Source organism: Cladophialophora psammophila (assembly GCF_000585535.1).
Source record: "Cladophialophora psammophila CBS 110553 chromosome Unknown aczJe-supercont1.44, whole genome shotgun sequence".
In the NCBI taxonomy this organism is placed as follows: domain Eukaryota; kingdom Fungi; phylum Ascomycota; class Eurotiomycetes; order Chaetothyriales; family Herpotrichiellaceae; genus Cladophialophora; species Cladophialophora psammophila.
Genome location: NW_006912965.1, coordinates 30,958 through 154,982, shown reverse-complemented (window position 1 = coordinate 154,982; position 124,025 = coordinate 30,958). Strand labels below are relative to the sequence as shown.

Sequence of the window (124,025 nt, the reverse complement as noted above, 5' to 3'; positions counted from 1 at the left end):
TACCTAGGGAGGGTAAAGGTCTTTATATAGACAATAAGTGTTCACAGTTAAGACCCTTAAAATATTGATTTCAAATCAACATTAGTAAGCACGACTAATCATTTAATAGAGTGCGGAATTAATATCGCACTAGTCACGTGATTTCATAGACCCTAGGTCTAAATACGAACTTAAACTTCGTATTTAATTACGTGACTAAAGGTTTAATATAAACCTTTAGAGGGCGATATTCCACAAATATATTTAAGATATATTATCGGTCGACGCCGAAGTCGATTAGAATACGGACTTTATACGGTATACTCCGCTCTATAACTATTCTCTATATTAAGTATATCGGTGTTTATTCGAAGCGTATTACATTAATAACGAATATAAGGTCGTATTGTCGTAATTCCTCGTATTCGTTTAGAAAGCTTAAAAGAGTTCGTTCTAAAATAGCTTCCGTTATTTCCGAACTACGTCTTTTTCTAAAAACGCGATCTTAGAGAGTTCACGGCTTCTAGAGTGAGATCGCGAAGAATCTCGATCGCGGTTTCTTACGGGGCTTCGGCTACTATTTCGTTCTCGAGTCGGCGTAAGCGTACGTCTACGCGGATATATAGTTCAACTAAACGAGCGATTCTTTTCGCTTCGTTGTGTGTGGTTACGTACTTAGTGCTTTACGGATTCGCACTCGAAGTAAGCATCGTTATCTTTGCACTATGCTCGTCATTCCTCGATATTTTTCATAGAACGAGTGCTTAAGAAGAATCCTTGCCGCGTGTCTCTACGAGGATTTCCGAATACGGTGTAAGCGTAGCGAGTAGGTTCGGATCTTACCGTATTACTACGTTTAATACGTTTCGCGACCTCGATTTAATAGTATCGATTAGCCTAGACTACGTATACTTCTAAGAACAGTGCGTCTGTTACGGATTCGGCTAAACATCGGAAGGACGGACGCCTGATACACCGGGGAATAATCAGGCCACCAGCTAAGAGATGCGGCTCAGGGAGCGCATCCTTATTACTAGCACACTCCCCGCATAGGAGGCGCATTCTCTCCTCCCTTACGCTTTGAGTCGTGTACAGTATCGACCATATACTATAGGGATGACTTACATATACGCTTATCGTTAGACTCTACCTACTTGCTAAGGAATCCCTAACAGCGTCGTATTATAAGTTCTCGATTATTTTTAGTCGTAATTCTACGTTAAGATCCGTGCGGAACTACTTCTTAATATTCTCGTTAGACTTAAACGAAATAATTCGTAAGCTAATATAAACGAGTTTAGTAACGTATTAGTAGACGTTTTAACTATTCTAGACTATTACGTTTTATTTATTTGTTAGGCGTAATTATTTATTAGCGTTCTTAAAGATTCGTCGAAGTTAATTATAATAGACGTTAAAGATAGTTAAGAAGTGCCGATAGATTTTAAAGAGGCGATGTATTTTTTCCGTAAGGTAAGAGAATAACTATACGATCTTTTCTCGTTCGTCGACTTATTATTCACGGACGTTATAAAAGTTAACCTAGTTTACGAGGTTATATAAGTAATCGTTAAGCTTACCGTTTAAGTGGTCTCCGTCGTACGATTTCGACTTCTTTAGTTTAGATTCGTCGCTACGATGTACGCGTTAACCGACGTTATTCTATATTATTACGAGGTTTTCTAGGGCTATAGCTAGATAATTTATTTACGATTAACTATTAATTTAAGTTTAAGCTAGAGTTTATAAGATAGTAGCTTAGTCGAATTAAGTAAATTAGATATTATCGCCTATAATTATGAGTAGTTATAACCGTTCGTAACTATTCGAAATATTTAGTGATAAGTAATTCTTTATATAAATATTTATTTCTTAATATTTTTCTTTTCTTACCTTAAACTTCGACCTTCGAACGCCGAGTATCGTAACGTTTCGTAGATTTTTATAAAAATTTTAGTTATCGTAACCATACGTAGTTATCTTATTCCCCGGTCTATAGCGTTATCGTTTCTAATTAGTCGGCGGTTCCTCAGGTGATTCGTAACTAGATTCGATAGATATAAGCTTTTTTCTTTTTAGTTAGTCTTCGTTTTAGTATACGATTTCTTAATAACTAAAGTTAATTTTCTAGCTTCCTTGTCATCACTAAGTAAGTTTTTCGTATACTTTTAATACGTTATGAGAGCTTACGAAGACGAAAGTTCTTCTCGAATTAATAGTAACCGTCGATAGTGACGTATTAAGAAGAAAAAAGAGATGGTTTCGGAGAACGACGATACTTCTATCTTCTCTTCGACTTAAGTCCTCGTACTGTAGAATTAGAGGTCGTAAGAGTTCGTAATCTCGACTTTTTAAAGTTATGGGACGAAGTGCTTCGCTTTTATAGAGTGTCGTTTAAAGGATTATAGATAGCGCAGTCTCGAGGCGATTATCTCGAGGCTTCGCCGTCGTTCCCTTAAGTCCGTAACTAGTTATAAGGTTACGTACTAATGGAATAGGCGTTGCTACTAACTGTGAAATGAAGTGTAAAAGTGTATTGGACTATTCTTAATCTATCTAGTCGGGGAGGCTGCTTTTATAGCTATAATTACTAGCGTCTTGGCGTATTTCACACATGGATAAACAGTTACCAGACAACTTACATCCCTCCCTCACTCCCTGACTCTTCGTTTCTACATCAAAATTTTCCGTGGCTCTGATTCAATGACAATGAACACGGCTATTTCGACTGCATGACACTTCAACCTCGAGGCCACAGCCTCTTTTTCTCTAGTTTAACATGTTTATAACGTATACGCATGTGGACCAACTGAAATCCCGCGCCAAAAAATGGCAGGTGAATTCCTACCAGAACCTCCGGCGCAAGGAACTCAAGGCATCCCTGCCAGCGACAGACAAGACTGCGCGATCCAAGAGGCCTAAAGTACTGGCCTGGAACCAAGTCCCAAGGGCATCTGCTAAGCTGCGCTGGGTTCAAAGTACGGGAGGAGCCACGCGAAACAGTTCAGACGACGCTGTCGAGGGCAATGCCGTTGTTGTAGCAGTCCCCGTTGAGCCTCCTGTACAAACAGCTCTGGAGAGTCTTCGTGGTGATCCTTTCAATTCATATCCCATGCAACCCTGCGGCCGAGTGCAGTGGACTGTCGACTACTGTCAGCTCCCCCGACTCTGTCTAACCCACCCAGTTCAGAGGGCATATGGGGAACAAAGAACTAACACTTCCTAGTCACTCAAATATACGCGCCGATGAACGCGGTAAACTATCGAGACAGTCAAGGGGGCAACTGGCTCTTGTCGTACCTCTTCCGGGTCGCCCTGCAGGCCGATCTGCTTTTTGAATCCACCGTCCTTTTCATCTGGAGTCAGCTACCGGCGAGTCGGCTGAGGTCTTCTCCGGAAGAGCACGAGAGAATCTTGATGAGTGTTAGAGGAAGCGTCATGCGCAAGCTCCATCACCGTCTCACTGTGCCGCAGCTATGTTCCGACGATGTGACCATCCATACCGTCTTAGCATTGATGGCAGGAGACGTAAGGTGTCACCTTGCCTACTCTGTTACTGCTAGAGGTTAACACAAGCGATTTACCAGTTTCACCGTGGACATGATGATCATGTCGAGCTACACCGAGAGGGATTGCGGCGCATGGTGGATCTCCGGGGCGGATTGTCAAACAGTGACCTTCAGCCTCAGACCAGATATTCTGTCACCGCGTGAGTCGCATTACCCCCTAATCAGCATCTCGAAATCCAGTCCGTTTTGACATCCTTTTACAGAACCGAGATGATGTGCGACTATGCCATCCGGAGGCGCCATCGCTCCCCCAAGACCAACATCACACCCGACAGCACGCTGACGTATCCCACTCATCCATTCCCCCCCGCCCTGTCGAAGCTCCTGTCACCTCTGCCCGAAGGCTTCAGCGACATGGCCCTGAAAACACTGCTGTCGAACCAAGTCATCCGCCTTCTTTACCGGATGACCAAGACGGTCGAGAAAGGCCCCGCAGAGTTCCCCGAGGACACGTCCATCGCGGTGGAGATGATGCGCTTGTCCATGGAGTCGAACGCCAGCAAACTCGAGAAGGCCATCGTGACGCTCAGTTTCGTGTTCGGGAGGTTCCTCCTGGACGTGGCTACCGCGAAAGACCACCGTGTCAACCACTCGACGCGCACATATCAGTCCATGCAGGAACAGCTGCACAGCCTCTGCCAATCGATATTCGGACATGTCGACAGGGCCGGCCCGGACTTTGTGGCTTGGGCGGTCTTCCTCCTCGCGTCTGCCAGGGCCGATTACGCCGTGCCAGCGTCCGTGCAAGACGAGATCCTCCGACAACTCCCTCTCACGATCCCTGCCGTGAGGCGGTTCGACACGTTTCTGGGCATGGTGAAGAAGTTTTTGTGGCACGAGAAGCTCGTGCCATGTCTGGAGGGGCTGTGGACAAGGATGATGGGCCTGGAAACTTTAAGTTGAGAAAAGCGGAAGTCGAAAAGACCATACAGTCTTGATCACCTTTCTTTTGTTTCTTTTTTTGGGGGGGGGGTTGGCCCTCGCCGCTCTTGCGGCTATGATCCCAGCTCTTCCCTCTCGGTAAGTTACCACCTTGCACTATACCGTGTATCTGAATCCCTTATTGTCCAGCTCCGTGACATCATGCATCCCTCGTTCGATGGCCTCCTTCTCCTCATCAAGATCCGCCACACCCGAAACGGCTGCCTCGCGGTCTCGCCTCTTGTTCTCTGCGAACATGTAGACGTACAAGACAATAATGGCCACCAGCTTGATCGTGTACCCGACGAGCATCTCCACGTAGGCGGAATGATATCGCGGCGCCTCGCTTGACTTGAATGTTTGCGGCCTGTCGTCTTCGTTTCAGTAGCCTGCTATGCGCAAGTTCGCTGTTGGACGTATGATAAAAAGGGGCGCGGATATTCGAACAAGTCCTCACCCAATTATGTTCCCCACGCAATACCCGGTGAAAAGGATCGCCGCTGTAAGTTGTTTTTTTAGTATACCCGGCAACATTGGAGCTGACCATCGTCAAGCTCATGCTGAAGCCCAGGCCTTGGAAAAAAAAACAACCATAACCCGACCAGCCGGCCCCATTTGTTGCTATCTGGCAGACCGACGAGCAGCCCAGATCCAACGATGCAGATCGTGTTTGCCACAATCATGGTGATGCATCGGAGATTCGGCCACCTGGAGCAGATGATGCCTCCACCAAGGAGGGCGACGAACTGGACGGCGCCGCCCGGGATCTGGAGATACTGCGACCCCAAAGTGTCGACATTGAACGATTGAATCACTAGCGACGTGAACTGGGTGATTGCTGAATTCGGAATTTGCGCACCCACGGCCATGATGAACAAGATCCAGGTCTTTGGATCTCTGAACGTCTGCCACATTTGGTAGGACTTGAAATGTCGATTTTTGATGCCCTGACGGTTGGCAGAGACGCGTTTGGCGGCAATCACTTTCTCAGCGTCGGTGAGGAATTTTGCCGTCGACGAGAGATCCGGGAGCATGACGAGGGCCAGAATACCCAGGGCGATGCTGACACTGCCGAATATAATGAAGACGTACATCCAGCGGGGGAGGCCGGTTGTGATATGGCCAACAGCATAGCCAATCAAGCTCGATTTGCTCTTAGTATCCCTGGATTTCAATGGGGTGAGCATAGAAAACTTACCCTCCAAACATCGTTGCGATGCCATTTGTGCAATAGTAGGCCTCCAGTCTCAGGGGCTGCTCCAGCGAGGTGTACCAGATGCTCATAATGAGAATAAAACCCGGGTTCACCACCGACTCAAACGAGCCTCGCAAAAAGCGATTGACGGCAATGCCAGCAAAGCTTGAACAAGCCGGGGTCGTGATCAGGATAATCCCCCATGCGATGGTAGTGGCTCCGATCACCTTTCCAACTCGCAGTCTTTGTAAGAAATAGCCGGCCGGATACTGCGCCCACAAATAACCTACATCGATGAGCAGGGAAAATTTCAGGATCCCAGGCCAGCACTTACCGAAATAGAAGATCGACCCTAACCAGGAGTAGTCTTGGCCGTGTAAGTTCGTGCCTTTCTGTAAACCGTACACACTGGCATAGTTGATGCCATTCTTGTCGAGATATTGCAGCAGGTATATGAGAAAGAGGATAGGCACAATTCGAATGTCAAGTTTGCGTAGCACTCTTTTGGATTCGGCCGGGTCGAGTTCTTGATCATCGCTCTGCTTGTATAGATGGTGGTCATCGTCTAGGTCCACAGAATTCGCAGGGGAACTCGCAATCGTAGCAGGACTAGTCTGGACAGCACTGATCTTGTCGGCTTCGTTTGAAGCTTCGTTGACAGCCATCTTGTCCCTCTGCTGGGGTCAAACAATGTGGTCCAACAAGTGCCATTGACGCTGAGATATAAGTCACTCCTGCGTTTCTTTGGATCTCTCCACGTGGAGCATCGTTCTAGAATGTTACTGCAACACTATCAGCCGTCATCACAAAACGCTCCACAAGCACCATCTCCCCGCCGCAATTCGGTCGTTGCCTTTGGACTCCTGGCGGCCATGATACCATATCGACATATGATCACGACATCGGCTAACGACCAATCAGGAAAGGGATCTCCCTGACAGGATGTATTTGAGCCAACAATTGCATCGACAGCAATCGCATGCATCTCGGTTGGAAGATACACCTGGCAGAGGGAAGAGTCGGTATGTGACCATGGAACCAGCTTTTTGTCGATATAGGAAGGTGAATTTAACTGAGACAAAATCCATCTCGGGGTCCCGGTCCCTAGTCGGCAAACAACCCGATGTCAGCAGTCTTTCAGAGATCCATCTGGCAGGCAAAATCGTGTGTAGGAATCAATCTATTGTATCTCTATCAGCATGTAGTTGTGCTGCGAAAGCAGGCACCCAAATATACGCCACGCAGAAACTCCATGCTCAATTGCGTGGTTTGGGGGGGATGATTAATTAGGCCATCCTGACAAGACTCGTTCGTTTTTCATGTTTTGGTGTGACTCTGCTCAATGCGAGTGGAGTTCCGCTGCCATCTCCATACACTCCACTCGCAAAGACCTTCATCGTCCCAGAGGTCAAGGTCAGCTTGCTCGCGACCTTCGTGGAGCGGTTCTAGACCTCCCTTTTCCAGAAGCCGCCACAACTCCCGAATTTGATCCAGGTAAGCCACACGCATAGGGTATGTCAAAATGACACGAGACGAGGGCCCCGGTGCAAGCCAGCGGAGTATGGCTTGAGAGAGCAGTTCAGGATGCTCCTCTGAGTATATCGTGTCTGCGGCGAGAATTACGCGGGATTTATCCTTATCCGCGTAGTACAATGTACCGTCTTGGAGGGCCAGAGTCTCTGGGTTACTCCAGTCCAGGGAGCCACATTCAACGAGGCCCTTCACTGTGGCCGCGTTGAGTTTGATATTACCAGCCAGTCCAGGCACAATTGATGGGAGGTCTGTGAGGACCACTGGTGATTTCCACAGAGCTGCTGCAGTCAGACCGACAAGACCAGTACCGGCACCGAGCTCCAGGACTGGTATAGGCGCAGGAGAGGAGAGATCGATGGATAGTTTATGGAGCAAGCTCGCGAGCATAAAGGACGATGCCCAGGTCTGCAGACTTAAGCCTTGTGCGCGCAAAGCTGGCTCTGCTATGTTGAGGCAAAGGCGAACACCCCTTCCGCAGGGGATAGAGAAATGTCGAAGCATCTGAATCTCAGTCGGTTTGGCTCAGCTGGACATTTGATCAGGACGATAGGCTATGTATATGTACATGTACAACACTTTTCGTTGGCAAGTTGGGAAATTCTTATCAAAAGATGATAGTGGTCGGAGTTTCTTCGGCACCCACGTGACTACTATACGGACGAGCAAATGGCCAAAATAGAAGCAGCAATTTGCTCAAAGGCACTCACCTTCATACTCTCTGCTCTCGACTCTGCTGCACAACAGCTCGCCACCATCGCTTGTCCTCCAATCCAAGAGTCGCGGTCATCATCATTGCTAATATAGCTCATAGTGACCTCGTTGCCCTAACATATGGTTAATATCGTCCAGTGTCTGATGATGGTGGCTCAACACCTTGATGGAATTCGTTCTGTGGCAGCTCCTCTCCAATGCTCCAGAAACGCGGACAAAAGAGACGCCACGTTGTGGAACCCAATCCGCATACCAGGCTCCATACGAATCAACCTCATGATTCTGTTTCTTAGTCGACATGCCTTTTGGGGTCAGCCCCTGTGCCGGAGCTTCTTCTCGGCTCCTTTGGGTTTACCTGTTCAGACCGGTTTGGTGTCAGGTCCGGTTGAATGCACAAGAAAGGCTAACGCAGATTTATAGTGGAACATCCGATAAGTCCAAGCTGACCTCGATTCTGCTAGGCCGTTGTTTCTCTCCTCAGACTTGAGGAAAATCATCGAAGCAAAGTAATTATATTTCGGGAAAAACAATTTAGATTCGTCACACCCGCGTTACGGAGTCATGGCTTCCTCCCTCTACTTCCACGTTGCCCATGGCGCCTGCTCGGACCAGGCAAATGCAAGATTTTGACGATAAGTCGCGCCGTTAGGCAGTTTGAGGCTCTGGAAGAGCTTGTCAGACTCGAGTCACCTGGGTCTAACCGCACTGATGTTTTCGTACCCTTGATATGACCGAAACGGTCACCTGTTGGTTGAAACCCGTTCTTTTCCGCTTACAAGATGCAGTTCTGACTCTGCGAAGGGTCATGGCATTATCGAGCCCTGGACTTTTGCTTGACGAGGAACTTAAAGCCTGCCCTCGAACCGTTCCCCTTTTCTAGAAAGACCTATCTATCCACTCGCAGAGCTTACTCCTCAAGATCTGATACCTTCTATAGCGGCGGTTCCAGATCAGGAGCTATCTATTGGTTATGTGCCTCGCTAAGGCGGATCTTGTGCCGGTAGGCGATTGGCGAATCACCTCAAGTCGGCTTACCACCATTACGGACTTCTTCGCTTGGGTATTGTGACCCCTGCCTCCGCCGGGACTGTGAAGAGATGTGAATGTCCTCCCTTTTCCGATTCTAAACCATGGAACGGCAACACACAGAGATCGACGTCATGACTGTCACTATCATGACTATCAATCACGGCAAGGGAGTCGCTCCCGAGTCGACCTTACTCCTCGCAAATGTACAAGGCTTCGCCCCAGATCCAGATCGCACTCTTTGAGCATTCCACGTTCTCGTCAAAACTATTCCATGTTGCTTGCTTTACGACCCCTCACTTTCGAACGACCACAAAGAGACCCAGTAACAGTAACCGTGCTATGGCCTCGAGGTTAGCCACTACCAAATTACGATGACCCCCCAAAGAGAGGGCCCGCCCGTCCTCTTCATTATCACTTGTGCAGCAACGACAACAGTGGTGATACTCAAACTTCTTTCCCTTTTTTTATATTTCGACATCGCCCAGCATAGATGATGCACTGCCTCTTGCGGCCTTTATACGTCTCACTCGCACACCTCATCCATTTTAATCCGCCAACGACTTCTAGATGTTGCCTATTGGACAGACCGTTGTGGAATACAAGGCTCTCACAACAACTGGGTGGAACATGCATCTTTGGAATGTCCTAATCATCGGCTGCAATACCTTCGGCTGTCTGCTTGGCTCATCGAGCTTTTCTTCTTGCTCATAAATGCTTGCATCAAGATCTCGATCGAGCTTCTCTACCACAAAATATCATCATGCAGCCACAGCATATGATTCATTCGACTCACCCGGACGACAATCACATTTACCGTCGCCCATACTGTTGCCCTAGTCTTGGAGCTGATTTCCATCTGTCGACCTCAAGTTCGTATTAACAGTCTTACAATCCTGAATTTATCGGTGAGTATATGTGCGGCAACGACATGTTGCCATCGTCTTTAGTGCTACAGCTTCTGTCTTCTCCGGCATCTACGCATCAGTTCTGCCAATGCAGTCGGTTCGGGGTCTTAATTTAACGAGTAACTAGAGGTTTGTCTTGTGTGCCCTGTATTCTGCAGGGCTGATGACGGTTGGGATTGAGATTACACGGATGATGTTCCTTTTCAAAATGACCACCAACTATCTGCTGGGCCAGATAGTCCTGACGTGACTTGGCACGGGTGGCCCATTTCTGTAAGTTGCAAAACTACATGAACTTTAATAAAATGCTAAACGCAGAGCAGGCTTTGACTGGCAGTTGATAGAAGAGGGCGTGAAACCAGTCTTAGAAGCCTGGTCTGATAGATAAACCTAGGCAGAACTCCCCAGAACTATTCAAATGGCGGATGCCATAAGAGAGTTCGAGAAGAATGCCATCATTGCGCCGATTGCTTCTGACATTTCCGGATCTCCTCAATCCTCTTCCCCCAATGCCGGGATACTCAAGGAATCCGCTAATCGGAAATTTGGGAATATACATCTGCTCAGATGGACATCCTCTTAAAGGGGTCATGGTTCAAAGCTTTTGATCTCCAACCCTTTCGGGATTTTCTTAGCGTTGTCTCTGTTCACCATGCGGAATACATGATACGTCAGAACCCAGTAAGTAAAGCTTTAAGCGACGCCGTTGTACACCATCAAGAGGTGCACCGAGGCTCGAAGGTCCTTACAGCTTTCTTGATGCTGAGCTCGCCGCCGATACAAGTGGAGAATGTGGTGGTTTCAACATTGAGGCGCGGAGAATTTCCTTGAGCAGACCTAGAATTCATTGCGTCGATATGGCTCCGGATAAAGAATGGATCCGATCACATCGAATCCTGAGATGCAAGAACTCGGCTCACCATTTCCATGCTAAGAACTAGTGATTGGATATTCAATTGGCTATCATCCAAGTACCAAGTTGCTTTCATACAAGTCTGAAGGCAAACTAGCTTGGATTCCGGGTCGCCTTCAAATTCAATATAGAATTAGAGAAAATGATCGCGCATTACATGCTAGAGAGAAGACAAGGATAGTCTCCATGGTCTCTGAATGAGTATCAAAAGACTTGCGTTGCTCAAGGTTGCTTTGTTGGTTTGAACACAATGATCGACCGGAGGTATTGCTTTGGAAAGTGTTGTGATCCGACGTAGATCTTTTTGCGCAATCCCTCAGCTTCAATCGAGTTCCCAAACTTCGTTTTCAATCCGGCAACAAGACTCTTTCGGTCCTGCCCAGGTCCAGAAGACGGACACGAATCCCATATTCCACGACATGGCGTCTACCGGCCGCGCCTCGAAATCAATAAGCAATGGACTCTCAGCTGTGAGAAGCCGATTTGTTTGTCGAACCTGCAAACATCAACTTTTGCAACGCGAAGCACAGCAGACTCGACAATCCTCAAGCCTGCCTTCAAGAGACCCCATTCGTCGCGCCACAAGCCTCATTAATGAACAGCGCCGCCACGTCTCCTTCAATTCTCTCCTCAGCCGCTCTCCGCCTTCCGAACAGCAGTCGCAGCTTGAAGAGGCCGAGGGCGCCGGGCCGGTCGAGGAGTATGTCGAAGCCACCACCTGGGATGGTCTGGAACATTTGGGCCATCAGGGACATTGGAGAGATCTTCCCGCTGATCCCAAGGACGACTATGAACCGTAAGTCTCCTTTGACCCCAACCGTATGTGCCAGCGATCTAAATCTGGAATTTTTGTAGCTGGCTCGACCCAACCACCGCAGCACCTCTCCAGCGCGACGAATTCCTTTCATTTCTCTACATTTCCATTGTCGAATGTCTCGCATACAGGCACCTTGGCAAGGATCCGACGATTCTTTTTGAGCAAGGTCCGCCCGACTTCCATGGTGATATGACTTCTCTGAAGATCAAGCTGTCGAGCTCTGGAACGGTGTCACATCTGGAGGATCCGTGTGGTGTCTTACAGAAAGCCCGCGAAGCGCCGCGGCCAGAGTCACAGAGACACGAAGAGATTGAACTTTCCATTCCCGAGGTCGAAGAACAGCTCGCTGATGCAAAATTTGACTTCAGCGATCCTCTCACATTTTCTGTACGTTCTGTTCTTGCGCACCCCTAACTGCCCCTTCACGGATTTCTCCTTATCCTCAAGTTGGGCTAATCTGACTCGTTCGGCAATAGATAGTCAAGCGCTTCTCCCAGCTCACCTCCCACCGGGTGCCCGACCCCCTCCTTAACACCGTCTTGCGCGGCAGCAAACCCCTAACCACCTTTGTCGATTTGCTCACTCAAACCGCAAAGCCCAAGCCCAAGAGATTCGCAGAACTGTTGCTTTCCAAGCAGAAAAAGGCACAAGACTTTGCAGCACGGGAGAAACTCTGCGCCGAGGCTGAGGGGACACCATTTTCAGATCAAGCAGGGGAAGCGATCTCTGGACAGTCAAAAATTCCAACCCAGAAAAAAGCGAAGAAGCAGAGGCAGAAATTCCAGCCCCTCGGCCCCAATGTGATGATTTTCCCTCGCCGTGAAACGCAGGTTGATCGCGAAATGGAGGGCGGCCGATGGAAGGTCATCAAGCGTGAGCTCGAGAATCGGGGTCTGCCGGTGTATCCGCTTCCGAAGCTGGTACCCGAGGGTGAAGAATGGAGGAAGGAAGCAACGTCAGAGGGAGTTGTGCAGAGGAACATGTGAATGCAAGCAAATACCCCATATTACCGCAACCACATCGGCTCAAAATATTCTCCCCAGTTGGGCTGAGCCTCCACCCATGAAGAAATCGTCTGGGGTGTGCAATGGCTGGGTTTGGACGGAGACCAGCAGCATACCGCGCCAAAGAACGTAGGAAAGCTATACAAGGGAAAAAGAGACTGTAACGTGGGACGAAATATATTCTCAAAAATGCTCGACCTGACAGCCTAGATTCGATGGAAACGTTCTGTGTGCTCGGTTTCAGCCACCAGTCTTTCGGATGTTTTGTGTATGCCAAACTTTTGTCAACTAATAGAGAATGAGCATGCTGAGTTATGGCCGTCGAAGTCATATATGTACAACACATGCTGCAGATTGTCGCTGGGCCCTGAATTCAAAATGGCACCTTTTCTCCCTCTAAAACGCGAAGAGAAAACCAGTATATGGAAGTGATGAAAGCGACGCGGAGGGGTGGAAAGGCAGAACCCGCTGTCCAAAAGGTGACTAGTGACAAGAGAAAGCAGTGGCTGTTTGATGTCGCTTGTCTCTTCCCTCTCGGCTCAGGTCTGGGAGAATTTAGAGTCGACAGGCTGAATGTTGGAGGAAATGCACAGAGGTGGCGAGGCGGGAGCTGGTATTGAGGATTGCAAAGTCGACCGGATCGAGGCACCGTGAGAGGCATCAACGGACCGTTCCTTGCCCTTGGCGCCACCTTCCTGCTTGACATGGTGTGCCAGGGGCGAGTGCTTACTCCCTGACGAAGAGGCCTGCCATGCCCATGCCAGTGCCAATGCACATACTCACGACACCGACCTGTCCCTCTTGCAATTGAGGCATCAGAGTCGCGAGCTGTCTTGTCCCAGTCATACCCAATGGGTGACCTAACGCAATCGCTCCACCTCTTGGGTTGACCACTTCCGTGTCCAACCCCAGCTTTCGAATGCAATAAAGAGCTTGACTTGCGAATGCTTCGTTGATCTCCCAGATGTTCACATCTTCTTTCTTCAAGCCAGTATAGTCGAGGAGTTTCGGAATGACCACAGCAGGACCGACACCCATCTCATCTGGCCTGCACCCTGCGACCTGGCTGCCTGCCCACTTTCCAATAATGGTTTTAGTTAGGCCGAGTTCATTGGCAGTTGACCGGCGCATCAGCAATGTCGCAGCAGCACCATCCGAAATCTGGCTGGAATTGCCCGCCGTCGAGAATCCGTCTTGTGAGAAAGCGGGTTTTAGTTTGGCCATCTTCTCGAGGCTAGCATCGTGTCTGATACCGTCATCTTTGTCGACCACGACTTCAGTGGGAGGTGCATCAGGGTGCTCCGGAGCGTATTGTCTGACCTTGACAGGGACGATTTCCGAGTCGAACAGACCAGTTTTCTGTGCCTTTGAAGCTCTGCGATGTGACTCGGCAGCAAAGGCATCCTGGTCTTGTCGATTCACACCGTACCTCTTTGCCACATTTTCGCTAGTGAGGCCCATAGGCATGATGCAGTCCCGTGCATTGTCAATGGGGCTATTCCTGACTTCGTCCCAGAGCATAGTGGGAATCGCCTTGCTCCCGTAATTCTTTGTCATACTCTCCATACCTGCGCCAATGCCCACATCAATCTGTCCCATAGCAATCATGTTCCCAATGCTCGTCACAGCGGCTAGGCCTGAACTGCAAGCTCGGTTTACCGTGTGCAAGGGCGTCCGCTCATGGAAACCAGCGTGTAACTGTGTCATGCGAGAGGCTTTCGATCCACCCAGTTCAGCAAGGACCACACCGACCGCAACGTCGTCGATTTTCGCCGGGTCAAGGTTCGGGTTCGCAGCGAGGGTAGCGCGTAGGACGTGGCAAAGAAGTTCATGGTCGTAGGTGTCTCTAAAGCCCCCTTTGACGGCCCGGGTGACTGGGGTACGTAGAGAGGAGAGGATGACAACGTCGCTGGGTTGTTTGGCGAGTATCTGCTTCAGACCTTGGGCGGCTGCCATGTTTGACGTATTATCCCGAAGGGAGTTTGCACCGGCGCGATTTCAGACAGCGTGTTCTAGATTGTCTATGTTTATAGGAAACTTCAAAAGCCAGACAACGTAGCAGTAATACTGGGGTAAAATATATGTAGGAATGTAATCGTGAGAAGATATGTTCGTCGGGTAAAGAATATCACTCAATTGAACAAGTCGCCATCGGAAGCGGGCAGGGGCCTCGGAAGCAACACTCGGCTCACAAACCCCACCTGGGGGTTGCGGCGGAGCATATAGGCTGCGGCGGCAGTACTCGGTATATGTGCGGCGGTAAAAGCATACTGGGTACATATTACAGCCTACGATGTTACACCCCCCGCTTCACCTTGATCAAGCAAGGGTTGAGGCCAAGGCCGTCAGATGGAGACAGATGCTTCTTATATGCCTCATTCTCTCATAGCAGATTTCGTGTGACTTCTCCCCAACGGCCCTGACAAAGTTGCTGCTTGCCGTTTCCTTTCTCTCTTATTCCTTCTCTCCCTCTCAAGTTCCTCCCATACTGGTTCCTGGTTTTGTTGGGTCCAACACAGACGTCTCATTTTGATTTTCTCACCTCACTTCACAGCCGACACCCTACTAAAGAATATAGGAACCAGGAAACGAGCTGGGGGCGATTTTACCATACCTGTTACCTCGAAAATTCCCCGTCTCGCAAATGATCCGGTATGCGATATTCTTGCGCTGTCTAATGAGGGCATACCAGTGGCCAGTAGACAGACTTCAGATCCACCGTCATCTCCTTTATCAGAGTTTCATCTGAAGATGAGGATCTGCTCCAGGGAAAAGGCCAAAGCACTATGACTCAAAGTCCCCGGCTCAGCGCAACAGGTGGGAAAGCTCTGCTCGCATACCTCAAAATGATTCTGCTAATCCCCGGGGAAACGATGCTTCCAGCGACATTGACGACTACCCAGCGATTCTAGCCAAATGCAGAGATACTGCTCAACCTGCAAAAAGCGATGGTGATGGTGCTGACGATGGCGAAGCTTTGAACGTTGAAAATCTCGACAGCAAAGCGGCTCAGTGTGACGAATTCTCCCACCTCCTATGGCTAGAGCCGATGGAAATAGTGGTGACCATAGGAGGCTCTCCTCCAGATAGGTGCAGAGACTGTGCCGGATTCTGCGGGGCAAAGTTGACCAGACGCAAGAAGATTCGTGGATCATTTTACACGCAGATGTCCAAGCCATTTGAGGAGCTGACATTGTTGGCGTTCGCTCTATTTGACCGATTTGGTATGCTGAGGCTGAAAGACAACCACAAGGACCATGCCACCCGAAAAGGCTTGTGTACGTGGGAAACCAGGCTCGGTTATGGTGACGTTCTGCTCATTCAAGATGTCATCGTCGAAAAGCCCTACCCACGACTAGGGCCGGGGAAGAAAATTATTAGAGGTCTGCTAGAGGTCACTTAGCCCAAGACCGAATATGGGGTTTTTGCTGTTATCCTCTGGCCCGAGTCCTCCAAGGATGGCCCTTTCGAAGATCTTTTCTCACATCTGTAGTGGGAGACACCGGAAATGTCCACAGACCAGGAGTCTTTGACCGTTGCGACTCCGTGGCAATTGCATGGGCCCGCTTAGTTGGCTCCAGACGAAGGCTTGGAACGATTTCGTTACAGCTGCACTTGCGCGAATCTTGGTCCACGGATGAACTGTGCGTTGCGTAGGAGGGCCCCGCCTTGAACATGACAGGCTTTCGGAAGAGTTGGAAGATTTGCCAGGCATTGACTGGGTCAATTCCAATGAGTTTGCACTCTTTCATCTTCCACCTTACTGTCTCAAATTTCTGGGTCGATACAAAGCAGCCCGGCGAGGTTGTGTCGGGCCTTACAATCACGTCACCAGGCGTCTCTATGCTCGTGTCCCGCCAGATGAAATTAATGAAGACTTTGAGTGTGAAGCTGATGGTGAGAAGCCACCTGCGTCAAAAAGTTCTTGACGTGCGGAGGCACTATAAAAGGAGTTAAGTATTAGTCTAGCCTCTGAGGAGATACTCCATGCTCACACGGAAAGAGCCGGACTAAAAAGTTACAATCACGTTTCGCCTTTTTCTTATGTTCTGCTGTCTTTTTGAGAGAATTCAAGGAAGAGCTCATTTTGGCGCAACAGTCGCAATCCCAAACGGCCTTCACAAAGTAGGGATGGCGTCCATTCCTCGTAATATTACCCCTCGCCTTGCTTTTCCCTTCTCGCGATATAAAGATCTTCGTAGCCTCGTCAGTGCGTGGTTTCTACTCTCCGCCATCTTGCATCTCCTCATCTTCATCTCCCTCGTCCTCCTCGTCCTCCTCGCCTTCCTTAACATCCACACTGAACGCCATGCTCTGATCGACACCGATGTACGAGTCGCACATGAGGAACAACGTCAAGTCCTTCTTGCCGGCGGTGGGGACGACATACTCCAACTTTGTTCCAAACTGTTTTTTTGCGATCGTCACGCGTTTGATGGCCAGTAAGGACCTTGTTTTCTCCTCGGCCACAACGAGCCACCAGTTTTCGAGCTTGCGGAGGGGATAGAAGGGGGCATGGACTGTGATATCAACCTCCTGTTCAGCACCGCCTTTGCCTTCGTCTTCTTCCTCTTCCTCTTCTTCCTCCACTTCCCTCGAAATGCGAATCGCTAGGTAGGCTGGGTGGCCCGCCGTGACATCCTCCTTATCCTCGACATCAAACTCGAGTTCGAGACTGGGATACTTGTTATTCGTGAAGTTCGCTGCCTCCACAAGTTGCCGATTGCTCAATCCCATCATCTGCACCAGCTTCGCCTGATTGGGATTCTCCGAAGGGTCCATTGCCGTCATGAAATCGTCGATGTCCTTTATCCCCTGCTTCGCGAGAATATCTACGATTTGAGAGTCGAAATGTGGGATCTGCAGCAACGGAGAATCACGGTCCCACATGGCCTGCACCACCATCTGTGACATTTCCATTGCATTCATGGCGTTCAGGTGGCCTTCCGAACTCAACACATCGACACAAGCAGAGAGCAGCGCGAGCGTTTTTGAAACTATGATTTCTTGATCTTTCGCAAGGTCGATGGGCAATTGCATTCTTGAAAAATGTGCTTGTAGTAACACCATGGCCTTGAAGTGGGGTGAATCGTATATCGGCTCAGACATTTTTACCGGCACGCGATCGTAGATGCGGCGGAGGATGTGATCTTCATGACGACGGAGTTGTATTGATTCAAACTCCGTGGCGGACGTGACAATTTCAAGGAGTCCTTTGAGTTTTGTGCGGGCTGTGAGGGAGAGGAGGAAGGTCTGCATCGTAATGAAGGAGATATTATAGTACGCTGCAATCATGGCCGGGTTGAGGGGAGAGACAGAATCATCTTCTTCGTCCAAGTCGATGATTTTGGCGTCAGAGAGTTCCTTCAGCGTGGTCTCAATGAGTTCCGAGAGGTGTGTGCTAAGGCCGTTATGGGATGTGTCGTTGAGTCCATAGTAGCTCGGGTTCGCCAGAAGGCGGCGGTAGAAGTATGTATATGTGGTCCAGTCGACTGCATCTTGTGTGGATGTGATTGTCTTGGTGCTGATCTCGGTAACAAATGCGTCATGAAGCCAGAGTTGTAGGTGGCTTTCAATGGGCAATGCCTCGTTGAGGAATTTCCTGTAGTATTCGCGCTTCACTGCGGAAACCATGAGCACGCCCTTTCCGATGTCATCTTCACCAGGCCGACACGCTCGACCAAACATTTGTAGAATCTCGCTGATCTGGTAATCGACGTAGCGGTGTTCGCGACCCACAAAGTACTGTGTGCCCATAATTATGACAAGGTGCGCTGTGAAGGGGACCTCCCAACAGACATCGCGTGAAGCAAGCATGAGTTGGATAGCACCAATCTTGAACAGATGGGAGACGATCCTCTTGTCGCTAGTCGATAGTGCCTCGTGATAGTAGCCAATGCCATGTGTAAGGGACTCCGCCAATGCTCGTTCGTTGATTCGCTCCAAGAATGGGGCAAGCTCATTTACGTCAGTGTGCAAGAATCTTTCATCATTATCATCCATTATGCACGCTGAAAGGATATCAAGAGCTGTAGCCCGAACCTGCTTCCTGCCTGGAACGAAGACGATCGCTGGCTTGTCTGGCGACAGCTGCACGATAGATTGGTATGCTGGACGGGCCATCGCCATCATCAAAGACGGAAAATGAGGGATGCTGAAAGACTGGATATGCAATTGCAATCCAACCGGTCTTGTCATAGGGCTGAAGTTATAAATTGTGTGTTTGTTGGCACCGAGCCATTCACCCACGTCTCGGGCATTAGAAAGCGGTACGCTCAACCCAACAATCCGCATGCTGTTTTCCAGTTGAATGTGGATGTATTGCATTCTGGAAACCACAACTTCATAGACAGCGCCGTTTTCGCCACCAATCATATGAAGCTCGTCGGCAATGAACAACTCGACATTCTGCACGTTCTTTCGGCGCTGCCACTGTCTCGAAAGCGCGTCCCATTGAGCGGGAGTTGCCAATACGAGGTCTGATCTGTCCAAGATTCGTAGATCAGCTGTGATTTCGCCAGTTAATGTTGAGATGACCTTTCCACCACCAACTCGGCTCAATCGATCGCTCCAGTCAGAGTAGCAGCCCTCGACCAATTCTTGGAAGGGAGCAACATAGACTGCTTTACCGGCGTCCGGGTTCTTCCAATGTCGAAGAAGAGCAAATTCCGCGCATACTGTCTTTCCGCTCCCCGTTGGTGCCCCTACGAAGACACTGTCATTGCTGTCGTAGAGAGACTTGAAAACTTGAGTCTGAATCTTGTTGAATGCGTCCCACTTGGGATAGAGGGCAACGTAATCTTTGATCTTTAACGCCTGGACGGGCACAGGTTGCAGGTCGAGAAGTGGAGTATGAGGAGGGAATCTTTCAGGGAGGATCAACTTCTGGAACGAAACCGGAACTCTGGTCTCAGAGTGCATCCATCGATCCGATATCAGCGAAATGAAATAGTTGGGTGGAATTGGCTCGCTGATGGGAACAGTGAAGTCAACCAAGTGTTCTGACATGTCGCCCTCTGCGTACTCTCGACGCAGGATGAATAGGTCATGGAACAAGATTTCCTCTCCATCACAATCTTCGACGATGATCCAGAATGACTCAGTGGTGCCGTGCAGCACTTCATCCCACACAAAGTTGGGGGTGATCGTTAATTCAACGCGAAGTAATGATCTGGTGATCGGCTGGACTTGCGCTTGGACCTCTAATCGTGGAAACTTGGAAACAAGGTCGCACACAACTCGTCCAGCTTTGGGAAGACCAAGCAGCTCCCCCATTCGAGGTGGATCAAGGTCAAAGTAGCTGGACCAGGGCACTTCCATTCGCTCAGCTTTCTGAATGTATTCTCTCGGACACATTGCAAACTGCCTCAATGGAGTCATTGTAGGCCACATTCTCTTTTCGGCCATTTTACAGAGGTCCAAGGCAGTCTTTGCCACCCCGGCCCAGCCCTTTTTCAAGCATATTTCGAACATCGCCCTGAGGATTCTTCCTGCGGATTGTGTGACATAAACAAGATCAGCCATCAAAGCCAGCCCCTCCAATTTTAGTCGAGAAATAAATGCTTGGAGAAGCACATTGATTTTGGCTTGGGGCTCATCCATGCCTTCCTTGACAGGAATCGGCACTCTGCCGAGTAACTTCGCCAACTCGAGCTTTTCGTCCTGTCGAACAGGAATGTACTTGAACTCATCGCTGAGAGCAAAGATTCGGAAGAGTTCAATTGTGCCGATCGACGGTTGGACGTGATGATTGTAGGTTAGCATCGAATTATGTGTTATGTAGTAATGTGAAGCAATACGGCCAAGATCTGTAGCTTGCAACTTTCCAGTCTTCCTCTCGTATTTGACAAGTCCGGCTTTTTCGAGAACGATAGCGGCGGAATGGACGAGATCAACTCGCTTCTGCTCCAACGCCTCATCATCGCTATAGTCTGCGCCCACGCTGTAGAGGCCTGGTGAGCGTATCATTCGAACGAATAGATAAGTGTAACCGAGCCACTCAACACCCTCATCGCGGGTGCGGACATTGCCGAGGACAATTTCTGCATTGAGGTTGTCGGCAAGTTTGCCCATCAACTGACTTTCAATAGGTAATTGCTGGTTCATCAACGAAAGGTAGTACTGAATCTCTGCTTGGGAAGTGATAATGATACCTTCACCATATGAGTCAAACTGTGGACGACCCGCTCGACCGAGCATCTGAAGCACATCTTGTGGACTCAATTCGACCCAGCTTCCTTTTTCGGGGGAATAAACCTGGGTACCTTTGATCACGACCGTATGAGCAGGCAAGTTGACACCCCAAGCAAGGGTCGCAGTGCAGACGAGGACTCTCAGATAGCCATCGGCAAATAGGTCTTGCACTGATGTCCGATCGGCAACGCCCATTCCGGCATGGTGAATTCCAAATCCATAAGGCAGCAAGTCTTTCAGGTTGGCGTCATTGACCGCATCAGCTTCTTCTTGCAGGACGGACCTGCTTGCCGCGTCAGTCCGCATAATTTGGCCAATCGTTTCTAGCTCAATGGCCTTGTCACGGATATATTTGGCAGTTTTGGCCGTTTCTTTTCGAGAATGGACAAATATCAACATTTGTTGCTGGTTTGTCCCTGCGTGCTCGATGGCTTTTGCATAGCAGATGTCGTTCATCGTCTTGAGCTGCTTGATTGCTTTCTTGTCGGTCACGCCAATGAATTCCTGCCGAAGAGGGCAGGGTCTAAAGGATCCATCGAAGTGGAATAGACCCTTCTCGGGGTCTACCCGCAGAAAAGTGGCCACGTCTCGGTAGTTGGGAAGGGTTGCACTCAAGCCTACAATCCGCACAGGCTCGCCAGTCTGTTCGATCTTTCGTATGGTCCTGCTGACAATACTTTCGATCACGGGTCCACGGTCGTCGTGCAGCAGATGGATTTCATCAATGACGATAAGTCGTACCAGTCTGGTGTAGCTTTGATCGGTTGCTTTTCGCGTTATGACGTCCCATTTTTCTGGAGTCGTTACAATGACCTGAGTGTCCGCAATCTGTTGCTTGGTGAGCTGACGATCTCCCGTGAGCTCGGAGACCCTGATCCCATATACTTCAAGTCGTTTGCCGAAATTGCCCACTTGTTCCTGCACTAAAGCCTTCAAAGGTGCAATGTAAATAATCTTGAAGTCGTCCAGCATGATTTCGCCAGTTTCTGGATTTCTATGTTTCCCGATTTCACGCAACATCGTAAGCATCGCGACATTTGTCTTGCCAGATCCGGTTGGAGCGCAAATAAGCATATTACCATCATCGTGGAAGGCAGAGGGGAAGCATTTCGACTGAATCCGGTTCAGCTCCTTCGCAGATCCAAAACCTTGCCTTGCCCAATCAGGAAGTTCAGTAGTGGGAATGTTCTTCTCACCAGGGTCTCGCTTGGGTTTGGGTGGCGGGACATGAATTTCCTCATAGCCCTTGAATGTTCGTTTCGTGGAGCCTTGCGGCAGAATAACCTTTGGATTGGTCATCAGATGATTTCCCTGTTCAAAGACAAGGTTCTCGAGGTTGATAACCCGCTGTGGCTGCAAGCCTCCAGAAAGAACACCGTCTTTTTTCTTTTCCTGATCTTCCTGTGCTTTGGGGATATCGATGTCCATCAGGTCCAGTTTCATCTTCTTAGCCGGTCGTGGCGTTTCCCCAGGCCGGCCCAACTTGCCAAGTAGTTCGTCAAGAATCGCCCGGTGGCCTGCCTCAACCATTCCACTCTCGACAAGATGTCGAGCGTCCTCGTCCTCTGCAGTTCTGCGCCACCTAGTCACCCAAACGATCTTGTCTCTGTTGGAGACCAGCTTCCCAACCATATCGGGATGTTCGTAGTCAAACAAATCCATCAGGTCATTTTCGATATCGCGAAGGGATATTTCTTCGCCTTGGAGAGACTTGCCGGAGAGGATTTGAAGTGCATCTTGGGTCTTTTGCTGCTGAATAACGGCATCAGAATATACGGAACCAATTTGCCGTTGGAGCCAATAAGCATCAATTTCGTCGATGGGAATAGAGTCGGAAACTTCTCGCTTTCTGCGACTCGATTCACCCAGACCGCTGTCTATGACCATCGGGGCGTCTTCGTCTTCATCTACGTCGACATCGGGAGCGGCTGCCCCACCAGCTGATGCAGACTCTTCAAGACCAGGCTGGTCCTGAATGTCCTCCTCTTCGTCAGTGTCCCCCTCATCCTCGTCTCGAACTTCGTATGTCCGCCTGATGCCATCTTCGTCTACATCTTCGTCTTCATCAAAGACCACTGCGACACCCTGGCGTTCATCGAGCTCGGCCTCATCTGCGCCCGCGCCGTCTGCCATGTTATCGTCCTCGTCTTGCGCATCATAATCTGTGATCTTTTTGCCCAGATTGATTAGTTCGTTGAACTGCTTGGGGGTCATTGTAATTCCCACGATCTCATCGATCTCTTTCTTTTTATCAAAGTCTTTCATGTTTTCATCTTTTAGATATTCGAGGATGGCATCGGCAGCGCTTCGAACGATTTCCTGTGAGACATCTCCAAGAGCGTTTGCGGTCACGGTGAGCAGCAGATCGTAAGTCGCCCGAGTGGCGGGAGTCCTAGGACGATACTTGAGTCCTTCTATCAGTGCATCGCCGGCGGAGAGGACGCCGGCACCTCTAGGTTGGGCAGGCTCACCCCTCTTTCGTTTCCTCTGTTCTCGTTCCAAGACATCTTCTCCCTCAAGTATGGAGCCTCTTTCGACACCTTGCAGGCCCGGCGCAATCTTTTTTTGCTTCGGCACTTGATCTCGAGCGACCCGCGACCCCATATCACGGATATTCAGTCTTCCAGCCAGAGACTCAGGGTCGCCGGTATTTTCGTCTGTACGGCGGGAAACGAATCGACGGTCCACCTGGAGAACCAGGTTCGACATCGCCGAGTATTTGTATTGCGACACATTGTTGGGGTCTGCCATTTTGACGGCAGGAGGATCACAACCTTATGGATCGATTGAGGGGTTGCGATGGATGCGAAGCAGGATCAGATGCTGGACAGGTATGAGGACGAATTCGTCCAAGGTTTTACTGGAGGAAAGTGAATATCTCGGTGGCCATGAGCAGAATCAAGCAGTTCTGCACTGTTCCACCGTCATTTAGAAAGCGCAGCCTGGCGGCAAATAGGTCTGGTGTATGATGGCGACTGTAACTCAAAAAAGTTTCCTTGCCTCTCGCCTGCTCTCCAATCTTGGCACGTCTCTCGGCAAACCTTCCATATTCCTTCCATCTCGAAAACAGCTCCGAAAGGCTACTTGTTACAACCCCTGAGGCTGGCTGAGCTAACTGTCCTCCCTATCAGTCGCTGAACACATTCCTCTCGCTTCTCTTGGGCGCAACAGACCGTCGCCACCAAGAATTTAGGCATCACCCAGGTCCGAACCGCTGGCCATGAATCCTATCTAGACCTTCCGGTCAATGTTCACAGGATCTCTTGCCGAGTTCAATATTTAGGTTTCTATGTCTACCGCTTTATTGTAGATGACTACTTCGAGGGCAATATATATCTCAAAAGGGCGTCAAGAGCGTCTCCACAACGTGTGAAGATCCAGATAGTCTCATTCACAGTTATTGATCTTGATCAGCCGTGTCACAAGTCGAATGGCGACGCGGTAATCTGGACGGATGGTGGGCAGCGAACGCTACCGGGAATATACCTATCCTGGCGAAGGGCGAACTTCGTGGTCGGCAAAAGCAGCGGTGCTACTGCATGAAGTCAGGGTCCTCGTGTGAGTATGCATTTCTTGCAGAGCAGGGTAGTCTGTCGTCGACAAGCTTTTCGGTGTTTGTGTCCACCCAAGAGCGCTTGCATGAATGTGAAAGACGGGTGGACATCGGGTAAGCTATATGAATTCTTTTCCAGTATTGCGTGCCTTGGGCAGCCTTGTTTCTTGAGAACAAGCTGATATGGTCAGGACAACGACACTGCCACCACGTATTGGCGCTATTGTCGGATTCGCTTTTGAAATTTAAGTTGAGGAAGCCAACATACGATGTTGATGGAGATGCAAGCTAAGGGAAGCTGTAGGAACCACCCGTTGCGCACGATATTGGGACTTACATTTGTTATAACCTCCCTTCAGCCCTTCCGGCGGCCTAAAATGCCTTTCATTCTCGTTTACATGTCCATCTTCCGCTATTCTACGGCCTGTTCGAACGTGGCGCCTATCGTTTGATCTCATCTGCATGTGCTTCAGATGACCAGGGCCGGAGCCAAAGTCGACTGAGCCTTGTTGACATTGTAGTTCCAGGTCAAAAATCAACCACCAGCTTTGGAGATTCCAGGCCACCCACAATACAGGTACTAGTTTCCATTAAGAAGACGAGGGGCGTCTCTCATTCGTGTCTTTTTTTTTTGGGAATGGCTTTGATATGTTAGTACATAGCTGTTTGCTTACGGCGCTCAACCGGCACTAGTCGGTGAGGCTGAATCGTCCCCCCGGAAATTCGTATCCATTTTGAACCATGTTCTGTTTCCAGGTATAACTCCAAGGACATGGCAGAAGATACGAGGTACATTGGCCACTATGTCTCGAGACATGTATATAGCTACCCAAAGATTTCAGCCGTGAATTGTTAACATTCAACACGGATGTGTACCCCGAACCTCCAGGTCAAGCATCGAGTGTGCCTCAAATTGGTGGATTATTTGTGCCCAGAACCTGCAACGGGACCTGGGCGGAATCCATCGCGATCACACCCACTTCTCTCGCCGTCATTTTCCTTTGACTCAGGGCATACACTCATGGACAGTCGTGAATGTATGACTAGGATGTCCAGAAATCCCAATTGCAGTGTCCAGCGGTGAGCTTTTGATGTGTATGTGTTGCAGGTTGTATTTATGAGATTGATAGACCAGCAGAGTGCTACGTGTCCTCGACTTGGTAAGGCCCTCAAGCCAAAAAGTGGTTTCACGGTTGGGCGCTGAAAACAAGAGCAAGAACGATTCCAATGAGGGCAACAGGGCAAACAGAGAGGACGAGGTAGCAAGGCTGGAAATCCTCGCCGCGTCGCCGCGTGTTGCTATGATTCACCCAGGAGAGCAGTGGGCAAATTCTACTGTGGATCATGTCTCGCAGCCGCGCGGATCATACCACCACGAATGCAAGCCTCCAATGTATACACTCTTACCTATACTCCGTATTTTTCAAGTGAAATGCGACACGCCGAAGAACATATGTGTGCCAGAGCCTTTTCCAGCCTACCTTCCTGATCGCCCTCCGGCCAACTCCCTGTACAAGAAGCGTGGTTATCTTCGACATTTTATTGTCGCCGTCCTTCGAATCGGTCTTACACACTCCCATCATCCTCCTGACTGAGGGACGGCTTACACCCATTTTGGCCCTCAACCGCCCACGATGGCGAACACAATCCTAGATATATTCTATTCTTTATCCAGCTGTATATGCTGTTTTCCGAGTACTCCGCAGTTAAAGATCAACAACAGAAGCTTCCGCATGCTTCGGCTGCTAGGCGAGGTAGGATTCCTCAAGAACGTGGACATACCAGACTCACACGGTCCTGACACCATCTTTTCTCTGAATAGGGCGGCTTCTCATATGTCTACCTCGTCCAAGACACCTCCGATTCCGCTCTCTATGCACTCAAGAAGATCCGCTGTCCCTTCGGCCAAGAATCGGTGTCCCAAGCCCTCAAGGAAGTCGAAGCGTATACTCTGTTCGCGCCGCACCCTAACATAATCCACGCTGTCGACCACGCCGTGCAAACAGATTCAACCACGAAAGTCTCTGGGATTGGGACAGATGCGGCGAACGGGGCTAGTAAAACCGTCTACATCCTCTTGCCTTATTACCGGAGGGGTAATCTGCAAGATATGATCAACGCGAACTTAGTAAACCACACCCGCTTCGGTGAGAGACGGCTCATGCAATTGATGCTCGGAGTCTGCAAAGCACTGAAAGCCATGCACCAATACCGCGTGCGGAATACGCCATCACGGTCCGCCGCACAATCTATGCGCGACGATGCCGCAAGTGAAGATGCCGACGCCGCAAAGCGGAAAGCTCGCGTTACCAAACGAACAACGACGGCGTCACAAGAAAACCAAGAAGATTTGGCGGAAGAGCAGGAAGAACCGCTCATGCCCTCCGATGAAGTCACCCGCGCGCAAGACGGCAAGAATCCCGGCGAAACGCGGGCCTATGCACACCGAGACATCAAACCTGGTAACATCATGATCGACGATGACGGCCGTACCCCGATCCTGATGGATCTAGGATCCCTTGCACCAAGTCCAACGCCTATAACGTCCCGCTCCCTCGCTATCGCCGTGCAAGACACGGCGGCCGAACACAGTACCATGCCTTACCGCGCCCCCGAGCTCTTCGACGTCAAAACCGGCTCCGTCATCGACACGAAAGTCGACATCTGGAGTCTCGGATGCACGATGTATGCTTGTCTCGTCGGGAAATCTCCTTTCGAAGCCAGAAGCGACGAGACTGGTGGTAGTCTCAGCATTTGCGTGTTGGGTGGAGACTGGAGATGGCCTGATGAGGGAAACATCTCAAAGGGCAAGAACAAAGTCGGATCAACGCCTTCGCGTTCAAATACAGCGCTGTCGCCGGACGGCGCCTCGGCGGCGAATGGAGACGCAAATAAATCCCCCAATGCGACCATGGGAGCTTCTGGTGGGAGAATATACCCGCACCCGGCCGCGAGGGAAGTCGTCAGGAGGTGTCTACAAGTTGAACCGGCGGAGCGGCCAGACGTGGACGAATTGATGACCTTGATTGATACATGTCTCAGCGAGTTGCCTGAAGATGATGAAACGGGAGGCTCGGAGGGCGATGGTGATTTGTGAGAAATTTGTTGATACTTGTTATTTAGTTCCTTTTCCACGCGTTCCCATGTGCTTGATTGATGCACATTACTTCTTTCACTTCTACATATTCAAAAGTTCTTACCCAGCCCTTGGAACTGAGCAATGTGTCTGTATATCGGTTGTCTGCTCTGTTTTGTCTGCGGGAGGAATGCGATATAACTGCGTTGTATCTTCTGGACTTCTGGCGTTCGGCCTTGACTGACGGTCGAGATATAGGGATTCCGGACCTTTCATGAGTCCTAGATATCTGAAGTCGTAACTAAATATATCAGCTTCAGCTTCAGCTTGTTAGGATGTTAGAGATCAAATGACCTTACATTCGGTACATACCTCGTGACCCGACCCGTCGAGACAGAAAGAACTAGTACTCGGTAACTTGTAGCGGAATTGCTCCTCTTTTGTATCATCGACATGAATTCGTTGTAATATATAGCATTTTCTTTTCGTGCCCTAGCTACATTGGTGGAACCTCTCAGCGCGCTGCCTTTCTTTCCTAGATAATCTGACTGAATACAAGAAGAATGAAGAAGTCAACGAGGCGAAGAGCCACGGCCGTGTTGCTGAGCGCCAATTCGTCTCCTCCCAAAGACCGTCGGGGACATGAAGCGTGAGAATGTGCGTGAAGATTCCATTTCGATCATTGCCGACCCAGCTCGCCCTGTCTCGTACGGATGTCGAGGACACCTCTAGGTCCTCCGCACACACTGAGGATTTCTCAGTATCTGACCCGCGAGGATGCATCGGGAGTGATGAAAGACAATCCCTACCAAACTCCCATGGACGCCTAAAAACATCGCAGATGACGCGTCAATGATCCCTCTCCCTCCTAGACCGTTGCATTACTTAGCCTCGTGTTCCTGTTTATTCGGTGGTCTTGACAACGTCTGCAGCCTCCGTAGCAGCCGCTGCTGATTTTGGTGCTTTCTCCATGGTTTCGGGCGCCGCCGCTTCAGGCTTCGCTGGCTCTTCCACCACAGCCTTTACAGGTTCAGCGTTCTCTTCAGGTTTCTCTGCCTCGGGCTCTGCCGTTGACTTCTCAGCGGCTTCAACACCCTCAGCAGCCTCGGTAGCCTCGACTGGCTTTTCAGGAGGAGCAGAAGCGTCTTCCTTCTTCTCTTCTTCAGGAGCTTCTTCGGACTTCTCATCATGAACTCCGTTTGTGGCAGTGTCTTTGTCACCAGCAGTGTCATCAGCCGGCTCCGCACCAAGAATCTTGTTCCACTGGCTCAAAAGCTCAACGGAGCGCTTTCGAAACTGAAATTCTTCGTCTCTGGGAATTGTGTTGAGCTTGATCAAGGCTTTCAAGACCTTGTTGATCTTGGTGGTTCGAATGATGCTGACTTCCAGATCCGCATAGCCTTCGAGCTTTTTAATGTATGTAGCCATCTGCGGCATCTCATCTTCTTGAGGAGCTTGATCTCTGGACAAGAACCCCTTTTGCAGCTTGTGGCGGAGAAAGAGGACTGGACTAGGTTAGCTGATATTGAAAGGTCCGAGGAGCTGAATACCCACCTTCTTTCTCACGAGACTTGCGTGCCTCGACTGGGTCAAGCGGCTTCTCTTCTGGCTCCTGCTCGACCGCGTCTACCATCTCCTCATCTTCCTGGGCGGCACGGGACTTTCTCTTCTCCGATCGGGCCTTAGTTGCCTTCTCCTTAGGCTTCTTCTCTTCAGTCTTGGGTGTCTTGTTGGTGGTCAATTTGATCTTGGTGGTCTTGGGTGTCTTTGCAGGCTACACGGAATTAGAAGCCACCACAGGGAATTTACAGGACTCCTGCTACTCACCTTCTGATCTTCATCTTCCTCTTCGTCGGCCTCCTTCTTACGCTTTTTGGAAGATTTCTTGGGCTCAACATCGGCTTCAGCCTCTTCCATCTCAACGTCCTCCGGTTCGGCTTTGGCTTCGCTCTTACGCTTCTTCTTCTCAGCTTTGGCAACCTTTTCAGCTTCTCGGGCCTCTTTCGCGTCGATCTCGGCTTGCAAAGCTGCTGCGTGTTCGTCAAGCATGTTCTTGAAGTATTGTAGGTCGTGGCCCTCAGCAGCGACTTTGTATGCGCCAAGAAGGGCTTTGCCTTTGCCCTTTTCTGGGACATCGTTACACTCTTCAGGTGTCAACGGAGTCAGGTCGGTGTTGTGAATCCACACGCTTTTGGCTGTCAGCTGAAAATGCGACGAACGAGCAGGTAGATGGGACTTACAATTCATTCGTGCCCAGGAACATGATAGGGAAGGTTCGTTCGTGCATTTTCTTACCGCCGTCTGCGTAAGCTTCGTTGTAGGTGCCATCGGCCTTTTTGGTGGTGACGGGCCTGTTGTTGATCATAATATCAGGAAGCATGTCTTCATCTGCGATGATTGATGGCCAGGGTGGATAGCCTTTGAGCCTGGCGAGATAGTAGTCGCCCGGTTCGGCATCGAGATGAGTGATTTTGGACATGGACTTCTTCTTGTTGAGCTTCTTGCCTTTGTTTTCAGGGACGGTCGACGACTTCCTTCTCGAAGAAGAGGACTTCTTTTCGGCAGAGGCTGCGCCGTTGATCTCCGGCTGAGCAGTCTCTGCCTCACCCGCGTCCTTCATCATCTCGGTGTCCTCAGCAGCCGGAGCCATGGGCTCAGATTCAGCCGCGGGTTCTTGGGGCTCTTGAGGCTCTTGAGGCTCTTTTGGAGGTTCTGATGCGGGCTCGACCGGGCCATTTGCGGTAACATTATCTATGAGTCAAGATTAGCATGTTTTCCAAACTATGAATGCATCAAGCGTACCTGTGCTTTGAGCTGGTTCAGTCTCAGCAGGTTGCTCAGCCGGAAGAGCCCCCGACATCTCCGCAACGGTCTCGGAGGCAGGCTCTGCTGATGACGGAGGAGCTCCGTCGGCAGGTTGTGGTACCTTGACAGGGACCTCTGTCACGGGAGCCGACTCCTCAGACGCCATGTTGGAACGAGGCGGGTGAAGGAGGAGGGTTGATGGAGAGATTGACGCGTTGGTGGCTCGCGCAGGAGAGAGAGTTGACGAGCCTGTGCGACAGAGATATCAGCAACGCAATACTTGGAAAGACGCTGGCCAGCGCGAGATCAGTTTGCCTCGTGGAATCAAAGGCCCAGCTCGGTGGTGCGCAGTTGGTGCGAGGGACGCGACAACAGAGGTAGCTCATGCAAAACCCGGATTGAACAAGACCGGCCACCCGGCAACAGCAAACAAGGGGGAGAACTACAGACCAAGCGACTCTGGATCGATTGCGGATTGATGATGATGACGATGATATCGATGCGACAAAGGGTGGGATGGTAGAATGCAAGTGGTCGCGATGGGATGGGAAGTGAAGACTGCGACTGCGACAATGATGGAGAGGGAATTGAAATGCCCCAAAGCAATGAAGAGAGAAAAGCCACTGCGACTGCCTGACAGCCAATCACCGCGCTGCTTGTCGCCAAGGCCCTTGGGGGGAAGCTGCCGCCAGCTGGGCTCGGTGCCCTTGCGAAAATGAACTCGGCCAGCAATCGCCAGTCTCTTTGCAGCGTCTTGCAGCGTCATTCAGTGTCCTTAGGCCGCCAGACAACCCACCCCATCTATCTTCTTCCTCTTTGCGCTCTCAAGACATAAAAAAAACGACACTCACCTGGATCCTTCGCCAGCAGGATCTGCTGTTGAAATTGCTGATATCGGGAGGTCAAGTTCCGATGGAATGAGGCGGAGAAAGAGACAGCACTGATTAGGACCACCTCCACAACGATGATTGATGTCAGAAGTACGAGGTACTCCGTACTTGGGCCAGCGCTGGTGTTGTCGTTGCCGCGACTTGAATCAAAACCAGAACCAGGAAATGGCGATCGGGTGCCCTGTTCGTCCACTTTGTCGAGGCAAAAGAAAAATGGCTGGGGCAAGCTGGGGGATAAAAGACCTGACCTGCGGGTGACTTGAGCCGAAGCTTGAGATCAGAGATCGATATCAGCCCAGCGCGAAAGGGGAAGGTATCCCTTGGTCACTCTCGCGGCCGCCCCTTGTTCACCCGGTCATTGTGTGCATGTATCTTGACTCCTGATTGACTCTTTCAGTTCCAGGAACGGTGATATTTCGTTCATTTGGGCAGCTTCCAGGGTTGAAGCACCGAGGACGAACTGCAATGTCGGTCAGAAACGCGGCGCCAGTGGCCGATGGCTGCTCCGGCGAGGCACGAAACCGATTGCAAAATGTACGGTGGAGCATGTGACTTGCTAGCTCGCTGCCCGAAACAGAACGCCAGGCTTGGCATGCTCAAAGACGTGTTTTTTTCGTCTCACCCCCTGTGAGTCAAGTGATCTCAAGAGTGAAGCACTAATGAGCGCCTGAAACACCATCATCTCTCTATCTTCCTTTTCCTTACAGATCCTGTTGTCCGTCCTGAAGTGAGCGTCACTCAACTCACGCCAGGATTCAGGAGTCGAACAAGCAGATGTGAGGTGCAATCGTTTTCTCAGGAACATCTAAATGCTCCCTACCGGTGAGTGACTGCCGCCAAATCCTCCAAAACATCCGTTGAGTTGGTGTGGTTCTTCCTGCCAAAGGGGCCAAGTTGAGCCTCGCTTTTGTGGCTCTCCCAAATGCTCTGGCCTTTGCGCGAGACAATCGCCCTTGAAATGGAACCAGACCGCCTTGTCTGTCCTGCAGACACGATATCTGCTCATATATATCGTTGCTGCTAGAACAAACCATCAGATCAGTCAATCTCTCCGAGCTCCAGTTCACCCTCAACGTCAGCTAGGACAATCATAGAGCATGAATTGACTTATCTAATAGACAACCTTGATTGTCTAGTGGTTCTCCATCCTTTGCTACACCAAGATCTCCACTAGTAGCTTCAACTGCTCCAGTTCCTGAACGTCGTTATTCAAACTCTACTATGCTTGTTACTCTTCCGCCGATTGAGCCAAAGGTTCTCCAGGAGCCGGTGTTAGTATCGCTCTCTAAAGTAGTATACCAAATATCGCGTGTACACACGGGACAAAAAAACAGGAACAGATAGTAGACTATCAGATATATTCTCTTGGAGCCGGGTTGGGATTCATTGTCCAAGCACGCAAATATAGTTATAGACTTTCATTAAACATTACCAAGGTATATACTCCGTATATCTCCTTCTTCCCTGGATTCTCGTGTCCTCTGATATCTAATTAGGAGACACACGTGGTACGTGTGTAGTCACGGTAGATACCGAGATGCCTCGACAATCAATATCTCCATCTCTATCTTCCGACATCAGATGAAGAAGGCCCCGTCGTAAACCCCTCCCCATTTCGCTCCGTGCCTGATCAATCCTCCCATCCATCCATCCATCCATCCATCCATCCATCCATCATCAAAGCGCTGCTTCAATCCTTCAAATATAGAATGCAGATCCAGAACCCAGAACCCAGACCAGTTGTTGCCCCTTCGTCCTCAGATCGTCCCATCGTTCCGCCCCTTGGTTGAACGAAAAGTATCTATAGGCATACCGATCCTACCCACTCCTCGTGTTTATCATTAATCTATACAGGTCCATAATCCGTATATCGTAGTCATGCAAGGCGAAAGCCAGCTCCATGACTAGTCATAAAAGCTCACTCCTCTCGGCGACTCGAGTGAGTGGGTTAATCAGTTGGTTGAGCTCCGTGTCCCTGAGTACAGCGCCATCCCGGCAGATTGGGTAGGCATCGTATTGTCTGGCGTCTCCAACAGCGCGGACCAGGCCTTTGGGTTTCCTCCAGGAGAGAAGTCCTTGGTGTCAATGTTCTGGCCGAATAATCCCCCAAGCCATCGTGCTGAAATGTTGGATGGAGTCCAGAGCAGGCTCGGTACGTCTCATATCACTTCGGTCAGTCAAGGCTGCTGCTGCATGTCTAGCCCATTTCGGGCGAAATGAACTCCGCATCAAGCGGCATTCACCACCACAGACGTCTTCTCCGGCTCCCAGCCCTCCTTCTCTTTGATCCCCAAACCCGGTGCTTTGGCTGCTCTCTCGGATTGCAGCGGCACCTGAACAGGCTTGTGAATCCTCAGGCACCAGAGGAACCAATCCTCAACCACAAGCAAATTCAAGAGTACGTCATTGAATTTCCAGCCCAGACAGCACACAATTGATCCTGCAACTGCGTCGAGGATGAAATGGTTCGCCGTCGCGACAATGGCAGTGAGAATGGCAAAAGGGTACAGGAAGCCGACCGCTAGGCAGAGCATGCGGCGCGTGCTGGGGAGCCGGATGTGAGGGGAGAGGTTAGGGTGCGAGTTGTTGAAGAAGGGAAGATGAACGACTTTCCAGGGTTGTGAATGCTGGGGAGCAAGCGGGATGGTCATTATGGTGACGCCAATCAGGAGAGAGTATCCAAAGTGCAGAGAGGGCATTGCCGCTATACGGGATTGATCTGTTAGTATCCATAGCTTTCGTCTGGCTGCTTTCGGCCATTGCGTTTCTGGATGATCCCGAGTGCAAAAAGGTGGAGCTTGACTCACCGTATTGATTGCAAAATCGATTCTGCGTCCACACCGAACTTGCGCCTTCTTTACCATGCACAGTATCAACAAATCCAAAGCTCTTGGCGACCTCGGCCTGAGCCCCATCGTACTCCGGGTCACTCAGCAATCGAGGCGGCATGCACGGCCAGAGCGTGAAAACGACGAACGCAAGTAGATTGCAGACCGCCATTGTTCGTCTGCGCGCCTCGTAGAGCCACGGTCCTGAAGATGATCCTGCTGGTCCGACGTCGCTCCCTTTTTCGCCTGACTGAACAGCTGCACGGCGTTGAATAAGCCGATTCCTCGTGATCGTATAGTAGTACAACCACACCAAGAAAGCGATAGTGCCTGGGATGTGAATAAAGCTGTACAGCCAGTTGATACCCATCATCAAGCTTGGGTAGGACACGAAGAACTTCTGGATGGGGAGTTCCCAGAAGATATGAAGTTGCTTTTCGAGTTCAATCAGTTGCAATGCATGTCGCCGCGCAACATGGACTGTGCCTTCGACCAACGTAACGGCAGTAAATGCGCGACCGAGCTGGTAGACCTATTTTCCGCGAATGTGTCAGAAGTGGAGTTACCACGATGGGAACCCGGCCTGCTCCTTGAGGGTTTTTTTTTTACTGACCCAATATATCAAAGCCCAATACCAGGCCTCCACCAAGAACGGGAATTTGTGCAATATTCTGCTCAGCAGTCTATGTCTGAATACTGCTGTATTTGGTGTCTGAATTACTCTTCGATATCCCAACACAGGTATCTTCAGCTCCCTCTCCCGCCACTTGTCCTCTTGACTTGGTAGCAAAGATGGGCTTAGAGATCTCTTGGATCGTGAGATATGGAGATTTTCAATGTCCACGTCGTCGTCGCAGTCGACAGAGCGGGCGAGGGGAAGGTCAGGAATATCGGTGTCATCTTCCTCGAACGAGAGGGAGAGAGGACTCCGCGACGAGGACAAGGAATCTGGCGCACGGTTGATCCAGGCTCCGCCAAAGAGGAGGACGATCACGGCCAGAGGTTCGAGGTATGCGCCTGCGCCCATTGCGAGGAGCTGTCTTTGTCCCTTTACTTGTTTCTGCCTTGGCCGTTCCTCTATTGCTGGATCTGTTCGATCCTAGTAACCGTGGAGTATTCAGTTTGATTTGCGTCTCGGGTCACAGAGCCGATCCAGAGGGAAAGGGTCAGTCAAGCTATGTGGGAAGAAAGCAGGAAGAATCTCACACCACCAGGAGTTAGGCGGCACAAAAGCAAATATGTATGGGCATGGGCCAGAAACAGGAACTGCGCGGACAGACCAGGTATTGGACTAGAGAACAAGGCAGCAGGAGATACATGCCAGCCACCGCCTTGCGCTCTAGAAAGGAAATAGCTCTCATTGCCCATCGCTATCGTATGAGTAAGGTAAGGCCCATTCCGGGTACTACCACTGAGGCTCTAGGGATCAGAGTTGCCCGCAGCCATTCAGTGAACAGTCATGTCGAAGAATAGTCGAGCTCACTGGTTGCCCGCCGGCGTATAGGGTCAGCAGATTCGGTTGCGGACCAGAGAAAAAGATAGGAACGAGCGAATGAACAGAAGACGGGATGCACCTAACGGCTGGTTGACGGTGGGGATGTGAAGGTCACGGCGACAAGGCTTGCCTGGATCAAGTAATCAGGCACGCATCCGAATTCCGGCAGCTCCACAAGTCCCAAGAGCAGGAGGCATTTATCGTGTGCCCAACGTGCAGTTGTGGACCGAGTAATGATTGTATTAGTTGAACGCACACATACGGTGCGGCGAACCGAACATCATGCGATTTCGGGCATTTGGGAATTTGTGCTATTGCCGCATCTTTCGCCCTTCTCTATCTACAAGTACTTGTATGCCATATTGGCCGTGGCACCCTTCAAAATTCTAACAATACTGCTCTCAACTTCTCTTCTTACAGTGCACACAAGTGTCATTCCTCGTAGGCAACTAGCAGTGTGCTCCCTGTTCGCTGGGATGTTATGCGCCCAGCCCGAGCGCCGTTGTGCAAAGCTAAAAGGCACGGAGCTTTCACAAACCTCGTCGCCTACATCCGGGCCTTCCGCTAGCGCAAAGTCATGGCTGTCTTCTGATCTTTGTTCTCTGATTGGCTGCTCCAGCGGAGCCTCGCCATCATCTCGGCGCGAGGTAAAGACCCGCAGCTGCGAGCTGGCTGAGAAGTGATATCGACTCTCTTGTCGTCGGCGAACCGAAGCACACTGTGCTCCATGTCTTGTTTTGCCGCGCTTGATGGAGGCCTTGCCAAATTGTCCAAGCTGTTGCTGACCGGTGCTGCTATTAACGAGCATGTGGACTGGGTGCCTCTCTGAGCCATCGGATCCGTCGTCCATCATCTAGTCAGCAAGGCGCATCTCTAACTCCGTCAGATTCTGATAACCGGAAATCTGGCGCTTTCGGCCGTGGTCGAAGTACCGAGTCTCCGGGGAAGATGAGGGGAGCTGCAATGCCGTAGTCTCTCGGGTCGCGAAGCCGAGCGAGTCTCGCCTTCCTGGAGGTTCCTGAAGGATGTCGCAAAGTTCGATGATTTGATGCCGTTCGATCATACGGCTAAGGCCCATGGATAGTGGTATCGCTTCATCTTCAACCAATCTTTCGCCCGACGTTGCCAACTCCTCTTCCTACAATGCTGACCAAGAGCTGCCCTGCTCCCTTCTTGCCTTCCGCATCTCTAAATCCCCATCCTGCCGAGCCAAAAGCATTGAGATCTCGTCCCAGTTGGATTGTATGTTCGTTGGCCAATACATCTCTCCCCAACTGAACTCGGCCGACATCCTCAGATCCCATGGTCATCAAAGTAACAACCGTCTCGAGAGCCTCTGGGCTCACACACCCGCCTCTCTCGATGCTCTCGAGGAGCTGGAATGCGCACATCTGCCCGATTTCCTCTGGTGGCTTGCCTCCCTCGGGCGGACACGCTGAATCTGCGGAGTACAGGCACCCCGCTGAAGTCTCCGCAACGAGTGACAGTCCAAAACCGAGTCCAATCTTCTTTTTTGCATGCGGATTGTCCTTGGTCGGTGCAAGTACCAGACTGGCACTGCTGACGTCCGAAAAGATGTAAATGTCCCCCGAGAACTTATTCAACACGCCTCTCGCTGCATCAATCATTCTTGCATTATTCTGTCCACTCACGCCGGTCGAATAAGCCACACCTCTGATCTTCTTCACCCTCCCCGGGTCCAGCATATGTAGAGTCTTGGGTAGCCGCACCTGGTGACCAAACACAAGCTGCACCTCTCCGGCACCGCCCAAGCCCCTAGGTCCAGGGTTCGACCTCTTTAAAATCCTCAATTCAATGTCCCTCTCGATCCCGAACTTTGCATAGAGGGGCAAAATTGCAGTTCTGACGGAATCCACACTCATATCGCCCCATGTTTCTGGGGTAGAACTCGTAATCACGCCCGGGCCAGTGAATAAGATATTGAATTTGGCCTTGCTGAACGGCGCCAGTAGGCACATCGGTATCAAGAAGTAGGCCAAGCCTCGTGTATTCGTGGCAGGGATCTCGTGTCTCAATACCCCCGAGACCCCGTCCGCTCCACTGCCCGGCGCTGAGCCCGTGATCAATCCCGGCTTATACAACAGCACGGTGCCTGTGTATGAAATTTCAATGTGGGAGCCGTTTGTGACCGCTTCGAGAAGTCTCAAGAAGGAGATCTCATGCGGCGCAAGGCCAGGGTTGGTAGGCGAATCGGGGCGGATCTGATCAATGCGTATGGGTCGACCGAGCAGCGTAGCCAGGATCAGACGGGAAGGGAGGGACTTGTGGGAGGAGAAGCGGAGGGGGGGTTGCGAGGTCGACATTTTTGTATGAAGAGGGAGAGTAGATCAGGGATCAGTTCATGTTCTGGGAATGCCACTGTTTGTGCCTACGCTTGAGAATAGACATTGCGCATCTGAAAAGTCGAACACGCTGAAGATGTTGCTTCGCTTCTCCGCGCACAAAATTTTACTCCGCATCGGAAGCAGTTGAAATTCACACGCCGCTTTTTGCCTCTGTGGCGGGCGATCTGGGTGATGCATCGACTGACTTGATGTTGATCACCTTGCACTTGTCGGTTTCCGCAGTTTGTATATCAGCGGACCGCCCCCTTGTGCTCTTTACATTTGTAAGTCAGGAACCTAGCCGCGCTCAATGAAGGCCTTCGGGAATCTGCGCAAATACATTTCAGTTAGCTATACACAAGTTGCACCCTTTACCAATGCTGCAAGATTGTGCAGACATCCATTCCCCTCCACACTGACACGAGTCCCCTCCAGAAGGCAATCCACCATGGCTGCCGCATTGAATCTGCCCAAATGGTATCAGGAATCTTCAGTCGCTCCCTATGTTGTACAAGCTTTTCCTAACTCTTTTCAAGGCTTAAAGACAATTCCCACCTGCTCAAGCCGCCCATCAACAACTACTGTGTCTATGCCCCATCGTCCTCTACCGGTGGCTTGACAGTCATGGTTGTGGGTGGCCCCAACGCTCGAACAGACTACCACGTCAACACCACGCCCGAGTTCTTCTACCAGCATAAAGGCTCCATGCTGCTGAAGACCATGGACACCTCCACCACGCCGCACACGCCGGTCGATATCCCCATCCACGAGAACTCAATGTTCCTGCTTCCCTCCAACACTCCCCATAACCCTGTCCGATTTGCGGACACCGTGGGCATTGTACTGGAACAGCCTCGGCCGGAGGACTCTGTTGATACGCTGAGGTGGTACTGCAAGAATTGCCATAACATCGTCCACGAGGCAAGCTTTCACCTCACAGACCTCGGCACGCAGATCAAGGAAGGTGTGTTGGCATTTGAAGACAATATGGACGCCCGGACATGTAAGAATTGTGGCACGGTCGCAACATCGAAACCAGCACCAGGTGAGATTCAACAACCTCCGAGATTCCCAGAGGAATGAGTGAACGCACATGGACGGTCACCTGATTGCAGCCATTAATGTCTTTTCCCTTTCTTCTGCTACATCTGCTGGAGGTTGTGCTTGTATGTTACTCTTCTCCGCCATAATCTCTCGGAGAACATTTTCTGCAACTTTGAGCGCTGCTGGAGGCAGTCCTGCCAATTTTGCAACCTTCAATGCGTGAGAGTGTCTGTTGATGCCCTTCTTCAACCGGTGCAGAAACACGAATGAGCCGCTTTCGTCCTCTACCACATCAGTGCAGTAACAGCCTAGTTTTGTCCAACTCCGCGTCATATCTGCCAGTGAATGGAAATGGGTCGCGAAGAGTGTCCGGCATTTGTTGACGTGATAAAGGTGATACAAGCTCGCATACCCAATGGCTGTGCCGTCTTCAGGAGTCGTGCCCCGCCCGACTTCGTCCATGATGACAAAAGACTTTCGAGTGGCATGCTTCAAAATGGCTGCGGTCTCCAGCATCTCCACCATGAAGGTAGACTGGTCTCGAAACAAGTCATCCGCGGCCCCGATCCGACTGAAAATCTGGTCCACAAGCCCAATCTCGGCGTGCGCGGCTGGTACGTAGGAGCCGGCCTGGGCAAGTATTGTAAGCAGGGCATTTTGCCGGAGAAATGTACTCTTGCCCCCCATGTTGGGCCCTGTCACCAGCCATATTCGCTCATTGTGGTCAAGGACGAGATTGTTGCTGACAAAAGATCTGCCTTGTGCTTCTAATCCTTCCTTGACCGTAGGATGCCGCCCCCCGATGATTTTATGTTCGGTACCGTTGTTGAGGATGGGTCGAACCCATGATTGCTCCGTAGCAAGGAGAGCAAAGGCGCTTGCGACATCTAGTTCGTCCATGACGGCCGCATTACGCCGCAATGTCACGAGGTTCTTGATGACATGCTCCCTCATGGTTGCGAAGATTCGTCTTTCTTCGTCTCGGATGTGTAGGACCGCTTGATCGATTCGACGGCCCAGCCGAGTCCAGTCACTCAGATAGAAGGAACGAGTGCTCTTTGAAGATGATACCATTTTGGCATGGAGTGATTCCAGTTTCTCTCGGTTGAAGCCTGTAGCGCTGCGGATATGGCAAATGTGGCCTAGGCCGGGTGTGGACTTGAGTATCAAAGTTGGCGCAGATAGTTCCTCTCGCAGTCTGTTCGCCAGGCTGACTTTCTCAGTCTGCAATGAATCCAGGTCTTCATGGAGCCGTAGTAGCGCCTCACTAGCATTGCGACGCATTATCCACAGTTCTTCTAATTCGATCTCGTCCTTCTTCTGGTCTTCCGACTTGCTCCGCGTCCTGACAGCTTTAGGCAACAACCCTAATTCGTCTGGAGCACTTTGCAATACGACATCATGTGCCATAGCTGCCACACTTGCCGCTTCATCGTCTTCAAGCCGATGCTTCTGCATGAGACCTTGCTCGTCAATGGCAGATGTAATCAGAGCTTGAAGCTCAGCTGGACCCTGTAGATCAAAACGTCGTAGAAGCTTTTGGAGGGGCTGTACCACATCTGTCTGATTAAATCCATGGGTCTCCGCAGTGTTGATGTCTTTGTCCAATGACTGGAGAAGATCATTCGTTGCGATAGTCTCTGCGATGGCGCTCGCTAGTGACAGCATGTCATCGGCGTCTCCTTTGTTCAGAGCAAATTTCTGAACGATACGTTGGACATCGAATGTTCGTCGAAGCCGGAAGATCAAAGACTCTGTGAATGCCTCGTGTTCAACGAATACTGACACCAACTCAAGTCGGTCATTGATTTCAGTCAGAGAGGCCGATGGTGACGTGAGACGGTCTCGGAGAAGACGAGCACCACTTTTGGTTGAGGTCCTCTTGACAGCATGAAACAAACTGCCCTTCCCAAGGCCGTCTCGTGCGGTTTCCAGAATCTCCAACCCTCTGAGACTGTTACGATCAATGCTCAGAGTAGACTGGAGTTCCCTTTGACGTGGCGGCTGCAGACGAAGTTGTAATCCCTGCAGCCGATGGCAGACATAGTCTAGAAGTCGATGACCAGCTAACTTTTCTGCTGTGTTGAAAATCTCGTCTGCATTTTCAGCCACAGGGGACTCGAGCATTTCGTTCCATTCTGCCATGGATACAAAATCACTCTCGGGCTCGTGCGATGTGAGAAGTCGATGATCATGACCGACAATTTTCTGCACCTCGTCGCGAATGTCTTCAGAAACTTTACAAGGCAGAATGATCTCCCGTGGGTCAATTCTAGTCAGCGCTGAAGAGAATGAGCTGCGCTCAGTGGTCTGCGTGCAGAAGTCGCCCGTAGATAGATCCAACCAAGCAAGGCCAATCTTTTGTTCGGGCTCGTGTTCTGAAGCTTCGTAGGTGCTGCCGCCGATGTGATCAATCGCGATAGGCTCTGGAGCAACAGAGAGGAGGAAGTTGAATTCGTATGGGTCGAGGAACTTCTCATCAATCAGTGTGCCTGGGGTAACTACTCTTGTCACACGACGGTCGTGTTTGAGACCACCTGATTTGACCTTGCCGGACACCTGGACCAAGAATTCTTCGCATATGGCAACATATTTGTTGAGATCTTGTACAAGCATTTTCAGGAATCTGTCCAACTGGAAAAAGGGAAACCCAGCCATCGCAACTGGACCAAGCTTGGTTTGCTTGTGACCGACTTTGAGACCGAGGAGAGGCCCATATTCGTCCGCCTGCTCGAAGTACAATTCGTAGAAATTGCCGACTCTTGTGAGCAGGACGCAATTATCAAATTTGGCCATGTTGGATTTCGCACCCTTGAGCACTGTCGGATACTGGGGCTCATCGTCGGCAGGCAGTTCGGGGAGAGGTTCAGCCTGGATCGTGCCTTGTTGTAGTTCTTTCACCTTCCTCCTCGACACCGATTTTGCTCCCCGGCACTGGCCTTCGGCAGGGACCCATTGTTTGGCTGTAGGCTTGATTGTCTCTCGATACCGAGCGTAGGGGACCAGGAGCGCCCGCGGGCGAACGATGCTTTCTAGCAGTCGGAGGTCTCGGCCATGGAGTGGTTTAATGAGTGGCCGCATTGAATCTATCTGGCGGAGGTGAAACGAATAGGTCAACGCGCTTGACGCGTAAATGCTGACACGGAATAGGCGCCGCTTTTAGGACTCCATAGAAGGATGGGGACGTGTGTCCTCCATAGTCTACGAGGTACTCCGTACCTATGTATTCGCAAAGGTAGTCCAGAAGGATGAATTCTGCTTGAATTGTTTGCCCTAAAACAAGAAGACAAGGGATAGTTCTCCTCTTCACGTTCCCTTTTCGCGAGGACAAACTGTGTACTCGGTATGGCACCCATATGGTTTTGGACAAAGAAGAGTATGAGCCAGGTTGACAATGGGTACCACGTAAATGCAAATATACCATGAAGATGGCAAGCACATTGTGCTACCTTGGGTTGAAACATACATCCATGTCCACGGTTTTTCACATTGGTGTCCCGATGCCATTTATCAGACAACAGAACAGCTTGCCTGGCACCAGCGACGTAGCCAATCGTCTTAATTCGTTTCCCTGCTTTGTGTAACAGTTTGTCCTGAACTGCTGTGAGCATTTCAATACGGTTTAGATGATCTTCCATCATTTCTTAGCCATGACCTCCTGTGCCAAGCCGCCGGGATATATCATGAGCATACACTTAGGCCGCCGTTCTAGAGAGGGTCTCCTGTTATCGACACATCTTGGAGTTCCTCATAGTAGAGGTATCTCATGATATCCAATCCAAGCAACTCTCCCTCATATTGCATCAGTGGTTGCTGTTCTTGCCATTCGAGTTCTCTCGCCCTGTGATAGAGGTCGGTGGTGTGACTGAGTATTTCATTCTCGAATTCTTCACTAAAATAGCCGGCAGGCCAATAGTCCCAATGTGTTCTGTATACGAGGATGGTCAAAGACCCAGGCTGGTCTGTTGTGTTATCGAACCAGTCGCAGATACCGCCCTCGACCCCAGGCATGGAGTAGTAGACAACTTCGATGTCTGGCTTCTGATGGCGGAATGCGTTCTGGATGGACATAAAAGCACTTGGGCGGCGCCGAAATTCAATGGCTCCAGCAGAGACAGTTTCAGGACTTGGAAATGCTGGCATTTGGGCTGGAAGAGTTTCCCATGCTAGCTCATCGACAGCATACTTTGACCAGGACGTTTGACCGGCGGACCATGTAGAAAAATACTCGGCCTTGTTTCCATAAAGTTCGTCCACAAAACCAGCTGGTGAAGGCGGGTAATGGAATGTCCTCTCAGGGTCATAGCACAAACTGACATTGAGTTGAGTAAGTCCTTGGAAAAGAGTCTTCGGGTCGAGGTCAAACAGAAACGTGGTGCCTTGTAAGCAAATCGAGAGTCCGGAAACGGGTAGTTGCTCTTGTTCGCATAGCCATAGTAGGAGGCATCTCGCATCAAGCGTGACATTGGTCAACACGAGCTTTTCCAGCTTTGGAAGCTGGACAAGGCCCAGATCCAACTTTGCATTTAGTGAATGCATCATGTTCAGTGTAAGACCAGGTGGTGGTATGTATGCTTCTTCCAATTGAGTCAGCGTGTAATGAACTCCTGACGATTTGCAGGGCTCATCCGAGGAATCGTCCTCATTTTGCTCCGAAGAGCTTTCATCTTCCGTTGTCTCGTATTTGCCTCGCATGGACCACGGGCCTGGGTCAGTGTAAATGGGCTCGAATGACAATTCCCGTAGCGCAGGGAACGAGGACATGCCTCCGAAAGTATCCTCAAGCATCCATGCCAGACGATCGCTCCTGACAGGTACCCAGGGTCCCTTACAATATTTTAGCCGGAATGCAATGTTCTCAATGGTCGAGTGGGAAACGCGATGGATGGTGAATCCGTGCACTGCAAATGAGCATCGCGGAACCTTGTTTCGTTCTTCTGTCATGCGAAGCCAATTCTCGTCCCAAAATTCAACAGACAGGCGCTTAATAGAGGCACAGCATTGGATCAGTTCAAATATTTCTAAGCCAGTTCGCAATATGTGACCATCTTCGTCGTTCATGTTGGAAGGACCCAGAGGCACGAATTCATCGTCAACATTCGACCATTTTGGCCGCAGTCCCCATGTGGCGTAACCTGGAAGATCCCATAGGAGTCTCTGGATCTTCTTTCTCATGCACGGATCAAGGCAGGTTGCCTCCAAATCATAGTCATCCGATATAATACATTCGTAGCAGTTGGGAAGGTTTCGAAGGGCGTTCGATATAGGTCCAATCGCTGAGGATCGAAGTAAGTCTCTCCTTTTTGAATACACCCTAGTGTATTCCCGATGAAGGGCGACAATCTCAGATTGACTCAATCCTTCGATAAGATGCCGATACCTGAGCCTCCAAACTGGGCCGTCGAGACACTCTTCAGATAATATCAGCGGGTTCCATACAATTCTTCTTACACAATGAGCATAAGTGGAGTTACAGAGGCTCTGCAATCCGGCCCAGGACTTCTCATAACTGTTCAGATATACCGTACTGAACAAGAAATCAACGCCTATAACAGCCCAGTCTCGACAAACTAGCCGCATTGTTTTTAGAGCCAAAGGACTCAGCGGTTCAAGAATACGGTGCCATATCTCGGCCGGCAAGGAGGGTGCTCGGGCTGGTTTCGTGATGCTCTTTGAATGGTCTGGAAGGCGGGGTGATTTCTCGGAGCCTGAGTTTGATTTTGGAAGAGCAGAAAATGTCAGAAGAGTCTGTCTGAATCTCTTGCGGTCCCTGTTGGGCACAGTTCCGAAAACGCTCGTCATCACTTCGTCAGACACAGGGTTATTTTTAAAGAGCGAAAAGGTTGGACTCGGTATGAGCGAAAATGGGAAGCGGCATCCTCGAAAACAAAGGGAATGATGTGGTAGCAGTGTTCCCTGGCGGCGCTTGCCAGCGGGGTGGTTTGTTTACAGCCCAACGTAGTGAGGCACGTTGAAGAGAATCTCCCGCTGAATTTGGTGGTTAGTGCCGCCGCTTTTGAAGGGCTTCTTCCCACGATGCCTAGATTGATTTACCTTCCTACTCGCCATACCCAGTATACAACGCAACTATCTAACCGTTACCGAGGACCAGAAACAGTCCCCTCTTAGAAGTAATGCGGGGTTCATCTAGCTCTTCGAAAACGAGGGGCGCCTTTGACGATACTAACCTAAATATAGCGCCTCGAGGACATAAAGGGACAGTCCCTCTACTAATAGGTAATAGATCCCTCTAGATTTCCTCACCTAGCGCCGAATCTTGACCTAGCCTTGGAACTTCCAAAGTAATAGCAAAGAGCCCTGATATCATAGCATAGAGCGTTTAAATCGCGGCACCCACTCGGCCAAGTCTAGCAGGCTTAGGTAAGCTATATCGTGTCAAAAATTTAAAAAAAGAGAAAGTGTGATGGTCACTACGAGGGTCGAACTCGCGACCTTGGCGTTTACCAGGTACATAGTGTGCACAAGCTGATATTAGCACCACCTATTGAACTGTTAATACCAATTTGAAAGTGGGACAAGTCTCAACTTACGCTCTAACCAACTGAGCTAAGCGACCTTTCTGATGAATTGTTGACAATTTGAAGAAGTTTCAAATATATCAGCAAAATATTTTTAGCCTCGGCTCAAATGCTATGACGTCGTGAAGTGCAAATCTACCGCACGGCTTTAATTGTGCAATGCGCCAAAACTCTTTGACAAGCTTTGGACAGTCTGCTAATCGAACGTTTCACTCACGCATCAAGAAGCCCAGGTGACTACGACGACGCAAACCCTGAATAAGTTGGTAACGCTTGCAACTGACGGAAGGTAAGATTGGTGTTGGTTCACTGAAATTAATTCATTTGCCGATTACAACCATCAAAATCGGCGGAACCAACTTCATTGCCGTCTGGTTTAGGACATGCGGCGGGTTTACGACTGGAGCGGGCCAGCCGATACATTGTGTCTGATATTGATACATCTGGGAAGCGCCCTTGGTATGAGGTGCAATGGCGCTTCCGAGTTGCTGCTTGTATTTGCTCTGCGCGAATGTCGCGGTGTTGTGGTTCCAGTCCAGACAGCCCACGGCCAAACCTTGCCAAACCGTCGAATTCTTCCCTTCATGGCCATCGCAGAGGATAATGCTGTGGCATTGCCATTGAGGGTGTCGTTCAGGGCAATACCGAGTTTCAACCATCTACCGGGCGAAAACGAGGTGCCGTACTTGTATGTCAAGTAGGAGTTACCTTGGACATTGAAACGGATATCTTCGCCGGTCACGTTGGGGAAGCACGTGCCTGCCGAAGAGGTGTCTGCTGTGAGAAGGCAGCCGGGCGCGGATATCGGTGTCTTGTCTCCCTTTGCAACGAGGTCATCGAATAACTGCGCCACATTTTGACCACAGAGCGCGCAGGTCTGCTTTTTGCTACACCAGTCGAAGAAGCGATCAAGGCTGTTCTCATATGTAGAAGATTCGGTCGTGTGAAGATACACCTCCGAAGGTGAATCACCCACATCACCATCCAGCACCATGGCCCGAATATTGTTGGGGTACAGCTCCGCATATTGCGCACCGATCTGAGTTCCATAAGATCCGCCGAGCCAGTTGAGCTTGCCATCGTTCAAAGCAGCGCGGATCGCTTCCATGTCCTTCGCAACGCTGGTTGTATCAACATGCTTGAACAAATCGCCGCTAAGGTCCAGACAACTCTGCCCAAAGGCTCTGTTGTGCTTAACCATCTCTTCGAACTCGGCCTCGTTCTGAGGAAACAATGATTTTTTTGGTTCCATAAGTCGGGGTCACACAAGATAGGTTTGCTGGTACCGACACCGCGAGGATCAGGACAGACGATGTCAAGGTGCTCCCTGATGGCCTTGCTGAATATGGGAATTCCCGCAGCCTCATATTCGCAGAACTCTGTCGCTATTCCACCCGGTCCGCCAGGATTGAAAATTAGACTGCCCACTCTGCTTGCGCTGCTTCCAGTGGCTTTGACCCTGCTGATGCCCAAGGTGATTTGTTTCCCCTGCGGCTGGGACCAATCAATGGGTACCTGAATCTGAGCACATTCCAGGTTTTGCAGGTTGTTCGTGGTGCAGTTGGCCCATGGAAGCTGGATGGAGGCGGTGCTAGCCGATGCTCTCTTAGTATAGCGAACAGAAGCTGCATTGCCGAGCATAGCGAGCAATGTAGTGAGAGCGAGTACCCGCATGCTTGAGGCAACGACAGTTGTGGGAGCTTATCTGAATAAACGAGAAATAAAGAAGCCAAACGACAAAGGACGATGAGAGAATTGGAGGAAAGGACGGTTGCGCTACTGGTATTAGGATAAGAGCTCTGCAACTTGGGTCTCTTGAGGTTGGACGGATCGAGCATAACAGCGCTCTTTAATATTCCTCTCTGGAAGCAAAGTATGATGAAGGCTTTCCGGGGCTATCTAGAGACTTCAGTGGGGTGGATCGACATCCAAAGCTGATGTTAAAAATCTCCCTTATGCAAGAGTGCTCCACGCGCAGCGCAGCTCAGCCAGCGGACAGACCGAAATTGCCTTATCCAGAACTTTGAGCGAGCGCCAGATCGCTGCAGCCTTCCCATACTTCGACCACCAGCTGTTCAATGCGACCTAGTGAGAGCCCAGATCTCTAGTCTACACGAGGCTGAGCCGCTAAGGGGCCCGAAAATGCTGAGCTCCACATCATTACCGCTTTTGGGAGAATATGCGATCACGGGCATGTTTGTCAAGTGTCGATCATCTTAGGGCTCCATGCGACGAACATCCAGCGGTGCTTGGAGCCCGCATATCCAGTGAGACTATCGATGCCATATTCTTAGGTGTTGACGCCTTCTAATTTTTTGGGAGAGCGGCAATTTCGTCAGCCGTTGAAACCGCGTGGCGTATACGGCCTGGAGGAGCAGCTACGCACAGGTGCGAATCCCTCAGGCTACGGCGTAGCGACACGGCCCCCGACGTATAGATGGGCTCCATCACAGCTGACTGCCTATGCGCCGTTTCAGAAAGATGTCTTCATGTTGTCGCATTCTTCCCCAAATAAACACCTAGCCAAGGTAACTCATATCAAACGCGTTTTCTCCCGCTGAGAGGCGATCTCCTTCCTTTTCCTTTTTCTTCATCACTAAAGTCACATCACTTCAGTCTCGGAATATCAGTAATTCGCTTACTCACGATCGAACCCTACAGCCAAACGCTCCATATCTCCCCCGTATCCCCTAAACTCCACCCTCAATTATAAAGGAAAAATGTGTTTCTTCCTCACTGCCCTCCTGTGCAACGCGCACAAATGTCACCAGCGACAAGACCAAAGCACGAAGCAACTGCCACATCCGGTCCCACTAGACAGCTCATCTATGGGCCAAGAGCCAATACAAATGCCGGTGTATCCTCTGGTGTATCCTCCACCCACAGAAAAACGCTGGAGTAGAGGAGGAACAAGATACAGGTGCGATTTAGAGGCGTGCGGGCCTAAAGAAGCGAAGCCCAAATTTCAAAATCCCGTTGCTATGACGGCGCCTATTGCTGGTGGGTAAGTTGTGATGCTCATGGATAAATGCGTGGGAAGCCTGAGGGGATGGGACTAACTCGGATCAGGGCTTGTTGATTTGCATGTTATGTCAGATTGGTAGACCTGTGCTCGACGACAAGACATGGACTATGATGCTGAAGTTCATACCGCGTCGACGAGAACAGAAACGGTGTCGATCGATGCAAGACCAGTCAATGAGTTGATGAGGCTTGTGAGCCCAGTGGGCCCAACAACAATCAAGGCTTGCTGGTGGCTCAGCCTCGGCTCAGCCTCGTCGTAGCCGAGCCGACCGAGCCTTCCATCACTGTTGACATAGAACTGGAAAGCCATCACTACTCCCATGGCAATGTCGTGAAGCCGCTCGATCATACCGACCCCGTGCACTTTAGTGACAGCCAGACCGAGTCGATGGCATTCTTCCAGCACATTTTTGGCAATTGTAATAGAGAATGACGGTCTCATAACTCTCGGACTCCCAAGCAGTCAAGAAACCGTGATCGGCCTCAATCGCGATCATACAGCTCTCTGTAAATTTAAATCTGTGGATGATGAAGAGTTTGATCAAGTCATCGGCAACCTCTCCAGGATGGCTCACGATGCTATGACCTCATCAGAGTACAACTCGGTATATGATGAGACAATCGAAAGGTTCCAACGACAGCGTGTTCACGTCCCAGGTGGGCTTCCTACCCTTGATATCGGTATAGCATGCTGACCAGTACTTCAGGGGTGGATCAAGTTTTGTCAGCAACTGAAGCTATTCAACTGGCGCAACGAATTTATCAATCGGTATCAGCAGACGATGGGTGTCTTGATGAGATTGACCGTGAGCTAGAAAGCATTCGCGGTGCAAACCTCGGAGTCGCTTTGGGAATCGTGGGTAATGTCTCCGCTATAGCCAGCGCATTACTAGTGGCGACTCCTCTTCTTGGTTTCGCAAGGCGGATCGTTGGTGGGATCCTTAGTTGGCTGCTCTCACTGCTCAAACCCTACCTTCAGGATGCGAGTGAAAACTCGCGCCAAAACCTCGAATGGAGCAAACTCTCCGTTGAAGTCCTTGCTGAGAGGCAGTCGACTGTGCTCCGCACTATTCAACACATTCGTCTCACTCGAGAGAATACTACGCATCATATGAGCGCAGAAATTAACGAGCAGATGTCGGAACTTGAAAAATTGCTGGCTGGCAGGGTCAGTTCCATAGGTGAAGAGCTACACAAGCGTGCAGCCCAAGCAGCTCACGCGAAAAGGCAGGCCATGGCCGCACGACATGCCCAAACTTTTGCAGAAGGCGCCAACACCTCATCCGGCTTAGAAAGTGATTTAAATGCGATGCTCACTGGACTGAGAGACGTTTTGATGCATCTTATCACTCTTTTAGTCGAGGGTACTATCTCTGCTTTCACCTGGTTATTGGAAAGGCTGAAAGAGGCCCTGGACTACATCATCGAAACCGTCAGTTGGGTATTCAGCTAGGGGGGAAGCAAAAGTTTTGACCGCGGCGTTAAATTCAGGTTCCAGAAGCTTTATGAACCTAGCACGGTTAATGGCTAGGTAGGATGAGCTCACAATAGATTAGCATATCAAGAAATGCTGTAAGACGATGTCATAGCATTTTGACGTCAACTATGGCGCTCGAGCTCATAGGGGAGCCCAGTACGTAAACACTATTCACCGCCATGGCTTGGATAGCTTGGTGTTCAACAACGCAATTCAATCAGACGGACAACTAAGAAAAGAATCACCAAATACGCCAATTGCGCGACATATACTCCTAGGCGTCCAGAGTGCTCGTTTGGTTAGGTACTCCAGACGAGGATATTGCAAAAGCCATTGATATCATCGGAAATCGTAACGAAAACGAGGAGCCCTATCAGAAACACGAAACAGGTCTCAAAAAGCTCTTCAGTAAACCTTGGTGGAGTCGTACGTGGGTAATGCAAGAAGAGCTCGCTGCGACAGCAGATCCCCTATGTATGTGTGGCCACATGTCGGTTTCCTAGAACCTTGTGGATGACGTGCTTTTAGGGATTTGCTTGACGGCGGGCTTTTGGACCGCTGAAGAGATGCAGAGGCAAGCTTGCTTGTCGCTTCTCCAACACGAAGACTACATGCCCCTCCGGGACGGCATAAATTTTGAAATTTTTGTTAGAGGTAATATGTAACCGTCGTGTCCGACCCAAGAGATTGTAATACTCCATTCTAACCCGTCAGTGACCAACTCGCACATCTTCCCTGAGCCGAGGGTGTGGAGCCTGATTTAACTCCTTTCGTCTGACTACCTAGGTATTAGTCCTTGACGACATTCCACGCTGGGCTCTCTTCCGTAGCCAAGGGATGGTATATAGATCCTTTGAGGCTCTGTTCGCCTGGTGACATGGTTGATCCAATGAATGATGTAGGTGAGTGAGACGATCTTTAAGAGCCTAGAGGTGACAATTGAACAACTAGGAATGAGAAACAATTGGGTCAGCTCTCACTCCGGCTCCATCGAATCGCACAACCAGCCTTATGTAGGTGGACCCAGCTCCCGGAATGAATATCTTAGTAGTTAAGTTGGCGGCGGTGGACTTGGGAAAGGATGAAGCTGAACGCCCTCAAAGATAGTGAACATGCAATTTTCTTGGATGTGGAAGGACCGGATCCTGGGGCGTGGACAGCACCACCGGCACGTCTTCTCGTTACTTGAGCCCCAAGTAGAAAAAATCATCCGTTGAGCTGTCCTTGTAGATTCCTCACTCGACATACCTCTCTACAAACTCCCCGCCCCAGCCTTTCAACTCAACCTTTAGGAGATCCCCTCTCACAACCTCCTCCCTCCTCTCACTCAACTCATCGACGTCCCAATTTCCCCACACAAATCTGCCTTTGAGAAAATTCGCCTCGGTCTCCGCTTTAGCGACGGCCCAAACGCACCAGGATGCAGGCAACCGTACATCATCCTTGGCCATGTCTCGCTGCCCCTTTCTGGCCATCGCAGTGGGGATCTCACCCGGCTGGAGGTTGAATACGATGAGACTATCGGGATTCTCGGCTTGGAGATAGCAGAAGATGTGGAGAGCCGCGAGTTTCGAAGTGGCATAGGCGGAGAACGTGGTTAACATCGAGGGAGGTAGGTGCGCGGCGCCCGTGGAGATATTGATGATGACGGGTTTGGAAACCGTGGGCTCGGACGGTCCGGTTGATTGACCTTGAGCCCGCGGACAGGTCTTCAAGAATGCATTGATAACGACGAGGGCACCTTTGACATTCGTCTCGAAGCATTGCCAATAATCATCGAGCTCCGATTCGGTAATGAGTGAGTGCCTATCCAGGTACCCTGCGTTGGAGACGAGAACATCGATTCTGCCTAATTTCTGAACAGTCTGCGAGAAGGCGTCGTCCATGGCCTTAGTCGAAGTAACATCAGCGCGAAAGATGAGACACTGGAAGTCCACGTTGTTTCGAGCCTTGGCTGCGCTCTCAATCTCTACCTTCGCACTGTCGAGCGTGGATCGGGTCCGGCCTGTTATGACGACTGCGCGTGCCTTGGCCTGTGCAAAAGCGATTGCTGTTGCTTTGCCAATTCCAGTCGCGCCGCCGGTGATGAAAACAATCTTTCCGTGGGCAGACAGAGAAGGCTCAAGAGGGTCAATCGTGGCGTAGGGCGAGTGATGCCATGTTTTGGTGAAGGAAGGAAACTTCGACATAATATATGAATGACACCAAACTCGAAAGATTTGGGATGCCTCTTTCTGAAACGCGTCAGGTCAAGTCGTGTCTTGTTAAGCAGGTGTACCGAAAGAACTGTCACGTTTCAAGCCCTTGGAACATGTTGTGAGACATGTACTTTGTTTTATACCCGAGCATGCGGATTACTGGAACAGCAGGAGTGTCGTCCAGTTTATGTCGTAAGCTAGAGACTTCCAAAAAGGCATGCGTTGTTGTATCAAATCCCGACGCACCTTGGCGGCATCGCAAGGGATTGAGGGCGCGAGAAACACTAACGACAAAAGCTCCCACGGTGATGCGGCCGAACCACGATGAGAGAGTAAGGTCCTGCACTCGCAGGCGAATCGTGATGTTGATTTCCGATTGGCACTGGGTTTGGACCGTTGCGCTGATATCTTTGGGGTAGGTCGACACTCGGACGTGAGCCAATAAGCCAACGAGAGGGGTAAGCCAGCCTTGAACGGCCGAATTCGGCCTCGTCTCCTGGAAGTGAAATGAATGATAGGCTATTTGTATCCTCTTGCTGTTGTTCGGCTGGCTGCAGGGGTTTGATTATCAAGACCTCGAGACATTCCCCACCAAGTGCATCAGTTGACAAGGGAGCACCTGTTGAATCTTGGAATACTAGTATTGATAGCATCAGCCAATATGTCGACTTCCCTGTGCTGAAAGTTGGCTATATTTGGCCAGAATGGCTGATCCAGTGTTTCTCCATACCAGGGGGTGTAGGGCAAGCGGCATATCAATATCCTTAGCCAAGACCATGAATGGAGTTGTACTATCTGTGTCGGGCATTTGCAGGAATCGAAAACCCCCGGGTCATGAAATCGCCGTCTCGCCTGGCTTTCTCGTCTGATTTCTTGGTGTACAACGAGCTGATGTTCTCGTTCTCACGCCGTCTTTTCTTCCTGGCTTCTTCCTCTTGCATGACTCGGGCAGTGAGGCTGGCGGTTGTGGCATTCCTCATGCCATTTGGCAAGTCTGTCGTGGGGCTTCCTGACTGGGCTCCTCCCGAGCGAGGCGGATTAGCTGGCATTGATCTCCCCTGTCCATCCGCCCCTGTTGCTTGCGTTTCCAAAGTATTCTGGCCTTGTGCCAACTTGCTGTCACCATTTGCCTTCCGCTTCTTGCTGCCGCCGGCTTTCTTCAAGGAATGTGAGAGTCCAAAAGACCTCAAGGTTTCTATCCGCTCCAATACGGACGTCTTGTCTTTCTCGGTACTAGGAAGAATTGGTATGACATCTCGTTCTTCGTACGGGGAGGCACACTGAACGCATTTCCCCTCGCTCTTCATCTCTTTGATGGCCTCTTGTGAGAAGGCATGGCCGCAGGGTACAAGGTAAACTGCCTTGACATTGGGACCCAGCTCCTTGGAAGTGATAGGGCAGATCCATCTGTCTGTCTTAGTCTTTTCATCATGTTCCGTTTCAAATTTCACTTCAACAACATCTTTCAGACTCGTAATGCGGCCTTGGATAAATTTCTCATACTCTTGCTTGTCCACCGAGCTGGCTTCGGCGGGCAGCAGAAACTGAATAATGGCATCCTTGTTGTAGAGGTCGCCTGCATAATCTGAGACGATAGGCTTGACGAGAGGTTTGTGAGAGACTGGACAGGTGGACCAACGATGGGCAAGGTGCTCTTTTTGCTTGTCTTTCAGTTCGGTTGCGGTTGGGTTTCGCGCGGCTTCCTTAACGAGCTCACGTCGCGTGGGGATACTGTCGACTGTTAGTTATATCAAAGTCTCAGGGAGGCAAAGACTCGACTTACCTTCCTCCGTCATTCCCCATGATGCTTGGATTAAATCTGTGTGAACAATCTGCGCGGTGAAATCGCGTTAAAAGGTGCAGAGATGGGCAGCCTTGTGCCTTCTCTGGCCTTCTGTGCTAAGTACTCAGTAGTGGGTGGCGACAATTTCTCCGCAGCCTAGTGGCCTCTGCCCCCTCACTCCAGGCTGGTGATTTATGGCTTGGGCTACTAGGCTCTTTGGGCTCTCCCCCCCGAGCTCGCTAGGTATGTGCCACCTACTCGGTACCCAGTACCTCGCCACCTACCCTCCAGCCACGGCCACGGCCACAACCACAACAGGCGGGTGCATGATTGCGAATTCGCTCGCTTTACCGAGTATAGCCTTTATGACATAGGCTCTGTCCAAGCTAGTAATATGCCTTGAGTCTCTCCCTCTTTCGTCCTTCACTTCAATGGGCGATTCAACCGCTTTCAGCTTAAAAATGAATGCACAACGGCAGCTACAAGCCGACCTGGCCATCACTCCCAAAACAGCCAGCCTCTTGATCCGTCTCGGCTACGCGTCCTACCGCGACCTTCGAAGTGTCTCACCCAATCATGTGGTTGCGCAACTCAAGGCATTCCCAGACATGACTTACTCGCAGGCAGAACAATACCGACGGGGTTTGAGAAGAATGGTTTGGCTTGCGACTCAGGATAACCCTCGGGAGCAAGCTAAGTTATATCCGAATTGGACTCAGAGCGCTCTCAAAAAGCGTGGTATGTGGAGGGACGACATCGATTTCGACGGGCTTAGCGGAGATGAAGTCAACCAACTCCATCGTGACGCGAATGGCTAAAGAGTTTTCATGGGGCTAGTGGTGAATCGTCCTCCCAGGAACAGGATAATGACGTGACAAGTCCCTGGCATTGTCCATTCTCTGATCGAAGGGCGACTATCTCTGTGCAAGCTCTGTGTTAACGGACTTTTGACCGACAACTGCCGAACTTATCAACCATGCGACAGAAGGTATAAAGAGCCTCGATGCTGCTCACTAGAACACATCTTGCCCAAACAATTCGGACACAACACATCTTACGATCCACAATTTTTAGAAAACATTATAGTCAACCGTCCAACAATATGAGGGTTTTATTGACAGGTGGATCCGGCTTTATCGCCGCCCACTGTGTTGATTACCTCCTTCAACACGGCCACTCGGTCGTCTTCACCGTGCGCTCCCCTGAAAAAGGTCAAAAAATCTTGAGCAATCACCCGAGTCAACCAAAGGATAAACTCAGCTACGTGATCGTTGAGGATATCGCCCAAGAAAACGCCTTCGACGAGGCCGTCAAGTCTGATCCGCCCTTCGAGGGCGTTTTGCACACCGCTTCCCCATTCCACTTCAACGTCACGGATCCCAAGAAAGATCTCTTGGATCCGGCCATCATTGGCACTATTGGAATTCTCAGGGCTATCAAAAAATATGCGCCCACCGTCAAGCGGGTGGTCATCACCAGTTCCTTTGCAGCGATCATCAACCCCAAATCGCACGAGAAAATCTACAGCGAGAAAAACTGGAACCCGGTCACCGAAGAAGAAGCCACGCAGGACCCCGCGACCACATATCGCGCGTCGAAGACGTTCGCTGAGCGAGCCGCGTGGAAGTTTGTCGAGAAAGAAAACCCAAACTTTGACATTGCTACTATCAATCCACCACTAGTCCTTGGTCCAGTCGTGCACTGCCTCAACTCTCTTGACACCATTAACACTTCAAATGAACGAATCAGAAACATGATCCAAGGTCGCACGAAGGATACTGGTCTCCCTCCAACAGGCGCCTTCATCTGGGTCGACGTTCGCGATGTCGCCCTTGCTCATGTCAAAGCTCTGGAAATCCCCGAGGCCGGTGGCAAACGGTTTTTCTGCACAGCAGGCCAGTATTCCAATGCCGACATCGCTCAGATTATCCAGAAGAACTTCCCAGACCTGGCCAGCAAGCTGCCGGATAAGCTTGAGAGTGATATGCCACAGGATATCTATGGGTATGATAACTCGAGATCGAAGGAAGTGTTGGGATTGAAGTACCGAAGTTTGGAGGAGAGTGTTGTCGATACTGTGAAATCACTGCTCGAAGTCGGTGCATAAATCTCCACCTTCAGCCGCTGATCCGAGCAAGAGAGACGCTTGATTTCTCGAAGGACGCATTTAGTAAGGAGCTGGTCATTTCAGACGATGGACGCTTGCGCAGGGAAGATCATGTTCTCTGCGTTCGTTGAGCAATTGCGACGGAACCGAAGAAGGGCACGCGCAAACTAACTAGACGGTGGTCAGCATGGAAAGTAGGGTTCAGGGGTTACGGGAAACAAGAAGGCCAATATAGTATAGAACTAGTATCCCGTCCACTAGAGAGAAGACAGATTGATTGTATTAGAAAGAACGTGCCTCCCCCGAACTGAACCGAGTTACTGATGACCCAGAGATCCAAGTATCATTCTATCCCGAAGTCCTCGAATCCGAATGCGCACCTTTTCTTGGCTTCTATGTTAGTTCCGTCGTAGATTGTGCCTGTGTATTGAAAGGCAGAGGAAAGATGGCTCCGCTTTCGTCCCCAAATCCATGAAGCCGCATAAACACCCGGCAGCCCATGTGTCTTTGTATTCTCCTAAGCTCCCGGGGCAGCACGAGGCTTGGCTTGATGTCGGTAGATGCAAGACGCAAGGGATCCTCCTCTACTTCATCTCTCACGAAGCCATACGGCTCGGCTGCGGCGAACCGTTGACGCTGTCGTCGTGAGGCCCCGTTTCCTTCTTGCTTCTCTCACTTTCCTCCAGGCCGCTGCGTCTCTCGTCCTTCTCCTCCTTCTCAATTCGCTTCTCGGCGTCGTTGTTCTTCTTCTCTTTCTTCGTTTCCACCTTTGTCTTCCCCAGTCCCAAACTCGTTACAAAGGCACCAACTCCACATCCCACCGCGAGGTAGAATGTCCTTGTAACCGCCTGGTTGTACGCTAGGAGCACACCAGTTCTTGTATCGGCGTTGTCCGGCCCGACTGAGAGCTTGGCTAGGTAATTCGTTGCACCGGTGTTAATGACATCTTGTGCATTTATATTGGGTGCATGAGTGCGTAGCGCTGGGCGAAGCAAGTTGAGAAAGGTGGTTTGGCTGAGGCTGATGAACAGGGCGGCGCCGAACGTCTGTGAGAATGCCACAGTGGCGGTTGCGATCGGGATCATGGCAGGTAAAACGATGGACTGAACCGCTTGGACCGGTTGTTGCATTGACAAGCCTCGTCCAACTCCGTTGAGGACCTGGTATCCAATGTATTTCCCCGCGTCAGCATCTGTAGTGAGTGTGCTGGCTAGCCCTGCTGAGATTGTAATAAAGATAGAACCCGTCGCTGAGAGTGGCATAAGATAGCCGAACCGAGATGTTAGTGCTCCAGCAAAGATCGCACTGAAGATTTGCAACCCGAATGTTGGGAGGATGTAGACTGCACTCATTGTTGGGCTGGCTGATTTGATCGCTTGGAACCAGAGCGGCAGGTAATAGACGTGTACCAATATGCCTCCGAACTGTAATGCAGCGTTGATCAAACTGCTGTAAATGACTCGCTTCCGTATTAGCGATATTGGAACATGGCAGAATCTCCCTGGCGATACTCCCAAATGATGAAGACTATGAATGTCCCTGAAGACCTGCATAAGAGTCCGATGATTGTGGCGGACGACCATGAGTACGTAGTTCCACCCCATTCCAAAGCGAGTAGAAGCATAATGCATGCTAGTGCGAAAAGGACAAATCCGGTGATGTCAAAGTCGTGAACCACATCCCACAATGCCCAGCTTGGCTTGCGAGCTTTGTATGCCGGAAAACGGATGAATGTCGTCGCAACTATGGCCACCGCGCCGATGGGAAGGTTGATCCAAAAACACCAACGCCATGAAGCATGTTCAGTTAAGGCACCGCCGACCAGCGGGCCTATGAGTTGTCCAGCACCGGCGAAGGAGATGAGGAGGCCCATCATGGTAGGTCGAACAGAAGGAGAAGCGGCAACGGCAAGTATAGTGAGGACCCCGTTCATAAGACCTGATGCGCCTATACCGGCGACTGCTCGCCCCACTACTAGCATAGTACTAGACGAGGCAACAGCACATATCAAGGAACCTAATTCGAAGACGGCGACAAAAACAAGGAAGGCGCCCTTGAGAGGGAAGTATGTAAACACTTTTCCGGTAAGAGGCTGTAACGATGCATTTGTGATCATGTATGCCGCGGGATACCAGCCAACTGCCAACATCTGTTAGTTCGCCTCGAAATTACCACACATTTGACAACAACTCTTGGAAAATGTTGTTACGTTTTCCAACGAAGGGGAACTTACTGTTTGCGATGGTATGGAAGTGATCTGTGATTTGGGGGATGGCAGTTGCAAGAATGGAGGCATCGACAGTGATGAGTAGGATGACGAGCAGAAGGGAGCCGCCCAGAAGTGTGAGAGCCCGTGGCCCCAAATATTGGTGTCCTTCGTCTCCTTTCGTGGAGGATGTCTGAAGCGCGTCTGCATTTTTGCGTGACCCAGTAAGTTGAGTGGAAACAGATCCCGGGACGGGGGGCGATTCATGGGTTGAGACGGCGGCTTGTTTCCTCATGTTGACCAATGCTGTTCTCTTTACGCCTGCCGGCTTCATCGAAAGTAGTGACGGCGGTAATGAAGGCGAAGGTCTGAAAAGTATTGCAACTCGATGTTTATATGGGCCGCATCCGTGTCCAAGGGTCGGGACTCAACGTCCTCCTTTACACTCCGTATCCCATCCCCACCCCGCTCAACAGATGGAAGATTGACTCTAACGCAGCCGGCCGGAGCTGGCCTCGAGGTGATGTTTGTATTCATAAAATTGCATATTGGCGTTCCAATCAGCCGTGAGGTCTGGCCAGATGCTGTCCTCGAAGCCCTCGAACAACTCCTCCATCGAGATGCCGTCCGGAAGCGCGCTAGTGTCAAGACCTGAAGTTGGGTGGTCGGCTTCTGCTTTAGCTTATTCGTGTACCATTTCTTGCAAAGGCGCATCTTCTCTGCGAATAGACTGAAGCGCACTGCGACTGCATGACTTGCCGCCAAATCTCCAGATGCAAGGCTCTGTTGCGATACCGTTTCCAGTTTCTGCACCATACGGTCTACAGTGGACGGAAAGTTCATTTTCGAACCCCTCATCGATCGCAAATCCCATCCATCAAGGACAAGGAACGACACCTTAGCTAGAACAATCAAGGCATGAACGACGTCAAGCCAGAACTAGAAAGTCAAGTTCGGCAAATACCGCCAAGGGATGGCGTCTAGGCTGTCAAATAATTCACTGATATGATTCAAACAAGAATGCAATGCTTCGGCTCGGTGATATGCTATGTCCGCCTGGACTGCGAATATGGTCTCGAAAAGGCAGATATAAGCGCTGTGAATCTGCATATCCAGGAGTTTGTTTCCGGCAAGGCTGGGAGGCAAGCTCCCTTGATATTGCCGGAGATCTTTTTCAAAACAATTCATGAAACTCCGTATAGGTAAAGTCGATGTTGTCATTAGGCCGAGAGAGGGAGAATATATCTCTATAACCCGATGCAGTCGGACCAACTGAACAGCATAGATATCGGAGGGGTACTCTGCTGCGTCGGTGAGAGCATTGCAACAGTCTTCCAAATGTTGCGTCCAGCGCATGGGATCTGATCTCCGAAGGCACGAAGATAACTGTCCCGCAAGGTTATAGACTCCAAGAAGGGCTCGTCGGTCGTCAGAGGTCTGGATGCCTTGGTTGACTAACCTGCCGTGAAACATCTGGGCCGCATCAACCACCATGCCGATTGGGGTCAGCACTGCGGGCTGGATAGGTCGATTCAGCCCTAGGTCAGTGACCATGGCAGTCACTAAATGGAAAAGATTCATCACCTGGGGGTTGTTGTGATTGTAGTACTGGTACCAGGTGCTGAACACCAATAGCCCTTGCAAAAGATCGATTGACTTATCTCCTTTCATCAACATGCGATCTCCGATGTATCTCATCAAGTCGTCTGCCATTTGTCGTAGTAGCAATGGGTCTGCTTGAGCGGCGGCCGTGATGCAAGTTCGGAAGAGGAACGGCATCTCTTCACGAAGAGCAGCAGCTGTTGCCTGGGGTGGAATCACCACAAAAGGGAAATGTATATTCATCTGTGTACGGAAATTGCTCAGTAGCTTTTCGTCCAACACTGGAGCCAAGCTGACTCGAAAATGGCCGCGTGTCTTGGCACCAGTGGGTTCCTCTGTTTTACTCGACCATGCGCAGACCGTAGATTCACCGACAACGGATTCCCTCTGTATAGGATCGTTGTGGTTACTTCCATCAGGAGCCGTCATTGACGTTGGCGGAACCGGGAGCGAAGCCGACCATAGTCCATTGGGCAAGCCAGCGACACTTTCCGGAACAACAGTAGGAGTAGGCTGAGAATACTCGGTACACCCACTTTGAGCAGAAAAAAGGTCAGCCCGTGCTTTTGCATTCAAACCGCCGCTACTAGACCTCAAGAGATCAGTCAGAGTGTTGATCTTTTCCTCTAACTGCGAAACCCGGGTCAGTTTCCATTATTCCGCGGCTTGCGTGGCAGCGGTGCCGGGGTGGTGCATGGTTTGCCCAAGCGGTGACATCTAACGCAGATCAAGTTGTTAGATCCTGCCAGTGGAACGCATTTCGCTTTGATCTGAACACAGTGGCGACATGCCCGGTGTGCCCTCAGCCCCGGGGTATCATCAGGAGCCGGAAGTGGCGGACGTTTGGCAGTGGCCGACAACGTCGTAGGAATAATGATTGAACAGTGTCTGAGGTAGCGTCGTCGTTCTCGACATCGGCGAGCATGGAAGGGCAAGGGAGGGTCAGAAGGGGGAGCGTTTCATTTGCCCTTCCTGTCCTCTGCCTTCGAATCCATATGCTGTCATTGACGCAACGCAATGTCAGCTGAAGCCCGTTTTCATTTGCCTAATAGATGGCAGCAGGAGATCAAAATGCTTGGGTCCAAAGCTGTTCAGCTTGTTGCTTTCGCGGGTATTAGGAGTTCTTCGGCTCTGCGGAGTCCGTCTCTTCCTCCGTGTCCGGTCCCTGCACTGCAGAATGGCGCCTTCACATTGCAGATCAACATAGCCTGGCCAGCTCTCTAGCCACTAGCAATCGTGACTGTTTCTTATTCTCCTTCCGGGTGATCTGATTCCGTGTCGTGATTTATCCGAGGTAGTCATTGGCGTTTGAACTGTAGCTGACGGCAGAGAGGAGGGCGTCTCCGCATGCGAGGGATTTGGCACTCAGTGGTCTGACAGAAAAGTCGCATCGCTCCAGAGTAAATTGTAAGGGATCTCGATGGCGCAAAAAAGGCTGAAATGATGGCATATCTTTCAAGACCGTGAATTTGGAGGCTTCGCAAACAAGACAGCACTCGGTCGTGGTCGATCAATGCGGGTTTCCAGCCAAGGAAGATGCATGTTCCTGAAGCTGCGGCAGGGAAATAACAGTGTCTAGACTGCTTTCAAACGACCAGAACGACCTAGAGCAAAAGTAGACAGTGTGCAGGTCTCTCCCATTTGTGCGAAATTGGACCGAAATGAGGCCGGTCGCGGTCACTGAAGGAAGTGCTTGCAAGAAATACTATGTATATCCAAAGCCTCGCCTCCGGTAGACTTATTTCGCTGTCAGCATATCCCATCTACTTCACGACATCACGGGGTATAACACTGACTACCTCCGTTCGAAGGCTATCGCACATTTTTAATGCGCTGACATTCATCTTGGTGATCATTTTTGACGATGAGCACATACTTTTGTTGTCTAATTGTTCGAACGTCGGCCATCCCGGTCATATTCATTTACAAGGAGATGAAGACAGACTTCAACTCAGTCCAATAATCCGTCGAATACTTGCTCAATTCACGTCCGTCGCCGCTCTGCTTGAAGCCACCAAACGGCATGTCAATGGCCATAGTCGGGCTCGTGCAATTGACGCCTACAGATCCAGCCTCGAGAGCCTTGGCCACACGCAAAGCCCGGGAGATGTCCTTGGTGAAGACACTTGCGTACAGCCCATATTCGGTGTCATTGGCGCGCTTCAGCACCTCCTCTTCGTCCGTGAAAGTGTTGATGCACACGACAGGTCCGAAGATTTCCTCCTTCATGACCTTGGAGTCCTCAGGAGCGTTGGCGATGATGGTAGGTTCAATGAAGTAACCGGTTGTGCCTTCTCGGCCGCCACCGATAGGCATCTCGAGACCGTGCTCCTTGGCATAGTTCAGGTAGCCCATCACGCGGTCGAATTGGATCTTGTCAGCTTGGGGTCCTCGTCGGGTACCAGCGACCGTGGCATCGCCCGACGTCCCCATCTGGACCATGGCGGTCTTCATTGCTTCCATAAATTTATCGGCGATGTTGGCATGTATGTACACTCTCGAGCTGGCGATGCAAGCTTGGCCGGAATTAGCGAGGATAGAGAAAGCAGAAGCCGGGACGGCCTTGGCCAGGTCTGCGTCGTCGAAGATGATCAACGGGCTCTTGCCACCCAATTCCAGAGTGACATTCTTGAGGTTGGATTCGGCGGCAGCTTTCTTGACAGCTCGACCAGCGATGACGGAACCTGTAAAGGAGACCTTTCGAATGTCCATGTGCTTGGCAATAGCCTCACCACAAGGTCTTCCGTATCCGCTGAGGATGTTCAAGACACCCTTGGGGAGACCAATTTCCTGGCAGAGCCTACCGATGACAAGGGAGGAAAGAGGTGATTTCTCGGAGGATTTGAGGACCAGGGTGTTGCCAGTAGCAAGTGCAGGGCCGACCTTGTTGATGAGCATGAGGAGAGGCACGTTCCACGGAATAATGGCACCGCAAACCCCAAAAGGTTGACGGAAAGTGATATTGACCATGTCCTTGGTATTCAGGGACGACTCTCCTTGGACATCAAGAGCTCTGCTTGCAAAGTATCTCAGAATCTGAACACCGACGTGGCCAAAGACTGGACAAGGGTCAGTGATCCAAATGATGCAGAGCAATTCGAGGACTCACAGTCGCCAATGTAGGGCTTGCCCATGCTAATGGCTTCCAGGTAACCAATTTCCTCCAGGTTCTTCTCGATGGCATCAGCCAACTTTTCAATATATCCTTGTCTCTCTGCGGCAGAAAGGGCGGACCAAGCAGGGAAAGCAGCCTGAGCCGCCTTCACGGCCTCGTCGACATCCTCAGCGCCAGCTTCATAGACTGATGCAGCGAACTTCTCGTTGTTGGGGTTGATGATGTCGAACTTCTTCCCCGACTTTGAAGGAACAAATTCACCATTGATGAAGAGGCGGTCTTCAATGTGCTTTGGCTTGTATCCCTGTGTGGGAGCATCGGTGGTTGCTGATGGGGCCATCTTTTGGGTCGACTTTGTAAGGTTGAAGCTTTTTGCACGGAACTGATCTTGATCAGCGTTGAGTTCACAAGAAAAGTGTTGAAGAGCAGTTGAGCCACGAAGTCAACGATGGTTTTATATATCCTCGAAGCAACCCCGCAGACTCCAGGTAAGCTTCGCTGAAACACTGGAAAACGAAGCAACCCAGCGCCACGAGCACCGGTCAACGATCACGCATACGACTCTAGAACGGATTGGATTCAGCAACCATATCGATTCGTCAGGCCGAGAGCATCGCTTTCAAGCGTCTTGGGTTTGGATTGAACTCCGCCGAGCCCGACCGTGGCAAATCAACAGGCTGGATACCCGTCGCCCCCTCCTAGCACGTTTGTTCAAGGGTCAACCGTGGTGGGGTTCCACCGAACTGGAGATACGAATGCATCACAGTGTTACAAGACTCTAATTCCGCTACCCCACCTACATGCTCATTTTGGACAGCAGACTCAGCAAGTATTAAATACGAGCCGCCCAAACTCTCGCAGATGGAAAAAGGTCGTTCTGGGCAAGCTGTGGAACGATCCCTGTCGAGTAAGCAGTAGCGCAACATGGGGGGCCTGACGAGGCTTTGGAGTTGTGCTTGGTGCTTGCAGCTCTTGCACTGGAACAATCAGAGTCGGATCGGCAAATGACTCGTTCCCCTGAGTCGTGAGTGCCACGGACCAACACGTATCGAGTGGCATAGGGGGACCAGAATGAGTGGCACAATCGGCCATCGTCCACGGTCGCTTTCTGTGCTCTCCTTCCAGGACATATGTCAGAGTCAAGCCACTCTTTACGAAGTACATTGCTATGTACTCCATACTCCGTACCTGGATAGGTACATATCTCAATCTTAGGGGGAATAAAACATCCACCTACCTAATAGCTAGATACTCGGTATGTAGGTAAAAGACAGTTAGTGGCATTTATCTAAACGGACCCTGTCACTCCGGATCATTCATGCCGAGTACCGCCACAGCTGACAGATTCTTCTGCAGAGATTACTTGATCACATCTCGCCTTCGTTCTGCTTGGGATTGATGAAACAGTACGGGTGTAATATTGCTCGTACTTTCGTGCAGCGTCACAGGCAATTCGCCTTCTTGCCAACAACGATATTACATCGCACAGCCACCCGTATACCTAGGTAATTAGTGCGTGGAGGTGGAGGTGGAGGGTGGAGGCGATGGAACCCTCTGCCAGGAACGACTGGAATAGCTGGATATGGCAATTGCCATCCGAAACCAACTTGCCATTCATTCGTTCTGCGCGCCCGAGCCTGCGTCGTTACTTAGACTGGATTGATTCTTCGAAGCTCCAAGGGAAATGGATCCCGCTTTACATAGTATGAAGCCTGAACGTGCCATCGTGTGCTGCAAGTATCTGTTTGGTTCTCGGGTCAGGCCTGGCCTAGATCCTTCAACACATGCGGTGTGCGAGTTACCCGCAAAGGCAGTGCGTCTGTTTGATGACGGATCTTCGGCGGTCGATGCGAGACTGTCTTCCTAGCCGGGCAGAGAGCATGTCCAGACCTAGCCCTCTTGGTCATCAAGCGTTGTTTCTGGAGTGACAGGCTTCGAATCCCGGGTCCATCTTCTGATTCAAAGGGTTAATGGGTTTGCTAACATTAGAATATTGTCTACTATGCGCTCCGTAAATGGTGAAGGGAGGCAGCTCCACTACTGAAACGCTTTCAATACCCGGTACATTCATACCGACGAAAAAAGGAAGTCTTTAAATCCGAGATTTCCCGGAGTTAGTGGACCGGGGCAAACATGGCCCTCACGTCAGCTGGAAGCGTGAACTCTCGAGACAAGTAATAGGGGTGTGGTGATTGACTCGGTACATACAAGCGTAACGCTATGCAATCCGGAACCCAGGAGACACGATCGTCGATCGTCGAATGGTAGCAGGAGTAGCCCGAACACCCTGCTGCGGGTAGTGTTTTGGTTGGTCCGCGTTGGCATATTATCAGCCTTGCCTTCCTCTAACCTATACTGTAGTCTGTTAGACCACTTTCCCGATTGTACTGAGTACTATACCACGAGCCCCATGCTTCGCTCTTTTGAATCTGAGTTGGTTACAGTTTGCTCCCCTCATCCCCCTTTTTTCCGGGTTTATGAGTGCGTCCACTCAGCTTTTTTCTTTTCCGCAAAGGCCTTCATGCCGATCTTCTGATCTTGACTGCCGAACAGACTGTGGAAGATGCGTCGTTCGTATTCGACACCCTCTCTGACCCCAAGGTCTTGACTCTTATTGACGACCTCTTTGGCCGCAATAACTGCCACGCGACTGTAACTGGCGATCTTTTCAGCCGTATTTAGAGCACCCTCAAGAACCTCTTTGTTACCTCCATCGAAGGCTTTGGCAGCGAGACCATGTTTCTCGGCCTCCTCGCCGCTGAAGTTATTGCCTGTGAGAATGAGTTCCATGGCTTTGCTCTTACCAATGGCTGCGGTGAGCCGCTGAGAACCTCCGGCACCTGGTATGGTGCCGAGCTTGATCTCAGGCTGGCCAAAGTTTGCAGTCTTCGTGCAATAAAGGATATCGCACATCATAGCAAGCTCGCAGCCGCCGCCAAGAGCATGCCCCGATACTGCTGCTATGACGGGTTTTCGCAGAGTCATCATGTAGGACCAGGGAGCAATAAAGTTGTTGACATATGCGTCGGAGAAGGTCAAGGGGGCCATTTCTTTGATATCCGCGCCAGCTATTCACAGTCTATCAGTCCGAACGTTCTATTAGCGATACTTGTTGCGTTTACCTGCAAATGCTTTGTCGCTTCCAGTCAGAACAATGGCACCAATGTCCTTGTCCTCCTCGTATTTCTTCAGGGCATCGTTGAGTTCGACAAACAGAGCGCTGGAGAGGGCGTTCAGTGCCTTCGGACGATTGAGTGTGACTGGTATTGTCAGAAGCGACTCTCTCACGGATGCAAATTTAGATCAAGGCGTACTGAGCCCAACACCTGGCCTGGGCGTCGACACCAGGATGTTTTCATAGCTGCTTGAGGTGGATTGAAATCGGACCAGCCGCGGAAGGGTTCGTGGTGCAGCCGAGAGCGTGGCTAAAGGCCGCGAGAATAACCTGACAGAAGCCATTGTCGATATTTCAGCTGGGTAATATCAAGGAGATCACGAAGATCTCAAGAGGCATGGCTTTGCATGCTGGGAATGGAGCATTGAAGAGCTTCTCGCAACGCCGACAACAACCGCAGCGGCTTGCAGTTGTCCTCGGCTGCGTCTCCGCAGGCTGAACGACTCCCGACGATTCGCCGCAACAGAGGGCCGGGAACGGAATAAATAATAATCCGTGGCCCTCCCTCGCTGCCGAGTATTTGGTACCCAGCAGTCCCACTGTATGAGGCGCAGTTTGCCTGCGATCTGGATCCTCCCGCTCCGACAATTTGTGGAAGGCTGCCACAGAGAAAAACACGACGTGGCTTCAACAACAGGACTCCTGGCCCTCAATCCTTCACCACACAACTCACTACTTGTCGCCTAAGATCGTCTTTACTTGCGTGAGGCCTTCTTTTCTTGATGCACTAACAGTCTCCATCTGTGCGTGTCTGTCTCACACTTTGTCCCTGACAGCCCCGAAGCGCATGCGCAGGCCCTATATCTCCTCGTCGCTCCCAACAAGCGCTGCCACCATGGACGGGCCTGAGCCGGAAACGACTCCCTTCGACGCAATAAGTACACAGAGCAACAAGCTGCTGAGGGTATGGAAAAGAGAAATAACTCTCGGGCAAGAAGAAACAGCGATCAGGCTAACAAACATCTTGCACAGCAATACCAAACTTACCTCGACAAATCAACCCCCTATGTCGCCTACCGATGGTCGGCAACTGTCGTCATCCTCCTGCTCTTCTTTCTCCGCATCGTCGTCGCTCAGGGCTGGTACATCGTCGCCTACTGTCTGGGCATTTACCTGCTCAATCTCTTCCTCGCATTCCTTCAGCCGAAATTTGATCCCAGCCTGTCGCAGGACGAGGGTCTTGAAGATGGCGAGGGCTCGTCTCTGCCCACCAAGCATGACGACGAATTCAGGCCATTCATTAGGAGGCTTCCAGAGTTCAAGTTCTGGCATTCTGCAACAAGAGCCATCACAATCAGCTTTATCTGCAGCTGGTTCGAAATCTTCAATCTCCCGGTCTTTTGGCCTGTGCTCGTCATGTACTGGCTGATTCTCTTCTCCCTGACTAGTGAGTCAATCAATCTCTGTTAGGCTAACGTGATCGCTGACCATTCTACAAAGTGAGACGGCAAATTCAACATATGATCAAGTACCGTTACGTACCTTTTTCTTTCGGAAAGGCCAAATACCCGGGCAAATCATGAATGGCGACTTTTTCGTGCGGATGGTATCTTTGCGTTTCCTTCCCAACTAAATAAAGATGCACAGATGGTCCAAGTACTATGGGAGATAGATGCAGCAGGAATGCACAGGGCGGCTTCAACATTTTCTGCATCCGCGTCCCGGACCCTCGACGACAAATGCCCTTTCGGCGACTTGTCCCATCCAGCGACCGGGACGAGCGGGGAGATGAATGTCACGAATAGATTTGCCTGAAATCAGCCGATACGCATCGCCCTTGCCATTCTTTGCATCGGTTGATCCAGAAACAATCTCCTTGTGTCTGTGTCGTTCCTGCCTAGGTCGAGCGGTTAAGCACCTTGGGCTACAACAACAGTCTCAAATGCTTCTCTCCGTTCTTTTATTCAGCTCTACTCATGCTCACATCTCTTGTTCTCGATACGCCAGATTTTTTGACGCATTTGATCATCATTTATGCTTAACTGAGCCAGTCATTAAAGAGTCAGTGATCGTTATTCCCCATGCCCACTCGACTCTGACGAAAAGTCATTGTCCTGCCGCAATTCTCGTCAGAGCCCAGATCAAGCTATGGATCACCTCATCTCATCGCCCGGACCCTCAGCACCATTAGGGTATGCTCTGAACATTGAAGGCTACCTCAATCATCTCATCGATGGCCAGCAATATGTCAGGTATGACCTTACTCCTTTGCGAATTCTATGGGGTACTGGACATTCGGTCGTTGCCCAAGCGATGACGCGCGACCGGTCGAGCTCCACCATCGAGTTGAATGATGGCTCGACATTGCCCACCACACTGGTCCTATACTGTCTCCCACCTGCTCTGGATCATCAGAACTATGTGGGCGCTCAGCCAACACCATTGGTAAGGCCAAGTGCTCTCCACGTTCCCGTAACCCCCCCTTGCACGCATTCCAGATCATTCTTCTAAAAGCAACCGTATTGAGGTTCAGTCGCTAACTTGACCTGAAGGGTATCGACCAAGCAGCATTGTTATTGTTTTCCAACCCTTGTGACTGCTCCGACTCGTCGTCTGAAAGACCATCCCGGTCCGGATTCAGAGCTCTTTCTCGATTTCTTCCTTTCCGTCGTCCTTTATTGGGTTCGCTCTCTGAAGGGTCGCTGTATTCCATTCAAAAAGCCACGGAGGTCTACGTGCCCAGGCCCCTCTACCAGGACTGTGACATGTCAATCCTGCTCACTTCCCACTGGGGGAATATGCGGCCGCTTTCACTCATCTTCGGCAAAGTGTTTGACCGAAATACACAAAGTCGTCTAAGATCAGCAGATCGTTCTGCGATTCGAGCAATGTTCGCGTCTCCTCGAATCGTTGGACCGTTCTTCAAGGTGCTAGGTGCGAGATTGGGCACTTTCCTTGCCAAGATGCATGATCCAGAAACCACAAAACAACTACGACTGTCCAGCAATCCTCCATCACCCACGAATTTTGCCTCCAAAGAAGCCGGCAAACAAAGGCTCATTGGAGAGATTGCAAAATGGCGAAACAATGTCCAACAAATGGACTTTTTTATTGACTCCCCAGACGCTTTGGAAGGTCTCTGCAGGACACTCAATGATGATGTCGACCGGCAACATTTTCCGGACTACTAGTGCTTCAGTCATGGTAATTGCACCTTCGACAACATCCTAGCAACCTTAACACCGGGTGAAGCGATTAAGTCCTTTGGGATAGCTTTCTGGGAGCACGCGGGATTCTGCGGAAGAGGTGTAAATGGTGACATTGCACAATTATTTGCAGAGCTTGAAGCTTATCGGATTGCGGCCTGGTACCAAGACACTGTGGGCCGCGGGATGAAATCCCTTGCTGTCCTCTATGGGGTGGCGCTCTGTGGTCTTCTAGACAATCTGCTCAGCCAGTACAAGCGTGAAAGCAAGTGGCTGCAAATGGCTCAGAGACACAACCGCGTGCAAAAGTGGCGTAAGAAGACAGTAGGAACCGAGAAGCCTCATGTTTTCTCTCCGAAAGCAGTGGAACGATCGATTTATTTGGCCCACGGCCTGTACCTCATCAACGCGGCCTTCGAGAAACCATGGTTCTGCGAAGACAGTCGATGCCCTCGCGTCAACGGGCGTCACACCGAGGTCAAACAGGATTGTGGCCTTGTGCGTTACATATTCTACTGTGGTCTCGAGGTTCTCTACCTTGCGGAGGAGAATGAGGAGAAGTTCAACCGCGTCAATGTCAGTACAGAGATGCGACTTTTCAGGCCGTTCCACGCCGGTTGGCATCCACGGGTCACGGAGCTTTTCCACGAGACATACGACGCGTGGCGTGGTTCTATGACCCCTTGGAGTTATTTCTGATCGATGCCAGCCATGTCTATAGTTTTCTATCGTTCCAAGATATAATTGGCCTCTGGCCAGCAGAATCTCCAGGTTTCTTTCTCTTTGTCGCAGCCTGGAAACCCGAACACGGCTGGCATCGTAGCGTTCTATGGTACAAGGGGTACAGCTCGAGCCGAAGCTGATGGTGGCCAGGATATACTGGATATTGTATGTAGTAAGCTACACGGGTTACACGGCCTTGCGCATCTCAAGGGCGAACTGCCCGGCGGCTTAGAGCCATGAACTCAAAAGGGGACAAAGACATCATCCGTTTATATGCTTCCACGTATCTTACATCATCGATTATGCCAACTCTCCATTGCAAGGTCCCTTTATCCTCAGGTTTCCTTCGCTCATCTTCAATGGCCTCTAAGACTCCAAGAATAAACCCCCTCACCCCGTCCCCTCTTCCCCTTTCGGTGGTAAGCTTTGGATTTGTCATTTTTTCTCACAGGGGACACGGGCATATTCCGAGCGTAGCAACGTTCTGCAAAGGGTCACTATATTGTTTGAGACTCAGAAAGTCGGCGAGCAGATCCAATACCCACGTTCTGCAATGCACGCTTCCGCTTTCTTCACCTTGATTATATCCCTGTTGACACTAAATGCTGCCACTACATTGGCAGATATTGCCACTCGTCAACTCGGCAGTCCACCGACAATAATATTGACCTTTCCCTCAGTGGCACTAATTTCCACATCAGCTACTTGCAAACCCTCCGCCTGTCATATGCTAATTCATCCGCCTACGTCGAGCAGATCAAGCACCAATCATACGCTGAACCCCTCGGCGTTGGCGCCGCTAACAACAGCGACAATCCAGCCCTCTTCCTCTCAATCCACCAGTCCCCGACAGGTTTCCAGAAGATGTTCGTCGTCTGTTATCAAAGTCAGCCCGTAGGTGGTTTCATTGTACCGCACGGTGGGGCACCTCAAGGTGCAAGCACCACAGGCTTTTCATTCAGTCCCCAGGGTGCACTGTTGCATAATGAGTTCAATAGCCTTTTTGCTTGCCAGAACGACGCCTTGAGTCCATTGAACTCGTACAAGATATATTGGCATCATAGGGGAAGCCCAATGGGATGGAATTGTCCGGGACCAATTGAAATCCAAGCCGAAGATGGTTGTCCGAGGTATCAGAGCAGATGACCCCCGGCTGGAATGAGACGATGACAGCGCATGTGATGTGAAGCAGAAGAGGCGACAGCCTCTAGACCAGAATGGATCGAGGCTAGATTTCTGCAGTTGCTATTATGTCGGACCCGATTTGATCGTCTCAGGAGGCCCAGCCTTGCGTTCCAACATCGGTGTTGCCGGCCGCTAAATTTCTCAATCCAGGTCTCGAATTGAGCTGGAATCGCTCAGCCTCCGGCGCTGAGATAATCGTACCCTAAGTCAGCGGCATCTCCATTTTACTGTCCTGCTGGACTTCCGAGTGACTTTCATTTTCTCGCTGAACTTCGCGTTGTCCCTTACCTATACCTCGTACCTGGGTAGGTTTCTCCTTCACAGGTCCTAACATAATGTAAGAACAGTAGTACCCCGAATGGAGCTCACGTCGCATCTTCCGGCCATCGCATTCAGAATCGCAGCATTGTCGATCAGAACGGACGCCAGGAGCGGTAATGAACATCATTCCTGTCCATCTCCAAGGTCAGAATTAGGTGAAACTGCGATGACTGAGATAAAATCAACTGTTTCCTTCTCGCCAAGGCCGTCGTCGGGGCTGATCCATGGTGTCGGGATTGAATTTCCTCTCCCGGCGACTCAGTTCTTCCCTCTTCGCCCACAGCGTCTCCGCACCTCCAACTTCAGAAAGAGAAACTTAACCCGGCCATGGACGCAAGATGGGGAAATCCGGGGAGGGTGCAGCCGTGCTTTAAAGACCCGCCATTGACTTCGGGTTTCATTGCCTCTTCTTGAACATTCTCCGGTTCAATTCCATAGCTGCTCTGTTTATGAGCGCTGTCTGGGATGCGCACGAGAACTGGATGGTCAGTACATAGATCTATCTATTGCAACCTCTTGATACTGACTACGAGTTTTTGCATAGCCAGCCATGTCGTGACCGACATATCAAGTGTAGAGTCTACGCACCCGCATTGTCAGTTTGGTCTCACAAGTTCCTAGGCGTAAAAGTCGCCGGTTCTCAGAAATGCCAGAAATGCATAGAAGCTGGACGGGAATGTCTCTTAAACTCGCCATTACACTTTCGACCTGTCGAGTCTGTCCGGCTGAAGAGCGTAGATGGGCGCAGAGTCAAACATGACTTGAGGCATACACCTCGCCAGGTTTGGGTGGAGCTCCCATCAGATGGTACGTTTCGCCGCTTGCAATCATTCACTTGGTTGATGTGGTGAGATACACAGTCCGATTTGTTTCTCCTAACCACGAGACCGACAGCGCCCAAGACTTCGATCTTGAGGTTGGACAGGCCCAATGTTCATCCTCTCCCGTTCCTGCTCGAACGGGTGAGCCTCGAGAGGATTTCAATGTTGGGCACGATCCTGCTTCGGCGGTTACCCACGACTGGAGTTCGCCACATGGTTCAGCCTTGCCTCAAACGCCCCTGCAGACTACTCTTCCACACAAAAGTCCAGGCTCCCACTTTTCGTCTCTACCCTATGCCTCTAGTGGGCTATCGCCAGAGCATTCTGCTGGGAGACCCTCTTCACAACACCACTCGTCCCCTGTTCTGCTGAACCCGGTTGCCAGTACGTCCTCCCCAAAGTATGGACTCGGAACATGCTGGCCATTCAAGAATCAGCACGAAGCGCGCCTCTTACACCACTACATTGTCCACCTGTCGCTCCAGGTTATTCTCCCATTAACATCCTAGGATTCCATACTATCTTAACTAACCGTGTGTAGTTCGACTCTTGCGATAAACAGCGGCACTTTGGGAAAGAGATACCAAAAAGGGCCGCGCATTATCCTGTCATCAAGAATGCGATCTTCGCCGTGGCCTCACGGCAGATGAGCCTTCTAGCGGGGACTGATGACGACGTCTCTCCTCATTATGTGAGCGAATGTCTTCGGATCCTGATTAGGGCTTTGGAAGACCCCATGGGTCATTTTGATGAGAACCTGCTGGCTGCCGTCATTCTCCTGAGAACTCATGAGGAGATGTCCGGTACGTCTTCCTCCGCCAGATTATGCTTGATAGAGATGAGAGGCTCAAAGTTCAAATTTAGAAAATGATGAACGACGCCACTTGTTCGGCACAACGCGGATCTTAAACTCGATAGCCTCCTTCGCAGCCGATGGCGGGCTCCGTGAGTCTGCTAGCTGGGTGTCGCTCAGACAGCACATCTACATCTCCCTCACCTCCCAGCACCCACTCACTATCAACCTTACTAACTACCGCCATTCGAGCGTCTTTCATGTCTCCGATGACGAATCCTGGGCGAATCGGATCATCTTCATCTTTGCCCGAATGCTTACCTATGTGTTTGGTGAAGACAACAAGCAGTTGTCCCTGGAGCAATGGGCTGAGTTGGACGCCGAAGTCGCCGCCTGGGAGGTGTCCAAGCCCTGGCACTTTACACCCCTGTTCGTCGAGAGCCCCGGAGTCTCTGCACTGAAGTCAAACCGGAGTCCATGGCCAGAGCTCTATGTGTGCAATCCGGCACAGGGTACGTGCCACAGTTGCCTTCATTCCGCCAGTCTGGGTTTCTGATCAATAGCCTTCAGTAGTAGGACTTCAGCATTACTATTTTGCCAAGATCGTCCTGGCCATTTATGACCCCCGGCTCTCAAAGTTGAGTTTCGGATCGTTGCGTTTGAGAAGGGACTCTGAAGTATGCCTTTTTCCCCCCCCCCTCTGTCCACCCTCATCAGTAATGGACACTACCTGACCCAGGCTGACGCGTTCTCCGCTCGCAGTCCATGGTCCGCGAATGTCTTCGAATGGTGGTCGGTCTAGCGGTCAGCAATGACCATGTTCAGACCGCAATGTTTCAGGGGTCCCATATTCTTTCTGCATGTGAGTTGTTCCCTTCCCATGACTTAATGTGCGTTGGCCCTCATCGGAACACAGGCGGCATGTATCTGAACAATCGAGAGGAGCAGGAAGCCGCTGTCAGCTTCCTGGAACAGATGACCCGGCGCATGGGTTGGCAGACTTCACATATCATTCGCGGCCTCAAGGAACAGTGGCAAATCTGAACACAAAGGCTGTTGAGCCTGACAAGCTTAACGATTGGAGATCTACGATCTCTATCCTCGACATCCCCTCAAGGCAAGTAGTATGCTCGAATGCGGTTTTCTCAGCCCCAAACGTCTTCCTTCCATTTCCCCGTCCTCTTAAGCCTTTCAGTCCAGCTCTTAACCTCAAAATCAGTCCATCCCTTAATCTCCCTCATCGCCTCACCCAAGCTAAACCCAACTTCTCTTGCCATCGAAGCACGGCCACAAATGTAGAAGCTCGCGCTTTTCTCCTCGATCAGGCTGATCACTTCCCCGCCGTATTCTCGCACACACTGCTGCACGTGTACTTTGTCTTGTCCCTGCATTCGGGAAAAAGCTGTGAAGATCTTGAATACCTCTTTTCCAACAGTGGCTTGGGTTTGTTCCAGCTCTTCACGATAGATAAAATCCTCTTGCGGCCGACGACAGCCGAAGAACAGAATCATCTGGCCAATGGGTTTCCCAATGGCGTGCAGTTTTGCGCGCTCTGCGATGAAAGCCCGGAACGGGGCTATTCCCGTCCCCGCCGCAACCATAACGATAGGACAGCTGGACTGGATAGGAAGTTTGAACTTGCTTTTGCGGACGTGGGCGAAGAGTTTGGTGCCTTGGAGGAGGTTGGAGGGACCGGAGAGGTCGTAATGCTGGCGAATAGACTTCCCGGTCTGCATTTCCGCAGCGACCAACGCAGGATGTGACTGCGAGAGTGCAAGAAGATAATTGGAAGTGACGCCATGGATCTTCTGTTCGCGGTTCTCAGGTACATAGTCTGTTGCGACCAGGGCAGTTATAGCGGCCCTTCGAGGACTGAGCACGCTGCTTGACGAGATCGAGTAATAGCGTGGTTGCATCAGAGGCAAAGCCTCTATCAAGTAAGGCAGAGGCAGCTTGGCCCATGGTTCGTCTGGGCTGGTGAACTTGAGGAGACGACCAAATGTTAGGTGATTCTTCCTGAGATACGACAAGTAGAAGTCCTTGTCTTGGCCGAGTTTGAGAACGCGCGATCTTGCATAGGGGGTCGGGGCAAATGATGCAAGTCCCTGAATGGTGCTCCGTGAGACCGGGGCGCATATCTCAAGATATCGGTGGAAGAGAGCGCGAATTGTGGTAGGGGTTGGAATTTGGAGCTTGGTCTCAGCGTCGACGGATTTGAGGCTTATGGGAGTGTCTTGACGATCATGAAGTTGAAGGACTGTAAGAAGGATTTTCACTTCTGATTCCGGGTTTGTAGGCCAGATGGCAAGATGATCGCCTGTTTTGTAGTGGATCTCTGGGTGCTCCGCCAGGTCGAGCTCCATGTGGACGCAATTTCTCTCGGAAGATTGGAAAAGTTCTCGTGGATTTGTGATTGACAGCGGTCGAATAGGTGAGCACGACATAGCGGCTTTGGGATTGTCTCTAGAGTGGTTGGGTTCGCCGTGATGGAGGTCGATTGGGGTCAGAGAGTCGTCTTCGGTGACAACAATCGTCGGTTGATACTCGACCACTTGTTCTTCCATGCCCAGTCTTTTCCGGAAGACGCCAAAGAGATCGTCTTTCCAAGCAAGGAAGTCCTCGTCGGTCGAGCGTTCTGCATCATCTGCTTTGCCCACCGGCAGAAAGAGATTCGCACCCTTTCTATTTAGTGCTTGGACCACAACGTCAACCACGCGGTTGTAGTACTTGTAGTTGCTGTTTCCGAGACCAAAGGCAGCGTACTGCAAATTCGGGAGAGTACTCTGGAGCCCATTGCTGATCCAGCCCCAAAAGGCATTGGCGTTATCGCTGGGATCACCCTCGCCGTAGGTTGAGAGGATGAAGATTGCCAATTGCCCATTAGATAGTTGAGTGATTGACTCCGGATCGTAATCCGAAAGATCGGCAGAGAGCGCACCGAGCCCGAACCGCGATTGTACCTCCTTCGCAAGCTGACTGGCGAAGCGTTCTGCTGTCCCGGATTGAGAGCCCCAGAAGATCACAGCTTTCTTGTCGGTCTCGGATAGCGTCTTTGCAATATTGCGCTGGGCTTGGGCTTGCGAGTTTGCAGCACCGTTGCGCTGTTGAGGCCGTTCAAAGTAAATGTGATAGTAAGGATCTGGCTTATCCCACAACGCCCCTCTAGTCAGGTATCCCGTGACAATGACGGCCGCAATGGCCAAAGCCACACAATCTGCGATCGATGTGGGCTGGAGGCTTTGAGCAACGAGTCTGATGAGCTGCGGAACCGGCGGGATGTCGAGGGCCTGGGAAGCCATGGCGAAGATTGCGAGTCGGAATTCACGGTCAAGTTGGCCACAGGGCGAAGGGCCATTTGGATATAAATGGATTCGTGAGCCTCATCTGAGATATCTGAGGAAAGATGGAGGCGGAGCAATATTGCCTGACAGGGAGTGTGGAATGGGCGAGCAGCGGCTTCTGTGCCACATCTGGCTGTGTCTAGAGACTCGACAGACAGAATTGGGCAGCCCGTTCCATGGTGTTAGAGAGAGGTCTTGATTGGACAAGTGTCACCGAATGCCTGATGATTGAGTTTGCTTAGGAGCAGTTTGATCCGGCGAAAAATTTCCTCTTGGGATCTTGGTTGATGTGGCGGACTGAATCGATCGCAGGAACCGAAGCAGCCGCAGGCGAGTTCGACCATCATCAAATCCCCCTCGCCCCTTCGATTCTCCGGCATCCACCATCGATGACTTGGCCGCGGCGAAAGATTTCCATTCCAAGATACTCTAGAATTTCGCTAGAAATTGTCTTCTCCGTCTTGACACAGAATGGACCTTATTCGAAAGTGCGCCGTACTGGAGATGGCGGGGCACGCGGTGGTCGACCAGGAGAAGATAAATATGAAGGAACAAGGCGCGTTGTTGGATGTCGACGTCGCGGATGGTCCTGGTTGAGTTGACTTGGTTCAGCTTCCATACACCATCATCTCCATCCTCAGAAAGCTCCAGTATGTACACGATGCCTGCCGCCCCTTATGCAGTCCTCCTGGGGACTTGCTGCGTCCTTTATTTCCTGGTCTATCCGGCAATCGTCTACTTTCGAGACCCCAAAGGTGAGCCAGTAATCACATCTGGATTTGGAGCCCGTTGCCAACTTACAGAGTAGGTCTTCGAAAATTTCCAACCATGACACCACTGTCTGGCATCTCATCCGTGCCGTTCATGTTGCTGGCACACACCGGTGCTCGATCGGCTCGCTTGGTCGAGCTCCACACGAAGCACCCTGTCATCCGCACTGGGCCGACTACATTGTCATATTCGGACCCTCGAGCAATCAAGGATATCTACGGGCACAACACAAAGTGCACCAAGGATGGCTCCTATATCATCACTGCTGGCTCGCACTTCCACCTCGCCGACGTCATCGATAAGCCGGATCACGCGAGGAAACGCAAGGTTCTTTCGTCGGCGTACGCCTTGAAGAACTTGGAAGGCTGGGAACACAAGGTTGCAGACAAGACAGCCCGCATGATTGCACATTTCGACAAGTGCTGTACAGCTCCATTGAAACCCGGAAGACTCCCGGAGCCACATGAATTGAATGTGGATTACCGAGAGTGGACTAATTACTTTACACTGGACGCTATTGCCGACATTGGCTTGTCGGAAAGACTAAGGTTTCTCGACAATGGCCGCGATCGAATCACCGGCCGCAGAACTGATGGTACCAAATACCAGTGTAATTTCCGGGAGTGCCTATATCAAAATGCTCGAAAGCAATCACTCCTGATCTGGCCTTACAAGTGGTATCCATTGGTCAACAAGCTATCCAACATGATTCCCTTCTATGGGCGTATGGGGAAGCTTGCTAGGGACTGGGACGGGATTCCTCTCGAGCTTGCTCACCGCCGACTGGAGAGATATCGCCGGGGGGAGAAGCTAGACGACTTCTTCCAGGCACTGATGGAGGACAAGAACGGACACCCCAACAACCTAGAATGGGGCGAGATTGTCGCGGAAGTGAGTATCATGATGAACGCAGGAAGTGCCACAACTGCAATTGCAATGGCGAATGTCATGTATCAACTGCTTAAGAATCCTAGAGTGATGAAAAGGCTGGTGGAAGAGCTTGATGCTGCACTCGACGACGAATACATGCAGGCCGTGGTTCCCTACGATCGGGTGAAGCATCTGCCATACCTGAGAGCTTGTTTGGACGAGTCGTTGCGACTATTTCCACCAACTCCTCACGCACTTCCCCGTGAGACTCCCCCGGAAGGTCTCAGCATCTTGGACGACTATATTCCTGGTGGGGTCTCGGTGGGCATGTCGGCCCTTGTCGCTCACAGAAATGAAGAGCAGTTCCCTCAGGCCGACAAGTATATCCCTGAAAGGTGGCTCGGCGAAGAAGGCAAGAATCTTCAACCCTACTTCCTTGCCTTCTCTGCCGGTGCTCGGGGATGCATTGGTCGTAACATCTCTTACTTGGAGCAAGCGGTGGTATTGGCATCAATGCTCCGTAGATACGAGTTTGCACTACCTCATGCACACTGGGAGATCGAGAGGCTGGAGACCATGAACTGGCTGTTAGGGGAGATGCCCGTCAAGGTCTGGAGGCGAGAGCCGAAATCTACCTGACAAATCTCGCAGCGAGTTACACTGTCCCATAGACCATTCTGTATCCATTGGAGGATAATAGAAAGATTGAGAGTCGTCAATCAGGGGCAAGATTTGCTCTTGCTGTCCGAGTGTCATCCCTCATCCTTAGTTATTCGCGCCAACATGACCATGTTAATCCCGCATCGTGCTGAAGGAAACCCAGATTCTCTTCGAACAGTCTACAGACTGTCTTCCTAAGGCAATCTATGTCAGAGAAATATAGATAGAATTTCTGTAAATTCCGCGGAGAGCTGCCGGGTTGAGGCGCCGAAACTTGTTGTGAACCCATATTCTCCTACCCATTCATAGCGGTCATTACAGGACCTCGCGATGATCTAGAGTGAAAAGAAGGCAAGACATGGCCTTGCCGAAGGTCACCTTCCGATGGGCAGATGTCGATGCGGACAAGCTGTGCCGGAAGGCCACCTCTTGGGAAAGGATTTCCCATCCACCCGTCTCAAAAGAGCCATCTTTCTCCGTGTTGTTGCGCGCGGCGAATTCCAGCTGGGGAATGGACTGGCTTGACCATCTGCCGCCTCCACCCCATGGGGTTTTTGGGACCCATCTTTCTCCGCCGGAGTGCTTTGGGTGCGCGCTGGTGGTGCGACCACTGTAGACGATAACGCTGGACTTAGGGGAGGATCATAATAGTCTCGAGCCGTGAAAACCATGGAAACAAAAAGTATTAAAGGATCGCAAATTCTCTTCAAGAGACATGTCTCCTCGTCGGCTCAACGATCACATATCGTGAGGCCGGTTCTCCAGCACTCTATCTCAGATCTTCGACTCTCTGTCTCGTCCTGTACCAGACCAACTCTCCTGTTTCCAGCATGTCCGAAAAGTCGGTCGAGAAATATGCTGCCGACCAAGTCGAGGCGGTCGATCGCAGGAAGAGCACTTCGGAAGAAGTCACCGAACTCAATGGCATCGAGGCAACTGCAGCATCCAAAGCGGCATGGCTATTCTCCGTTACCGTCTCGGTGGGAGGTTTCCTTTTCGGTAGGTGCCTACGTGATCGTTTCGCGAGACATCATTTCGAACTAATACCCGATCCAGGATACGACACTGGCTACATCTCCTCGGTCCTCGTCTCAATTGGAAAGGCGCTCGGCCATCAACTGAGCTCGCATGAGCAAGAACTCGTCACATCCTTGACCAGCGGAGGAGCCCTGGTGGGAGCTGTGTTTGCTGGCCTTATAGCTGATCGTTTCGGCCGCAAATGGCCTATCTGGAGTGCCTGTCTGCTCTTCGTGATTGGGACTGTCCTCCAGACCTGCGCCTATCATCTGGTCCAGTTCGCAGTTGGCCGTTTTGTAGTTGGCCTGGGGGTCGGTTCCGCGGCGATGGTTTGCCCGCTTTACAGTAAGTTGTCAGAGGTACAGAGTGCACAATGCTAACAGTGGAGTAGTCGGCGAACTAGCACCTGCCAAATATCGGGGCCGAATGATCGCCTTCAACAACATGAGCGTCACCTTTGGCCAACTAATTGCTTCTGCTATCGGAGCAGGCTTTCAGCACGTCCATGGTGAGGGTTGGCGAGCAACTGTTGCCATTGGAGCCGCACCTCCCATTGCCCTTGCTGGGCTGCTTCTGCTGTGCCCAGAGTCTCCCCGCCAGTTAGTCTCGCATAGAAAATACGAGGCTGCAGAGGCTGTCTTACTGCAAATTTATCCAACCTCCACTAGCGACCAACGGCAGGCCAAGATCAAGTCCATCGAATTGTCGCTCCAGGAAGCAACCATGGCCATGTCCGAGGACTCGCTCTGGGCAACGCTCAAGCGTATCTTCACCACTCCAGCAACTGGGCGGGCTGTCCTTACCGCTTGCATTGTTATGGCCATTAGCCAGCTAGGCGGTTTCAATACTGTAAGTGCTCCTCTTGTGCTGCCAGAACAGTAATCCGTTCCTGACTTTAGTAAATTACAGCTCATGTACTATGCTGCCACGCTTTTCAAGATCGTGGGTTTTACCAATGCTACAGCGGTCGCCATCACCGTCTCTGGCACCAACTTCGTCTTCTCGATCGTCAATCTCGTTCTTGTCGACAAGTTTGGCCGCCGGGCGCTCCTTACCGTCACTGTTCTTGGTATGTCGATCTGCATGATGATTGCCGCCGTCTCGTTCCACTACATCCCCATCAACAAGGACCTAGTTGTGGAATCCGACCATATCGGTTGGCCGGCAACTCTCGTGCTCGTTGCCATCATCGTATACGTGGCGTGCTTTTCGTCTGGAGTGGCTACGATCGCGTGGATCGGGACTGAGTTGATTCCTCTCGAAGTCCGAGCCATTGGAACCATGCTGGTAAGTTCCTGCTCTGTCCAATCGTCCGCCCTGCATCAAGCGGCTGATACCCTTGGGCTCAGAATACCGTGACGTGCTGGAGCACCAACATCATCATTGCTTCCACGTTTCTTTCCATCATGAAAAGCGCGAGACCGGTTGGCACCTTCGGCTTGTATTCAGCAATATGTTTCGTGGGCTGGCTGTTCATTATTTTCTGCTACCCAGAGTGCAAGGGCATGCCGCTGGAGACGGTGCGAGAGGTTTTCAAGACCGGATTTGGCGTCAGATATTCAAAACGGTGGCAGAGGGAGCACAAACATCTCGCCAAGGTCAGCGCACATACTTCCTTCGGCCATTAGCTAGGCCCTCTAGGCTCGGTAGGTATATAAATCATGATGGATGAGGGCGCGTGTTGCGCGTGTCACGATACCCAGTAAAGAGATGTGGTGCAGAGATGTTGACACTAGCCTAATTAGGCTAGGGAGGATGGGTCTTGTCACTGCGGCAACCTGTTTGACGCTGTCACCTTTTCAAACCCATCGGTGCCACTCCAGACATCGAGTGCTCAGTGCCCAGTATCGGGTAGATCTTCCTTAATTATCCAAACTAATGGGCCACATGCTGCGCAGGGTCTTCACACATGTAGAGAGGCCATGAGAAAACGATAATTGTATAATGCTTGGATGCGTTCATTCGTTAATAATTGACCTTGGTGGCGGTGTCATCTGTGACAAGTCCGTCTGGTGAGGGTGCCCACGACCTCTCGTTCCCTCTACATCATGCCGCACGCTTTCTCGAACTAAGTTTTTGCTCCCTTCATTTCGCCGATCTTCTTCATCAACACGCTCGTATCCGAAAATACTCTCAGCAATTCCACCTTCAGCTCCCCAGCGTTGTCCTCACTCGCTGTGATCCACGTGGCAAAGTCCGTTGTCACCTCCTCCCCAGTCTTCAAGATGCTCGTTAATTTCCCTGTGAACACCGTCTCCGTCTTCCCTTCCGGTGGAGAGGGCATCATGAAGACACGGTCGAGGTAATGTTGCAGATCCACAATGGGCCCATTGGTGCGGTTGATCATGTCGTCGTGCAGTTTTCTCAAGGCTGCTTCGCCCGTGGAAGGCTCAGGGGCGACGTGCAGGGTACCATCTGAGTGGAAGGCGGTGGCATATTTGTAATCGGTCGAGGGCTGGTCCCAGGATTTGAGGATTGTGAGGATGACATTAAGGACGGGATCGGGGATAGAAGAGGCATTGGCGAAGGTGTAGGGGTCGCGGTTGTACATTATGAGTAGAGCACTGTTGGTCTGAATGCGTTCGTGGACCGGTCTGACGCGACTGGGGACAGTGCTTTTGTCAAGGAGTTTGAGCAGAGGTTGACAACGGCCAAGGGGTCGATGTCGTTGACTTTAAAGCATTTCGACCTTGGAAGTTGGCCTGAACTTCTCCTCATCTCGCTTGGAAAGCGCAACGCCGACCAATGCTAGAGACGCACGTCTTGGTCAGGCGCGGTGTGACTTTGCATTGTACGTACAGGGCCCTCGGCAGACTGGAGGTGCCACACACAATGTGTAGCTGACTGTTCTACCGCAAGACCCGTTGTCGATTGAAGATTCAATTGACGTCAGCTGAGTTGCGGGCTTGAACAATTTGGAGAGATTCTCCTGACTGCAATGCCTTGTCCAGCCTTATTGACATCGAGAAGTCCGAAACGGATTGCCCAAGGAACCTTTTCATTCATTTGGTCTGCCCCTCATAGCCCAAAGCAAAAAAAAACGAAATAGCACCGTCAGACCAAACAGTCTTCGTGGCAAACATAAAGTCGTCTCGCTGCTAGATTGGGCGTGACCTTCATTCATAAGCATTATTTCGTTTACCTTCGGAGATAGTGGTGCTCTATCCTTGATCCAAACTACTGTCAATATGGCACAGCAGCGGCCTCGGCATTATTGAGCACTCTCAAGCTACATATTCCGATGCAGTGGTAGCGGTCGGGACCGTGAGAGGCAGAACGACAAGGGTGACAACCCAGGAAAACAGATGAGCACATGCCCAGAACTGCACCACTCCATCTCGGGAAGCACATCCTCGACATGCGGCGGCACGCACGAAGACTAACGGTCGAGGGAACCCCGCCGCTTAGCAATATTTTATTAATATACGAGGTCCAGGCGTGGCTCGATTGGACGAACAAACACGAGAAAGGTCAAGTCGCGGCCTCATGACCACCTTGACGTTTGTTGCTCTTACTAACCTCGCTTGGTACGATGAGCACATTACCAGGTATCCAAGTTGGTCTTCATTCTCCTCTCCAGCCCTCACAGTGAACTCAGACACAGAGTCCATGTCGGGGGAGGGTTCCTGTGACTGGTCAGGGAGAGAGGGGCAGCGCTGGCAGTCTTAATTTAAGCAGGACAAGTTCTTGAACCCTTCGGTTGCTGGAGGGTTCTAAAATGGGTTACCAAGAGAGACTCGAATAGTTTGAATAGGTTGGAAACCGTGTCAAGTGAGATAAGAGGAAGGGGAGAAAGAGAAGGAAAAAAAAAGACAAATCATGTTGGTATCATGTCTATAGCCATTCACCCGACTCGGCCTTCGTTTCATCGTCACCGTCCTGACATCGAGATAAACGCTTGCCAGCCCGGAGCCCTAACCTCGCTGTCGCACCATGTTCACACCTTCTCGACATTGACTGAACGTCTCTTCTCCATCGCTTCAAATGTCTCAATATCATTGATGTCTCCGATGATGGTTCCCCGTCCCTCGTCGACGTAGCCAATCTTGGTCTCACGGAATCCGTCCAACTCTTTCTTGCAGACCGTATTCAAGTAGATGGGGAAGATGAAGCTAACAAAAAACCCGGCCAACGGCACGCACATGGCCTTGTGATAGGTCATGTGGTCAGCCGCAAGACCTGTGAGAGCGGGGAACAAGGCACCGCCCGAGACGCTCGCCACAATCCAGGATGATCCTCTCTTGGTGTGTCGTCCCAATCCACGGATGGAGAGAGTAAAGATGGTCGGGAAGATGCAGGACTCAAAGAAGAGCACCAAGGAGAGGAATGCAACACCCGCTTCTCCTGAGATACCTATCGCCAATGAAATGAAAACCATGATCATGGTCATGAACAGCATGAGAATCAGACGTGGCTTGACGAACATGAACAATCCCGCCGCAGCAAATCGACCAATGGCGAACAGTGATTGACCGATGGCATAGCGGTCAGAAGCCGCAGCCTCGGAGAGTCCAGCAGATTCCTGAGAGTATCTGATGAACTGGGAAGCAACTGCGACTTGGGCGCCAACGTATGTAAATTGTGCAGCGACCCCGAAGAACAGCTTGTATTGCTTCGAGAGTGGCTTCTCTTGGTATCCAGTCAAGTCAGAGCATTGCTCCGCCTGAAGAGCCATGTCGGCATCTGTGACCTCCGGGAGAGGGCTGAAGAAGAAGACGACTGCAAGACAGAAGACGAAGGCTGCAATGCCTACGTAAGTCCATTGGACGTGTGATAGGTCGGTCGCATGTGTATCCTTGAAGAAAACACGAGAAGCCAGAAGAGGTGCCACAACAGACCCGACAGCCTGGAAAGACTGTGAGAGCTCAAGACGGAACTCGGACAATCTTGGGGGTCCGCAAGTCGCGATGAAGGGGTTGGCAGATGTCTCCAGCGTAGAAAGGCCAGACCCTACGATGAACAGAGAACCACAGAAGCCGCCAAAGGATTTGTACACTGCCGAGGGCCAAAACATCAGGGCGCCGACGCCATAGATGCATAGACCGGTGATGAAGGTCCAGCGACTGCAAAGATATGTTAGTCTCTACTGATCTTGACATAGCCACAAACAACTCTTTCAAAGGTGAAACAGTCGTTCTGGAAGGAGGACTTACTAGCCAAATCTGCGGACAATCCAGCCAGAATATGTCAGAGGTCCAATGAAATACGCTCCGAAATATGCTCCTTGAAGACCACCTGCCTTAGCAGCAGTGATGTTGAGTGATGTTTGGAACTTGGCGTTCAGCACATCGAGGAGGCCATATGCGAAGCCCCACAGGAAGAAGAGGATGGTGACTAGAGTGATAGGGAAGATAGATTGTCTGACAGTAAGAGCCGAGGCGCCGGTCAAGCCCCTGTTGGCCACGCTCTTGCGTTGCTGGCTCGCCATTGCCTCAGCATTGGACGGTTGACGCTCGACCGAGTCGTGGTCCATGATGGTGATGGATGTATTGGTACTTCCAATGACAGTATGGTACGGTTTTCGGTTTGTATAACCGAGACACGTAGAGGGAGTATCGAGCAGCTCTGAAAACAGTCACCGGACGAACAGATAGGCAGTAGAGATATATGTAGCTCGAAGGCGGAGAAAGTGAACGAGGGAGAAGTCAATCACGAATGGTCTCGTAAAACCTTGATGATCGAGAATCTGGTAAGGGAACGAATGCTGTTGATCGTGATGGATGGGCAGAGTTGCTGGGAGCATGAGTGGCCATCTTATATACATCCCCGCGAGGGCCATATCTATCGTTCGTTGAGAGAATTAACCTTCTGTCAGAGCTTCGCAAGAGCTCTGGGTTGGATGCCTCTAGAGCATCTCAGCGCCGGTGTTGGTTTCCTGTGGAGCAGACTTAATGCGAGCGCATGACAAGAAATCGAGTTTGGCCGACCAGCCTCTTGGGCGAACCTGGCCTGTTCCAGCGAGGTTGTCTGCAAATCGCTCCATATCGGTGACCATTATGTCGTGTCCCAGACCGGAGAAGTGGAGAAGTCGACGATTCCTCGAACCACGAGAGTTGCCCAGCCTGTTCCCTTCTCAGGTCAATTCGAGCGAGCCATGTTGATTGGGTGGAAGCTGCAGGACAGACCCAGGCTACCGACCGGAACGGCGAAACTATTCCCCTGCTTCAGTGGGCTTCGGCCCTTTTCCAAACTCGAGTTTCCCCGAAACCACACCGCATGCTCGTGTAGCTTCTCTTGCTCCTCAAGACATTGCACAAGCTGGCGAGCGATTTGTCCAATAAGAGGTCGCAGACTAGCTACGAGGAACTCCACACCAATTAATGGACGACCTCCTCGAGACTTCATTGCGGACCTCAGCCCATGGGGCGTCGCTTGGCTGTCGGGCTTGGAGACCGACCAACGCCGGAGCAGGAGCGAGACAGAGCACAATCTGTGGCGACCAAGGTCTCCTTCGGCCATTATCTGCAGGAATTTGCAACGGCGTCTAGACTGTAGGGCGACAGAATACTTAAGAGGGGCCACAGGACGATGATTTCGCGATGCTGTACTCGTCTCACAAGCATATGCCACCACCCGGACACCAGCTTTCAAGCCACTCGTGCATCGACTTGCCATTACGGCATCCCGCTACAGAAGGTTCTTGCCGGCCTGAATGAGGGTTTCAAACGATAAGGGGACATGAGACTTGCCAACTGCGTCATTATGACTATCGAAATGATGGAGCGCGCCAGATTATTGAACTCCGCCCGGGGCTCCATCCGCAGGCCTGAAAGGCGCTAATATGATTGCTAGAAGGCGCCTAGAAGGAGTCTCGAAGAAGTTTGTGGAGAACCAAGACCCTTACTGGGATAAAGGAAGACTCTGTCGCTGTCGACATTCTGATTCGTCCCTGGTAACCAGGCGGTGTTTGATTTCTGCAGTACCTGCTTTGCGGGTGCAGCAAGACTGAGGACGCAGAGTATTAACGTCTGCAGGCTCGCATAGAGTGGGGTTTCGTTTTCATCGGCCCATAGCCATGCGCATCCAATGTTGTTTGATTGGAGCGAGACTTAGAGGTCCCTGAAGAAGTTGTCCATTCCGAGCGGGGCGAGGGGTTGCATCGCGCCACTGAAGGCGTTGGCGGCGCGAGATATCTCAAATCGATAGGAGCTGGAAGAGGGATGTCCCTGATAGTTGTATGGTGCACTTGAGCTGGGGTCGAATCATTGAGATGAGAGGAGGCAATGTGTTGCTTAGAGTTAAGACTCTTTCCATCTCTGGTGAGCCGCTTTAGACCGGATTGGTAACAAGGTTGGCGCAATATGCGATAGACTGACCGACTGAGTCCATACAAGCGTAGAGTCGCAGGCGATGGGTGTGATCCGCAGAACGTGAGCGGACTTGTTGAAAGACCTACTCATCCTTATGTCTTTTTTGATTTCTTTGTTAGGCGGCTGTCTTCCTCGTCCGTGCTCTTCCTCTTTGGCTTTTCCTGCAACATGTCTTCTTTTGGGGCAATGAATGCCTGTTCTCGCTGCCGTTGCTTCTCTTCCTTCTTTTCTCTCTGCTTTTCGTGCCGTTCCTGTTCTCGGGCCCTCTCTTTGGCCTGCTTAGCAAGAAAATATTCACCGCTCTCGATCTGCAGATCAATTTTGCTCTTCTCCTGCGGTGGCGGGAAGGGTGTGTAGACCTTCTTGGATTTGTCAGTGACCTTGTGGGGAATCCGTCTCTTGCTCAGAGTCTTCTTCTTGAAGTTGGGTAAGAACCTATCCCAGCTTTCATTCTTCAGAGCAGGGTCTTTCGACAGCTCCCGCTTGATCATAAGTTCTTTGACATGGTATATAGGATGGATGTTGTTCATGCAATCTTCAACAACTCTTCTCACTTCTTTAAGACCTTTGTAGCCGCCCATAGCGCTGACGGTGTTTCCCTGGACGAGGAGGTAAGTATTGGTGAGGAGTTCGAGAGCCTTCAGTGTAGAGCCATTCGGTCCAAGAAGGCGCTGACGGCGTTTGACGAATCTCTCCTTGTTGCGGACCAGATTTCTGATTTTGATGACATCGCAGGCCATGTCGTCCTGGAGGATCTTTATGGCCTAGGACACCTGTTAGACCTGATGGTATTTGCCTAAAGCAACTTACTTGCGGAGCAGGTACACTCCGGGCCAGCAACTTGATGAGGTCTCGGGCATCGAGAATTGCGGCCGGGTCAAAGGTTTTCCTGGTGGTACGGACTTCCATGCGACCTTCGACCAAATCGAGTGTGCATGCGATTCCTCTCTTCTCCAATGCTTTCGTGACCAAGGGCCAGGCCTGCTTTAAGTACAATTCCCGGTATTTTGGGAATAGACACACGAAAGACGATTCTTCTGCGAATGTACCGCCGACATTGTGTTCCGGCTTGAATTCTTCAACCTGGGCCAAGTTAGCGAAGGCAAGAGAATGACGAGAAACTCGGACCTTCCACTTGTCTATATCATCCGTGTCCCACGGTTTATCTTTCTTGTGCGTCGAGGGCATGAGTGCGGCTAGCAATTGGTAGTGCAAGGTCGTGCGCGATGTCGCAAAGCAATACCAAATCTGCAAGTCCTGGAGAAATGAAGGCTGCGGAAATTCGCTTGAAAGAATGCCAAGCCAGGACCAAAAAACCTACTTTGACGAGGCTCCGAAAATGCGCAAAGCTGATAGGCTGGAGGCGGATGAGCATTCAAAGGTGTCTACTGGGTAAGCATCTCGGCGAAGAATTCGTCAAGCCGTCAAGGCACCAAACCTTCTCAGCACTCCGTACAAAATGTTTCATGACCACGAAGCTAGCGCACTTCTTTTAAAGTTGACGTAATGAGTTGGATGTCCGCGGACCACCGCTACCTAGCACTGTGTCACTCCTTGAGCCCTGCCCACTCGACTCTAATCATAAGTAATATACATCGCTGACGGCAGAGAAGGGATTCCATATCTTTCTAACAAATATCATCGTCGACGGTACTAGATGCTCCTGCAGCTAGTCACCAAATCCTCACTTTTCGTCATGGCCGTTCTCGCTCCTTCTTGTCCTCCTCTATTTGCTCGAATGCTGTTGCTTATATGCAGGTACCCCGGTTCGAAAGAAGATCACCAATCTCGGAAGGCTCGGTCTATGGATCTATACACACCTTCCAGATCAATCCGCCATTTTGGATGCCACGTGACACTTTTCATACCCAAATCGAATACTGAATGACCGTAAAGTTTGATCTTCTCCGAGAGAGGAGCAGCTTCTGCGCAGACAAGTAACTTTCGTCTTTCAACTCCACTCAGTCATTGTCGTCGTCTCTCCCATCTTTGTCCTTTTCCTTGTCGTCTTTTCCTTTTCTCTCTAACGCTTCTTTCCACCGAGAATTGACCTCTTCGACGGTCACGTTGGGAAAGACAATGTCGAAGACCTCATCATACCAATCGACCGCGTGGCCATCGATACCTTCTTTGATATTCTGTCAATCAACCAATGTTAGCAGGTCTGCTTAACGATAACTCCAAAAAAAAAGCAAGACAGAGAGACATACCTCAGGTAACTCACACCAATCCCCCCAATTATCCTTCGGAAACAGGATCTTTGTGCATCCAGCCCTCCTCGCAGCCACCGTCTTCTCTCTCAGTCCGCCTATCCTGAGTACTTTGCCCGTGACCGTCAACTCGCCTGTCATTGCTAATGCGGGATCGACTTCTTTGTCCATCGCGAGACTCAGCAGAGAAGTTGCCATCGTGATGCCCGCCGAAGGACCATCCTTCTGGACCGCGCCCTCGGGACAGTGAAGGTGGATCTTTGCATGGTCGAAGAACTTATTATCAAGGAATCTCGTTGCCATGACGTGCTTGGCAAAAGAGTATGCGATCGACGTCGACTCTTTCATGACTGGTTTGAGATTTCCCGTGCGCTCGAGTCCAGGTCGACTGGAAGGAGAAAGTGCGGATTCGAGGATCGATTCGACGTATAGAGCTGCGCCGCCCATGCTCGTCCAAGCCAAACCCATTGCTACGCCAGGTGGAGTGGTCTCGTAGAGACGGTCTGCAGTGAAGATGGGTGGCCCGACATAGTCTTTCAAGTTGTCCTTCGTAATCGTAACATGAACAGAGTCTGGAACCTTGAGAGCAACACGAGGTTTTTCGGTTGTTTCCTGGTCGATTGTTTCCGGGGTGTCTTTGACATCCGAATCATCCTTTTTGCTCTCCTCAAGCGCGGCTTTGCCCTCTTCAGTCAGTGCCTCCGCCTCAGGAAAGGCTTCCTCTCCAAGATCTTGAACAATCTTCAGTGCCGATTTGCGGTAGACCTTTTCAATTTGCTTTTTGAGGTTACGTACGCCAGATTCGCGGCAATATTTGTTAATTAACTCCTCTATCGCGGACTCATCCAGTTTGACGTCAACATCCCTTAATCCTGAGATTTCTTTCGCTTGTGGAGCGAGGTATCGGTCTGCGATGGCCTTCTTCTCATCCGCGACGTAACCACTGAGTTCAATCAACTCCATTCGGTCGAGAAGAGGCCGGGGAATGGTGTCGGTCATGTTGGCTGTACAAACAAAAAGGACTTTCGAGAGATCGACGGGGATGTCCATGTAGTGATCTAAGAAACTGGAATTCTGTTCCGGGTCGAGAAGTTCGAGGAGTGCTGATGCCGGATCTCCTTGATGACCGCGGCCAATCTTGTCCACCTCATCAATGAGGATCAGAGGGTTCTCGGTCTGGCATTTCTTGAGCGCTTGGATGATCCTTCCTGGCAAAGCGCCAACGTAGGTCCGGCGGTGACCTTTGATCTCAGCGACATCAGTCAGTCCGCCCACGCTGAAGCGATAGTACTGCCGATTAAGGGCCCGAGCGATCGATTTGCCGATAGACGTCTTTCCCACGCCGGGAGGTCCAACAAAACATAAGATCTTGCCTTCCACTGTCCCACGGAGCTTTCCGACAGCAATAAACTCGAGAATCCTGTCCTTGACATCTTTTAAGCCGTAGTGATCTTCGTCGAGGACAGTCATTGCATTTTTGATGCCAAAATTCTCGGCACTTCTCTGACCCCATGGAATCTGAGTAATCCAATCCAGGTAATTCCTCGTCACATTGAATTCAGATGCCGCAGGCTCTAGATGCGCAAGCTTGTTGAGTTCCTCCTCAAAGACTTTTTTTACGGCTTCAGGCATGGCCAGCTTTTGGGCCTTTTCCCGGAACTTCTCCACTAATTTGTCCTTGCCATCAGATTCGATCCCGAGCTCTCTTCGAATACCCTTCATCTGTTCCATGAGCCAGTATTCTCGCTGACGCTTTTGTATCTTGCTCTCGACGTCTTTTGAAATCTTAGATTGCAACTGTGCGTTCATCAGCTCCTTCTTAAGCACGACAAGCGCCTTGTGCAGCCTTTGAGCAACATCCATGGTTTGGAGGACGTCCTGCAATTCTCCAATCTCACCAGCTGAAACGGCCGCTGCGAAATCAGCTAGCTTGGCTGGCTCTTCAAGCACATTCCCGGCAGACTGCGAGACACTGAAGTCGGAGATCTGATCTCGAAATAGTTGATTAAGGCTGGCGACTTCTTTAAACACACTCACAATCTCTGATGTCAAGGCCTTGATTTCGCCGCTCTTCTTGTCAAAGGGCATTTCCGTCAGATTCTCCACATTGACTAATGAAACCGGGAATTTGCGTAGGAACGAAGTAGGTTCGTAAACACTCAGTTGGGCGTGCTGCTCCTTGTTCGGCTCCTCAAAGCTTGCAACAACATCGCCCTTGTTGTCGGCGCCGTCTGATTTTGGTTTTCCTTCCTTGGCAGACTGCACTTCAACAACCGAAGCCCCCTCTCCTGTCGTTGACGGGGGCATCAATGCAGTCATTCGGATCCTCCGGTGAGGATATAAAACCGCAGTCAGGCTGTGTTCATCCCCATGCACCGGAAACGCACTCGTGATCTGGGCGAAGACACCAACGTCGTGAACGTCATCCATTTTCTCAATAATGTCCTTGTCGGCAGCGTCATCCTTGAAGAGAAACGCTCCCACGTAAGGTTGTCCTCTCCTCATCATCTCCGTTATTGCGGCAGCAACGTTGGGGTCTCGGATGGTGATCGCCTTGTAGAAGCCTGGGAAAAGAGGGCGTTTTGCGATTGGGATGGCCATGACCTGTGGATACGTCTCTGGAATGGTGGGTTTGGATATCTGTGTGCTCCGCCGCCCACGCCTACTGCCATCACCTCCACTACCGGAGGTTTGCCCAGTCCCTGAGCCAGAGTCGCTGCTGCTCCCCCCTGCAGCCACGGGTTTGCCATCGCTTGCAGACTGGGGTATAGGCTGCGGTTCGGTAGGGGTTTTCTTGGATTCAGCAGCATCTTCCGTCCGCGGTGCTTCGTCTAGCTCATTCCCTACTTTTTTTGCCTTTGACTCAACTTCTTCTTTTTGAGGCGGCGAATCATCTTCCGGCGGCTTGTCTTTCCTTCGAGCAGGATGAGAAGTGAACTGGCGTATTTGTAATCCTTGATGAGCAGCGATGGGCAGGTAATTAGACGGGCTCAGGGAGGTCGCGGAGGTCGATAATGGATGTCTCTGTAGAAGCTGTCGCCTGCAGTCCCTACAGATGTGGCGAGGATTGGCCCGGAGTGCAGTCCTCCATGGTAACGTTTGGCCGCGAAGCATGCTCTGGCAGCAGCTATCCGCTTCTACCCAGGTTCGAACGGCAAGGAACTGCTCCAAGATAGGAGAATTAGAGAAAAGTAGAAGCCGCGGGTCGGATGCAAGCCACTCAGAGGAAAGGAGAAAGGCGGAACGGAAGAGAAGAAGAGCAAAAGCTGAAGGCAACGGCGTACTGCGAATACTCTACTTCGCATGACTTTTGATATCATTGTATCAGTTGTGCTAGAAGCGGCAACTCAGCCGAGGCAAAAGCCGAAAAGTGCCTGGAAGTTTCGAGGCCAGACCATTCACATCAAACTCATCTTCAGCCATCCTGCAACCTCGACGATCTGGCGCGACTGAACGACTCGATGCACATATAAAGGCCGTGCTGATATATCTGCAGACACAATCTCCCCCATGAGTGCCGCAGCAGGGGCAGCCGCTTGGGCTGGTACGGCTCCGCTTCCTATGCGGACGATTTTGAGGACGGTTCAATGTCCTCGACAACGGAACAACCTTACTCGCAAAGCTCAAACAAGGAGATTCTATGACTCCGCCGCTTCGAAACGACCGCTACTACAACGAACGTGTCCAATGTCTCCACGAACCCTGTCAAACCAAGTAAGATCGTTTTCCGCAACCTCGACTGTTCAAGCGACGAAGGACCCTTATGCAACTTTGGGCGTTGGAAAGAATGCCACCGCGTCTGAGATTAAAAAAGCATATTACGCTCTAGCAAAGAAGTATCACCCGGATACGAACAAAGATCCCAGCGCAAAGGAGAAATTTACAGATGCGCAGTCAGCATATGAGTTACTGAACGATCCTCAGAAAAAGGCCACATACGATCAATATGGTGCCGCAGCCTTTGACCAAGGCTCCGGGTTCCACCCAGGTGCTGCAGGTGAGCATCCATTTGCCGGGGCTACTGGAGGAAACCCTTTTGCGGGATTTGGTGGCGGCTTTGGTGCGGAGTTCAATTTTGAGGATCTGTTTGGCGCATTCACTGGTGGCCGTCGTGGGCGGAGGAGCGGTGGACCTTTCCAAGAAGAAATTCTGGTCGGGGAAAATATCGAAGTCCAGACGAATATATCTTTCATGGATGCCGCCAAAGGTGTTGCTAAGAACATTACCATCACGCCTCTTGTACAGTGCGGCACTTGCAAAGGTGACGGTTTGAAACCAGGTTCTTCAAGACAGCAGTGCAAACGATGTAATGGAACTGGTACGAGAGTGCATGTGATGCAGGCCGGATTTCAGATGGCATCTTCTTGCGACGCTTGTAGTGGGACCGGGGTGGTGATACCAAGGGGATCCGAATGCAATACCTGTGCTGGCAACGGGGTGGTCCGCAAGAGAGAAACTGTCGAGGTCGATATCCCTGGTGGGGTCGAGGATGGAATGCGTCTCCGCGTGGCCGGTGCTGGTGACTATCCGCCAACCGGAATGTCCGCAAATCCCAAAGCCCGAACCCAGCGCGGAGACCTATACGTCTTCATTCGAGTGGCGCCAGATGCCAGATTTAGCCGCAACGGAGCCGATATTCTCCACACTGCGTCGATACCTCTGACGACTGCGCTGCTCGGAGGGGAGGTAGTTGTGCCGACTTTGGACGGGGAGGTCAAAGTCAGGGTTGCGACAGGGACATCCACGAACGACAGAATCACACTGCCCGGGATGGGTATGAAGAGGCTGGGTGGACGTGGTGCTGGTTCTTCTGGCGACCTGAGGGTGGAATTCAAAGTTCAGATGCCTAAATATTTGACCTCCAACCAGCGGACAATCATTGAGATGCTAGCTGATGAAATGGGTGACAAGACGGCAAAGAGGATCATGAACTTGGATAAGTACAAGCAGTGAGTGGGCCGGACGATTTAACGGGCAGAGTGCTGACCGATTTCCTCAGAGAATCCGCTAAAGATAACAAGGCATCGAAACCATCCAACAAGGCCAACGATCACAAGAACGAAGGGTTCCTGAAATCCACCTGGCATCGGCTCACCCATCAGCATGATAATCTGGAACCAGACAAGTCAGGGAAGGAGAATGAAGCAGGAGCACACGACCCGGATGAGCCAAAGAAGGCATCCGGGTCCGGTTGATTTGCTGTGCGTCAAGCATTGAATTCCACAACCCCCATCTCTTACTTTTTACGATTCATAGCGAAGGCGATAGAAGTTGGCCTCCAGCGGGTTCTCAAAAGAGTGTACAGTATCCCATATATATGTATACAGGCGATGTGATCAAGTGGCCCAGTACTACTGTCTAGTGTAGGTATACTAGTGCTGGTTGAAACAGCAAAGCCAACGAGTACAGTATAGCATGTACCAATGAACTGGACGTTAAGCAGGTCTTCCAATCCACACCGGGTCGGCGGGGACGTTGGCTGAGGGGTGAAGGTGTAGTCCCCGTATAAAAGGCTGCCTGACCAATATGTACCCAGTACATGTACGAAGCACTGCCGAGTGGGTCTCCGCTCGTTACCCAGCGCGGGACGCAGATCGCTTCGTCCGCGTTGTCCTGCATGTGTTTTGTCTATCTCAGAGTCGCCTCGCACGGCCATCGAACCTCGACTCTTCAAGACCGACTTCTCTTATGTTGACTGTATTTGCCAAATGCTTTAATTATCCCCTTTGTGATTTCCCGATTGTCGCCGTCGCTTTTACCGAATCCACGTCCTTCTATCACCGTCAAGATGGTGCAAGCGCCGATGATATCCTGTCCGCTGAAGACAACATCGGAGGTCAGCTGGATCGAACCTCTCTCTCAGTATATACGCACGAGCTATGGAGACGACCCGAGCAAATATGTTGAAGAGATTGGAACTCTGAACAGATTACGGCAAGACATGAGAGGGGCTGGTGCCGATTCGGCATCTGGAAGGGACTTGCTTTATAGATACTATGGACAACTCGAACTTCTGGACCTCCGGTTCCCCATCGACGAAGCACACATCAAGATCTCTTTTCAGTGGTTTGACGCTTTCACGCGCGCCTCCACATCACAGTATTCGCTGGCCTTCGAGAAGGCCTCCGTCATATTCAACATAGCCGCTGTTTTGTCCTGCCATGCGGCCGCCCAGAATCGTTCAGAGGACAAGGACCTCAAGACAGCGTATCATTCCTTCCAAGCGTCTGCCGGCATGTTCACTTACATCAACGAAAATTTCCTCCATGCGCCTTCCACTGATTTGAATCGAGAGACCATTAAAACCCTCATCAATATTGTTTTAGGCCAAGCGCAGGAGGTGTTCATGGAAAAACAAGTTCGGGACGGAAAGAAGCCAGCACTGCTGGCTAAACTCGCTGCGCAAGCGCAGTTCCTATACGGCCAGGCAAAAGAGGGCCTCGAATCCGACCATGCGCGAGGGGTATTCGAGTCTTCCTGGTTGAAGCTGATTCAAATCAAAGCACTACACTTCTCTTCGCTAGCAGAGTACTATCAGGCATTAGCTGAGGAGGAGACCAACCACCAAGGATCTGCGGTCGCGCGATTACAGCTGGCGGAGAAGTCGAGCAAGCAGGCCTACTCACTTGCAAAGGCCTTTCCATCATCGCCGTCCTCTGCTTCAAATCTCGGGTCCGACACCGCCCCAACCATACAGTCAATTACACGAAGGCAGATGGAGAGTGTACAAGAGAAGTTGGCATCTTCAGTCAAAGACAACGACTTCATATATCATCAGACGGTGCCGGCAGAAGCGTCTTTGTCCCCTGTGACAAAAGTTCCAGCGGCCAAAGCCATCCCCCTCTCCGAGTTATATCAAGGGCAAGATATTCAAAGGATCATCGGGCCGGACATTTTCCAGAAAATTGTGCCCATGTCGGTCACAGAATCGGCCAGCATGTACGACGAAGAGAAGGCGAAACTGATCCGATCCGAAGCGGAGAAGGTTGAACAAGCAAATGGAGAGATGGCAGCGAGTCTCGATTACCTCAAGCTTCCCAATAGTCTCAATGTCTTGAAAGGCGGACTGGAACAGGAAATGGGCGTAGATAGGGAGTTCGAACAATGGTGTCAAGAACTGGCGAACCACCAGCCATTTACCTCGGCCTTTGAACAGCTCCAAAAAGACAAGCTGACGGTTTTGGAAAGTTTGGCCAAGAGCACCAAACAACTTGACATGGAGGAGAGCGTCTGCGAAAAGATGAGATCCAAGTATGGAGCAGATTGGACCCAACAACCGAGTTCCAGGTTGACGTCAACGTTGAGAGCCGATATTAAAAGCTATCGCGACACAGTGGACGAGGCTGGCAACAGTGACGCGCAGCTGTTTTCGACAGCTCGGCAGTACGAAAGTGATTTTGAAGAGATGCGGAATGCAGGTGAACAAGGCGAGGCAGACGTTCTCTATCAACAAGCGTTAATCAAGGCTGGGTCTGGCACGAAGAACAAGACCAGAGACGCAGATGAAGGCACCCTCCTTGACGAAGATTATGGGGAGGGAGGCTTGTCCGTTGCAGACCAGATCGCCAAAGTCGAAGATCTTCTGAGGAAACTCAATCTTGTGAAACGCGAGCGAATGCAAGTTCTGAAAGATCTGAAGGAGAAAGTTCACACTGACGATATATCAAATGTGCTCATCCTGAACAAGAAGGCCATTGCAAACCAAGAAAATCAGTTGTTCCAGGCCGAGCTCGAGAAATTCCGGTCTCACCAAAATCGGCTCATCTCGACCGTCCACAAGCAATCTTCGTTGCTCAAAGAATTGACGAAGACATATGGCGACTTGCTGCAAGACAAACGAGTTCGTTCAGACCAGCAGAGGTACGACGCCGTACAGAAGAGCAAGAACAGTGTGATGAACAAATATCGGAGAATATTCAACGCGCACGAGGATCTGATACAGGGGCTTATGCGTGCACAAGGCTTCTATAGTGAAATGAAGGAAAGCGTCGACAGTCTGGAGAAGAATGTTGATTCTTTTGTGAGCAATCGGAGAGCAGAGGGAGCTCAACTACTTCACCAGATTGAGCAGACCAAAAACAGTTCGGCCGATGGTCAAGCTGCTGCCGAGCAAAGACGAATGCAGGAATTGATGAATCGCTTGTCTATGGAACCCAAGTCAACGTCGCCTTCACAATCAGAGCCTTCAGTTTTGCCTCCTCTACCGCCGATTAACCCATCAAGATCGCCCGCACCTCTTTCGCCAACACACCCCACGACAAACGCCGACCCACGCTTTACGATTCCTCCCCGTCATTCGCCCGCGCCAGTTATGCCCAACGGATATTCTAATCAATTCCAGCCTCCTTCGCAGCCAACGAACCCGTCACCCATTGATTCCCAGCATGCCTTTGCTCAAGGAGCAGCAGCCCCTCTCTCTTCGGGATACAATCCCATGGCGTACCCTGAAAGGTCTGTCGCATCGCCGAATCAACAGCCGGCTTCTTATGGCTTCTCGCCCATCAGCTCGCCTCCCCCCGGTCCAGCGAATGCATACTTTCCACAAGCCGGTCAAGCTCATCAGCAATTGACGTTCGCTTCCCCAAGCCACCAGTATCCGCAATACCCCTTCCCTCCTCCTCAGCCCGGTGCACCTCCGCCAAGCGCCTCCTATCAAAACCCGTCGCCCCATCCACAGATACCTCAGTCCCAACCACCCTACCAACAACATCAGCCTTATCAGCCGTCCCCATCTCCATACAACATGCCTCAGAATTACGTTCCTCCGCCCCCGCCACCGGGCCCTCCTGGTGGAGGCTCAGCAACACAGTACCCTCCGAATCCGTCTGGGGTCTGGGCGAGCGGACCAGGCGGTTATGCGAGCTATACGCATGCCATCAGATATGGGCAGCAAACTCAGCAGCAAAGCCAACCTCAGACTCAGGGGCAGACACAGCAGGGGCAAGCTGCTAGTGGTGGAGCCGCAGGAGGACAGGATCAGGATCCTTGGGCAGGATTGAGTGCATGGAAGTAGATGGCCTGGTACTGGATTGTTTTAGACCTTGCATAATGAAGGCAATAGTACGGTCGTCGCAAGTAACGTGAGGGGTATTTGATCATGAGCTTGACGAGGCTATTGGAGCTAACCGACGCGCAGGATCTTGGCCCTGCGGAAGGCTATCTGCTCGAGATGTCGCACGCATATGGCATGAACAACTTGTAACTCTTTCTACCACATGAAGCGCGTTTAGGCGATGGGTATTTCGTACTGCTTGGATCTTATCCCTGCACCCCGGCTATGTAGAGTCGTCCTCACTTGAGCAGCCCAATCTTGTAGAAAGTTTGTCGCTGAGCTGCTTTCCTAGCACTTATCGCCCTCACATGGTGCGTCTGTTGGAGAAGGGGCTTTCCTTCACGACCTCATGCACGGCCATTGTCTTTTCTTCAACTCGAAAGGTTCGCTGTCACGATAAGAATCTGATATACGGCGATACGTTATGCTAGGATCGAGAGGCAACCACTGTGTATGCAAACCAACCCTAACCGCCTGCCACTCAAATCAAGTAAGGGATGGAGAGACCATGGGCGACACCCTATATACACGGAGACGCACGCAGAGTGGATTTCAATGTGGTAGACAATAAGAGGTTCTTGTAAAGGGGAAAAGAGTTGACTGGCATTGGGGGAGGGAAAGTTGAGTCTGCTAGAAAGAATGTACACGAGAGAGATGCGGCACGGCTATCATCACAGGAGTCGCTTGGGTCTAGAGCATGAGATACCTGGAGAACGGATAGAGAGATGGTCGTCTGCCCTGTATGCCTGTGAAAGAACTGCATCTCTGTCGACCGTGGCGGAGCAAAGGCGACAGCGGTAGCAATACCTGAAATAGCGACCCATCTGCGACTCCGATCACCCCAAAACACAGATTTCCATCGTGCTGGCAGGATTGCCATATCCCCCGGCTCGCCCACAACCGGATGTCAACTCAGAGACGGATGAGCCGATATCAAACAGGAGTTCCTCCGTATACGAGTTCGCAGGTTCATTCCAAGAAGTGAAATTTCGGGTGGGAGACCAGGTTTTCGAAATTTGGCTCAATGTCGACATTGTCTCCGTAGAGACAGGCAGGGATGCAGCATCTGTGTATGCAATAGTTTTCAAGGGTGAGAAGCAGAGCTGCGTGAATCACGGGCCTTGGGACTTTACTTTTGCCTTTGTGGCTGGCGAGGTCTCACTTGCGGGCGCAAGTCTGGGGATGTTCAATGCCCGGATGATGTCTCCAGTGCGTGTCTGGATGTAAGTCAAGTCCCACCATATTCCCAAGCATTGCTCGTTTGAAGGGATAAAAGAAACCAGAGATGACACTCGTGTGGCGGTCGGATAGGCATTCGGAAGGGCGAGTAGTGCATGTGTTTTGGTTGCTTCACCGACATGGTTATTGCATCCTGTGGCTTCTGGTTCGTCGCAACTGCGAAGCCATGACGCAAGATTAGAAAACCATCAATTCCCAACATTCCAAGGTGGTATCTGCATGTTGAGAAACTTCGTCGGAACAAGGGAAAGGAGCTTTGGGTCTCGAGCTGAACTCGGCAGGTGGCCCACCAGGAGCAAACTACTCCCACTAGGGCAGGCGGAAGCAATTCCTCATTTAAAACCTGGGGAAGAATACTACCCCTTGTACCCCTTATACCCCTTAGCCTATCCCCAAAGAAGCGCATGCTAGACACACAATGTCATGTTGACTGAGTCGAGTTGTGCGTCGAAATTGTTGCTGCATTGGAGCTTTCAACCTTCCACACCACTACCTACATTATCAAGCGAATTGGTTGATTTCTAGCATGACAACAGGCGAATAGGACAGGATGAAGCGGGTTACTTGAGCCCCTTCCTGCGAGGGCTATTGGCTCCTCCCCACAAAACCTAAGTAGGTAGTTAGCGAGTTAGGTAGGCCCGGTGCTCTTGGGGTATAGTCTATATATGGGGAAAATTGCGTGTTGGGTTGTGAGTTGTTGATCCGTGTGGAGAATGTGTGACTGTCTCCAGCGCACGGCGTCTGTACGCCTGACCTCCAGAAACCTCGTGAATGCTGGCTTATCCCTGCAACCTTCAGCAGCGTGAGTGGAAATGATGCGGATGTAGAGGATGTGATGTGAAATCAGAAAGGAGAGTGACCACCGCATTTTAGCCTCATGCGGAACCGACGTGATCAGCGCATCCTTCGCACGTTCAAGAGCTCCGCCGACGCATGTCGATTCGGGGGTGACTGACAACCGGCGTCAATTCGATGACACCTTCTCGCGGCTGTCCAACAGTGACAGCTTTCGGGCGAATGGGAAGTCTAAGAAAATGGTTGTGGAATGGGCATCTATGTAGATGAGAAGCAAGCATCGTCCACAGTATCACGGGTCTGTTAGTAACTGTTTCCTGGTTGCCTCCACACCATGCCCGTCATGAAGACTTGGCTGTCACGCTCATAGGTGATGGACGCGCTCGAGTTTTTCAGCTGGAGGCGACGGTCATCATTGGTCTGGCTCTTGTTGACCGCCTTGGTCTTCCCATGCACGAACAACATGTCAACATCACAAAAAGAGAAGACAGCATGGAATGTGCTTGTCTCAAATGGGTGGGGGACTGTCGATCTCGCCTCTCACCATCGATTCTTTGAGTTGCCAGAAGCCTGACAGGCCACGGGGAAAGAAACATGAATCCAGAGGCCTCGTATTGTTGGCCCCCTCTGAAAAATCACAAACACGAGGCCTTGAGGAGCATGTGGCAGGCTGAGCACAGCAGCAAAAACGAAACTTTGGCGTGGCTCGTCGGCGCCCAAGTTTCGCTCACCCCATCAGTTAAGGCGCACTTCGGATGATCGGCATTCCCTTTTGCGACCGTCCACAGATGAACATGCGAAATGTTGGCTTTTACGAGGAGACAGGATAACAGCCTAAGCAGCTGGATCAAGGCTTGTCAGTCTCAAAGCTCTCCACGGTCTCTAATACAGGTGACAACATCTGCACAATTGGCGTCCAAGGGGTGCTACCGAAGAGCAGGTGGGCACGCGTACAGGAAGAAACTGTCGTTGGCATGTGAGATCTGCAAGGTTTGGAGACACATTGGTTCAATGAGGCGTTTTTTAAGATAAGGATGAAGCCTGAGCGAGGGATGGATAGTTGACTTTGGCCAGTTGAAATCGCAGTCATCGCACAAGGATTGTGTTTCTCCTGACGTCGCGGTCGGCTCGCTTTGGACTTCCCCACGAAATAGGTAGAGGAAGGGGACCAGAACTCGGGTGCCAAATCCCGACCCCCCTCGCCCCTAAACAAGGCGTACTTGTTACATACCTAGGTAAGTAGTTACTTATAATCAGCCTTTTGAAACCCCAACGCTTGGAAGTTCTCAGAGGACAGTCTTGTGGTGGCGGTGGGGCCGTCACGCATGGAGCTTGCATTGTGCAGGAATACGAATGCCGCATTCTCCGCCTATTTGCGGGCGATCGGTGCATTAAGTTAGATTTGTGTGGGGAGAGAGCAAAAGATGCGGAATTTGCGGGAAATGGGGAATGAAATCCGTACCAAAAAAAAAAGCGCGGCGATTGCCTTGTGCAGTTTGTCGCTTGGAAAAGTCGACGTGTTCCACATTCCGTATTAATTTCCGGGTCTTCCAGGTCTTTTGGGCGCGACGAGGCCTTTCGCTAGCGTCGGCGAAACAAGAGGGACAAGAGATTCATCTGCGCCTCCAGGGAGAGGGGGATTTGGCGCTGAGACATGTCAGAAGTGTCGAGACGTGCCGACCACTTACGTCTTGTCTCGGAGACTCAGAAAACTTGACCGTCGTGAGACATGCGTGGACGAATTCCGAATGCAACCGCCGGCCGGCTAATAACACCGAGTGACTTAAGCAGAGACGAGTACTCGTAGTCGTTCGTAGTTGGAGATTTGTCTCGCCCTAGTTGCAAACGTACTTGGGACACCACAGCCACGAGTCAAGATACAGAACTCGGCCACAGCAGTAATAAGACTTGCTCAGGCCATATTCCGATCTCGGTTATAAAGATTCAAGACCTACATAGGGTGACCCAAAAGCCCTGTGTCTGACACGTTCTCCACAATTGCGGCCATCAGTGATCACATCTCGATCAAAACTGCCGGTCTTCTGGTCCAAAGGAAAATCGCCCGAGAGTAGTATACCCTCGGCTCATGCCTGCATCAGCACGGCATGGATACCTGGTAATATTGAGTTTCTTGATCATTTGTGCTTGGTCCATCAGTCCGTGGACTTGCGTGACCTCGGGTTCTGTCACTCTGGACGGTGATCTGCTAGGTAGTCGGAACCGGCAACGGCAAATGGGTTCCCACGCTCAGCCAAGGTAACATGGTACTTCTCGCCGTGTGCAGATGCGAAGGGGGGCTTGTGGCTAGATCGCACCCTGGGGATGCTCCCTCCGCATCCTTTTCGAGTGAGAGCGACATAGGCTGGGGACTCCACGATTTGCCCCCCCCCCCCCCCCCGGCCCGGCTTTGTGACGCTTGTCCGGGGCAGAAATCGAGCAAAAAGATCAGGTCGTTCCAGAGTAGACCGAGTCGCGAAACCTCGTGTTTTCCTTCTCCCAACGGCATATTCTCCAAATCTCTAGGCAGACATTTCGCCCGTCACTCGTCCCTTCAGCTGGTCTGGTCACGATGCATCAGCGCTGCATAGTGTGGGGGGATGGTCTTACACAGGCTATTGCGGCGACAATGGAGGGCGTCTCCGAAGCAACAGGACTCTGCGAAGTACGGCGTACGTAGTGTTGAGTAGCTCTCACTTGTTCTTCTCGGTTGTTCCCCCCCGTCCATCAGCCAGATATGTGAAGGTTCGGCATCGCCCAACGCCGTGTCGTTGTTGGACTGTGCAGATCTGGAGACTGGACTGCCTACAAGAGGAAGAGAGAGTGTTCTCCGTGATTCTCTTGTCGCCCCCAACTTGTTGTCAGGCTCCTTCTCCGAACCGAGTCCGGAGGTTGGATTCGTTGTCTGCCATTTTGAAAGGAACAAGACGCTAGGCTGCACCGTGACTCAGCTGTCCAGATTCCGGACGAGGCGGAGAGTAGTTTGTGGGGTTCAGGCATTGTTCTGGAGGCTGCAAACACTGGAAAAGCTAGGATGCCTCGAGCAGAACCAAATGATTAGCTGAATGCATTATCAGATTTGGTGAGGCCATGACCCGAGAGAAAACTCTTGGCCAGCCATAGCGGGATTTGGACTTGTTCGTAGGGACAGTCCGGTCAAAGCAGACAAACCACAGGAAACGATCACCACAAGACTAGAGGTGTTAAAGACCCGTAAGGTTGAATTGGCTATCTCAAAATTACACATGTAAACAGGGGATTGGCTGCTCAAAACTCTAGGAGCACACATTTGCCAGGTTCGATACCATCATACCATACAGCCGATCACCAGTAAATACCACTCTATTTGGCGCGATCATGCGGCGCATTCCACCTTGTTGTCCCTATCCGTCTATAACCTGCTCCTCGCTGTGAGATCGTTCTCCAATTCATCCCAGCATCCCATGAAATGGGGCTTCATCCCGTGTAGATAGAGAGTCACTTCCAAACGCCCAAAGACAAAACAAAACCTGGTCAAGAAAAGAGGAGTGGATTGCTCATCCAAACGATATGACTCCCGTCATCAAGTGGACCACGGCGGACTCTGTAGGAGGCCGGTGTTATCCTGATCCAGTCATCTTGCAAAGTCGCCATTGATGGAGGCAGCCGTGCTAGATTCTCCTGAACTTAATCCGCCCGGTAGATGCAACATCTCGGAGACTCCAATCTTGGGAAGTTGCGGCACGGGCAGTTTCCGTTGCGCTCCGGTGACAATGTCTGCTATCGAAGGGCCAGAGTGCTGGGGGGGCGGAATGTGAGAGTAAGATCCATCTGCTTGGGGCTCCATTGGAGCCAGGAGAGGAGTATGCCCAAGCGAGAGATGACGCAGGCCTGGAAGCTGTAGGTCACTGCCGTGAGGTCGAAGACGTGGAGAGTGTCCTGGGGTAGCAAGCGGCGTATGGTCAGGAGTGGGCGATATCGACTCGTGAGAAAAGGTTGGAGAAGAGGGAGCTGTCGAATGCGGCGAATTTGGCCTCGATCTCTTCACTCGGTGATCGTCATCATGGTTTTCTTGGGAATGAGATCTCGACATGGAGTGTGAGATAGCGTAGGCTGAGAGTGATGGCAAACGTCCATTGGTGTTGTGGGAGCGATGACTGAACAAATGGTGTTGGTGTTGGTAGGGGACCCTAGTAACATGGTCGTCTCGCTCGACTTGAGATGCAGCGGTCGCAAGGAGATTGATGTCCATCGAGTTTCTGTCGTCGGGGCGGTTGAACAGTCCAAGCTGAGACGGCATCTGAGGGCCGCCGTGGGGGACCTGGACCGCGAAAGAATGAGGTGGTGAGACGTTGGGGGAGCCGACGGCTGAAGTAGGGGCTGAGCGGGGCAAATGGCTCTTGCTGGGCGGCGGCATCATCTGAGCTTGCGAAGCAAAGGCCTGATGATTCGAGCCATCCTGGAGACCGGCGAGAGCGGCGGCGGCAGCAACTTGATGAGTCTTTTGGTTTCTTCGCGAGTTGGGGTTGTTGTGAATGCGCGAGTGGCGAGTCAATTCGTCGGATCGACTAAAGCGCTTGCTACAACCAGGAAACTGACAGGCGTGAGGCTTCTCTCCGGTATGTGTACGGATATGTCGGGTTTGATGCTCCAGACGATGGAAAGCTCTATCGCAAAGAGGACATTTGTAGGGTCGAGGAAGGTCCTGCCTTTCTTCTGTGTTGGGAGCCGGAGCACTCATGGCCGTCGTCGGCATCAGGCTGACGGCAGCTGCCATGTTACTGTCGGGTTGCGTCGTGACGGTGGTGCTGTTGGGCTGAAGAGTGGTCGTCGTCGTCGTCGGCGGCAGCGTCGTCGTCTTCGTCGTCGAAATGGACTCGTGCGGAGGGTGGGAAGATGAGGGAGAGTCCGAGGAGGAAGGAGAAGGGTTGAGGATGGCAGTAAAATCTACTGCAGACGAAGAGCGTTGCATTCGAGCGAAGGGAGAGTTTGTTCCCCGGGAAGATGATCGCTTATCGTGGGGTGAATCATCCACTTCGTAGTTAGTTGACCGATGGGCGGCGTGACGCATGCACAAGAACAAGAACCGCCAGGCCTGGGGTCGGAAAGGCGCAGATTGGAAGTGGGCGGCTGCGGATTGGCGATAACAAAGCTGTAGCGTGGGACGTCTCTGGAGGAGAGGTGGTGTGGTAGGTGGTGAGGTCAGGGAAATGGTGTGGTCAGAGAATTGAGTAGTTTTGGGGGGGAGGGGGGAAGAGGAGAAGAAACGAGGAGGCCCCGGGGTGGGCGGCGTTTTGTTCAGGTAATATGCAGGGAGAGGGAGAGGATTGGGATGAGAGATGAGCCGGGTCCGGTGTGTTGGAGAAAATAGATGGTTCAGGTGGTCGAGATGATGAGTCGGGCGTCGAGAAACGAGGGTGAGGAAATTACCCGGCACTGCGGACGTGGGAAAAACTGGAGACCGGGGGGAACAGGGGGTTGGATGACGGGGTGGTGTTGTGTGCGTTGTGGTTTCGGTGGTTGTGATTTTTTTTCTTTCTTTGCTCTGACGGAAGGATGTAGAAGGTGGAAGAGGCGAAGGTTTCTTTAACCCCCTTGACGAGTTATTACCCTCTTGCCCTCCGTAGGAATGTGGGAGCGCCGCTGGTGCAAGATGGTAGCGACTAGTGGGCGCGAATCGAGGGCGCCAGTACCTCGTAGCCTGTAGCAGGATCGAGTAGGGGTATGTAACCGTGGGTGAGGTGAGGTGAGGTGAAAGCTGAGGGAAACGTCGCGAGGCGGGCTTTGTAAGTAACTGTGGGACAAATAGTTGGGGGGAGGCCCCTCCGTTAAGGGCGAGAGGGCGAGGAGGGCGAGGAGGGCGAAGAGGGCGAGAGGCTCGGAGGGCCAAAGGGCCAGGCACCAAGGCAAGGCACGGCACTTTGTTGGTCCTTGTGCTGTGATGTGATGGGAAATGTTCAAATGACGAATTGACTTAACTTGGGCCCAGCAGTGGTGGGCTCCTGCCTGCTTAGCGCCGATTTTCTTATCAGGCCACGGCAACGGCAGCCTTGGAAAGAAAAAGCTGAAAAGAGGGCCACATCTCGTCTCCAGGAGAAGAGCGCTGGCAATGATACTGCAGCTGATAGGAGGGGACCGAGTGCCCGCCTAATGTTACTTCTGTTGGCGGATAGAAGCCTATCCCTTGCTCTCTCTCTCTGTTTGCTCTGTACTGGGTACCTACATCCCTAACATACAGTCCCTAGTAGCTATGGCATGATCCCCTTCTATTTTCCCTGACACCTGCTTCTCCCCCTTGAGCCTGGGAAAAGGGACGCGATCAAAGGAATGGCGAACGGGCCTTATGCGAAGATGATCCGGGGAAGGGCGGCGGGCGAGCTGAAACTGAAACTTCTAGGTACAGCAACAAATAGGCGTGTTTGGAGGCCTGGAATGCCTGGGCGGTCCTTGGGGGCAGGGATGGTCAGGGGCAGGATCATGGCCCGGGGGAGGCGGGCAGAGGTTGGAAATGCGAGTTTCGGAATCTCGGGCTCCTTCGCGTTCCCCCAAACTACACATCATCTGGGCATTCTGACCATCGCCTGGGTTGCTCTTCGGCATGCCTTTTCTGGGGAAGTCATATTCCGGTACCCAACCGGTGCTCTCTCTCGTGCTTTACCCGTGGTCATTCCTGTCGGGCCGGTAAATTTGGTGGCCTGGTCATATCTCAATGAAAATTTCACCTTGAGCGAGTACTCGGAGTCTATTGCCTCATGGAGCGACTCGAGAGCCGCGGGCCACGGCAAGAGCGAGGGAGAAATTTCTTTCGTCGCAGTACGGCGAGACGCTCCGTATTGGGGAAATGATGGGGATACGCTCAAGTACCATCCCGCACGAGATTGGCGTAGAGTGACAAGGGAACATCCGAGGCAGACGGAAAATGGGTCAGTCTGACGGAAAGAATTTAGGACACATCCACCCACGATAAAAAATCGGGAGTTATTCAAATAGATTCCTGGCGACAAAACCGACCATCGGGAGTGGCAGTGAGTGCACCGAGTACTAAGTAGAGACTTTTAGACGAGGTGCTATGTACTTGTTACTCTCGTCCGGAATATTGCGTGCGAGCCTATGATGCAGAAACAGAAGAAGTCGCGGTGTGTGAATATCGAGCCAAGCTGGGGCACTACGAACTTTCTGTGCTGATTTGAGCACATTTTTGAAATCCCCATCCATTCAATCCTACCGTTCTCTTTTTATGAGGAGCACGGTGGCATTGCCATCTCCCAAGGTATTCAGCTCTGAATCGCCACCACGGAGACCTTAACAAGCTTTCAATGACGAGCACAGTAATCACCGAGGCCAGAAAGGATACAATTCAACTGCTTACGGATACGAATGTCCTAACCCCGTCTATCAATGGCGCAATCCGACCAATATTCGGGGGGTACCATCGGGGCTAGGCTGCGCAAAGGTTACCGTCTACCCAGTACTTGCTACATACCTCGTAGGTACTCGTAGGGCTACTTCCGGGGCTCCCTATTCGGGTGAGCCCATAGAACGCGTCAGAACGCCCCAGAAGGGGGGTTACCGAGTAGCGGAAGCCTTCCTATCAGATATCTTTCCGGGGCAGGTGTGGCTTAACCAGAAAGGACAATGCCGCCCGCCAAAACCGCCCTTGGCTATCGCCCTTGAGGCGTCACCTACGACATCCTGGACATCTCAGCCTCAGGCACAAGCAAATCCGGTTACCTGTTCACTGACCACTAGGCTTCGCCGGCCTAGCAGAGTGGGTTTACGAAGGGCACCTTGTGGACTCTTTCCACTGTCTCGGACATGGCACTTTCGGGAACGTCTGGCGGCCATCACCTGCAAGGGGGTCAATGATTTTACCTCTGGGGGGAAGGGGGCGGATTTGAAGGAGTGATGGCCCCTTGCGAAATTCAGTGGGGAAATTCAGTTCGTGTGTGGCTGAATCTCGGGCTCATCACCCCGTGCCGCCCAGAAACGGAGTACCTGCCGATGGTCCCCCTGGCACGATAGCACATGCAACCAACTCAACCAAGTCTGCAATGCCATTCTAGCACGACACTTTTCCTTCCCTCTCAGAAGCTGGCCAGACTTTTGCCTTGAAGTCGGATAGCCGACTGCGAGTCCAAGCAGAGTTGAACGCGAGAGAGAAACGACGATGGAATTGATTGGCGAAATTCAAACTACGAGGGCCACGAAAAATCATCAGCTACGGCGGCTTTCGATCATGCCTCCATATTTTGTCGATAGGGCCGGAGCTGTTGGTGGAGTGGTACTAGTGGATTAAACAGTCCTTGCCATCAAGATGACCCGCCCATCAGGCAACAGGCTCAATCCTCAGGGATCGACTGGTTCCTTGTAAGAGTCCGGAATCGGCACGATAACACCGGCTCTTTGATCCTGACGGCAAAACATAGCCAACAACATTGCATCCGAAGAACAAAATCTGGTGCAGAGGTTTGGTACTTGGTACTATGGATGTCATACTCCATGCCACGCGCTCCCGGGGCCCTCCTTGCGCCAGGTACATATCGACCTTGAATTGATACCCCGTGCGTCTCTGATTCGACGAGATGTATTCACCAATAAAGGGAAAGGGATGCACCACCAAAAGGCATGTGGGTCGTGATGACACGGTATATTCCCACTTCTCCACAAATCTCTTTGAGCTTCCAAGGCGAAGCAAGAAGGTAACCAAAGTTGCCCAAGTCAGAATAATAATATTATTATTTTCAGTCTTGTTACGACAACCGCAAAAGACATTATGGTCTATCGAAATAGTCTGCGGCGAGTGGCACACGACGCTGCCACAAGATGTCCAAATCGACGACGGATCCGAACCTCCTAGCTCTTCATGGATCCGAGCCACGCTTATCGAGATCGCTCGTACAAATGCCGATGGAATCTTGAGCTTTGTTGGCGATCCTCAAATGCAATGCCATTACCGTAAACGTGTGGGGTCCTCCTCTCATGACGACAGTATCCTGTACAGCACAGCGGTTTCCAGGCATCCGATACTGCGTCCTGCACCTTCGTCATCTTCACGGTTGTGGTTGGTGCGCTCAACTGCTTATCTAGCAGATGGGCAGATGGAGAGATATCCATTCAGTGAAAGAAGCATTATAGGTCTTGCAGTGAGTAAAGGAAGCAACATGTTGGTCTATCTGAAGGAGCTTCAAGGGCAAATTTCAAGGTAGTACTCCGCCCGGAGTACAAAGGGTGATCTGACTGTGCTGTGCGTACCCCACCGATTGCGACAGTTCGGAGAAGAGCACGACTAATATTCTTGCATGCTCACCCAGGTTGATTTCAGCCTGGTTCTGTCCACCGGCATTCATTGCACAGAGCTCTGACAGCCTGCCCGTCTATGGACATAGGCCCTGGTCGACGAGCCTGGGCGTCTGCCCAAACCATGATATTCTCCTTGGGCTAACGACGCTGCGTGCCAAGAATGTGCGAAACCGAGCTATAAAATCGGCATAATATCTGGCTCTCCATCCGTTCTTGGTGTTGTCCATTCTGTGATGGCTCACCTTACCGAAGATCTAAGACATCTCTCAATTTGTCACTTTGCACAATGAGTGCACATACGTTCAAATTCAACCTACCAGTAGGGACAGAAAGGCCGACATTCCGACCTTCTCAGGTGATGGTAGCGTGCATCTATGAGTCGGCCACCTTATACCCACACCCTACGTTTGATGAGATTGATTCTTCCAGATTGGTGACAATGGCACGAACAATATACTTGTTACGAGTACAAGGCGGACCGATCTTACAATCACCAGCAAACTTCACTTCGGAGTGTACCACAAATCGGGCGTTTGCCGGGACTTGCACAGTACATGGCACAAATTTTTCATACCACTTGATTGCCATTAGGTGAGCTCCTGACTCAACGGTTCTTTGTCAGAGCCTATTTCGAGTCTTCCCGCCTTGGTGCACCCACGGACTTGCTTGACCAGGGTATCACATGTCAGGCTGTGAACTCCGGCCTGGCTTTGTTTCAATTGAATCAACGACGTAGAGGCAGCCCCAGTTAGGGCTCCTATATCGCACTGTCAGCTCTGTGAGGAGCATACCGGGTTCAACTGGTCTTTTCCGACAACAGCATCACCGTCATCGCTGGAGGGACTCGCTCAAGGTCCATCAACTTCCATCTCTGACAGACTGCCCCAATTGGCTACCCTTGTAGCCTCGAGGCTTTCTTGAAGCATTAGAAAAAGATGATCAAGATTCGGTCTAATTCAAGGGCGAAAAGGAACCAGGAAAAAAAAATTCCCTCGGGTAGCTGATACCGGTGTCACTGTCTTGATAATCGGGATTTCCTTATCGGGGACAGTTCCATATTTCCTAGCTCAACGGGTTGACGGATGCAGCTCTTGGCGGCTAGTCCAGGATCCAGGAGCATGCGGGAACTCTTCGCGTGTCATGGAGGGGAGAAATCATGTGCAAATCTCGGACTCGAGGAACATCTGAAGGCGAAATTTTTAGGTTTGAAAAAAAATTCTTTTCACATGGGCCGGCATTTCTTCGGCGCATCGCCAATCTGACCCGGTCGTCAGCTGCATAAATCCGAAACTGCCACCACTGCCATGTGCTTCGCAGATTCCAATTGACGTCAGGCGTTAAGTTCTCAGTATATCGCGACCCGCATCTACATGTCCATCAGAGCCTCACCTGATGAACAAGGCAAGCCATCGGCGGCGCCGTAAACAACGTTCAACATATTCTGCCGATAAGAAAAATTTTGACCGAGATTGATCTCACAATAGGGAGACTCTAGACGAAGATTTCAGTTCACCCTATGGAGAGCGGAGTGCTCAACATTTGATGTCCCTGCCTGTACCCAGTTCTTTCCTCTGTTTCAACTGAAGGCATTCTCTCGGCCTTGGTTGAGTAGCACGGATTTCCAGAATATCTACTGGGAGCCTAGGGCACTGCAATGAGAAGAGGCATTGAACCTCATTATGACTGTCGCAGTAGAAGTCGTTCGATGGCTGCGCGAACAAGAGCGAGCAGAATTTTCCATCCCTGGCCTCCTATCCCTGAAACCGACTGCAGGGAACGGATCCCTGGTGGCTGGCACTCACACGTAACGCGAGTGCAACTTGAAAACCACTTTGGGAGGCTGCTATGCGAAAAAGAAGGAATGCGAAAAGACGATGCCCGTAGTTTAGCAAGATCGAATCCGACCCCAGCCGAGTTAGACGCTCTACTCATTGGAAATTAAGACGGCAGCCCTCATCCGCGATGACGACCAATGTGTGGGCTCTGTGTGTTTCATTATTCCGCGGTTGTCTAGATACAGATACCTACATTTCCGCTTCCACATCAACTTCGCAAATTTGACAGGACTTTCAATAGATCTACTAGGGCAGTGGGTGCCCTTAGCATGAAAAACACAGAGTGGAACAAAAAGCACGTCAAGGTTCATAGCAAGCGTAATATTTGCCTCGGCTGCATTCAAAGTTCCAATATGCAGGAACAGGCCTTGCGCGTGAGGTTAGAAATTCTCGCTCCGCCGTCCGCTGCTGGTGCTGGTGCCGCTGCCGCTGGCCGCTGCCAAGAAGGCATCGCGGCAGCGGGTGATGCCGTTGCCGCTCTCCATTTTGGGCAAATGGCAGGGGAGATTATGACGTATCATTCCACCTTCTATTTTCGCCTGCGCGTGTCCCTGAAGCTTGATTCATGCCCGAAGTTACAAGCAATGGTCCACGAGGACATGATCGATGTAATTTCCCTGTCAAATATTAGTCCAATGAGGGGGTAATCCTGTTATATTCTTTCATTGAGGGGACCTTACACAGTCTCTCTCAGCCGCCCTGCCTCCATATGGTGGGTCAAAACTTTTGCTGCCAAACACGATGCCACCTGCTCGAGGACGAAATGTCGATGACTCGAGATCTGAGACCTCAAGCACCATCACGAATCAGAAGGAGAAGTCTACACTAGGGCTAGCCAGCGGCTCCGGAGTCTCAAAGGGAAAGCGCTTTGCATCGGGGCTCAATGTTCCCACCGCAGGGAATAAAACCCCTGTGTATGGAAATGGGGCTGCTCCTCCCTCTGCAACGCCCGCAGTCACGGAAGGGGATAAAGACCCAAGTCTTCCTCGAGTATGTCGTACTACATCTTCTGGCACAGGATTATCTCAAGGAAACAACAAGAATATGACTGACAATGCTATCACCCTCCAAAAGACCGAATGGGCCACCATGTCAGTCCCTATTCTCCGCTCGTACCGCATCGCACATCGTCTCCCCGTCCCTGCAGCATTTAATTGCCCTCATGCCGAGGTCACTTACAAAGCTTGCGAACTCGCATTACGGGCTCCCTCTGCAGTTTACTACAGACGGAAACAACGTGAGCAACATCTTCTACGACGCAAACACCGCCAATCGCAGCAGACAAATGGAACTGGCAAGAACAATAAACCCAAAGACAGAGATAAAGAGAAGGATAAATCAAAAGAGACATCAAATACAGACAAAGCCTCCAGCATATCTCCCTCGATAGCTCAAACCGTCGAACCTCCCGAACCTCCCCCTTCCAACCAAGCCCAAGGCCATCACACACCCTCTTCTCCATCCTCTACCACCACCACCATGAACCTCGGTCCCCGCGAACCAGCCTCGAATCTCGCAAACGCTGTGCGCAAACATTTCAACGCGCAACAGTTGAGCGAAGCCGACACAATAGCGCGATTTATCTACGTTGTGCAGCAGAACGGAAGACAGGTCAGGACAGAGGGTTCCGAGGGGGATGGATCGGGATATTGGATGGGGAGTCAGGGGAGGGCGATGAGAAGGATAGATGGGCCGGGCGGAGATGTTGGTTTTAGGCTGAGATTTCGACCGTGACTCCTCTGAGGTGGCAGGATATGGGATGGGTTATGGACCAAAGACGAGAACTGGAGGAGGCCAGGAAAGGGCAACATGGGATCATCATGTATATTATGCTCTCCAAGGAAGATACACTTCTTCGGCCAGAAGGAATAATGCTATTGAGAGTAGGCGTATGAAATACTAGTCCGGGACTCTGCTGCTTCGTGGATGATGTTGTCGGAGGTAGATGGTGCGCGGCAAGCGCCGGTGGCGACTCTACCATGTCGACATGTATTCACTCATCTAAGTCATGGACGTGAAAACTACCAGCGGAGTCTTTCTCTGTCGCCAGAATGAAGTTTTGTGATAGACACGTCGCTCCGGTCTCTCTCAGAGCCCTTGATCTCTCAACTTATTTCAATATTTGTGCCTTGAAGGAAGTGAAACGGGAAAGTTGGGGATGAAAAGGATACGGATTGGGGAGCAGGAAATGCAAAGGGTTCTCTCAAGTAGAGCCACAGCATAAAGGAAACTAACGACTTCCAGTGAGCGTCTTGAACAGATAGAGGAGGTGGACTTGTAAATAACAGTCGTGATCACTAGGCCAAGTCCCCTAGACCTTTTGACGACATGTTTTGTCATAAGATAATAGAAGAACACGATTCAACAGAGATCTCTCATTAGGTGAGAACAGATCCCGGAAAAGATGCGGCACAAGACGAACAGGATGTCAACGTAGATAGAGGGTACCAGGACATTGATCGGAAAACAGGAGTCCATTGGATTCAAGTATATGGTTTGGCGACTTGAAATTGACACCCATTTCGTCGTCTCTGAAAGCGGACATATTTTGGCTGGAGAGGGGCAAGTCCGACTGTCAATCGTGCAAATGTTTCCCAACTGGATCAACTGACCAACTTGCTCATTCACCCACAACAGACTTATCTTCTGCAACTACTCCTGTTAGAGCAGATCGACATACTGATCGACGGCCCCTGGATAAGCTTCCTCGAGAGCGCGGCTTGATGATCGTACCTCCAAGATGCCCAAGAGCAGAGGTATTGTGATACACTTAAGGCACAGAAGCCTCCTGCAGGGTTGTCGTGTATAAAAGCAACAGGCGGCTTTCGATTCCGCCGGAGCCCCTACGTTCAAAGACCCCTCAAACCCCGAGGCGAAGATGCCGTTGCAATCTAGAGCTATTCGATTGAATACAATGAGAGCAGAGATGTGCGATCTGGCTGACTCACCGGATCAACTGGTCTGTGACCAAACGGTTCAAGTTCACAAAACAAGCGGCGGAGGCTGATGGAGCGGCGAATCCCAGTGGAAGGAAGATTTAATGCAGCCGTTTGAACAACTGTTCGTGACGCTCCTGCAATGCCGCGCAGACCGCCCTGATCACAGGGATCTGTTGTCGACCGGCTTGCTGAGGGACACTCTGTCAGTGGGGTCTTAAAGACTTGAGCCATCTTAATGGGACTTGATGGTCCTTTTGCCCGGACAGGTTCTGATACATGGGTTCGACGCTCCAGGGCATTTCCGGGGGGGTGATTGTCCTCAACTGTGGTTGATTTATGTGGTCCAAAAGTGCCTGGACTAGTTTCCGAAGCCAAATTGATTGATGAGGACTAACGGTGACTCCCCAGACCGACCTGGGTCAATGGAGTTCCCTATTTAATATATCAGGTGAAAGAGATGAAAGTATACGTCCGTGCTTTTGAGATGCAGGTTGGGTATCATCCTACCGCTTGGACATTTCATGCGCATGTTTGATCCGACTCTCTGCAACACCTATCCCGCGTTCCTGACATCCGCATCGAGCCACACGAAAAATGGTGATCTTGGGACCAAGCGCCTGGATACGGGTTGAGCCGGAGGCATCAGGATCGCGGTCAGCCCACGTTAAAGGATAATGGCAAGTGAAGTAATGGGCGGTGTGTATCAAGGCTGAGAGGGTTCGGACTTTACCAAAGCAAAATGCTTCCAAGTCCGGTGACCTCAGCTTAGGATAAATAACAACGACGTCGGCTTGGGAGTTTGAGGGGTGACAATCCCACGGATGATGAAAAGGTCATGTGGGAGGTCAGTCGATGTCGAGACGTTCTGAGCAGGGATCGCTTTGACCACGTTGGCCACGTCAATGATGGGTCCCAGATGGATGAAGTCAAAAAACAACAAGGCCTTCGCATCGATGATGAGATCATGGCCCCGATGTCATCCCCGATGGAAGTGCTTTACAACGATGGTGAGAGGGAGTTGTGAGACAAAATGTCCACCGAAAGAGCGATATAGGAGCAAAGGCACCAATTGAAATTGAAACCATCTAAAAAATTGCAGCCCAACGATGAGGCGACAAATTGGAGAAAAGAAGAGCGGAAGAAAATACCTGAGTGGCCGAATGCAAAGCACTGGATGCCTTCTGCAGAATGTGCAGTAGTGGCAGGATTCGAGGAATGGAAGCCTTCCAAAAGATGAAGGTTTGGGCTTTGACGCCAACTAGTGTGGGCGCTCCGTTGTTCACAGTAGGCACTCTCTGCGCTGTCCTAGCTTATGATGAACTGCAAGTGTCGTTTGCCGCCCTCTTCCTGCCTGCCGACTGGGGGCTGATTTCAAAACCTAAATAAGCCATGTATCAGAGAAAATGGGAGAGCTGAAAGCGTCAAGATGGATGAAAGCTAGGAAGAGAGCCCAGAGTACTGTGTGGGAATAAGAGACACGAGGAAAGAAAAAAAGAGAGAGGGATCGTAGGAACTGATTGAGCAGTGAAGGTAGCTGACCGGAATTCCTAGGGCTGAAAGTCTGGAACCGGAATGGAATAAAGATATTCCGGGGTTAGAAACATCCAAACCGCTGGCTGGCTCGATGTCTGCCTTGAAGTGCATAGCAGCGCCTAACAGCTCGCCTAAGGGAGGAACCATGATCGAAGGCTTCCGCGAACGGGTGCCGTCCAAGCAACTCTAGCCAGCGATAGGCCTGGTGGCCTGTTGGACTGGTGGAATCGCAGCCCAAATGAGCCTCAAAACCTCCCGTCCGAGTTTGCGGAAGCAGCAAAGATACAGTCTGCAGACGGTAGCGCCCAGCACCACCAGGGAGGATGATTTTAGTTAACAGTTAGGCCTTCGGGGCCGCGGGGCAGCGGGCATCCAGGGAAGCAGCCGTCGCCTATAGCCCTTGCCCTTTGCGCCTAGCAGCTCTATTGGCTGCTTCGCTCTCATCTCAAGTCTTGCGTTGGCAGAAACAGTCACCAAGCAGTGGCCCCCCAGCCCACCCAGCCCCCCCGCCTACCAACCCGGCCATGCGCCCCCAAGCCCGGAGCGAGCCTGACCACAATGTCCGACTTGGGAGGCTTGTGGCATACCCAGTACAGGCTGTACCCAAAATCTTCGCTGTTGGCTAGTGAAGTGATGCCTCGCAACCCAGATACCGGCTTCTGAGCATTAACAGCGGAGTCGAGTCCACACCCAAGTCCAACCCATTTATCGCCTGCGCACGAGAAGAAAAGAAGAGAGTAAGAGAAAGCGAGAAGAAAAAAAAAGAAAGAACGATAGAAAGCTTACAACGAGCCTTCGTGGGATAATTTCTTTTCTTTTCTCTCTTCTCTCTTCTGCCTTCTAGCTCCCTGCCTCCTCCATATCTCCATACCTCCCTACCTCCACTTGCCTCCTGCCTCCTGCTTGATACATCTGCACCCAGTTTCGGCTGCCGTAGCCTACGCCTTGTGGCCTTGCTTAAGCGGTGAACGTCTCTGAACCTTGGGCCACGTTGAACCACATTTCGAAACCCGCCATAAAGCCATCAAACCCGCTCTCAGCATCCTTGCCTCATCTCAGTTACCATTCCACCTACCTCGTACTTCCTGTGCTCCGGTACCCAGATCCCAGACGAAAAGCGTGGGTCGGACGACGGCCTCCGTGGCCAGTATTGGGATCCATTCGATATACTCGCACCCGTCTTGAGACCACTCAGCTGCGTTGCTACAGGCCAATAACCCAACACTCGTCCTGCAATCGTCCTTCAAATCACCCGCCAAGTCCACATTGCACAGGAAGAATATCCCATTTTCGTCCTTGTTGAAACATTGAACGTCTTTGTAGCGCGGGGCGGGCTCACCGGGTGCGATATTTTCCAAAACATTGGTGCTCTAGTTACTAGGCATCCTTCACCGCCTCGCAAAGTTCAAAAGTTCTTCCACCTCCCGAGTCTCCGAACTCTCCCACCCTTCACTGCCACCCTGGTCGACCGCCCGTCGCCAATAACGTTCACCGGCCTTCCGAATTGCCACTGCCACCAAATCCTCATCCATCTCTTTTGTACCACGTCGCATATCACACATACGCAACGAACACATACACCTGCACAACTTCAATGTCCGATTGTCGTTGGTCTAGCTCTCTTCGCTGCTGTGCCTCCCGACTCAGCGGAGGCTGCTGATTCGACTGTGGAGGAGGTGGAGGAGGAGGAGGAGGAGGAGGATTGTGCCCCTCACTCGTATCAGCGTCAAAACTGAAGGCAACCTCCGCCATAATGGGCATTCGTCCTAGCCATGCCGAACACAATCCACTGAGACAGTTTGATTCCGAGCCGCATCACCATCATTCCAAACACTCGCTTAGATTCGGCATGTGGCAGAAAATCCAGCATTTCTTTGCCAAAGATGACGCCACTCACAGCCCGATTGAGTGTTCCGACTACGAGCAGTGGCCTCAGACCTGGGCTGACAGACAGAACTCCGCCAAACAAGATCCCTCAACCAGACCACTCGCTGTCGGTCTCCCCCGGCAAGCAACATTCCGACGTCAGAATTCAGAAAGGCGAGATCGATTGCTCCCCATCGAGCCTTGTCATGCCGAGAGGAGAGCCGTTTCTTCCACCAGGCATACGTCTATAAGTTTACCCAGACGTCGAGCGACTTCTTCGCCACCCAATTGGGATTCGGCTCGGACCTCTGCACCTGCCGTCACTGGAGCTTCCAGGGCGGCTGCCGGAACTGGTGACGCCCATATCCAACCCATTCCACCACCGTCGTTGGATTCGACGCATCCAGACGCGACAGAGGACATCTGGTCCCAAGACGACTACCGACCTCCACGCCCTCCTTCGAGAACTTCTTCTGATGACTCTCACTATCCCCAAATGCCTATAGCCGATGACAAGGTTGAGCTAAGGGACGAACTTGATCACCGATGGATCCTCAACCTAAGCATGCATTTCCGGGATAAGTCGGATCGTGAAAAGTTCTTCGTCACTTATGCACAGACGCCCACCTTTTGGCGGCGGGTGACCATTTCATGTGACTATCGCAATGCTGAACCGGGCTCTTTGGAGATGGACCTCAAGGAGCTCCAGTTTCAACGGGATAAGAGCATGCAAATCTATGAATCAATACGTGATTCCCTCCCCGAGATACAATTCTATGACACCGTTACTAATCTCAAGTTGGAAACCACTGACGGTCGTTTACATGTCCACGTGACGGAGGATGTCAACGAGATCATTCCATACCCACCCAAAACTACCCTCTCTCACATCCTCAACGATGTAGCCTTCCGACCTATGCAAATCCGAGAAAGTGAGCTGGCCTTCGATTCACACCTTTCCGGCTTTGTGTATAAGGTTCTACACAAGGGGACAGTCTACATCAAGAAAGAGATCCCCGGACCGGACACGGTCGACGAATTTCTGTATGAAATTAATGCTCTGCATGCACTCCATGATTCTGATCATGTCATCAAGCTTGAAGCTATTGTCCTTGATGACACAGAATCCGTCGTCAAAGGTCTGTTGATCGGCTACGCGGAAAGGGGTGCGATTGTGGATCTACTTTACGACCACAGAGGTGCAATCGCGTGGGAGGATCGTAGTAGGTGGGCGGAGCAGGCAGTTCGTGGTCTCAGTGAGATACACGAAGAAGGTTACGTTCAAGGCGATTTCACGCTTTCCAACATCGTCGTTGACGGCGAGGGAAATGCCAAGATCATCGACATCAACCGGAGAGGCTGCCCAGTTGGGTGGGAGCCCCCCGAGATTGCCACCAAGATTGCCAGCAATCAGCGAATTTCCATGTACATTGGCGAGAAATCGGACATCTATCAACTCGGGATGACTTTGTGGGCTTTGGCCATGGATGACGACGAGCCTGAACGACATGTACCACCCCTGAGTGTTGAAGAATTCCCATCCGACGTCCCCAAGTGGTATCAAGACATTGTTCGGATCTGCCTGTCCCCCCGTCCCAGGGATCGATTATCTGCTAAAGAATTGGTCGATTTGTTCCCATCAAGAATACCCAGCTCCTCCGAAAAGATCCCACCGCATCAGCGGCCTGCCTTGAAATTGCGAACAATGAAGAAATACATCGACCCGGCTGACGCGGTTGAGCGGGACGATATTTTGCGGTTGAGTTCAAACATACAGGAGTACGAGGCCCCTCCATACTCGCCAGAGAGCTCACGGGATGACTATACATTCACGTATCCGAAGTCATCCAACTACGAGTTTGAGAGTGAGACCTCAGGCTACGACCGACCCAGGGGCAGAAGACCACCTACCAACTATGCACATCTTGGAAAGAACGAGAGACATCACTGGGAATCTGAGGATGAGCGGCCAACCCCAACCGAGGATCTGGAACCGAACATCGTGGCCATATCTCCGGGAATGGATCGAGAATTTGATGAGCTCGAACTGGATGGTCATCCTTACTTGGTTTCCCGCCGGACTTTCAATGACGAAGAACTGAAGATTTTAGAGGGTCCTGCACTAGGGGAGAGTGACTTTGAGGAACAAGCACACCCACAGGAAAAGGGTGCGGCTGAGGCGACTGAGGCAATTGGACTCGCAGACATTTTTCATCCTCTACCAGTCCGACGCCCTTCGCTTCTTGCGACAACCTCTGCAACTTCTGAAAGTACACCTCGAAATAGCCAGGATCTTCTTGCTGCTTTGGCCCAGTATCGCCCCGAAAAGTCTGGCTGTCTAGAAAGTCCGACCGCGAAATTAGAGCATGCCCCTAGGAACTCAGAGGACACGATCGAAGATCTAGGAAATACAATAGAGGAAAACCCGAATAATGCGCCGAAGTTGGGTGACATGACCGAGAAGCCAGAGAACAAGACTGTGTATCCCGAGGACGTAACAGAATATCTCCAGAATCCCACCGGGAATCTGGAGATGGCGCCTAATGATCTGGCCGATTCAACGGAACACCTGGAGACTTTAACGGACCTGGTGAAGTCGACAGGGAATATTCAGAAGGTACCTGAGCAAGTGGATAACGCACCTGAGAATATAGCGAACGCGCCGGAGAATATTCAAAAGACACCGGAGCAAGTAGGCAACGTCCCTGGGAATCCAAAAGACTCGACGGAGAATATTCAGAAGGCGTCCGAGCACACAAAAGAGACCAGTAGGAGTGCGCATGAGCCCATGAGCATCGCTCCTAAGAAGCCGGGAAACACAACAGAGGCTATTCAGCGGAAGCCCGAGCCTATGAACAACCCCCTTCAGAATCTGGATAACACAACAGAGACTACCCAGAAAATGCTCGAAAAAGTAGAGGACGCACCTGAGAATGTGGAGAGCACCATTGAGAATTTCGAGAGCGCGACTGATTTCCTTAGTCAAAACAGCGACTACATGACTCCTGATAAAGAGAGCGATGCCTTACGTGTCAAGGATAGTTCGAACTCTGTGACACCTGCCGATGGGAATACTATACCTCAGAAAATCACTGACCAATCTCCAAGGACAGCAACAATGAAACCTCCGAGTCTTCCATTCATGGACAGTGGCTACAGTGAACCCCTTGATGCCCTTGGTAACGATATCTGCTTTTCTCTTATGTCGCGAGCCACCGAGAAGCAACAACTGCTACCAAGATGGGACAAGATACCTGAGATTGAGGATAGTTTGCGGGCCGCTAATGACCCTCGGCTTGCCAACGAGACTCTCGATCTAGGTCAAAATCATGAAGCAGCCCTTCTGTTCGCAGATATCGGTAACGGTGATTGTACGATGAGCGAAACAGCCCCTCCTGCTTCGTTAAGAGATACAGCAGGGAAAGACAGAGCGAACACTCTACCATTATGGAACGAGCCATTGGCTGAGGCTGAACTGGGTGACATGGCACAAATAGCACGGCCGAACGAGCAACAGCACGTCGGCTGACCCGCTCAAGGGAAAAGCTCCAGCCCAACAGGAGGCTCCCAAGCTCGCAAATGCGTTATATCCTAGCCCAAGCGAGAGTCAGACCTTCAGAAGTTCTTCGTCAGAGACGCCTTGAGCAGGCTCAATGTTCGCTTACACTGTTAGCAGTCCCCTGTTGCAACGACAGGTCGAATGTCTGATCAGGTTCGGTATAAAGCGAAAACTTGACTGCTGAACGCAGAATGAATTTGTGGGGTGATTTGGCAGCTATTTGACCACTTTTCTTTTAATAGATTGGCGGACTAATACGAATGCACTTATGCGCAAGTGAATCACGGCATGTCTATCGACCTCGGATGACGACGACACGAAATGTTCCCACAGCTGAGGCTGGATTCTTGGGATAGGTTATAGTTATGAGGATATCTTTCGGCTCTTTGATGCGCAACGCAGCCTAAGGATGCATGTTATTATCACGGCAGGTGATGTTCTCACAGATAATTGGAATAGCATTCGAATCAAGAAGGATTGGGAGTTTTGCTTTTACCTTTTCGGGTTTTGTACAATGCAACTGGCGGCGTCGATCGGGAAACTGGAAAGGATCATGGTTGCGAAACCAAATCAACTCAACGGCGAGCAAACGACCGGACGAACGAGAGCTTGTCGTATCACAGGGCGGATTGACCTGTTTCGATTCACTGTATCGCGTGGCACTGCGGATGTCGAACATGCAATCAGGGAAAGCTAGATGTTTTTCGGGAGTCGGTTCTCTGCCACGGTCTCGAATATCTGAAGGTTATGAGGTGTTAGCAGATTTCAAACTTCCATCCTACTTGTGAGGTGAGACAGAACTCACGATATTATAACCTATGACATGATCATGAATAGCATTCCCAACTTGAGCTTAATTCAAGCAGTTATTGTCCTGTCTTTTCCAGGCCGTCATGTGTATTTTCACCCCCTCACATCAAGGGGAGCTACCGTCCTCACCAATCTTCAATGCTGTAATCAAATCCAGATTCCTCCCTATAAACACGATCTTCCCTTCTCCTGCCATCACTTGATCGTCGCCCAAATGCTCTGCCCCTTTGGCACCATCAATCTTCCACTTCGGCACCTCAATGATCTCAAAAATCTCCCTCACACCCTGCACAACCCTAGTGCTCCCATCCGTGCACCTTACTAGCCCCTTCGTTCTATGGATTTCGTACTTTCGCTCGCTTCTCATCTGCAACTCCTGGGCGTCCCAGAGCAGTGTCTCCAACCAGCCTGAGAGAAGGTGCAGTTTTTGCGGATCAAAAGGAGGTAAGCTGAACGTAGCTGTGGAGAGCGTCGGGTCTAGGTGGGAGTGGCCTTTGGAGGCGAAGTCGGGCATTGCATTACTCTCGGTGTTGGACGTACTAGAGTTGGAGGGGAAGGTCGAGTACGCCTTCAAGTCCAGGATAGTGCCACTGAGGTTGGTGACGCGAGAATGTGTTGTCGGGACGATGCGCGCTAGGCCGTTGATGGAAGCTATTCGGGATTCAACTGCAGAAAGCCGAATTGGAGAGACAAGATCTGTTTTATTGAGGATTATTACGTCCGCATGGGAGATTTGGAGGTGAGCAGTTGTGAGCTGTGGAACGTGGTGGTCATGGCGATCGTGGGACTCGGATTGTGGCAACTCTTCAGGGGCCGGCTCGTCGAGGCTCTTGAGGATATTCTTCGCATCAACAACCGTGACGATGCCATCGAGGTAAATACTACTGCCTAGACCTTCGTCGAGCCAAAACATGGGCGCAATATTCCCGGGATCTGCAACACCCGTAGTCTCGAGGAGAATGTAATCAAAGTCGTTCTGCCGCTCAACCAGAACCTCCAATGCTGCGACTCCAGAGTCTTTGACGCTGCAGCAGATACACCCATTAGCCAGAGGAATCCATTCTGTTGTGGCCTGGTGGTTCTGATTGACCGTTAGGGATTTCTCGATATCCGTAGTGTTTCCGAATTCTGCCTACGCCGAAAGGATGTTAGAAATAAGCGTTGATCATTGGACATCGAGAATGAATAGTATGGAAGCCATTGATAAGAGGGGGGGCTCTGGAGGAAGTGGATGTACCATCACATGCCGTTCAAAATGACCGCAATTTTCTTGCCGTGCTCTGCTGTCAAGATATAGTTGAGCAACGTTGTCTTCCCTGCGCCTAGGTAGCCTGCGAGTGCTCCTGTCAGCTTATACAGTGACAACTATTTGCCAGAGAGCAGTCCTGCCTGTTATGATAGTGATGGGCACCTTTCTCCCAGACTCATCTCCCACAGTGCCGGTGGCGTTGCCATTCCCAGAGACTTCGACGAGGTCCGGTATTTCATCGTCATCCATTCTTGCCGGTCGTCCGTAAGGTGGTGCCGAGTCCTGCAGTAATAAAACTTCTTCGGCTAAAGTGAGAGACTGAGGCAATGTTGGAATCGAAATGTGAATCCATCCTCTTTGGCGTCTACTATGGCCACGTCCGATGAAACACACCCGCGTCGACACACAAAAGAGGAATATCAGCCGAGGTTCACGATAGTCAAGCTTAAGGTTTAGCGTCCAGCCGCTTGTCGATCTCGCAGCCTTATATTCAAAGAAGGCAACTCATCCGGATCCTACTCGCCTGTTCCCACCAACAGGTCGAGTGTCAGTTCGGCTGGCTATTAAGCTGTTCCACTGCGCCTGCACCTCACCTGCCACCTGTGAAAGGCCTCAAACTACCCCGAAGCGAAACTCCCTTCCTGTGATTAACACATGAGGTCTCCCGATTGGG

General features: G+C 51.1%; 42 protein-coding genes across 42 annotated transcripts; 19 read left to right on the top strand and 23 right to left on the bottom strand.

Moving 5' to 3' along the window:
- Positions 1-2,758: 2,758 nt before the first annotated feature.
- A1O5_13242 (uncharacterized protein) lies at positions 2,759-4,451 on the top strand (the record flags this gene model as incomplete). Its single annotated transcript, XM_007753808.1, has 4 exons — positions 2,759-3,131; positions 3,206-3,507; positions 3,567-3,688; positions 3,752-4,451. The coding sequence occupies 4 exons, from the start codon at positions 2,759-2,761 to the stop codon at positions 4,449-4,451; spliced, it is 1,497 nt and encodes a 498-aa protein (XP_007751998.1).
- A 135-nt stretch (positions 4,452-4,586) lies between these two features.
- A1O5_13241 (uncharacterized protein) lies at positions 4,587-6,329 on the bottom strand (the record flags this gene model as incomplete). The annotated part of the gene is made up of 5 exons (XM_007753807.1): positions 4,587-4,836; positions 4,927-4,969; positions 5,104-5,612; positions 5,668-5,950; positions 5,999-6,329. 5 exons carry the CDS (start codon positions 6,327-6,329, stop codon positions 4,587-4,589), a joined length of 1,416 nt encoding a protein of 471 aa, XP_007751997.1.
- Positions 6,330-6,981: 652 nt separating this feature from the next.
- On the bottom strand, positions 6,982-7,584 carry A1O5_13240 (uncharacterized protein; the record flags this gene model as incomplete). Its single annotated transcript, XM_007753806.1, has 1 exon — positions 6,982-7,584. One exon carries the CDS (start codon positions 7,582-7,584, stop codon positions 6,982-6,984), a length of 603 nt encoding a protein of 200 aa, XP_007751996.1.
- A 1,932-nt stretch (positions 7,585-9,516) lies between these two features.
- On the top strand, positions 9,517-10,109 carry A1O5_13239 (uncharacterized protein; the record flags this gene model as incomplete). The annotated part of the gene is made up of 1 exon (XM_007753805.1): positions 9,517-10,109. A coding segment is annotated over one exon (200 nt), but the record flags the coding sequence as incomplete, so codon positions are not given.
- A 1,065-nt stretch (positions 10,110-11,174) lies between these two features.
- Positions 11,175-12,558, top strand: A1O5_13238 (uncharacterized protein; the record flags this gene model as incomplete). The annotated part of the gene is made up of 3 exons (XM_007753804.1): positions 11,175-11,551; positions 11,611-11,959; positions 12,049-12,558. The coding sequence occupies 3 exons, from the start codon at positions 11,175-11,177 to the stop codon at positions 12,556-12,558; spliced, it is 1,236 nt and encodes a 411-aa protein (XP_007751994.1).
- Positions 12,559-13,302: 744 nt separating this feature from the next.
- Positions 13,303-14,532, bottom strand: A1O5_13237 (acetyl-CoA acyltransferase; the record flags this gene model as incomplete). The annotated part of the gene is made up of 1 exon (XM_007753803.1): positions 13,303-14,532. One exon carries the CDS (start codon positions 14,530-14,532, stop codon positions 13,303-13,305), a length of 1,230 nt encoding a protein of 409 aa, XP_007751993.1.
- Positions 14,533-15,220: 688 nt separating this feature from the next.
- On the top strand, positions 15,221-15,979 carry A1O5_13236 (uncharacterized protein; the record flags this gene model as incomplete). Its single annotated transcript, XM_007753802.1, has 2 exons — positions 15,221-15,228; positions 15,394-15,979. 2 exons carry the CDS (start codon positions 15,221-15,223, stop codon positions 15,977-15,979), a joined length of 594 nt encoding a protein of 197 aa, XP_007751992.1.
- Positions 15,980-16,797: 818 nt separating this feature from the next.
- A1O5_13235 (uncharacterized protein) lies at positions 16,798-23,520 on the bottom strand (the record flags this gene model as incomplete). The annotated part of the gene is made up of 1 exon (XM_007753801.1): positions 16,798-23,520. The coding sequence occupies one exon, from the start codon at positions 23,518-23,520 to the stop codon at positions 16,798-16,800; it is 6,723 nt and encodes a 2,240-aa protein (XP_007751991.1).
- Positions 23,521-25,956: 2,436 nt separating this feature from the next.
- Positions 25,957-27,419, top strand: A1O5_13234 (NAK protein kinase; the record flags this gene model as incomplete). Its single annotated transcript, XM_007753800.1, has 2 exons — positions 25,957-26,076; positions 26,145-27,419. The coding sequence occupies 2 exons, from the start codon at positions 25,957-25,959 to the stop codon at positions 27,417-27,419; spliced, it is 1,395 nt and encodes a 464-aa protein (XP_007751990.1).
- Positions 27,420-28,301: 882 nt separating this feature from the next.
- On the bottom strand, positions 28,302-30,369 carry A1O5_13233 (uncharacterized protein; the record flags this gene model as incomplete). Its single annotated transcript, XM_007753799.1, has 5 exons — positions 28,302-28,903; positions 28,953-29,172; positions 29,226-29,586; positions 29,639-30,149; positions 30,201-30,369. The coding sequence occupies 5 exons, from the start codon at positions 30,367-30,369 to the stop codon at positions 28,302-28,304; spliced, it is 1,863 nt and encodes a 620-aa protein (XP_007751989.1).
- Positions 30,370-33,321: 2,952 nt separating this feature from the next.
- Positions 33,322-34,948, bottom strand: A1O5_13232 (uncharacterized protein; the record flags this gene model as incomplete). Its single annotated transcript, XM_007753798.1, has 3 exons — positions 33,322-33,797; positions 33,901-34,453; positions 34,535-34,948. 3 exons carry the CDS (start codon positions 34,946-34,948, stop codon positions 33,322-33,324), a joined length of 1,443 nt encoding a protein of 480 aa, XP_007751988.1.
- Positions 34,949-36,516: 1,568 nt separating this feature from the next.
- On the bottom strand, positions 36,517-37,740 carry A1O5_13231 (18S rRNA biogenesis protein RCL1; the record flags this gene model as incomplete). The annotated part of the gene is made up of 1 exon (XM_007753797.1): positions 36,517-37,740. The coding sequence occupies one exon, from the start codon at positions 37,738-37,740 to the stop codon at positions 36,517-36,519; it is 1,224 nt and encodes a 407-aa protein (XP_007751987.1).
- A 469-nt stretch (positions 37,741-38,209) lies between these two features.
- A1O5_13230 (3-hydroxyanthranilate 3,4-dioxygenase) lies at positions 38,210-38,844 on the top strand (the record flags this gene model as incomplete). The annotated part of the gene is made up of 2 exons (XM_007753796.1): positions 38,210-38,238; positions 38,298-38,844. The coding sequence occupies 2 exons, from the start codon at positions 38,210-38,212 to the stop codon at positions 38,842-38,844; spliced, it is 576 nt and encodes a 191-aa protein (XP_007751986.1).
- Positions 38,845-38,862: 18 nt separating this feature from the next.
- Positions 38,863-41,886, bottom strand: A1O5_13229 (uncharacterized protein; the record flags this gene model as incomplete). Its single annotated transcript, XM_007753795.1, has 1 exon — positions 38,863-41,886. The coding sequence occupies one exon, from the start codon at positions 41,884-41,886 to the stop codon at positions 38,863-38,865; it is 3,024 nt and encodes a 1,007-aa protein (XP_007751985.1).
- Positions 41,887-42,513: 627 nt separating this feature from the next.
- Positions 42,514-43,980, bottom strand: A1O5_13228 (uncharacterized protein; the record flags this gene model as incomplete). The annotated part of the gene is made up of 1 exon (XM_007753794.1): positions 42,514-43,980. One exon carries the CDS (start codon positions 43,978-43,980, stop codon positions 42,514-42,516), a length of 1,467 nt encoding a protein of 488 aa, XP_007751984.1.
- A 1,758-nt stretch (positions 43,981-45,738) lies between these two features.
- Positions 45,739-46,985, bottom strand: A1O5_13226 (uncharacterized protein; the record flags this gene model as incomplete). Its single annotated transcript, XM_007753793.1, has 2 exons — positions 45,739-46,566; positions 46,635-46,985. The coding sequence occupies 2 exons, from the start codon at positions 46,983-46,985 to the stop codon at positions 45,739-45,741; spliced, it is 1,179 nt and encodes a 392-aa protein (XP_007751983.1).
- A 1,949-nt stretch (positions 46,986-48,934) lies between these two features.
- Positions 48,935-49,821, top strand: A1O5_13225 (uncharacterized protein; the record flags this gene model as incomplete). The annotated part of the gene is made up of 2 exons (XM_007753792.1): positions 48,935-49,025; positions 49,076-49,821. 2 exons carry the CDS (start codon positions 48,935-48,937, stop codon positions 49,819-49,821), a joined length of 837 nt encoding a protein of 278 aa, XP_007751982.1.
- Positions 49,822-51,080: 1,259 nt separating this feature from the next.
- Positions 51,081-52,034, bottom strand: A1O5_13224 (uncharacterized protein; the record flags this gene model as incomplete). The annotated part of the gene is made up of 1 exon (XM_007753791.1): positions 51,081-52,034. The coding sequence occupies one exon, from the start codon at positions 52,032-52,034 to the stop codon at positions 51,081-51,083; it is 954 nt and encodes a 317-aa protein (XP_007751981.1).
- An 800-nt stretch (positions 52,035-52,834) lies between these two features.
- Positions 52,835-53,846, bottom strand: A1O5_13223 (uncharacterized protein; the record flags this gene model as incomplete). The annotated part of the gene is made up of 2 exons (XM_007753790.1): positions 52,835-53,774; positions 53,827-53,846. The coding sequence occupies 2 exons, from the start codon at positions 53,844-53,846 to the stop codon at positions 52,835-52,837; spliced, it is 960 nt and encodes a 319-aa protein (XP_007751980.1).
- A 441-nt stretch (positions 53,847-54,287) lies between these two features.
- On the top strand, positions 54,288-54,644 carry A1O5_13222 (uncharacterized protein; the record flags this gene model as incomplete). The annotated part of the gene is made up of 1 exon (XM_007753789.1): positions 54,288-54,644. One exon carries the CDS (start codon positions 54,288-54,290, stop codon positions 54,642-54,644), a length of 357 nt encoding a protein of 118 aa, XP_007751979.1.
- Positions 54,645-54,928: 284 nt separating this feature from the next.
- A1O5_13221 (dihydroflavonol-4-reductase) lies at positions 54,929-55,933 on the top strand (the record flags this gene model as incomplete). The annotated part of the gene is made up of 1 exon (XM_007753788.1): positions 54,929-55,933. One exon carries the CDS (start codon positions 54,929-54,931, stop codon positions 55,931-55,933), a length of 1,005 nt encoding a protein of 334 aa, XP_007751978.1.
- Positions 55,934-56,529: 596 nt separating this feature from the next.
- A1O5_13220 (uncharacterized protein) lies at positions 56,530-58,434 on the bottom strand (the record flags this gene model as incomplete). Its single annotated transcript, XM_007753787.1, has 3 exons — positions 56,530-57,382; positions 57,445-58,072; positions 58,167-58,434. The coding sequence occupies 3 exons, from the start codon at positions 58,432-58,434 to the stop codon at positions 56,530-56,532; spliced, it is 1,749 nt and encodes a 582-aa protein (XP_007751977.1).
- A 644-nt stretch (positions 58,435-59,078) lies between these two features.
- A1O5_13219 (uncharacterized protein) lies at positions 59,079-60,170 on the bottom strand (the record flags this gene model as incomplete). The annotated part of the gene is made up of 1 exon (XM_007753786.1): positions 59,079-60,170. One exon carries the CDS (start codon positions 60,168-60,170, stop codon positions 59,079-59,081), a length of 1,092 nt encoding a protein of 363 aa, XP_007751976.1.
- Positions 60,171-61,664: 1,494 nt separating this feature from the next.
- Positions 61,665-63,196, bottom strand: A1O5_13218 (uncharacterized protein; the record flags this gene model as incomplete). Its single annotated transcript, XM_007753785.1, has 2 exons — positions 61,665-62,800; positions 62,851-63,196. The coding sequence occupies 2 exons, from the start codon at positions 63,194-63,196 to the stop codon at positions 61,665-61,667; spliced, it is 1,482 nt and encodes a 493-aa protein (XP_007751975.1).
- Positions 63,197-65,331: 2,135 nt separating this feature from the next.
- A1O5_13217 (enoyl-CoA hydratase) lies at positions 65,332-66,315 on the bottom strand (the record flags this gene model as incomplete). The annotated part of the gene is made up of 3 exons (XM_007753784.1): positions 65,332-65,924; positions 65,979-66,116; positions 66,171-66,315. 3 exons carry the CDS (start codon positions 66,313-66,315, stop codon positions 65,332-65,334), a joined length of 876 nt encoding a protein of 291 aa, XP_007751974.1.
- A 551-nt stretch (positions 66,316-66,866) lies between these two features.
- On the top strand, positions 66,867-67,554 carry A1O5_13216 (uncharacterized protein; the record flags this gene model as incomplete). Its single annotated transcript, XM_007753783.1, has 3 exons — positions 66,867-66,935; positions 67,004-67,418; positions 67,472-67,554. 3 exons carry the CDS (start codon positions 66,867-66,869, stop codon positions 67,552-67,554), a joined length of 567 nt encoding a protein of 188 aa, XP_007751973.1.
- Positions 67,555-68,520: 966 nt separating this feature from the next.
- On the top strand, positions 68,521-69,162 carry A1O5_13215 (uncharacterized protein; the record flags this gene model as incomplete). The annotated part of the gene is made up of 1 exon (XM_007753782.1): positions 68,521-69,162. Exon 1 carries the CDS (start codon positions 68,737-68,739, stop codon positions 69,160-69,162), a length of 426 nt encoding a protein of 141 aa, XP_007751972.1. The 5' UTR covers positions 68,521-68,736.
- A 48-nt stretch (positions 69,163-69,210) lies between these two features.
- Positions 69,211-69,702, top strand: A1O5_13214 (uncharacterized protein; the record flags this gene model as incomplete). The annotated part of the gene is made up of 1 exon (XM_007753781.1): positions 69,211-69,702. A coding segment is annotated over one exon (492 nt), but the record flags the coding sequence as incomplete, so codon positions are not given.
- A 3,261-nt stretch (positions 69,703-72,963) lies between these two features.
- On the top strand, positions 72,964-74,064 carry A1O5_13213 (uncharacterized protein; the record flags this gene model as incomplete). Its single annotated transcript, XM_007753780.1, has 5 exons — positions 72,964-73,030; positions 73,092-73,532; positions 73,591-73,697; positions 73,783-73,882; positions 73,937-74,064. 5 exons carry the CDS (start codon positions 72,964-72,966, stop codon positions 74,062-74,064), a joined length of 843 nt encoding a protein of 280 aa, XP_007751970.1.
- A 101-nt stretch (positions 74,065-74,165) lies between these two features.
- A1O5_13212 (NADPH-ferrihemoprotein reductase) lies at positions 74,166-76,319 on the bottom strand (the record flags this gene model as incomplete). Its single annotated transcript, XM_007753779.1, has 1 exon — positions 74,166-76,319. The coding sequence occupies one exon, from the start codon at positions 76,317-76,319 to the stop codon at positions 74,166-74,168; it is 2,154 nt and encodes a 717-aa protein (XP_007751969.1).
- Positions 76,320-77,022: 703 nt separating this feature from the next.
- On the top strand, positions 77,023-78,641 carry A1O5_13211 (cytochrome P450 oxidoreductase; the record flags this gene model as incomplete). The annotated part of the gene is made up of 2 exons (XM_007753778.1): positions 77,023-77,116; positions 77,167-78,641. The coding sequence occupies 2 exons, from the start codon at positions 77,023-77,025 to the stop codon at positions 78,639-78,641; spliced, it is 1,569 nt and encodes a 522-aa protein (XP_007751968.1).
- An 851-nt stretch (positions 78,642-79,492) lies between these two features.
- A1O5_13210 (uncharacterized protein) lies at positions 79,493-81,307 on the top strand (the record flags this gene model as incomplete). The annotated part of the gene is made up of 5 exons (XM_007753777.1): positions 79,493-79,661; positions 79,719-80,024; positions 80,071-80,528; positions 80,589-80,966; positions 81,029-81,307. 5 exons carry the CDS (start codon positions 79,493-79,495, stop codon positions 81,305-81,307), a joined length of 1,590 nt encoding a protein of 529 aa, XP_007751967.1.
- Positions 81,308-81,747: 440 nt separating this feature from the next.
- Positions 81,748-82,230, bottom strand: A1O5_13209 (uncharacterized protein; the record flags this gene model as incomplete). Its single annotated transcript, XM_007753776.1, has 1 exon — positions 81,748-82,230. One exon carries the CDS (start codon positions 82,228-82,230, stop codon positions 81,748-81,750), a length of 483 nt encoding a protein of 160 aa, XP_007751966.1.
- Positions 82,231-83,616: 1,386 nt separating this feature from the next.
- Positions 83,617-85,152, bottom strand: A1O5_13208 (MFS transporter, FHS family, L-fucose permease; the record flags this gene model as incomplete). The annotated part of the gene is made up of 2 exons (XM_007753775.1): positions 83,617-84,742; positions 84,833-85,152. 2 exons carry the CDS (start codon positions 85,150-85,152, stop codon positions 83,617-83,619), a joined length of 1,446 nt encoding a protein of 481 aa, XP_007751965.1.
- A 1,929-nt stretch (positions 85,153-87,081) lies between these two features.
- On the bottom strand, positions 87,082-88,177 carry A1O5_13207 (ribosomal RNA assembly protein KRR1; the record flags this gene model as incomplete). The annotated part of the gene is made up of 3 exons (XM_007753774.1): positions 87,082-87,753; positions 87,800-88,072; positions 88,118-88,177. 3 exons carry the CDS (start codon positions 88,175-88,177, stop codon positions 87,082-87,084), a joined length of 1,005 nt encoding a protein of 334 aa, XP_007751964.1.
- A 773-nt stretch (positions 88,178-88,950) lies between these two features.
- A1O5_13206 (lon protease like, mitochondrial) lies at positions 88,951-92,313 on the bottom strand (the record flags this gene model as incomplete). Its single annotated transcript, XM_007753773.1, has 2 exons — positions 88,951-89,127; positions 89,200-92,313. 2 exons carry the CDS (start codon positions 92,311-92,313, stop codon positions 88,951-88,953), a joined length of 3,291 nt encoding a protein of 1,096 aa, XP_007751963.1.
- A 396-nt stretch (positions 92,314-92,709) lies between these two features.
- Positions 92,710-94,394, top strand: A1O5_13205 (molecular chaperone DnaJ; the record flags this gene model as incomplete). The annotated part of the gene is made up of 2 exons (XM_007753772.1): positions 92,710-94,148; positions 94,199-94,394. 2 exons carry the CDS (start codon positions 92,710-92,712, stop codon positions 94,392-94,394), a joined length of 1,635 nt encoding a protein of 544 aa, XP_007751962.1.
- Positions 94,395-94,987: 593 nt separating this feature from the next.
- On the top strand, positions 94,988-98,212 carry A1O5_13204 (uncharacterized protein; the record flags this gene model as incomplete). Its single annotated transcript, XM_007753771.1, has 1 exon — positions 94,988-98,212. One exon carries the CDS (start codon positions 94,988-94,990, stop codon positions 98,210-98,212), a length of 3,225 nt encoding a protein of 1,074 aa, XP_007751961.1.
- A 5,683-nt stretch (positions 98,213-103,895) lies between these two features.
- A1O5_13203 (zinc-finger protein CreA/MIG) lies at positions 103,896-105,233 on the bottom strand (the record flags this gene model as incomplete). The annotated part of the gene is made up of 1 exon (XM_007753770.1): positions 103,896-105,233. The coding sequence occupies one exon, from the start codon at positions 105,231-105,233 to the stop codon at positions 103,896-103,898; it is 1,338 nt and encodes a 445-aa protein (XP_007751960.1).
- Positions 105,234-112,137: 6,904 nt separating this feature from the next.
- On the top strand, positions 112,138-113,130 carry A1O5_13202 (uncharacterized protein; the record flags this gene model as incomplete). Its single annotated transcript, XM_007753769.1, has 1 exon — positions 112,138-113,130. The coding sequence occupies one exon, from the start codon at positions 112,138-112,140 to the stop codon at positions 113,128-113,130; it is 993 nt and encodes a 330-aa protein (XP_007751959.1).
- A 4,491-nt stretch (positions 113,131-117,621) lies between these two features.
- Positions 117,622-121,263, top strand: A1O5_13201 (STE/STE20 protein kinase; the record flags this gene model as incomplete). Its single annotated transcript, XM_007753768.1, has 1 exon — positions 117,622-121,263. The coding sequence occupies one exon, from the start codon at positions 117,622-117,624 to the stop codon at positions 121,261-121,263; it is 3,642 nt and encodes a 1,213-aa protein (XP_007751958.1).
- A 946-nt stretch (positions 121,264-122,209) lies between these two features.
- A1O5_13200 (uncharacterized protein) lies at positions 122,210-123,601 on the bottom strand (the record flags this gene model as incomplete). Its single annotated transcript, XM_007753767.1, has 3 exons — positions 122,210-123,235; positions 123,364-123,468; positions 123,515-123,601. 3 exons carry the CDS (start codon positions 123,599-123,601, stop codon positions 122,210-122,212), a joined length of 1,218 nt encoding a protein of 405 aa, XP_007751957.1.
- Between the last annotated feature and the right edge of the window lie 424 nt (positions 123,602-124,025).